The sequence below is a fragment of the Oncorhynchus mykiss genome, chromosome 12 (assembly GCF_057628025.1).
Source record: "Oncorhynchus mykiss isolate SJ-2025 chromosome 12, ASM5762802v1, whole genome shotgun sequence".
Taxonomy (NCBI): Eukaryota; Metazoa; Chordata; class Actinopteri; order Salmoniformes; family Salmonidae; genus Oncorhynchus; species Oncorhynchus mykiss.
The window spans coordinates 19,948,257-20,078,467 of NC_143033.1; the positions used below are offsets into that span (position 1 = coordinate 19,948,257).

Genomic DNA, 130,211 nt, shown 5'->3' on the forward strand with positions numbered 1-130,211 from the left:
GGCAGGCCGCAACTCCAACCTCAACTCTATTTCCTTATTTCTCTCTCAAACAGGGAAGATCCTTCTGAAATGTAATCACACAGCATCATGGAGGCTTAGTTTGTAGTTACAGTGCAGGACATGTGACCTCATCTTGGTACAGATCATCTGGTATGGTTTACTAATCAATGATTCCAGAGATGTGTGTAAAGACTAGAGAATGTAAATCAGTAGATCCCTATCCTCATTCCTCTCACACACAATGAGGTAAAAGCTGCAGGCCCCATCAACCTAGATACCCGAGAGAGTATGCTAAAAACACAGCCAAGTCCAGTACTTTGTTTCTCTCTCTGTATATACAGAGAAACTGTTGCTATTGGCCTTAATGAAGTAATTTGGGCTTGCAGTTGATTTTTGAAAATGCTAAGCCGAAACAAGTTCACTGATCTCTTTAGTGTCCTACCCGCCCACATAAGCACCATGTTTCCTCTACGATGTAAGCTTCTGTAATTGCAAGAAAAACATGACTTTTCCAACCTTCTTCTGACAGATTTATTTTTCCTTTATTTAACTAGGTCAGTTAAGAACAAATTCTTATTTTCAATGACGGCCTAGGAGGGGGCAGAACAACAGCTCAGGGATTTGAACTTGCAACCTCCCGGTTGCTAGTTCACCGCTCTAACCACTAGGCTAACCTGCCGCCCCAGGGATACAACTAGGACCACACAGAAAGGGAAACATATTGATATTATAATCAGATTGTTCTTTGTTGTCTGTTGAAGCTTTGGTTACGATCTCTTTCGTCTCTGACCTTGCCATCTCCACAGAGATGCAGCTTGGTCCGACCTGCACTCCGCCTAGTTTGGTTTATTGACTGACCGCAGACACAAGGCTATACCTCCACTGGGTTAAATGGGTTTTCATTTTTTATTGGCAGGCCAATGACTGAGGTGTTTTGCTGAAGCTCTTTAGAGTTGAACAGTTCGGGGCCTCAATGTGTGTTTTATTGGCTCTCGTAAAATAGAACAAAATGAAATAAAATCTAAAGAACAACAGAATGTCCATTGAGAACAAATCGACAGAGAGGACATGGGGCTTGCAGTATGGGATGACACAAAGCAGGAATACATAGCTATATTCTGACTGTATATACAATCCATACCTTAAACAACAAATCAAATCACATTTTATTTTGTCACAGGCGCCAAATACAATAGGTGTAGTGCTTACTTTACAAGCCCTTAACCAACAATGCAGTTCAAGCAATAGAGTTAAGAAAATATTTACCATAAACTAAAGTAAAAAATAAATAAAAAAGTAACACAATGAAATAACAATAACAAGGCTATATACAGGGGGTACCTGTACTGAATGAATGTGCGGGCGTACAGGTTAGTCGAGGTCATTTGTACAGGTAGCTAGGGGTAAAGTGTGGGTCAATGTAAATGTGAATTGTCCGGGTGGCCATTTGATTAATTGTTCAGCAGTCTTATTATTTGGGGGTAGAAGCTGTTAAGGAGCCTTTTGGTCCTAGGCTTGGTGCTCCGGTACTGCTTGCAGTGAGGTAGCAGAGAAAACAGTCTATGACTTGGGTGACTGGAGTCTTTGACAATGTTTTGGGCCTTCCTCTGACACCCCCTAGTATATAGGTCCTGGATGGCAGGAAGCTTGGCCCCAGTGATGTACTGGGCCGTATACAAAGGCACACTACAGGCAGGTAGCCTAGTGGTTAAGAACGTTGAGTCAGTAACCAAAAGGTTGCTGGTTTGAATCCTCAAGAAGACAAGTTGAAAAATCTGACTGTGCCCTTGAGCAAGGCACTTATCCTTAATTGCTCATGCAAGTTGCTCATGATAAATGACATCTGCTAAATAACTAAAATGTAAACACTTAAAGTGCCTAGCAGAGGAGTGGCTTTACCTGGGTACAATAAACCCACTTTGTCCATTCATTGGTTTGAGAGAGAACTGTCCCACCAACATGGCTACTTTGACAACAGTGAGGGGTCATAGAAGCTCAGTGTCAGATGAGGTCATCACAAGCCTTCACTACGCCAGATCCAAGGTCCACAGCACCAGTGATCTCACCCTGACCTCTGATTGAGAGGGCCACACACACAGTGTGAGTGGTTGGTTTCCCAGGCAACTGGCACAGCTGAGTGTCCTCTGAGATACCTCATTGGTTCCTCAGCAATCTTTCTCTGACAGACAGCCTGACAATAAATAACTGTATGAAAAATGAGGAGGTAGGGAGAGCACAATAACCTGCTGAACTAGAGAACCTCTTATCATTGATTATGGAAATGTCTCTCCCGGTGACCTGAGTCTTAAGTATTGATTAAATGCAACAGAGAAATAACTTTGGCAGTTAAATCAGAGTTTTATTAGATGTACCTTTCCCCCTCACCGCACGAAATCACCACTGTTTAAATCATATATTTTTTCTGTATATACTCTGTTGTCTTGAAAATTAAATTACCTGCTCAGAAATGTTAATGTCGGGTGACCTTGGGGCGGGTTTCTTGACCTTTGCCCTTTGATACTGGGGAGCGTCTGGAGCAGTGGTCATGAGGGGAGTCGCAGGGAGGAGAGCCAGGAGGTCAGGACCATGTACTTAAGTTCCCCTCTCTCCTTGGTCCGGCCTGATTTGGCATGGACAGACATCCTATGATTTGGCATTCAGATCAATAGATTCTCCCAGATTGACTTCATAAGTAGGTCATAAGGACCATTTTAGTTATTAGCGCTTGACAAAGTGAGGCTGTCTGGAGTTCATGCTCCTGCCTCTCACTTAAGCTCTCACCAGAGCAATAAACTCTGAAAAAATACGGGTGAATCATCCACATTTACCTTAAGTCGCCGAAAAATATAACATTAGGAAAATCGTCTCCACCGCTGGTTCAATAACATTGTAGAGGTGTGTAGAGGCAATGGTTTCAATTCCATTTACATCCTGAAAATACCCGTACTTGTCGGGATGACTTATTCACAGTAAAAGGGACTCTTAAAGGGGGACTTATCAGTTGCTACATCCATTTTAGGATTTATAAATGAATGATATGTAGTGTACCCTTAATTTGCTTTGATCAACCCCTACAAAAAATGTCAATTTATTATAATCCACATAATAATTCACATTTTACACAATTTGCTGTTGTGCAGGATTATTTTCCTACTGTAGCAAACTGGCTCAAATCAAGATCCTATGTCTGTAATTTACACTGAGTACATAAAACATTAAGAACACCTGCTCTTTCCAGTTGAATCCAGGTGAAAGCTGTGATCCCATATTGACTTCACTTGTTAAATCCACTCCAATCAGTGTAGATGAAGCCCTTTCCAAAAGCGCCCTCTTTGGCCTCTTGGGTTGAATGTTATTAATGTTTTTTTTATAATTTTACAATTAATAAAGATTATACAAATTTTTAAAACGATCAAAATACGGTGTTTCTATGTCAAACACTTTTGTTGTATTTCAGTGTTCTGTGATGTACTGTATATAAAATGTAATATTGGGATGCAAACTCGGTTGTCTCCTTTTTTCTCCTCCTTTTTAGAAGCTCATAACCATGTGTGAGGTATATACTTTTGTTTCAAAGTAGATTTCTTTAAGACTACCAAGAAACACTCTGTATGACCCTGATTTAGCACACTGCAGTAAAAGGTTAAATAATGATTTTTAAGCCTTGGGAATTGGGACATGGATTGTGTATGTGTGCCATTCAGGTGGTGAATGAGCAAGACAAAAGATTTACAGTAAGTGCCTTTGAATGGGTTGTAGTAGTAGGTGCCAGGTCACCGGTTTGTGTCAAGAAATGCAACGCTGCTGGGTTTTTCACACTCAACAGTTTTCTGCGTGTATCAAGAATGGTTCACCACCTAAAGGACAAGCAGCCAACTTGACACAACTGTGGGAAGCATTGGAGTCAACATCGGCTAGCGTGGAACGTGCAACTCAATGTGCATAGCCTCGCTATTGTTATTTTACTGCTGCTCTTCAATTATTTGTTACTTTTATTTCTTATTTTTGTAGGTATTTTTCTTAAACTGCATTGTTGGTTAAGGGCTTGTATGTAAGCATTTCACTGTAATTTCACTACACCTTCTGTATTCAGCGCATGTGACAAATACAATTTGATTTGATTTGAATTTTAGGAAGACATTCCTATTGTTTGGTATAACCAGTATATAAATGCCTCATGAGCTTAGTTCAGCTGTTATAACCCATCAGAACCCAGAATATAAGCTTGTTGTACTCAAATGTTTATAAACTAAGTAAATGTAAACAAACACTATATTCTGGAGCCTCAAAATATGGTTAAAACTCTAATTTTGATATCATGGACAGTCAGTCTTTGCATCCAAAGCTCTGTCTAAGAATTTGAGAGTGGTTACATTTCTCCAGCCCCATCTCTCAGCGTTTTACTGAAACAGGGGCTGGGAGACATGTTGTTATTGGTTCTACTGCTGATTGCCCCTCTAAAGACATTAGACCAATAATACTTTGGGGACAGAGAGAATTGTAGAAAATTAGTTTTTAAATCCCCATTTTCAAAATGCAGTTATCCATGTAGAAGCGGCAACCTTGGGACTACACACAAATTGCTAGCCATCCTTTAAAACCAACCAAATGCATCTGGAATGGGAATATCTTATTCCTCCCAAAACATCACTGCACATGTAAAGCAGCACCAGATGTGACAATAATATTTCTGTGGCTACAGGGGATGTTCACCTTTTCGTCATTTTTCTTCCGGGCCTAATATTTAATGCTGTTTCCCCCAAACGCACCGACAGTCACAATGAAATTGCTGTCATTGGCCACGTGTCACAGCGACAACGCGGTCGCTATTGAGTGAGACGTCTACAGTAATGGAGTGACGGGCCTGAGTAGAGACACCCCCTTAAAGACGTTTAGATAATATGGCGGGGCAGTTCCCTGTTTATCATGTGATGCATTCGGCGGGATAGGAAGGGAGGCTGATGACGGCGGTGTCACGGCCGGGAGGGAGGCACATTATCATGATTCACAGGCTGCATTTGTCAAAACATAGGATCTGTATAGAAGCTAATGATCCGGATTAAATTAATGACTCCATAAAAAAGAGAAATCCACCACTCACACAGCTATGACAGGATCTTGAGACTTTGATCAACCATTAAATGACAGATAATCAGATAATCCCGCCCCACCAACACCCCCCAAGATAAATGTACTATTAAAGTAAAAATTCTGGATATTGAATGAGAAACTTGCTCATGTCTCTATAAATCAGAGATCACATGCATTGGGAAACTGTTCTGGATTACATACCTCAATCTTAGAATAACCCGTGCGGATTTTAACATGAAAATATTGGTAGGGAAAACTCAATCAACAAAGCTCATGATATTCATCGAAACCGGCAGTACACTACACTGGATACACATTGAATGCACTAATAACCAGTCCCAGAAACGAGTTTTGAGCCACACACACAAACATTAGAACATTTGGGTTATGACCAGTTTATGGCTATTTTCTATATCTTTAGCTCTTATTGCACAGAAGACCACAGTAGTCGAGCATACTTGGATAGAGTAAACTAGCTAGTAATTGGTCGACAATATTGCGACACTGCGTGTGTCTGACTACCTGTTACATAGGGGCCAGGTTAACAATATGCTGCACATTTCCAAATTCATCAGATATATGTATTACTAACCCTTCTTCTATACGTGGTTCCATGGGTATTACAGTCTGCCATCAAACAACAATAATACAGTGCCGTCGTAAAGTATTCAGACCACTTGACTTTTTCCACATTTTGTTAGGTTACAGCCTTATTCTAAAATGTATCAAATTGATTTTTTTCCCTCATCAATCTACACACAATAGCCCATAATGGCAAAGAAAAAAATGGTTTTTAGAAATGTTTGCACATTTATTACAAATACAAAACAAAAAAATCACATTTATATAAGTATTCAGACTCTTTACTTTGTTGAAGCACCTTTGGCAGCGATTACAGCCTCGAGTCTTCTTGGGTATGACGCTACAAGCTTGGCACACCTGTATTTGGGGAGTTTCTCCCATTCTTCCGCAGATCATCTCAAGCGCTGTCAGGTTGTATGGGGAGCGTTGCTGCACACCTATTTCCAGGTCTCTCCAGAGATTTTAGATCGGGTTCAAGTCCGGGCTCTGTCTGGGCCACTCAAGGACATTCAGAGACTTGTCCCGAAGCCACTCCTGTGTTGTCTTGGCTGTGTGCTTATGGTCGTTGTCCTGTTGGAAGGTGAACCTTTGCCCCAGTCTGAGGTCCTGGGTGCTCTGGAGCAGGTTTTCAACAAGGATCTTTCTGTACTTTGCTCCGTTCATCTTTCAGTCTCCCAGTCCCTGCCGCTGAAAAACATCCCCACAGCATGATGCTGCCACCACCATGTTTCACTGTAGGGATGGTGACAGGTTTCCTCCAGATGTGACGTTTGGCATTCAGGCCACAGAGTTCAACCTTGGTTTCATCAGACCAGAGAATCTTGTTTCTCATGGTCTGAGAGTCTTTAGATGCCTTTTGGCAAACTCCAAGCGGGAATTCATGTGCCTTTTACTGAGCTGTGGCTTCCCTCTGGCCACTCTCCCATAAAGGCCTGATTGGTGGAGTGCTGCAGAGATGGTTGTCCTTCAGGAAGTTTCTTCCATCTCCACAGAGGAACTCTAGAGCTCTGTCAGAATGACCATCGAGTTCTTGGTCACCTCCCTGACCAAGGCCCTTCTCCCCCGATTGCTCAGTTTGGCAAGGTGGCCAGCTTTAGGAAGAGTCTTGGTGATTCCTAACTTCTTCCATTTAAGAATGATGGAGGCCACTGTGTTCTTGGGGACTTTCAATGCTGCAGACATGTTTTGGTACCCATCTACAGATCTGTGCCTAGACACAATCCTGTTTTGGAGCTCTACGGAAAATTCCTTCGACCTCATGCCTTGGTTTCCAATTGAATTTACCACTTGTGGGCTCCAATCAAGATGTAGAAACATCTCAAGGATGATCAATAGAAAAAGGATACTTATGTAAATAAGTTATTTCTGTTTTGTTTTTTTTCAGAAATGTGCTAAATGTCTAAAAACTGTTTTCGCTTTGACATTATGGGGTATTGTGTGTAGATTGATGAGGATTTTTTTTATTTCATCCATTTTAGAATAAGGCTGTAACGTAACAAAATGTGGAGAAGGTCAAGGGGTCTGAAAAATTTCCAAAGACACTGTACATGAAGCCTATACAGTAGAATACTATAGCTAGCCTGGATATTATGGCTAGCCTGGATTGTATAGCTAGACTGGATATTATGGCTAGACTGGATAATATAGCTTGCCTGGATATTATGGCTAGCCTGGATTATATAGCTAGCCTGGATATTATAGCTAGCATACCTCAAAACAGATGTCCATGAACCACCACCAACCACTCTACTTATTTTAATAGATGGCTATATTTTAACGTGTAGGTGGCTTATGAGCACCAATACATTTTAGCTCTACATTTCCTTCATAACGCTAAGTTTGAAAATGATTTGCTAGGAAAAAACTAAGCAAGTCGACATGTTTCATCTAGCTAAGCTACCTTGCTTGAATACTTGATAACAGTGCAAGGTAAACAACTCTCTATCTATAAAGTTGACAGATGAGTCCAATCAAAGTTACCGGGTATAAGACGTTGATTTATCTGTGGCCAATGACAATGAGTCTTCTTGGGCGGGCACTTCTACTGTAAATCAATGGAACATCGAAGATGGGCTTTTGCTGGCCAGCTCTCCCAGCAGGTCATGGGGGACATAGTGTCCCCCACCCTGAGCCAATCACATGCAACCAGAGAAGATCAACGATGCCTACACACTGTAATGTCTCTGTCTGCCCCTCCTCTAAAGAAAACACCAAGCGAGGCTGAAACAGTTGCATTTTGGAGCTGCCTTACTCAACAAAAATGTTTCAAAAAACAATACAATGGAAAAGCAACCATTTATTCTTTATTAGATCAAGCTAATTTTTTTAGAAAAAGTAATTGTTTGCTAAACTGGTGTGTAATGTTGTTGTGACATGAAATAACAGAGTTGCATGCAAATATCCTGTATATTGGTGCAGCTCTGCCCAACGTGACGCATAGTCACTAAGAACAACACGTTAAATCACTGAAACTCAATCACCAATTGGAGGACAGTTACTGGGCTGGGTCATTCCATTTCATAGTTTAACTGAGCATCAATCATTATGTACAGTACATGAAACAAGAGCAGTCTCATACTGTAACAGCATTGTGTGACCATTCCAACAGACAGCCAGAAGACAACAGATCCCCTACCTGGGCTCCTCCAACACATGTATCAACTTAGCTAATACTCCTACAACACCTCTGATTAACAACTCCAGACTGCTGGGAACTCTGCATGAAACTGATTCAACCTTCACCAACCAGTGGACACTTTCATTCCCTTCCTTCCCCTCTCTACACCTAGATAATATACACTCCATAAGACCATCAGTACATGAAAGGAATCCAGCACCATACTGCTGCTTTAATTCCATTAATTAAGGGCATAACACATTATGAATGCACTTCATCACTTTTTTATTAATTACCCCATTACACTTTTTGGTGGCAATAACTCCACCTTGGTGAGTGAGGGCTTTGCATCCTACGTCAGGGATCCAGCCCCAAATGAATGTATAATCAGGCTTTGATCGCTATGGCAGACTCGGCTAAGGCTTCCTCAGAACGCCAGGGCACAATCTATTAATTCACCACCATTTTCCTAAGTGTTTTCACCCCACCATGACCCTGCCACTTTATCTGTTGTTTTTTATTTTCAGAGTGCATGCTGTCCATATGTTCCTGTAATAGTTGCTATAATTCTTGAGCAATAGGGGCTAGTGTTTTATTGGTCCTTAGTAAAAAATGAAGAGGGAAAGAATGCATTTGAATAAAACCCCTTAGCAATACACTAATGGGCGAGCACTGATGTATTTGCATAGAGATGAATTACACTTGGCCGGCTTGACATGACTTTTAAAATATGATTGAGGAGGTTATTATTGGTGGACTATGATAAGTGTTAACAGGTTATTTTAGCACAGCTATTGCTAATAATATTCAGAGCGAAAGACTTGGGTGATGAGGGCAGGTTTTTTCGCAGCCAGTCCACTGAAGGTGCTCATTTTGTCATTACTTAGCCCAGCTTTCCCCCTTCCTTCATTCCTCTATTCCAAAGCAGGAGAAATGACACAAAGTCTTTAACCAAGCATCGAGCTTCTGCGCAGAGCTCTTTGAACGAGGCCATTCCCAACTTTAGTCTCCTCATCAATCACAACAGTTTACGTCCCTTTTTTTAATAAGAAGCAACATTGATAAGAGCAGTGTTAAAAATAGCATAAGCTCAGAGACAGAACAGTCTGAGAATGAGTTATTACTAGTACACCTACAACCTGTGTTGTCATCTGACTGAGTAAGGATTAGCTTTAATCCTTAGTTACTTGTTACGTCAATATTTAGACTTATTAATTAAATAATATATATATACCCATTGATTTTTGTACCGCTACATATTGACTCAGTACCATTTGTCTACTTATTCTTATTTTATTGTTTTACTATTTCATTTTTTGCTAATTTATCTTACTTTTTAACTCTGCATTGTTGGGAAAGGTCTCGTAAGTAAGTAAAGTCTACACCTGTTGTATTCAGTGCATGTGACAAATATAATTTGATTTGATTAGAGATGCCTCATTAGCTCAGTTCAACTGTCTTACCCCATCAGAACCCAAAATATAAGCTTGTTTTGCTCTAATGTTTGTAAACAATGCAAATATATATATATATATTAGTCTCAAAACATGGTTAAAACTATCATTTTGATATTACGGATGGTCAGTCTTTGCCTCCACACCTCTGTCTATGAATTTGAGTGTTTACATTTCTCCAGGCCCATCGTTTAGCTTTTCACCAAAACTGAGGCGGAGTGTCCTCTTTGTTATTGTTTCAATTAAGGATCCTAGCTTTAAGTATGGTTTTCATGCTTACTTACATCTCTCTATTTGTGCAACTACATCTGTTCATAAGCCAGTATAAGAGTGATGGCATTGACAGGAGAGAGGTGAGACATCATTAGAGGAGATTATCTCAGAAAAACTACTTGAGAAACATCCCACCCAGGGTGTCTTCCCCAGACACAGAGTCAGGAGACAGTCAGGGGACGTGGGCACAACACTAAAAAGGCCACAAAGGCCAAGGACTGTAGATGTTATCTGATCGATGAAATATACATACACACACCACACACACACCAGGTGAAGGCACCTGCCACCTGCATAAATACTTGTCTATCGTGGGATCGAGTTAATCATCAACATAAGTTGCCATTTATTTGCTCAAGCAGACAGAGCAATTAACATTGACTTTATTTCCAGACTCTATGGGCCACTGATTACTCCGCTCCCTGAGCAATGTAACACTGCAAGAATGAATTAGCCTCCTGTGACTCATGTCTTTGTGTGCAATCTCTTGTAGAACATGGTCAACTGAGAGCCCCATCAACGGGCTCTTTATGAAGATAGCAAGCTAAGGCTAACACACTAGTCAGACCACTAAATAGCACATTATTTATTGGGGTTTTAACAGGTAGGGATATGAAAACATAGTTAAAACCATAAATGGTATTGTATATTTTGGGTATTATGATGAATCCATTTGGGTTTTTTGTTTAACCTCAATAAAAAGCTTCCCAAAAACATGTTATTTTCAGAACCATGCAGTTAGTCATCATGACATTACATTGCTCCAAGCTAAATGTTTTTTTTTTTTACCACAAATTCACTTTCTGATGTAACAATAATACAATGTACATTGAGACAAGGGCTGAGGCATAGTGAAACTGTATAGGTCAGAGTGTACAAATGCCTTCTTTAGAAGCAGGGCATTTATTTCTCTACCAATTAACCTCTCCTCCAGGGTGTGTTTTATTGGGGAAGCTGGAGACCCAGTAGCGTCTGGCAGATCTAGTAGGACAGCAATGGTTGGCAGAGTGGTGTAGGTGAGTGTTGTCAGAGAGCAGGCTGGCAGGCAGGCTGGCAGTCAGGCTGGCAGAGCAATAAGTCGGCAGATGCTGCTGCCAGTCCCTGGGGAAAACTACTCATGTTCTCCACACCTGGAACACACAGAACCAGTGTTCTCCACACCTGGAACCCAAAGAACCAGCGTTCACCACCCCTGGAACCCACAGCACCAGTGATCTCGACACCTGGAACACACAGAACCAGCGTTCACCACCCCTGGAACCCACAGAACCAGTGATCTCGACACCTGGAACCCACAGAACCAGCATTCACCAGCGCATCAACAGCTCATATTTAGCACTCTGGCACTCATATTGTGCTAGAAATCACATCTTGTAAAAATCTCACAATAATAAAATCACCAATGTCAGAATATTTTGGGTACAAACACTTATTCTTCCACCAGTTTTATTGAGAGGCCACGTCGTGCCAAAATGAAAACTATGTCCAGTGATAACCACTTTGGTTGCTGCTTTTCAGAATAACTTGATTTTTTAAAATAAAACATGCACTCTTTAGTTCTCACCCAGAGTGAGTCCGTATTTCATTACTCATTCAAAATCCATTTGAGGAGGTGGACAGGACAAAGCTCATTTTGAGTGCTTTTTGTGCCGACTGATATTATAGCCATAAAAAGAAATTGAAAAGTAGCAGCAGCTAAGAATGACAAGTAGCACACACTGCACTGACCCATGTGGCAGTGTGCGATGCCAGGTACATAGAGGAGCTATCTCCCCAGCGCCATGACATGACATTGCCATACCGCAACCTCCATCTGAAATAATTCCATTGAGTGTGGCCACTGCAGAAGGCCTAGCTACTCAATTTAATAATAACGAAGTATCTAGTCATCCTAACCACTATTCACGCTGGTCACCATCTTGCTGGTCTCATGAGCTCTCTCTCAGGTTGCATGGTCCTCGTGCATCACACTTTGGGCTGGAGGTGGTTTCCACTAATAGGATGCCTTCAAGGAAGTCACAGTTTTGTGCAAAGAAATTCATTTTCACTGCCAGTATGAACAGAAAAGGGGAATAAGAGCACAGTGATAGGAGCAATGGGAGTAATTGAGTAAAAATGATAAAAGTCTAACATTGGCTTTTGCAAAGACAAAAGCATTATGTGGCCTGTATTTGACTCCAGGACATTTAGAAAATGCATGCCAGTTATATTGGGATAGCCTACAAACATAAACATATTTAGTAGGACTGTTGGCCAAATCTTTATAAATTGCCAAATGTTAAGGCCTCTAACTTGAACAGGGTTTCCTCTAACTAGCACAGTCACAAAGGTAAAATTGGTTTTAATAGTGACATCAAAACTATGAAATAACACATATAGATTCATGGAGTAACCAAAACAGTGTTAAACAAATCAAAATAAATGTTATATGTGAGATTCCTCAAAGTAGCCACCCTTTGCCTTGATGACAGCTTTGCACACTCTTGGCATTCTCTCAGCCAGCTTCATGAGGTAGTCACCTGGGATGCATTTTAATTAACAGGTGAGCCGTGTATAAAGTTAATTTGTGAAAATCAGTTGTGTTGTCACAATTTAGGGGTGGCATACAGAAGATAGCCCTATTTGGTAAAAGACCATGTCCGTATTATGGCAAGAACAGCTCAAATAAGCAAAGAGAAACAACAGTCAATTACTTTAAGACATGAAGGTCAGTCAATCTGGAAAATTTCAAGAACTTTTCAAGTTTCTTCAGCTGCAGTCGCAAAAACCATCAAGCGCTATGATGAAACTGGCTCTTATGAGGACCGCCACAGGAATGGAAGACCCAGAGTTACCTCTGCTGCAGAGGATGAGTTCATTAGAGTTAACTGCACCTCAGATTGCAGCCTAAATAAATGCTTCACAGAGTTCAAGCAAGAGACACATCTCAACATCAAATGTTCAGAAGAGACTGCGTGAATCAAGCCTCCATGGTCAAATTGCTGCAAAGAAACCACTACTAAAGGACATCAATAAGAAGAAGACTTGCTTGGGGAAAGAAACATGAGCAATGGACATTAGACAGGTGGAAATCTGTCCTTTGGTCGATGAGTCCAAATTTATGTTCCAACCTCCATGTCTTTGTGAGAAGCAGAGTAGGTGAACAGATGATCTCCGCATGTGTGGTTCCCACCGTGAAGCATGGAGGAGGAGGTGTGATGGTGTGGGGGTGCTTTGCTAGTGATTTATTTAGAATTCAAGGCACACTTAACCAGCATGGCTACCACAGCATTATGCAGCGATACGCCATCCCATCTGGTTTGGCTTAGTGGGACTATCATTTGTTTTTCAACAGGACAATGACTCAAAACACACCTCCAGGCTGTGCAAGGGCTATTTTACCAAGAAAGAGAGTGATGGAGTTCTGCATCAGATGACCTGGCCTCCACAATCACCCGACCTCAAACCAATTGAGATGGTTTGGGATGAGTTGGACCACAGAGTGAATGAAAAGCAGCCAACAAGTGCTCAGCATATGTAGGAACTCCTTCAAGACTACTGGAAAAGCATTCCTCGTGAAGCTGGTTGAGAGAATGCCAAGAGTGTGCAAAGCTGTCATCAAGGCAAAGGGTGGTGTAATGGGTGCGTGTTGGTGGCAGGGAAGTCAGGCGCAGGAGAACAAACTTGGTATATACGGAGTCGCTTAATAAATGCTGACCAAACTCCAAAAACTAAAATATATAAAAAATAACAAAGTGGGTACAAAACCCATCGCACACCAACAAATACTAGCACAATCACATACAATAAAAGAATATCCGACAAGGACATGAGGGGAAACAGAGGGTTAAATACACAACATGCAATTGATGGGATTGGAATCAGGTGTACAGGAAGACAAGACAAAACCAATTGAAAATGAAAAATGGATCAGTGATGGCTAGAAGGTCGGTGACGTCGACCGCCGAACACCGCCCGAACAAGGAGAGGGACCGACTTCGGCGGAAGTCGTGACAGGTGGCAACATTGAAGAATCTCAAAATAAATATATTTTGATTTATTTAACACTGTTTTGGTTACTACATTATTCTATGTGTGTTATTTCATAGTTTTGATGTCTTCATTATTATTCTACAATGTAGAAAATAGCAAAAAACAAGAAAAACCCTTGAATGAGTGTGTCCAAACTTTTGACTTGTACTGTATATATATATACATTTACAAATATATATGCTAGTCAAAAGTTTGGACACACCTACTCATTCAAGGGTTTTTCTTTATTTTTGCTATTTTCTACATGTATATAAACTTTTGACTTGAACTGTATATATATATATGTATCTCTCTCTCTCTCTATAGAGAGAAACCCACAGAACCAGCATTCACCAGCGCATCAACAGCTCATATTTAGCACTCAGGACTCTGTCTTTCAAAGATAATTCGTAATTCAAAAGGCACTCGCACAGCTGAGCAAACTTTTTGCAGGTGCATGGCAACAGAGATAATAATAAATAATTTGTAAAAATCCAAATAACTTCACAGATCATTGTAAAGGGTTTAAACACTGTTTCCCATGCTCGTTCAATGAACCATAAACAATTAATGAACATGCACCTGTGAAACGGTCGTTAAGACACTAACAGATTACAGACAGTAGGCAATTAAGGTCACAGTTATGAAAACTTAGGACACTAATGAGGCCTTTCTACTGACTCTGAAAAACACCCAAAGAAAGATGCCCAGGGACCCTGCTCATCTGCATGAATGTGCCTTAGGCATGCTGCAAGGAGGCATGAGGACTGCAGATGTGGCCAGGGCAATAAATTACAATGGCCGTACTGTAAGATGCCTAGACAGCTCTATAGGGAGACAGGACGGACAGCTGATCATCCTCGCAGTGGCAGACCACGTGCAATAACACCTGCACAGGATTAGTACATCCGAACTTCACACCTGCAGGACAGGTACAGGATGGCAACAACAACTGCCCGAGTTACACCAGGAACGCACAATCCCTCCATCAGTGCTCAGACTGTCCGCAATAGGCGGGGAGAGGCTGGACTGAGGGCTTGTAGGGCTGTTGTAAGGCAGGTCCTCACCAGACATCAACAGCAACAACGTCGCCACAAACCCACCGTCGCTGGACCAGACAGGACTGGCAAAAAGTGCTCTTCACTGACGAGTCGCGGTTTTGTCTCACCAGGGGAGATGGTCTGATTCGCGTTTATCGTTGAAGGAATGAGCATTACACCGAGGCCTGTACTCTGGAGCGGGATTGATTTGGAGGTGGAGGGTCCATCATGGTCTGGGGCGGTGTGTCACAGCATCATCGGACTGAGCTTGTTGTCATTGCAGCCAATCTCATCACTGTGCGTTACAGGGAAGACATTCTCCTCCTTCATGTGGCACCCTTCCTGCAGGCTCATCCTGACATGACCCTCCATCCAGCATGACAATGCCACCAGCCCTACTGCTCACTCTGTGCGTGATTTCCTGCAAGACAGGAATGTCAGTGTTCTGCCATGGCCAGAGAAGAGCCCGGATCTCAATCCCATTGAGCACGTCTGGGACCTGTTGGATTGGAGGGTGAGGGCTAGGGCCATTCCTCCCAGAAATGTCCAGGAACTTGCAGGTGCCTTGGTGGAAGACTGGGGTAACATCTCACAGCAAGAACTGGCAAATCTCGTGCAGTCCATGATGAGGAGATGCACTACAGTACTTAATGCAGCTGGTGGCCACACCAGATACTTACTGTTACTTTTGATTTTGACCCCCCTTTGTTCAGAGACACATTATTCCATTTCTGTTAGTCACATGTCTGTGGAACTTGTTCAGTTTATGTCTCAGTTGTTGAATCTTGTTATAGTCATACAAATATTTACACATGTTAAGTTTGCTGAAAATAAACGCAGTTGGCAGTGAAAGGACGTTTCTTTTTTTGCTGAGTTTATATATACACCAATTATACAAAACATTAAGAACACCTGCTCTTTCCATGACAAACTGACCAGGTGAATCCAGTTGAAAGCTATGATGCCTTATTGATGTCACTTGTTAAATCCACTTATATTTAAAATCACATTTTAATAAGAGAAATTGTCGAAATAAGCGGGGTTTATGACTTGTAGCTGTGGTAACTAGTGACGACTCTTGAACGGCCCCGATGTTTCACGTCTTCATGGTATTGTCATTTGACCGTGACATAATTTCAGTGAAAATATAAAACCATGTTTACCTGTGCAGTTTTGCGTGAAACTGAAACATGAAGGTTGGAACTATTGCATTCCTGTTATGCTTTAGTGCTGTTAATAAAATGGCATCAAATATACACAGGAGTTCAATTGTAAAATATGTTCTTAAATATGCCACAATAATATTTCTCGTTTGAGACAGACAAATCATAATTGTCGGCTTTTGCAGTCTACTTGTATCAATCAACATCGTGTTAAAAATGTGGTGGCAGTGTATTTTGGCTTACTAAATTGTCACTCTGTCCACGTTCTCTTGAAGATGTAGCACAACTGCAGGATTTCAATACATCTATTTTGATCTGACATTCTGCCTCAAGTAGCCTATTAGGAATATATATATATATATATATATATATATATATATATATATATATATATATATATATATATGTATACCTTTCAAGTCTACAAGCCTTTTACTGCGTGACTGCCCTCAGTAGTGTACTGTATCATCCATAAACTACAGGTCCTTCTGTCTGGTAGCAAGTACTTCGTAGAGGCTTACGTTGGAGCAACTAACAATTTCTGCATTCGAAATCATATCTATCTGAGAAATCGTTGTATTCTTTCAGTTTCATGAACTGACTTTTTTTTCTTCTCAAAATTGTCATTGTATAGATAGATGTAGGCCTGCTATTAGGCCTACTATATTGCAAATGTACAATACAACTGCAGATTAGATTTAGAAATTAGCATTTGTCTCTAGACATATCATAAAGACCACATTTTGATGACACTATTCACAGACTCCGCTCACTAAAGTCTTAAATCCAGTATTTACCAACAGTGAGTCTCCTATGCCTGGTGAAAGCCGCATCTTCGATCCACATCTGATCAATTAAATATTTACTGGATCTGTTTGTACATCGGTTGAGGGATTTCCAATTTTAAATAACATGCTGATGTAATCACGCGAATCTGTAGACGCACAGACACTGCAGAATTCATTTTCTAGATTCCGCGCCAGATAAATTAATTATGAACTTTTCAGGCCATGAAAACTGTTGAAACACATTCTGCCCATCGAATATATCTTCACCCCATCACACAAAGAACAATTTCAGCCAGATACACAATTTGAATTCATTAATATCGACGATATGCGATGCTGTAAATGCAAGACAATAGGCTACTAGTTAGACCCTCTGTGGTCAAGGCTTACTTATTCGATTCGAAATTCAAAATTCTATTTTGTGATTCAGTAATCTAGGGAAAGTGGGCAGAATATTTTTTGATAAAAGCACTGGAGAGTGGATGCTATTATAGTTTTATTATAAATATTAATAATAATAATCATTATTGTTGTTGTTAAAGCTTGGTTATAGGCAACAATAGATGTTCTTATCTCATCGCATGTCTTGGAAGGAATAGTGACATAATGTAATCATCATCAATAATAATCATAATTATCATAATCATCATACATACATATGAAATGTTTGCATAAACAAATAGAAAACCACTTTACGTCGCCCTGCTAAGAAAGATAACCCCTCAAATAAGATGAATAGTAGCCATCATATCTCCAAATATGATATATTTACATATTCATGTTATACATTCAGGTGTCTTTCGTTAGCGTGCACAAATATAAATTGATAGGTAGATAAGATAAAACGAAATTAAATCAAATACTTGAGCTTCCTCCTATGCTTCTTTCTCCCTTTATGTCCTCCATCAGGTGATTACTGCCAAGAACGCAATTGAATTGTTTTATATATATCCAGAGTAAAGCAACGTTAATCTTACCTTTTATTTTTTTTAAAAAGTGCATTACATATGAACCCGCGATACACATTTTTGCAGGATTCAATCACTGTTACAAACTTAAAATATTATATAAATTAAGTAAAGTGTGAGGGGAAACCATTTTACCATTAGAGAAACACACAATGTGCATTTATTTTACAAATGTACTTCAATTGCGTCACAACCGGTATTCTTTACACTTAAAATATGTGGCTAATTTCATTTCCATTTATTTTGTAAATATATATCTATAAAAACGATTCTTATAGTCCACAGAACCAATGGGGATGCCTGTTAGGCTTGTTCTGATATTTTTTTGGAAGCCCTAATGGTTGAAAATTGGGCCCTACAAACTGGTGGATCTTCTTACTTCACTATGAAATGCAATGTATATGTCAAGTTTCAAAAACAAAACTAAACATGAAAATATAGGCTATGCTTTTTGCAATTGACAAAGCTGTAACGATGTCAGACGTCAGAACAACTAAGAGGAAGAGACTCAGCAGTGCTTTCTGTACAAAAAAAAAACGTTTTTTACACATAAATATTCACAGTAATATAATTTCTATTGAATACAACTCACGTTTCTATTTACATGTAAGTATCATCTTCGTAACGTTCAAACTTCTATAAATTGTGTCCATGTTTTGGCCACTGTTCCAGACAACACAATTGCGTCTATTCCTTTGATCCTCCGTCCTCGTGCAAACTTATTCATTTAAAAATGTTGACGAAAAAAGGGACACAACCTGCACCAGTTCCACGATTAAATGTTTCATCAAACGTATTTTTCCCCGTGTCTGTCTACGAACTGTCGTTTTCTGATGTATTAATAAGGAGTGAGGAGTTTGGTTTGTGTTTTTTCAGTAATTGTGTTATTTTCTCGTCGTCTGAGTTAGGGTCCAACGGCTTGTTATAATCATCATCATCCTCTTCATTCTCCGAGGCCCCGTTCAGCCTCTCGGTCTCCGAATCCTGCTTCTTCTTTGCCGAAGCCATCTCAGCCGCGTGGCGTTTTCTCCATTTCGTTCTTCGGTTTTGAAACCACACCTAAAAGGTTAATATTCGTTGATTACGTGAAATCAACAAATAATATGATTACACATGACTCTATTGCAAAGATATTGATTAACAACCAGACATTTACAAATAATGAATGTAGCCTTGGCCTGCCAAAGTAAAAGGGCATACGTCTAAGTCACGTGAAGTCAACAGATAATAATAATAGGTTATATGTCATTCTAATAATGCATTCAGAAAAAGGGACTCAATATTTTTCTAAAGAGAAAACATAGGTTTAATTTGCCTCCTTCCATGTTGTTTGCTAACATGCACATTTTCTATATACTGCTGTGCAGACTTTGCTACCATTATTTCCACATTTCCATGACATAAATGAACAAATTGTCTGGTTAAATTATAGTGTAATGTATTATTAATGTATTAGTTATACATACTAATATTGTAGAAATATTTATAGTTGTGAATATGACAACAATTATTTGGGAATTATCTTTAAAGATGTATTATTAAATGCAATACAGTCATTTTAATTTCGATTTGTTTGACAACTGTTATTCGACTTTAAGTGTAGGCGATATCTATCTATTTATGAATATTGAAACGAAAGAAACATTACTGTCTAAAATGCATGAGGCACTTTAATGGAAAGCGTGAGACAAATTCTAATTGAGTAGAAGAGACTATGCAAGAGGCCTTTGTGCTCCTCCTTGGTGACAGGTTAACTAGGTTACTTATTAAACAATATTATACATCTTATTGGACTTTATAAAGACTATTTCAAAATATGTCTTACCTTTACTTGGCTCTCTGTCATTCCCAGCGAGTAGGCCAGTCGTGCTCGCTCCGGTCCAGCCAGATATTTCGTTTGTTCAAAAGTCTTTTCTAGGGCAAATATTTGCTGTCCAGAGAAGGTGGGACGTGTGTGCTTTCTTTTTCCATCTTTGTCAAGCAGTATAGAATTTTGATCTGAAAATGTAAAACATAAAGCTTCTAATTCATTAAAGGAAATGTCGCCTATTGTTATGCATTGATATAAAGTGCCAATATTAGGCTATTAACATGTATTTGATGTTGGGATGGGCCTACGGTTAGGCTATTCTCATTATAATATCACAATCAACTTCATTTGAGCTGTTATAAAATAAGCCTTTGTTAGTCCATTTTAATTCACATTTCAGCTAAACATTCAAGTCAGATCTGCTTCAGTTTTTAGGATGAAATATCATAGGCTACTGGGGGAATAATTATTAACCCCTCCAGCTATAGGCCTACATCATGCATCAAAATACGATAAATTAAAGTTCAGATAGTTTAAAAACGTGGACTAGTAACTTACGCGGTGAACATGCGAATCTGGCGTCTCTCCAATGTGGGCTTTGCATGACTCCTGGCCAGAATATCGGGGTCCTGCCTGGAAGGTCTGTCAAGGGCTTGGGGTAGCGAGCCACTGCCACAGCACTGGGGCTGAAGTAGAGTCCAGGGGGTGGCGGGGGGCTCAAGCTACTGAAGCGGGGCAGTCCGGACAAGATGCCGGCAGAAGAGGACGCAGCAACGGCAGCAGCAGCTCCTGGGGCAAGGACCGAAGGACGACTGAGGATGTCGTTTATTCCATGAGGTGTGCCTAGCGCAATGCATTGATGGAGCGATCCGAGAGATGACATTCCGGAGGATGTTTTGATCCCCGGTGAGGACATCGGGATGCCACCGGGGTTTGGAGAGGTGGCAGTAGGTGAGGTAGAAGAGGCCGGACCGGTGGAAGATAATGTGTAGGCTGGGTAGAGTGGGGTCTTCATCTCCGTCATGCTATGCAGAGCCGCTAAAGGTGCGGTGCTTAGGAGGAAAGCGCTCTGTCGGGACCCGTCCATCTGCCCCACTGCTAACATAACCGAGACTAGGTAAATGTGATGGTTTAGTAAAAAAATATCCTCAATGCTCACGCTCTCAAGACGCCTAATAATGCAAAGTTTTGCTCAAATCGACCAACAGACAACACAATACACGTTTCCTTTGGGGTAGGCCTATATTAGCCCAAATCTTCAAAATGTGCACGCCTTAAAAATGGTCTATCTAAAATGAAAATGTCCTGTTTTAAAACTAAAACATGGAAACATGGAATCCCAGATTAATTTCGCAGAGATTCAAAAATTATTATTACAGGGATAACACCGCTTCTTCAACCTTGTAAATCTTGGGAATGAAGTCGTTCAAATAGGATGAATTTCCGAAGTTGTCCTCACTGATTTGGGCAGACTGCTTTAGAGAAATTGATATTGTTGAATGTTTGAAATCTATAGATAAAAAGCTACCCTTTCATTCCGATGCATAAGACGATCTTTAAGATAATAAAACATTATCATCACTTTCGTGTGTCTTTCGCAGCAAAAGTAAAAACTTTGAGAGTAAACAGAAAGTAGATGAGGTGTTTATGTTGCGATTGGGTAATCCGACGGTGACGTACGCAGTGTGTGAAGTGCAAGAGCCAACAGGATTTAGGAGTGTGTCCTCATTGGCTGGCTTTCATAGCTTTGATTTGCACGTTCAAACAGTTGCAATCCGAACCGCTATTAAACACAAAAGGAACCGAATCAACCGAGTCCATTCTACATCTATTTTTTAGATAAAAGGACAGGAATAAAAATAGGAATAAAAATATAGGACAAAATACACATCACGACAAGAGACACCACAACACTACATAAAGAGAGACTTAAAACAAACAACATAGCATGGCAGCAACACACGAGAACACAGCATGGTTGCAATGCAACATGACGTCAACATGGTAGCAACACAACATAGTACAAACATTATTGGGCACAGACAACAGCACAAAGGCAAGAAGGTAGAGACAACAATACATCACGAGAAGAAGACACAACTGTCAGTAAGAGTGTCCATGACTGAGTCTTTGAAGGAAGAGATGGAGATAAAACTGTCCAGTTTTAGTTTGTTGCTCATCATGTGACATAGACTACTAGATCCAAATGTAGTTTATCCATCCATATTCATTCACATGAATTGTAGACTAAAGCATTTCACTGTAAGGTCTACTACACCTGTTGTATTCAGCGCATGTGACAAATAACATTTTAATGAATAAAGAAGCTGCATAGTTTATTGAGATATGCATTTAGCCATGTATCTAAATATATGGCTCTGCATTAAGCCATAGATAGACCTAAATATAGGTAATACTCCATGATCTATTATAAATTCAACAAGGCCAAATAGTAGGCCAAACGTTGTAATTTATGTGCTCCTGGATTAAAATGTAGCACGTGTCTGTATGCGTGTGTTTGTGCTTTTGTAGCCTAATTAGATCAATATTGAGAACACTCAAGACTTTAACTATTTTAATATAAATACATATGGGGACTTTTTGTCTCTGTATGACATCCTCAAAATAATTGTACATGTCTTTATTAGGATATTGTTTCACCGGCTATACTATTATCAAATGCTTATTGGTAACGGTCTGGTATTGATTTTAATTCAAGCATCGGTATATGCTGCCTGGCAATAGGCTATCAATTGAGAGTGAGAAAATGCAATGCACGAATAACCATTAAATAAATCGGCTATTGAAGACTTAAAAGTCTTTAACAACGGATGTCAATATTATTATTCTGCATTGGAGAAAAAAAAGTATATGTATCACCGCTGTTTCAGTAGGTCTAGGCTACAGTGCGCCCTATACTAGATTTAAGGATTGCAAGACACCAGTGACACCCTGTGGTATACTCTAATACTGCAATTAATAAAACGCTGAATTTCCCCAATATTTTCTAGCAATTACTTTACATTTTATAAAATCTGGACCTCAACTGATTATATATTTTTATTCTAAGGAATGGATCGAGATTAACAGAATGTTTACCTGGAGGAAATGGGGGAGGGTCATGCTTTTTCAATTTCAGTCAAGGGGAGGGATTCATATTTGTTCAATCTAGTCCAGTGGAGTCATGTAATTTGTACTTGATGACATTTCAATATTTCTCATTTTAGAGTTAGTTTTAGTTAGTTGCTTATTAGGCTAAATATCCATTTGTGTCCGATGCCGCCCCTCACCTCTGATTCTCCGCTGAGCACGTAATATCAAGTGCACCGATAGGCTATTTAGTGTGAGCTCAATCAAATGATCCATAGCCTATAGGCTACAAAGTGCATGCTCGGAGAAGCACGGGCAAAGGTATATTTGTGGGATAGCTGGTGGGATGGTATAAATAAAACTAGGATGCATTACACACTGTAATGGAAATTCCAACCCTGATTCCCAGTCGGCTCTGCTCTTGCTGATCATAAGCATGTTTGTGTGCTGCCTAACCAATGGCTGTGCTGTGTAGGCCTACCGTGGCAGTACAGGAGACTCAAAGGCTTCTTCCCTAAACGGTGCGCGGGCGGACTAGCCTATAGCCCATTCAAACTCAACTCTGGACCTCGAAGTCAGTTCAACTGCGTTTTTTCATTGTTGCCCTTTAATCAAGGACTGATTTAGTTGGGTGCAATTAATTATCAGGTAGAACAGAAAACCAGCAGGTTACAGACCTAAGAGTTGAATAGCGTTACTAAAGACTATGTTCAGTTTGAGGAGCGCGCGAAGATCGGAAGGACCGGAGGTACATTTTGATAGCTTGCTACTATAATTGATTTGATTAAAAACAGTATGTTTCTTGCCCATAATGTATGTATCAGAGTTATTGACTTCACAATAAGCCAGATTCGAGTAATTTACATTGTGTGGCTGAAACTTGAAGCAGCAGCCTCAGCGCAATCAACCGGAAAACGGCAGCTCATGGTGCTGAGATTAGGCACATTTGAGTAGGCATAATTCATTTCTATGTCTTAATTTTAATTAAACTTTACTAACAACAAGAGGGCTTTGTGTTGGAGCCTATTTCTTCCTATTTAAGAAATACGAGGTAGGCCTACCTGTTTGAAAGATGAAATTAGACTTTAGATTTGTGGTCAATTTCTCCACCCACCATGGACTCCTTAAATAGCCTTCCTCCATATCAGTGAAGGGCTGTTAGGTTATATCCAACACTCGAATTTAGGGGGTATGTATGCCATAGGCCTACCTTTTATTAAAGGAAATTATCACGACTCAGGATAAGACCCAGATGCAGACACAGGAAGTGGATAGTTAGAATCTCAGAAGGTTTATTTTAACACAGGGGGCAGGTCAAGGGCAGAAAGAGGTCAGTAATATCTGGAGATGGTCTTGAGAAGAGCGGACCGGGCTCTCTTCCAGGTACGACGACAGCGGCGGACGAACATCTGAGCAGAGGGTATGCTGACTTCTTCCTCTTGCTCAGGGAAGAGTGGGGGCTGATATCCCAAGGAACACTCAAAGGGCAAGAGACCAGTGGCCGAGCAGGGTAGGGTGTTGCGGGTGTATTCCACCCACACACGTTGCTGGCCCCAGGTGGTGATTGGCACACTCCAACTGGCCATTAGACTGGGGATGACAGGCTGGCCAATGACCCATTGAGGGTGCAGAACGCCTTCCAGAACCGGGACGAGAACTGAGGGCTGCGATCGGAGACTATGTCAACCGGAAGTCCATGGATCCGGAAGAAGTGCTGCACCATGAGCTGGGCCGGATCATCAAGAACTTCAATGAGAGCGGTTCAATTGTTGTGAAGAAGGCTTCAGAGCACCGAGGAAAGTCCAGCAAGCACCAGGACCGTCTCCTAAAGTTGATTTTTGGTTCACGCCAGACCTGTCTGCCCTTGATCAGCACAAAAACATCCTGTGGCGTTCTGCATTAGCATCAAATAGCCCCCGTGATATGCAACTTTTCAGGGAAGTTTGGAACAAATATACACAGCCAGTTAGAAAAGCTAAGGCAAGCTTTTTCAAACAGAAACTCAAAAAAGTTCTGGGACACTGTAAAGTCCATGGAGAATAAGAGCACCTCCTCCCAGCTGCCCACTGCTCTGAGGCTAGGAAACATTGTCACCACCGATAAATCCACTATAATTGAGAATTTTAATAAGCATTTCTCTACGGCTGGCCATGCTTTCCACCTGGCTACCCCTACCCCGGTCAACTGCCCGGCACCCTCCACAGCAACCCGCCAAAGCCCCCACCATTTCCTCTTCACCCAAATCCAGATAGCCAATGTTCTGAAAGAGCTGCAAAATCAGCCGGGCTAGACAATCTGGACCCTCTCTTTCTAAAATTATCTGCCAAAATTGTTGCAACCCCTATTACTAGCCTGTTCAACCTCTCTTTCGTATCGTCTGAGATTCCCAAAGATTGGAAAGCTGCCGCTGTCATCCCCCTCTTCAAAGGGGGTGACACTCTAGACCCAAACTGCTACAGACCTACAGTGGGGCAAAAAAGTATTTAGTCACCCACCAATTGTGCAAGTTCTCCCACTTAAAAAGATGAGAGGCCTGTAATTTTCATCATAGGTACACTTCAACTATGACAGACAAAATGAGAAAAAAAAATCACATTGTAGGATTTTTAATGAATTTATTTACAAATGATGGTGGAAAATAAGTATTTGGTCAATAACAAAAGTTTATCTCAATACTTTGTTATATACCCCTTGTTGGCAATGACAGAGGTCAAACGTTTTCTGTAAGTCTTCACAAGGTTTTCACACACTGTTGCTGGTATTTTGGCCCATTCCTCCATGCAGATCTCCTCTAGAGCAGTGATGTTTTGGGGATGTTGCTGGGCAACACAGACTTTCAACTCCCTCCAAAGATTTTCTATGGGTTTGAGATCTGGAGACTGGCTAGGCCACTCCAGGACCTTGAAATGCTTCTTACGAAGCCATTCCGTTGCCCGGTTGGGCGGTGTGTTTGGGATCATTGTCATGCTGAAAGACCCAGCCACGTTTCATCTTCAATGCCCTTGCTGGTGGTAGGCTTTGTTACTTTGGTCCCAGCTCTCTGCAGGTCATTCACTAGGTCCCCCCGTGTGGTTCTGGGATTTTTGCTCACTGTTTCTGTGAACATTTTGACCCCACAGGGTGAGATCTTGCGTGGAGCCCCAGATCGAGGGAGATTATCAGTGGTCTTGTATGTCTTCCATTTCCTAATAATTGCTCCCACAGTTGATTTCTTCAAACCAAGCTGCTTACCTATTGCAGATTCAGTCTTCCCAGCCTGGTTGCAGGTCTACAATTTAGTTTCTGGTGTCCTTTGACAGCTCTTTGGTCTTGGCCATAGTGGAGTTGGAGGGTGACTGTTTGAGGTTGTGAACAGGTGTCTTTTATACTGATAACAAGTTCAAACAGGTGCCATTAATACAGGATACAGGATTTTTTTCCCTCATTTTGTCTGTCATAGTTTAAGTGTACCTATGATGAAAATTACAGGCCTCTCATATTTTTAAGTGGGAGAACTTGCACAATTTGTGGCTGACTAAATACTTTTTTCCCCCACTGTATATCTATCCTACACTGTCTTTCTAAGGTCTTCGAATCCCAAGTTAACCAACAGATTACTGACCAATTCGAATCCCACCATACCTTCTACGCTATGCAATCTGGTTTCAGAGCTGGTCATGGGTGCACCTCAGCCACGCTCAAGGTTCTAAACAACATCATAACCGCCATCGATAAGAGACATTACTGTGCAGCAGGTATTCATCGACCTGGCCAAGGCTTTCGGCTCTGTCAATCACAACATTCTTATTGGCAGACTCGACAGCCTTGGTTTCTTAAATGATTGCCTCGCCTGGTTTACCAACTACTTCTCTGATATAGTTCAGTGTGTCAAATCGGAGGGCCTGTTGTCCGGACCTCTGACAGTCTCTATGGGTGTGCCACAGGGTTCAATTCTCGGGCCGACTCTTTTCTGTATACATCAATGATGTTGCTCTTGCTGCTGGTGATTCTCTGATCCACACCATTCTTTATACTTCTGGCCCCTCCTTGGACACAGTTTACTAACCTCCAGCTTCAATGCCATACAACTCTCCTTCCGTGGCCTCCAACTGCTCTTAAACGCAAGTAAAACTAAATGCATGCTTTTCAATCGATCACTGCCCGCCCGTCCAGCATCACTACTCTGGACGGCTGACCTAGAATACTTGGACAACTACAAATACCTGGGTGTCTGGTTAGACTGTAAACTCTCCTTCCAGACTCACATTAAGCATCTCCAATCCAAAATGAAATCTAGAATCGGCTTCCTAAATCGCAACAAAGCATCCTTCACTCATGCTGCCAAACATACCCTCGTAAAACTGACCATCCTACCGATCCTCGACTTTGGTGATGTCATCTATAAAATAGCCTCCAAAACTCTACTCAACTGGATGCAGTCTATCACAGTGCCATCTGTTTTGTCACCAAAGCCCCATAAAAAATGTTAACACATCCTGTGTTCCTGAAATATGTGCCATGTTTGTCTTATGAATATGACTGCATTAGTCACTAGTGACAAATACTTGATTTCACCATGTACATGCATGCTGTGGTTATAGAAGTTTACAATGGCTTCATCTCTTATAAGCCTGCAATATTTTCAGTTGTGTGTGTGAAAATTCAGCAAGTAACAAACTGCATCTGAAAAGCATTGTCCACTTATGTCGGTTGGATTGAAACCATTTGCTTTGATATGGAATATTAGATTTTAACATTTTACATGAGCAGTAGGGAATTTCCAAATACACTCCTGAAGTAATGAAGCGTGAGACTTTGTTTTGGTAAGAATGGTTCCATTTTATTTACATTTACTCCCGTGCCATGAGTTTCTGCTTCTTCAGCTTCTTCTGAGAAACCTGCAGGACAAAGCATGTCAGACCAACATATCCACCATACCAATTCTGATAATACCCACATACGAACAGAATGAAAAATGTAAATATGTGGTTGCTCAGCCTCGTTCACATTTCTTTTCATGGGTAATCCAAAGGTGTCCTAAGAAAGTCATCATTGCAACCATCTCATACAGGAATGTATAAAAACCATAATGGTAAGGTCTGATAAGACTTCATGATTTATGATGCCAGAAGGACAGTAAACCATTTTGTTCCCATCTGCAGAACGGTTCCTTCTAATGACGCTGATTTTACATGAGAAATGTGGAAGAGTAAATATTATGAAAAAGATACTAAGCAAATTGTGCAAAAGGCTTTGGCGCGTGCACCTTTTTCTTAGTGGCGACCTCCTCCTCTGGTTTGGGAACAATCTGCTCCTTCTCTGTGAGGATCATCTCAATGTGGCATGGAGAGCTCATGTAGGGGTTGATGCGACCGTGGGCACGGTATGTGCGTCTGCGCATCTTGGGGGCCTTGTTCACTTGGATGTGCTCGATCACCAGGGAGTCTACATCCAGACCCTGTCCGAATAGAGCAAAGACAAACCGGTCAACAAGTAAATCATCCACTTTGTTGTCAGAAATATACAGTACTTAATGCATACCAAATTAGATTGGTCATACAAGAATCATGACAACTCAATTCCAAGATAATTTTAATGGTTAACGGTCATTGAAATTATGAAGTGTACATTACACAGCTTGAACACAAATAAAACAAATCCCAAACATGCAGACTTTGCTACAAGTTTGATAGCATCATACTTTCACCCATCTCTACACTAGGGCTAGGAATTGCCAAGGACTTCACAATACGATATCATCACTATACTTTAGGTGCCGATGCAACATGTATTGCGATTCTATATGAATTAAGATTCAATAGTGATTTTATTGAGATTCCATGGTCCAAACACATTGCTCACCATGTCTACAGCAGAGGGACAAGAGAAAGCCATGAAAAAAGTAATACTCTCCACTACAGGCATGGCACAATAAATCTCAGGTCTAGCAAATAACTCAACCTTACCTTTAGCTCAGCGTTGCTCTCAGCGTTCTTCAGCATGTGGAGAAGGAACTCCGCACTCTTCTTGGGCCAGCGTCCCTGTGTCCAGTCAAACTGCTTGGCCTGCAGAAGAAAGGTTTTCAGTTGTGCATACCAGACGGGGCCAGATTAAGTGACCCCATTTCTGGTCCACATTGGGACAGATTAATGTAGGCATAAATGTAAATGTGTAGTTGCTCAGCCTCATTCATGTTTCTTTTCATGGGTAATCCAAAGGTGTCCTAAGAAAGTCATCACTGCAACCATTTCATTCAGGCACGCATTTAAAAAACATACAAGTACAAGGTCTGACACCTTTTCACAATTTCTGATGCCAGAAATATTGTAAGGCATTTTGTACCAGTCTCAAACGCACATTTAAAAAAGGCATTTTTTTTAAACTTAAAATCCCACTGCTTTTCAATGGGAAATACAGGAAAGAGTTAACATTCTCATAAAGATACCAAGCAGTCTCCCCTAAAGCCATTTCAATAGAGGCTAGATCAACTATAATTGAAGCTCACCTGGGCACACCTGCCAACACCCCCATTGTAGCGGCGGAAGGGAACACACTGATGCTTGACGGTAACATCCTTCAGGTACTTGGTGGCCTTGCGGATGTGCATGCCTTTGATGGCCTGAGCTGTCTCACGGGTGTTCTGATGGAGAAAATGTTTTTAAAAATCAATAGTAGTCTTACATATATAAATAACATGTTATAACATTTGGTGCAAAAGGCATGGATGCAAAATTGCTCAGTTATTTGTTAGATATTGTCACATTTGATTCCAAAGGTCTCCAATGTTATCATCATAGCAAAGCACCACACCTAAATCTGTACTCATTTATGTCTACCAATAAATACCAATTACCAACAAACGTAACTACCACATTGATAGAACTACAGTAGACAACCAGACAGAAATCAACTTCACGTGTCACTCAGAAAAGACAACGCCTTACCTTGAAGTGAACCCGGAGATTAGAGCCCCTCGACTTGCATGCTGTGGGGGGGGGGGGGGGGGGGGATCCAGCAATTAGTGAGGTCACAAAACAAGTATGGTGATTAAACAATAATAAGTTTACGAACATGCGGTTGCTCAGCCTCATTCATATTTATTTTCATGGGTAATCCAAAGGTGTCCTAAGAAAGTCATCATAACAACCACTGCATATGGGTACGTTTGACTTAATATCATGGGTAATTGCAGGGTCCGTTAAGACTTAACCATGCACGCTGCCAGAGGGTAGTACCTAGCTAGCATTAGCGACCTAGCCAATGAATGAAGCCAGGGAGACAATCACCGCCCGGTAGATACTCACACTTAGTCGGGTTCTCGGGGTCGAGCGAATAGCGGACCATTTTCAGAGATCTGCAAACGATAACATGTTTGTTAGTTTGTAACAGACCGGTGCCCTAATCGGCGAACGTGTCAGTGGGATGTTTGAGAAAACAAGTCCGACATACTGGAGGATGCGCTACGTGTTACTTAGCTAGCGTGAGTATAACTAGAACGTTTCTGCTTTAGTTACAACCAAATACGAAGAAATCACATAACTACATCAATACGACAATGCATTTTTTATACGGATTCAGTCGTAGGACGTTTTCTTGTTGGTAGCAAAGGTAAACCGTAAGCTGTAAACCGGCGTGCTACATGGGGCCAAGAAAATCCCCAATATTACAATATTTTCTTGAAAAGATACAAGCATGAACGCCAACGTTGCTTGGTAGTAGTTGGAATACATGTAAATTAAACATTTAAAGAGTCGGGATGCCGTAGATATTGAAGAGATTAGATGGATTTTCGGACCCATTTGTATATCTGTTCACTTACTTTCTCAGGCCGCGGAAGGGAAGAGGTAGAAAAGAGCATTCTGGGAGTAGAAGTCGTGAATGTCTTCTCGCGAGATTTTATGGAATTTTAACGGTTCTTTGGTGTAATTTCTGACAAGCATTTATTCCAATGAAAATAACAATATTAATACTTATTGATGACACACATTTCTCTAACTACCTTCATATGTATAATATAACATCATACATCCTTATGTGCTTGTACTGTTGTTTTGGGGACCACTCATCTCCACCACAAATTATATGGTGTGCTGCAGGTCTCATCACTCAAATGCAGGGGCTAATCATTCAAATGTTTGTCAGCTAAAAGAGTCTCTCATTTCCTGGTGCTGCTACCTGGGCAAATATTCAACATGGTACTACTACCTGTGACATCACTGATCTACAAAAGAGCTTCTTGTTATCAGAGAACTAATGCAGATTGTCAGGTAGATCCATGATCATGTTTTTTCTGGACTGTCGATCACTTATATGGTATTTATTGGTAGACATGGAGGGCTTCTTTAACGCAAATATCTATCAAGTTTTAACAAATTATATTGTAAATATATAAACAGGCTTTTTTACATTTCTACTATTTTCTACATTGTAGAATAATAGTGAAGACATCAAAACTATGAGATAACACATATAGAATCATGCAGTAACCAAAAAGTGTTAATTTAAAATATATTTTAAATTTGAGATTCTTCAAAGTAGCCACCCTTTGCCTTGATGACAGCCTTGCACACTTATGGCATTCTTTCAACCAGCTTCATGAGGTAGTCACCTAGAATGGATTTCAATTAACAGGTGTGCCTTGTTAAAAGTTAATTTCTGGAATTTCTTTCCTTCTTGATGCATTTGAGCCAATCAATTGTGTTGTGACAAGGTAGGGGTGGTATACAAAAGATAGCCCTATTTTGTAAAAGACCAAGTCCATATTATGTCAAAAACAGCTCAAATAAGCAAAGAGAAACGACAGTCCATCATTACTTTAGGACATGAAGGTCAGTCAATCCGGAACATTCCAATAACTTTGAAAGTTTCTTCAAGTGCAGTCGCAAAAACCATCAAGCGCTATGATGAAACTGGCTCTCATGAGGACCGCCACAGCAAAGAAAGACCCAGAGTCATTAGAGTTACCAGAAATTGTAGCCCAAATAAATGCTTCACGGAGTTCAAGTAACATACACATCTCAACATAAACTGTCCAGAGGTGACTGCATGAATCAGGACGTCATGGTTAATTGCTGCAAAGAAACCACTACCAAAGGACACTGATAAGAAGAAGAGACTTGCTTTTGGCCATTGGACATTAGACCAGTGGAAATCTGTCCTTTGGTCTGATGAGTCCAAATGTGAGATTTTTGGTTCCAACCGCTGTGTCTTTGCAAGATGCAGAGTAGGTGAACGGATGATCTCCGGCTGTGTGGTTCCCACTGTGAAGCATGGAGGAGGAGGTGTGGGGGTGCTTTGGTGGTGACACCATTTGTAATTTATTTAGAATTCAAGGCACACTTAACCAGCATGGCTACCACAACATTCTGCAGTGATACGCCATCCCATCTGGTTTGTGCTTAGTGGGACTATCATTTGTTTTTCAACAGAACAATAACCCAACACACCTCCAGGCTGTGTAAGGGCTATTTGACCAAGAAGGAGAGTGATGGAGTGCTGCATCAGATGACCTGGCCTCCACAATCACCCAACCTCAACCCAACTGAGATGGTTTGGGATGAGTTGGACCGCAGAGTGAAGGAAAAGCAGCCAACAAGTGCTCAGCATATGTGGGAACTCCTTCAAGACTGTTGGAAAAGCATTCCATGTGAAGCTAGTGTGCAAATCTGTCATCAAGACAAAGGGTGGCTACTTTGAATAATCTCAAATATAAATATATTTGGATTTGTTTAACACTGTTTTGGTTACTACTGTCACACCCTGATCTGTCTCACCTGTCCTTGTACTTGTCTCCACCCCCCTCTAGGTGTCGCCCATCTTCCCCATTATCCCCTGTGTATTTATACCTGTGTTTTCTGTCTGTCTGTGCCAGTTTGTCTTGTTTGCCAAGTCAACCAGTGTTTTTCTCCTAGCGCCTGTTTCACCCAGTCTCTGTTCTTCTCATCCTCCTGGTTCTGACCCTTGCCTGTCCTGACTCTGTGCCCGCCTGCCTGACCATTCTGCCTGCCTCTGACCTCGAGTCTGCCTGACCTGGTGGGTCAGAGTCCAAAACGGTACAGGGCGGCAGGCAGACTCGAGGTCAGGATTAGGCAGAATAGTCTAAAATAAATATCAGAGCTCAAACCATCTGCCTCCCGTGTCTGCATCTGGGTCTCTCCTTGTGTCGTTATAACTACATGATTCCATATGTGTTAATTCATAGTTTGATGTCTTCACTATTGTTCTGCAATGTTTAAAATAGTACAAATAAAGAAACCCTTGAATGAGTAGGTGTGTACAAACTTTTGACTGGTACTGTATATATATATTTTTTTGTCACGTGCACAAGTACAGTGAAATGCCTTTCATGCAAGCTCCAAACCCAACAATCAATATCAATGAAGCACTAAAACTAATGTACGGTAGAACAAAAACAAACAAGAAATTGAAATCAGAAGAACATGAGAATGTAAGAAGCTTTATACAGGGTCAGTTCAAATACCATATTTACCATGTGGAGGGATAGAAGTAGATACTGTATGTACAGTATATTGGTAAGGTGACTAGGCATCAGGATATACAGTGCCTTCAGAGACTATTCACACCCCTTGACTTTTTCCACATTTGGTTGTGTCTGAATGTATGATTGATTAAATTTAGATTTGGTGTCACTGGCCTGCACACAATATGCCAATATAGAAGTGTTTTTAGAAATGTTTACAAATTAATTAAAAATTCAAAGCTGAAATGTGCTGAGTCAATAAGTATTCAACCCCTTTGTTATGGCATGCCTAAATAAGTTCAGGAGTAAAAATTTGCTTAACAAGTCACAATAGGTTGCATGGACACACTCTGTGTGCAATAATAGTGGTTCATATTATTTTGAATGACTACCTCATCTCTGTAACCCACACATACACTTATCTGTAAGGTTCCTCAATCAAGCAGTACATTTCAAACACAGATTCAACCACAAAGACCAGGGTGATTTTCCAATGCCTTGCAAAGAAAGGCACCTATTGGTAGATGAAAAAACACAACAAAACATACATTGAATATCCCTTTGGGCATGGTGAAGTTATTAATTAGACTTTGGATTGTGTATCAATACACCCAGTCACTACAAAGATACAAGTGTCCATAACTCAGTTGCCGGGGAGAAGGAAGGAAACCACGCATGGATTTCACCATGAGGCCAACGGTGACTTTTAAATTGTTATAGAGTTTAATGGCTGTGATAGGAGAAAAATGAGGATGGATCAAAACATTGTAGTTACTCCACAAAACAAACCTAACTGACAAGAGTGAAAAGAAGGAAGCCTATACAGAGTAAAAATATTCCAAAACATGCATCCAGTTTTCAATAAGGCACTAAAGTAAAACTGCAAAAAATGTGGCAAAGAAATTAACTTAATGTCCTGAATACAAAGTGTTATGTTTGGGGCAAATCCAACACAACACCTCACTGAATACCGCTCTTCATATTTTCAAGCATGGTGGTGGCTGCATCATGTTATGGGTATGCTTGTCATCGACACCAACTTTTTTTAAAGGATTAAAATAAACAAAATAGAGCTCAGCACATCCAAAATCCTAGAGGAAGACCTGGTTCAGTGTGCTTTCCAACAGACATGGGAAAGTTGAAAAACATTGCCTGGTACGACGAATAACGATTCCTGTTGTGTCATGCTGATGGCAGTCAGGCTGTTCTGGTGGCAAAGGAGGGTCCGACCCGGTACTAGATGGGTGTACATAATAAACTTACCACTGAGTGTATATCCTGATACCTTGTCACTTTACCCCTGCCTACATGTACATATCTACCTAAATTACCACATATCCCTGCACATTGACATGGTATTGGTACTACTTGTATATACTATAGCTTCATTCTTGTGTGTTTTGTTTCTCATGCATTTTTATTTGAATTTTATTTAACTCTGCGTCGTTGGGAAAGAGCTTCTAAGTAAGCATTTCACTGTAAGGTCTACACCTGTTTTATTCGGCACATGTGACAAATACAAATTGATTTGATTTAATGTGTAGTTGGCAGAACCAGAGTAAGAACTTCCATTCAAATACAGAGGGTAGAGAAACTAGACTCTCGACTCTTATCAATATGTAAAATGTGTGATTTTTTTTTTTTAAATGTTATTGGTTGTGATCCTCAATGTCAAGATATATAAACAGTCATCGAGCAGTATCAAACTATTATTCCCATAAAGGTCATAGAGCCATCATATCTACAGTAGTAGCACAGATATAACAATGGGACAGATATTTCACCAGATGTATAAATGTGAAGCATCAGCTTGACGTTACCACGGAGGAAGCCCAGTTGGCTGGCAGTAGGAGAAGATGGAACGAGATGGATTTTGGCCGAAATTCTGCTAATTTTCTCATCGATTAAACATTTAATCTCAATACAGTTTTCTGTTTCCAAAACTAGAATCTCTGACGAAAGTTTCAAAAAATGTTGTTGTTTAGGATGGAAAAGGCTAATTGAATTATTGCACACGCGCAATTCACAGAGTATGCCTTCCCTAACAGACAGGCTGTGGTCAATCTTGGTTTAGTTATACAAATCTTTGGTAGTAGTGTGTAAAAGAAGTAGAAATGAAAAAGACGGGGCCTCCCAGGTGGCGCAGTGGTCTAAGGCACTGCATCGCAATGCTAGCTGTGCCACCAGAGATTCTTGGTAGCCGGCCGCGACCGGGAGGTCCATGGCCCAGCGTCGTCCGGGTTAGGGAGGGTTTGGCCGGCAGGGATGTCCTTGTCTCGAGTGGCGGGCCGGTCAGTGTCAGTGTACAGTGTTTCCTCCGACACATTGGTGCGGCTGGCTTCCGGGTTGGATGTGCATTGTGTCAAAAAGCAGTGCGGCTAGGTTGGGTTGTGTTTCGGAGGACGCATGGCTCTCGACCTTCGCCTCTCCCGAGTCCGCACGGGAGTTGCAGTGATGAGAAAAGACTAACTACTACCAATTGGATACCACGAAATTGGGGACAAAAAAGGTGAAATGAAAAAGACACAACAATATGGTAATATGAAAACCAGTAGTTAGCATACTTGTATGTTGTGCTTTATATGTTGTGTTGGGAGATGGTTTGACCAGCCACATATAAAATTGTATGTACACTCTCACATTGGCCAAGACAGCCATGCACAACGTCGCACTGTAAATAATGTTGAGTGGTGACAACTTGTGTTGATGTACAAAAATAAATATATTACACACAAAAGGTGTATTAACTTGTTTCTTCCATGTTTTAAACATATTGCAGTATCTCCCCATAGCAGTGAAAAAACATCTTGAAATAAATTCCTCTTCCAACATGACCACAAATAGTCTTTTGAAGACTTAAAACTCAACACCTACAGAGGTCTTCTTTTTCTGTTTCCTTTAGAGAACATTATTATATTTTATTTACATACAATGATCATTTTTGAACAAGTCTAATGAGAAACTGAGTACCTTTCTTACTGAAGTTGAAATGGCATATCACATATACATCACACCATGGTTTGATCAGGATATGTTAAAATTAAATATCTTTTCAAATCCAGCTGAACTGGAATTTCCTTGGCATAAAGGCAGTCCCCTGATCTTACATAATACACTCAACAAAAATATAAAACATTTTCCATCCACACAAAAAGCTTATTTCTCTCATTGTGCACAAATTTGTTTACATCCCTGTTAGTGAGCAGTTCTCCTTTGCCAAGATAATCCATCCACCTGACAGGAGTGGCATATCAATAAGCTGATTAAACAGCATGATCATTACACAGGTGCATCTTGTGCTGGGGACAATAAAAGGCCACTCTGAAATGTACAGTTTTGTCACAAAACACGATGTCACAGATGTCTCAAGTTGAGGGAGAATGCAATTTGCATGCTGACTGCAGGAATATCCACCAGATACTGACTGGTTTGAAGATCCATGGCCTTATTATTTTTTAAAGTTCTGTGATGCATATTTGTATTCCCAGTCATTTGAAATCCATAGATTAGAGCCCAATTCATTTATTTCAATTGACTGATTTCCTTATATGAACTGTAACTAAGTAAAATATTTGAAATTGGTGCATGTTGCATTTATATTTTTGTTCAGTATGTCTGTCATAATATGTAAGACCCAGCATTTACTTCATATGATACAGCTGTCCATTCGCAAAGGCTAAAGCAAAGAATAAGGTCTGTACATGGGTAATGTGTGTTCAGGAGTATGTGGTTCATGTATTTGGCTATACAAGACAGTATTTGGTTTGCAAACAGCATGATAGCGTAGGAGGTTCAGTCAGTTCTCTTTCCTACGTTCATCAATCACAACCTTGACATGTGGACAGGATAAGCAGCATTACTGGAAGTTAGAATGGGTTGCAGTCCAGCCAAGAGGTTTCCAACATTTCATGACACCACTAAGTAGTAAAGAGAGAAACCAGTCCAAGTCTTTGCCCACTCATCTCTCTTGTTGTTGAATTGATAGCATGGATAGGTTGATTTCCTGTGTTTCGTCTTGAGTAGGTTGTAGGCAGAGGTTTGGTAGAGTTTTGGAGGGCAGTAGAGAGTAGGACAGTTGGAAAAGACACTGCTTGTTGATGGCTTGTATGGGTCTTAAAAACAACCCAGGTTTGCTTTCAGCCAAAGTCCTTTAATACCGTCTTTGTCACCATGGTGAGGCATGTAGTAACAGCTGGACAACCTAAAAAAATTAAGGGAAAAAAATGACAATATTAGACACTCTTATAATTAGATACTCTGTCAATTGCATTTAAACAGTAAATAGAAGGCTCTAAGCATCCAACCCTCTAGTTACCAACCTATGACCCTTTTGAGGCCAATCCTGCATTAATATTTCAGGATACTTACAGTTATCTGCTCTGCTCCATGCAGCTGACAGTGCATATCTCTGTGACCTTGCATGGCTATGTGTCCAGACAGGCTGCTGCCTGGGTAGGTTGAGGAGATTCAGAGGGAGATCTGGGGTGTGGTGTTTAGACTTAGGAGTTGGCTAGAGAGGCAGGCGGCGTGAGGGTACAGTCAGACAGGACAGGACAGTAGAGGCTAGGCAGAAGGGCTCATTTGAGACAGGGGCTGACCACGGTGGGCGTAGGGGGGTAAACCAGTGCCACGTTGACCCGCTCCGAACCGTTCTTTGGGCAGATGATCTCAGTCAGCCCCTCGGGGCGCGGCTGGCTTAGCAGCTCACCTGAGAGAGCGAGAGGGGTGGTAGAGAAGAGGGTGAGTTAGTTTATACAGTTGAGGTCGGAAGTTTACATACACCTTAGCCAAATATGTTTAAACTCAGTTTTTCACAATTCCTGACATTTAATCCTAGTAAAAATTCCCTGTCTTAGGTCAGTTAGTATTGCCACTTTATTTTAAGAATGTGAAATGTCAGAATAATAGTAGAGAATGATTTCAGCTTTTATTTCTTTCATCACATTCCCAGTGGGTCTGAAGTTTACATGCACTCAATTAGTATTTGGTAGTATTGTCTTTAAATTGTTTAACTTGGGTCAAACGTTTCAGGTAGCCTTCCACAAGCTTCCCACAATAAGTTGGGTGAATTTTGGCCCATTCCTCCTGACAGAGCTGGAGGAAAGGAGTCAGATTTGTAGGTCTCCTTGCTCGCACACACCTTTTCAGTTCTACCAACAAATTTTCTATGGGATTGAGGTCAAGGCTTTGTGATGGCCACTCCAATACCTTGACTTTGTTGTCCTTAAAAGTATGCTTGGGGTCATTGTCCATTTGGAAGACCCATTCGCGGCCAAGCTTTAACTTCCTGACTGATGTCTTGAGATGTTGCTTCAATATATCCACATAATTTTCCTCCTCATGGTGCAATCTATTTTGTGGAGTGCACCAGTCCCTCCTGCAGCAAAGCACCCCCACAACATGATGCTGACACCCCCGTGCTTCACAGCTGAGATGGTATTCATTATGGCCAAACTGTTTTATTTTTGTTTCATCAGACCAGAGGACATTTCTCCAAAAAGTACAATCTTTGTCCACATGTGCAGTTGCAAACCGTAGTCTGGCTTTTTTATGGCGGTTTTGGAGCAGTGGCTTCTTCCTTGCGGAGCGGCCTTTCAGATTATGTCCATATAGGACTCGTTTTACTGTGGATATAGATACTTTTGTACCCGTTTCCTCCAGCATCTTCACAAGGTCCTTTGCTGTTGTTCTGGGATTGATTTCCAATTTTCGCACCAAAGTACGTTCATCTCTAGGAGAAAGAATGTGCCTCCTTCCTGAGCGGTATGATGGCTGCGTGGTCCCATGGTGTTTATACTTGCGTACTATTGTTTGTAAAGATTAACTTGGTACTTTCAGGCGTTTGGAAATTGCACCCAAGGATGAACCAGACTTGTGGAGGTCTACAATTATTTTTCCTGAGGTCTTGGCTGATTTCTTTAGATTTTCCCATGATGTCAAGCAAAGAGGCACTGAGCTTGAAGGTAGGCCTTGAAATACATCCACAGGTACACCTCCAATTGACTCAAATTATGTCAATCAGCCTATCAGAAGCTTCTAAAGCCATGACATCATTTTCTGGAATTTTCCAAGCTGTTTAAAGGCACAGTCAACTTAGTGTATGTAAACTTCTGACCCCACTGGAATTGTGATACAGTGAATTATAAGTGAAATAATCTGTCTGTAAACACTGTTGGAAAAATTACTTGTGTCATGCACAAAGTAGATGACCTAACCGACTTGCCAAAACTATAGTTTGTTAACAAGAAATTTGTGGAGTGGTTGAAAAACAAGTTTTAATGACTCCAACCTAAGTGTATGTAAACTTCTGACTTCAACTGTATATAATACTTAATTATCTAATTGACTGAGAGATTATTTATCCAGTGATAACAGGATATGGTGGATTTTGTACAGGAGCCCAAGTCAATGTTTTGCCAAGATTGAAAGAGATTTGATCTGTAAAAAAACAACAGTTCTTTATTTGTTCCCTAGATGGCGATTTGACTTCATTACCACTGATTTCCAGAGCCCACTACAGAGCAAAATGAGCACAATAACCACATGTTAAATTCCCTAGAGACCTCTGGAGTGGAGGACTCCATCATCAGGCTTAATAACTGCAGATCAACTCATATTGAAAGGGTTTGTCATCATCAGCAAAATCACAAGGCACTGGCAGGTTGTTGGGAAATGTGTGTGTAAAAGTGAGAGAAAGAGCCTGTATGTGTGTGTTTAGCAGGTGTAAAAAAATGCAATAATAATAGTAATAATAATAAGCAGACGCTGATCCCTTTAAGCATGGAAAAAGTTATTAATTAAGCCTTGGATGGTGTATCAATACACCCAGTCACTACAAAGATACCACCATCCTTCCTAACTCAGTTTCTGGAGAGGAAGGAAACTGCTCAGGAATTTCACCATGAGGCCAACTGTGATTTTAAAACAGTTAGAGTTTAATAGTTGTGATATGAGAAAAATGAGAATGGATCAACAACAGTGTAGTTACTCCACAATACTAACCTAAATGACAGAATGAAAAAAAGGTCTGTACAGAATACAAATATTCCAAAACATGCATCCTGTTTGAAACAAGTAATACTGCAAAAAGTGTGGCAAAGAAATGTACTGTTTGTCCTGAACACAAAGCTGTTTGGGGCAAATCCAACACATCACTGAGTACGACTCTTCATATTTTCAAGCATAGTTGTGACACATTCTTTTCTGGGTATGCTCATCATTGGCATGGACAAGGGAGTTTTTTTCCCCCTAGTCATTGGAATACAGCTAAACACAGGCAAAATCCTAGAAGAAACCTTGGTTCAGTCTGCTTTCCAACAGACACTGGGAGACACATTCACCTTTCAGCAGGGCAATAACATCAAACACAAGGCCAAATCTACACTGAAGTTGCTTACCAAGATGACATTGAATGTTCCTGAGTGGCGTAGTTACAGTTTTGACTTTAATAGGATTGAACATCTATGGCAAGACTTGAAACATGCTTTCTAGCAATGATCAACAACCACCTTGACAAAACTTAAAGAATTGTATAAAACCTTCGGCAAATATTGTGAAATCCAGGTGTGCAAAGCTCTTAGAGACAGAAAGACTCACATCTGTAATCTTTGCCGAAGGTGCTTCTAACATGTATTGTCCCAGGGAGGTGAATCCTTATCTAATCAAGATATATTTGTGCTTTATTTTGCATTTTTTAATAAATGTTAGAATTTGTCTTCCACTTTGACATTAGAGTATTTTGTGTAGATTGTTGACCAAAAGTTACAATTAAATCCATTTTAATCCCACTTTGTAACACAACAAAATGTGGAAAACGTCACGGGGTGTGAACACTCTCTGAAGGCACTGTAAGTCACATGCTCTGGCCTTCCAATTATGGGAAAAACTAAAACACTAGTCTGTCTCACTAACAGGCTGTAGCCCTACAACCAGCGTGTTAAGTGAATGTCTAGAAAAACATGCCTGGCCTTCATTCCCTATCAAGGACCACTTCATATCTAACAAGCAACATGTCAAACAGGCTTCAGTTGTTGGTACATAGATTTACTCATCTTCTTGATAACTAACAATTATTACCCATACACCTTATGTAGTTTTGTTTAAATGGAGGGATCTCAGGGATTGACATTCAAGTCTAAAAGGCACACTTGCCCATCGGGCTAATTCTGAGTATTTTTTGGTTGCCCGAAGATTATGATCACTTGCCCAAAAATATAAATGTGCTATTTACAGAAGTGCCATTATTGCCTGCTTTTCACCTACACATAGGGGAGGAACCAGAAAGATCAGCAATGGAATGCTTTGTATTTTGGCTGTTATCAGTAAAAAAAAAATAGAGTAGGCTGAACTTGCCAGATTGCCATAAAATGTCCATCTTTCACTTAAACAATGGGGAGGAACCAGAAAGATCAGTTTTAGGCTACTGGAATTCTTTGCAATTTAGTTGTTTTCACTGTTGGTTTTTTTTCCACTGTGTTTTTTTTGCAACCTTAGAGCAGGCTCAACTTGCGCGACTGCTTAGTTCACTTGGTTCCCTAGGCAATATGGCAACCCTGAAAGACCTATTCCCTTCATTTCAGAACAATAGCAGGACCAGAGCAGGTGCAGCATGACTGAACAGAATAAGGAAAACAGCAAAAACCTAAAACAAACATCCCAATTCCTTCATCCTCTGCTGCATCCTTAATGGAAGGAAACTAGTTCTAAAAGTAGTCCTGAGTGGCACAGCCAGGGTTCCTCCAAACGCTGGCAGCCAGTCCACAACCAACAGGGTATGGAATGTTGTGCAGGAGTTTGTTTGTGATGCTGGGTATTGGTCTGATTGAGGCAGGCAGAAACAATAGGCTGTTACATCATTCGTCACTCAATAACATTACGGTCATCCCGCCTGGCTGCCTCCACCTCTGACAGTAATGCAGTGCAGCACATACTAAAGCTACGCACTGTCTGTACAAACAGTCTGACCACACACTGCTACTATAACCAGCTGGATCATGTACTCACATAGTGTTTTAAAGGCCATGAGAAAACAGTAGTTTAATCCTGTCAGTAATACTATGTCAATACATTCTATCATTATGCAAGGGTTTTATTATAACATCTCTGTTGCATGCTGGAAAGGTAAATCCAATCAATCTTTTATAGAAAGAGAGAGAGAGAAAGACAAAGAGAGAAAGAGACAGGGCACAAAACAGAGCACAAGGAGAGAGAGGGAGAGAACATTGCATGCTACTTTTGCTGTGCAAGCTATACTCCCCTGTACCATGTTCAGAGCTCACATGGTTTTTATGGTTAAGCTATGGGAATGGATTAGGCCTCAATGTTAAACCCTTTTCCTTGGCTAAATACTGCTGCAGCCCTCTTGTTATGAGCAAATCATAATTGGCACTAAAAACCTCTGTTAGGCATCTGCCTAGAGAGCTCACTAATATTGTATTGACCCATCACCAGGAGGATCTGGGCTTATCTGCTACAGACACAGATTGACTTGGATTCACTATCTGAAACCTCATATCCTCCAGACCTGCTGGATCAACAAACTGTAGCTCCAGTACGGTCTCATGGGCTGTCTGTGTGACTATGTCTGAGTGTCACCATGCTGTAAAACTAGAACCCTCGTAGCAACCCTATCCGAAAGGTAATGGGGATAGTTAGTTACCAAGGTTGATATTTTCTCTGGTCTTGGTATTTCTAATTAATTTCAAGCGGTGTCCATTTCTTTTTCTGTCTTTTGTCCTGGTTCTGAAACAATGGTGTTCACACATATTTTATTTCCTACACTCAACAGCACAATGTACACCTTTCTACTATTGCATTGCACCTCCTTTTGCCCTCAGAACAGCCTCAATTTGTCAGGGCATGGACTCTACACAGGGTCTTTCCACAGGAATGCTGGCCCATGTTGACTCCAATGCTTCCCACAGTTGTGTCAAGTTGGCTGGCTGTCCTTTGAGTGGTGGACTATTCTTGATACACACAGGAAACTGTTCAGTGTGAAAAACCCAGCAGCGTTGCAGTTCATGACACACTCAAACCTGTGCCGGTCATGGTATTTATTGTCCTGTTAAATAGGTGTGATTTGTACAGCATTTTGATTGTAGTGTTGCCGTACACTGTAAAACAGTCAATGTATAACATTAGTTTGCTATACAGGACGTCCTGACATGATGTATTCGTGGTTCCTTCCTGAGAATGTTGCTGGCTCCAGATCTCTCTGTGTGGAAATAGGGGGAGGGAGTCTGTTACAGGAAGCAGCACAGATGCTGAATCACACAGCCAGTTATCTCTGCCTCTTCATCTTGGTCAGAGAGAGTCAGACTGAGAACACTAGTCTCACCTTCATCACTGCTGACTGGGTGTCAGCTAGTAATGCAGTATGCAGATGGATAGAGGAATCGGTTACCCTGACATCAGGGACTAGGAATGTGCAATTCATCTCAACTCCCAATTCCCCCTCCTCACTGAAATATCATCAGCAGGCAGGTAGAATAATGAGCCTGTACATTCCTGTGCTACTGCTCTGCCCTGCTGGGCTTGATCTTCTGCCAGGCCCTCCATTTCTGCTCTTTCTCTCTTTAATTCTCCAGAGAGCTCTACCGCTGCCTCCATAAAAGGAAAACTGATATTTCTCCAGAATTGCTATAAAAAAAGAGCCCTTTCCCTGTCTCTAAGAAAGTCCCAGTAGGATGCTGAACATGTTTGGAAATCCCTAAGAGTGTCACGCCATGACCTTAGAGATCCTTTTTATTCTCTATTTTAGTTAGGTCATGGTGTGACTAGGGTGGGTAGTCTAGTTTTTTCATTTCTATGTTGGCCTGGTATGGTTCCCAATCAGAGGCAGCTGTCTATCGGTGTCTCTGATTGGGGATCATTTTTAGGCAGCCTTCTCCCACTGTTTTTTTGTGGGATCTTGTTTTTGTGTGGTGTCTGTGAGCACTCCATTTCTTCCCGTTTCGTTTGTTTCTGTATTGTTTTGGTAAGTTTCTATAATTAAACATGTGGAACTCTACGCACGCTGCGCCTTGGTCCATTTATTCTAACAACGAGCGTGACAGAGTTTAGCTGAGAACGTCCACGTCTGATCCTTTCACAATGGACTCCAGAGGCCTCAGTGCCTTCTCTTCCACTTCTCCTTCTTTTGTTTCCTGACATTAGCAGCATGGTCAGAGAGGGAGGGGGCAAAGAGGGTTTGGGGGTTGGAGGAGGGTGCTCATTTCAAAGAAGGCTATTGACAATGATCGATGACAATACACACAAAGAGATGGGTGGAGAAGAGGGACATGTTTCTGTGGGTGTCTGGCTCCATTACTTTCACATGTCTTTCACTGTACAGGTTGTTTCTGTAGGAAGATCAGATGTGTCACTTATGGTCAGCCCGTATCTCTGCAAAGGGAATGACTCCCAGCATCCAATCAACAGACTGATTTTACAGGCCTTGTACCGCCTCCTCCATTCCTTCACAACGTCATAATTTTCCCAAGTTCCAATCAACATTGTCTGATTTTACACATTAATTTCCTCTTACTCATCTCATCCATAGGTTACATCATTATCCAATAAAACAGAGGGGTCCCCTCCCTCTTTCCACACTTCTTTTCACAGCTGCACTTCTCTCCCCAATGGTAGCTGAGAACTCAAAATCACACTAGGGTTTGAAGGAGCTCTTGATAAGCTCTTGATAAGATCGATACAAAGTTATTCACAGGGAAATTACTTGTCAGCTGTTCATTGGCAATTACTTTGTCTGTAACTGTCAATGCCATGACAAAGCTGATAGTGTGCCCAGGTCAGGCCTAAAGCAAACAGGGCTGCCAGCTAGCTGCTTTCTGCCCTGTCACTCCACATGAATGAGGGGAGAGATGATAACTTTTTACAGCTAACTCAACAGCCATGGATGAAAAACTACATCAAAACGAAGTTCACACAGAGAGCAAACACACTGAGCATGTTACAGCCATAATCACCATTAAGGCAAAACAGGGCAGAGGGAGGGATTGGACAAAGAACAAAATATTATATTTGGTCTCAATACTGAAATCTGCTTAGATCACAGCAAAGGGATTTCAGGAACCAATTCCACAGTTTAATCCCCCAACCCCATGGATAATGGTCCTCGTGATAACATCTACACATGCCCCAGGCAGCCACACCCCTCTACTGCAGCATTACATGTGCTTGCCATAAGAGTAAACAGAGAAATTATTATTCTCTTAAAGCACGTCCACTTAAAGCATGTCCACACAAAGGAGAACATAACATTACACAATACACACCCCTACCAACCTCTGTCTGCCTACACAGCCTGCAGCCCCCTCTCCCAACTAACTAACCGTCCGTCCGTCCGTCCGTCCGTGTGTGTGTGTGTGTGTTGGGGGGGACATGTTTAACTATACTTGTGAGGACCAGAAGTCCCCAAGAATAGTAAACAAACCATAAATTAGACCAACTGGGGACATTGACGGTCCACACAAGGAAAAAGGCTATTTAACAATTTACATTTTTAAGTATCGACGCATAGCAATTCGAATGATTCGGAGGTTCAAAACTCTAGTCTGCGCTCAACTCTGGAGGAGTTGATGTACTTGGCAAAGCACACAATGGCCACACAATTGGAGAGGCTGTGCGTGTGTGTGAAAGAACCCCCACCGCCCAATCATCCATAAGCATGCACACTCACACACCTCTACACACACACCAGAGGAGGATCTCTACAAGCTCCTGTGTGCTAATTAGTCACACAGGACTGACTGCAGTTTCTGTTGAAACAGCCTGAATAAACAGCCTGAATAATCTGACAGGGAATCAACCTGTATACGGGATTCTCCACATCATGTGCATCTTTGAAAATATATGAACTACAGATATCTAAGGCTGTGTTTAGAAAGGCTTCCCAATTCTGATGGTTTTTCCACTAATTGGTCTTTTGACCAATCACATCATATCTTTTCACATCAGATCTTTTTCAGGGCTGATCTGATTGGTCAAAATTAGTAAGGGGAAAAAAATCCTAATTGGGCTGCCTGTCCAAATGCAGCCTAAGAATGTCAGGTTTATGGACTCATGTCAGAAATGACCTCACTTTGTAACACCTGGTGTGTTGCTTTAAATACTGCATTTTAACTAAGCCCCAGGAATACTGTTTATTGTGTTGTAATAACATCCTGTAATAAACTATACCAATACAGTCCTAACAATCTATTACGTTTTCAGTGGTGCATTCAATAGTGCTGAGTGATTAGGGCTTTTTGAGGACGGCTCGGTTTTGTTTTGAATCGGTAAAAAATGATCATGTTTCCATAATTTTTTGGACATTAAATGCACTATACATTGTGGGTTGAATTTCATAACAGAATAAAACAATTCAGAAAAGTCCTATGATGGTAGTGAATGCCCATTACTGCTTATCACTTATTAACCATAATTTATTCACAGAACTTTAATTAAATATTTTGTGGTATATGACCAATTTACCATGGCTAAGGGCTGTATCCATGTTGCCAGCCCTTAGTCGTGGTATATTGGTCATATACCACAAACACCTGAGGTACCTTATTGCTATTATAAACTGGATACCAACGTAATTAGAACAGTACAAATAAATGTTATTTTAGGGTGATTTGTCAGGACAGACAAGACTAGCCTGTATCTCAACAACCTCAAATCGGTACATAAGATCACCTTTCACTGCTTCAGGTGAAGTGTCTTCTGTCCTGCAGTTCAACAGGCCCACACATGTCCCTCATCAGCAGCCTACCATTTGACACATTCACAGAGAAGTGAGGGAAAGACAAGTTCAGGTTGGCTGTACATAGTCAGATCAGTTCAGGTTATTCCTGTAAAGTAGATCAGTGTGACTCATACAGTTAGATCAGGAACTAAGGATGTTTAAATGTCAGAGTGGTGTTGAGACAGTGACCTTTGAGTTTCTAGTAAACAGATCAGACTTCTTGGACAGTAGAGAAGACACAGCGCTTGGGTTGCTACCAGTCATGGAAGCACCCATGCAGCAGTGCCTGGTGTGGGCGTAAGTGAGCAGTGAGCGAGAGGGATGCAGAGGGCAGAGGACACAGCCAGCTGCTCTGAGATCACAACCAGATGCCAGCGGCTCGGTCAGAGGATTAGCACCACAGTGGGTTAAACAACAATAAGGCCAAGCACGTCACATGAAGCACCCGGGCCACACTAGTCATGATCAACACATTGCCAGACATAGACTGACATATAGCACAGTGCCACACACACACACAGAGAGAGAGAGAGCTTAGCAGCCTTCTAGTGGTCAGATGCAGTTGAGTGAGGGCTGTGCGCTAATGAGATTTCCACACAGGCAGCTAACTGCTCTGCCCACTCTGTACTGTATTGGTGAGAAGGCCCAGGCCCAGACAGAACACCAGTCAAATGTCTTAATGAAAACCACAGCCCCCTAATAGCTCTTTCTACTTTGCATAACACACATTTTTATAACTAGGGTCATTACCTGCATAATGAGGGTTTTAGATCCCCAAACGCTCTGTTCTCTTCCTAGCCTGTCTGTGACAACGTCTGGTGTGGAAAGTACATTTTGGTCTGGGTAGCCTCAGCCAAGACCTACTCTGTCTCTGTTAACAATTCTGCCATCTGATTGCCTTTCGGTGTTGGGACTCGCTTTCCTTACCCGGCAAACGTACCACCAAAGCTTTCCACTTTTAGTTGCTGCGTCAAATTGGACCGCCAGAAAGTGGGCCCATCATTCGTCTGATGAGTTAACTGACTATATTTGTTTATGAACAATGCACAGCGCCAGAAAGTGGGCTGGAGAATTACACAGAGTTTCCTTCTTAGGCCAGTCGATCAGAATTGACTAATTCCATGGGCTGACGTGATGGGGACAGGGTGACGAATTTGGTTGCCACCTGGGTTGGGGTCAATTTAATTTAAATTCCAGTCAATTCAGGAAGTACAATTAAATTCCAAATTAAATTCTGTTCAATGCTTTTCAACTACAAAAAAATCAGGAGTTGAAATGTGGTTTACTTTCTGAATTTACTGGAATTTAAATGGAATTGACCCCAACCCTGGTGGCCACTAAATAAACATTTCCTACATTTGGGCTCAGATCAGCAGATTGCACAAACAGTAGTTTGTGACTCTTGGACTCATTCTACAGTGAGAGAAAGCAGTCCAGAGGACATTTTAGAGGCTAAAATCTAAAACTGTGGACGACCAGACTCTTCACTGGATCAAACCAGGAGCTGGGAAATGACTAAAGGTTACACAGACATAGACTGGAGACACGACTATCTTAGAGACTGCTTAACAAAGAGAGACAGGAAGATATTGTGAACATTTTCTCAAACACGTTAAATTAGATTGAACTTGTTTGAACAGCGAGCGGCTCCTGCCTCCTGAAATGGATGGGCCCATAGCCTGAGGAATGTGTGCCCTACTTCTCTGTCAGAGGAGATGCCTAAAAAATGACCCATTCTGGCCATTCAACAGAGGGTTGCCTTGGAATCTGTGGAGTTGGGCCTGCCCTACAAACAGAAAGTGGCCCTGCAAAAACTCTAGGGACCTTTAAGATGGAGAGGGGAAGGTGTGTGTGTGTGGGGGGGGGGCTTCCAGCAGCACCTTTGTGTTCAAGATGGCTGTGGTTAAAGTGGAGCTTAATCCAGACAGGCAGAGAGGGGAGTTTAATCACAGGGGCATTATCCTGCACACAACTACACTAAAGAGAGGGGAGGAGGCGACAGTAACATAGTGCAGACAGGCTCCTATCATAGCCAGGGTAGAAAAATGAGCAGGGATAAATATCAAATTAATACAAAAATTACTACGTCACTCTTCTAGTCATCTGATGGCTATGGAAGGAGTACTAGAAGACCATTATATTCTCCCCTGTACATTGCATTTGTATGTACTCAGAGACAGCTGCTGGTCATCTGCTCGGACAGTGGTGCGTGTACGCACGAGCGCACACGCTGCAGGGCCAGATGTTAACATCTGCTGATCACCCTGCTGCAGCACAGCAGGCAGAGCAGCCCCAATGTGCTCCTCTCACTGAAGCTGTCCAATCACATTCAAATCAGACCACTCACACTGATGGGCCTGGCTGATAAGGATGACATAAGCCCCAAATTACCATCATGTTGATTTTGGACTGACATAATCATGGCTTTATTCTAAAGGAATGCTAATTAAGCAATAAGGCCAATATAACAGTTAAGGGCTGTTCGTACACAAGACGCAACGCAGAGTGCCTGAATACAGCCCTTAGCCGTGGTATATTGGTCATATACCACAAACACCCGAGGTGCCTTATTGCCATTATAAACTGGTTACCAATGTAACTAGAACAGTAAAAATAAATGTTTTGTCATACCCGTGGTATACCGTCTAATATACCACGACTGCCAGCCAATCAGCATTCAGGGCTCGAACCACCCAGTTTATAATATACAGTAATGCACTTTTGGATATCTGTTTAAACGCTGGGTTCTGTATATCGGCTTGTAGCATGGACAGATACGCAACAACGAAATGACTAAACATGGGTTTAACTTTGCCAATTGGTGACTGTATCACACAGGCAAATATACCATGTGACGTGACTATTAAATATGCCTCAGTCTGCCCCAGGAAAATGGGAGAGAAAGTGAGAGAGAAAGCGAGAGAGATTCCCTCTCCTAAATGAATGTAATGATTGTCCACTTTCGGAAAAGCTCACGACTCCATTTTGTTGATCCCTGCCTACAGACAGAAACTAAAACAAGAGGCTCCCACGCTGAGCTCTGTCCAACGCTGGTCCGACCAAGCTGACTCCACACTCCAAGACTGCTTCCATCACGTGGACTGGGACATGTTTCGTATTGCGTCAGACAACAACATTGACGAATACGCTGATTCGGTGTGCGAGTTCATTAGAACGTGCGTTGAAGATGTCGTTCCCATAGCAACGATTAAAACATTCCCTAACCAGAAACCGTGGATTGATGGCAGCATTCGTGTGAAACTGAAAGCGCGAACCACTGCTTTTAATCAGGGCAAGGTGTCTGGTAACATGACCGAATACAAACAGTGAAGCTATTCCCTCCGCAAGGCTATCAAACAAGCTAAGCGTCAGTACAGAGACAAAGTAGAATCTCAATTCAACAGCTCAGACACAAGAGGCATGTGGCAGGGTCTACAGTAAATCACGGACTACAGGAAGAAATCCAGCCCAGTCACGGACCAGGATGTCCTGCTCCCAGGCAGACTAAATAACTTTTTTGCCCGCTTTGAGGACAATACAGTGCCACTGACACGGCCTGCAACGAAAACATGCGGTCTCTCCTTCACTGCAGCCGAGGTGAGTAAGGCATTTACACGTGTTAACCCTCGCAAGGCTGCAGGCCCAGACGGCATCCCAGCTGCGCCCTCAGAGTATGCGCAGACCAGCTGGCCGGTGTGTTTACGGACATATTCAATCAATCCCTATACCAGTCTGCTGTTCCCACATGCTTCAAGAGGGCCACCATTGTTCCTGTTCCCAAGAAAGCTAAGATAACTGAGCTAAACGACTACCGCCCCGTAGCACTCACTTCCGTCATCATGAAGTGCTTTGAGAGACTAGTCAAGTACCATATCACCTCCACCCTACCTGACACCCTAGACCCACTCCAATTTGCTTACCGCCCAAATAGGTCCACAGACGATGCAATCTCAACCACACTGCACACTGCCCTAACCCATCTGGACAAGAGGAATACCTATGTGAGAATGCTTTTCATTGACTACAGCTCGGCATTCAACACCATAGTACCCTCCAAGCTCGTCATCAAGCTCGAGACCCTGGGTCTCGACCCCGCCCTGTGCAACTGGGTACTGGACTTCCTGACGGGCCGCCCCCAGGTGGTGAGGGTAGGCAACAACATCTCCTCCCCGCTGATCCTCAACACTGGGGCCCCACAAGGGTGCGTTCTGAGCCCTCTCCTGTACTCCCTGTTCACCCACGACTGCGTGGCCACGTACGCCTCCAACTCAATCATCAAGTTTGCGAATGACACAACAGTGGTAGGCTTGATTACCAACAGCGACGAGACGGCCTACGGGGAGGAGGTGAGGGCCCTCTGAGTGTGGTGTCAGGAAAATAACCTCACACTCAACGTCAACAAAACTAAGGAGATGATTGTGGACTTCAGGAAACAGCAGAGGGTACACCCCCCTATCCACATCGATGGAACAGTAGTGGAGAGGGTAGCAAGTTTTAAGTTCCTCGGCATACACATCACAGACAAACTGAATTGGTCCACTCACACAGACAGCATTGTGAAGAAGGCGCAGCAGCGCCTCTTCAACCTCAGGAGGCTGAAGAAATTCGGCTTGTCACCAAAAGCACTCACAAACTTCTACAGATGCACAATCGAGAGCATCCTGGCGGGCTGTATCACCGCCTGGTACGGCAACTGCTAAGGCTCTCCAAGGCGTAAGGCTCTCCAGAGGGTAGTGAGGTCTGCACAACGCATCACCGGGGGCAAACTACCTGCCCTCCAGGACACCTACACCACCCAATGTCACAGGAAGGCCATAAAGATCATCAAGGACATCAACCACCCGAGCCACTGCCTGTTCACCCCGCTATCATCCAGAAGGCGAGGTCAGTACAGGTGCATCAAAGCTGGGACCGAGAGACTGAAAAACAGCTTCTATCTCAAGGCCATCAGACTGTTAAACAGCCACCACTAACATTGAGTGGCTGCTGCCAACACACTGACACTGACTCAACTCCAGCCACTTTAATAATGGGAATTGATGGGAAATGATGTAAATTTATCACTAGCCACTTTAAACAATGCTACCTTATATAATGTTACTTACCCTACATTATTCATCTCATATGCATACGTATATACTGTACTCTATATCATCGACTGTATCCTTATGTAATACATGTATCACTAGCCACTTTAACTATGCCACTTTGTTTACATACTCATCTCATATGTATATACTGTCCTCGATACCATCTACTGTATCTTGCCTATGCTGCTCTGTACCATCACTCATTCATATATCCTTATGTACATATTCTTTATCCCCTTACACTGTGTACAAGACAGTAGTTTTGGAATTGTTAGTTAGATTACTTGTTATTACTGCATTGTCGGAACTAGAAGCACAAGCATTTCGCTACACTCGCATTAACATCTGCTAACCATGTGTATGTGACAAATAAAATTTGATTTGATTTGAATTACATGGTAATATGGCAAAACATGAAAGAAACCATATATACACACACAAAAGTATGTGGACACCCCTTAAAATTTGTGGATTTGGCTATTTAAGCCACAAGCGTTGCTGACAATGTATATAAAATTGAGCACTCAGCAGTGCAATCTCCATAGACAAACATTGGCAGTAGAATGGCCCGTACTGAAGAGCTCAGTGACTTTCAACGTGGTACCGTCATAGGATGCCACCTTTCCAACATGTCAGTTCGCCAAATTTCTGCCCTGCTAGAGCTTCCCCGATCCACTGTAAGTGCTGTTATTGTGAAGTTGAAATGTCTAGTAGCAACAACGGCTCAGCTACGAAGTGGTAGGCCACACAAGCTCACAGAACGGGACCACCAAATGCTGAAGCGTGTAAAAATCTGTAACGATGTGCGCTGAGAGTCGTGAACCAAATTCAGGGAGTGTTTTAATAAATAAATGCAACATAGTACAAAATAAGAAACACGAAAACTGCACAGACATCACACAGGAACAGAAACAATAATTTTATTTCACCTTTATATAACCAGGTAGGCTAGTTGAGAACAAGTTCTCATTTGCAACTGCAACCTGGCCAAGATAAAGCGTAGCAATTCGATACATACAACAACACAGAGTTACACATGGAATAAACAAAACATACAGTCAATAATACAGTAGAACAAAAGAAAACAAAAAGTCTATATACAGTGAGTGCAAATGAGGTAAGTTAAGGAAATAAATAGGCCATGGTGGCGAAGTAATTACAATATAGCAATTAAACACTGGAATGGTAGATCGGCAGAAGATGAATGTGCAGGTAGAGATACTGGGGTGTAAAGGAGCAAAATAAATAAATAAGTACATACCAGTATGGGGATGAGGTAGGTAGATAGATGGGCTGTTTACAGATGGGCTATGTACAGGTGCAGTGTTCTGTAAGCTGCTCTGACAGCTGGTGCTTAAAGCTAGTGAGGGAGATGAGAGTCTCCAGCTTCAGAGATTTTTGCAATTCGTTCTAGTCATGGGCAGCAGAGAACTGGAAGGAAAGACGACCAAAGGAGGAATTGGCTTTGGGGGTGACCAGTGAGATATACCTGCTGGAGCGCGTGCTACGAGTGGGTGCTGCTATGGTGACCAGTGAGCTGAGATAAGGCAGGGCTTTACCTAGCAGAGACTTGTAGATAACCTGTAGCCAGTGGGTTTGGCGATGAGTATGAAGCGAGGGCCAACCAACGAGAGCATACAGGTCACAATGGTGGGTAGTGTATGGGGCTTTGGTGACAAAACGGATGGCACTGTGATAGACTGCATCCAGTTTGTTGAGTAGAGTTTTGGAGGCTATTTTATAGATGACATCACCGAAGTCGAGGATCGGTAGGATAGTCAGTTTTACGAGGGTATGTTTGGCAGCATGAGTGAAGGATGCTTTGTTGCGATATAGGAAGCCGAGTCTAGATTTAATTTTGGACTGGAGATACTTAATGTGAGTCTGGAAGGAGAATTTACAGTCTAACCAGACACCCAGGTATTTGTAGTTGTCCACGTATTCTAAGTCAGAGCCGTCCAGAGTAGTGACGCTGGACGGGCGAGCAGGTGCGGGCAGTGATCAATTGAATAGCATGCATTTAGTTTTACTTGCGTTTAAGAGCAGTTGGAGGCCACGGAAGGAGAGTTGTGTGGCATTGAACCCTGTGGCACACCCATAGAGACTGTCAGAGGTCCGGACAACAGGCCCTCCAATTTGACACACTGAACTATATCAGAGAAAACCAGGCGAGGCATTAATTTGAGAAACCAAGGCTGTCGAGTCTGCCAATAAGAATGTTGTGATTGACAGAGTCGAAAGCCTTGGCCAGGTCGATGAATAGGGCTGCACAGTAATTGCTCTTATCGATGGCGGTTATGATGTCGTTTAGAACCTTGAGCGTGGCTGAGGTGCACCCATGACCAGCTCTGAAACCAGATTGCATAGCAGAGAAAGTATGGTGGGATTCGAAATGGTCAGTAATCTGTTTGTTAACTTGACTTTCGAAGACCTTAGAAAGACAGGGTAGGATAGATCATCGGTCTGTAGCAGTTTTGGTCTAGAGTGTCACCCTCTTTGAAGAGGGGGATGACCGCGGCAGCTTTCCAATCTTTGGGAATCTCAGACGATACGAAAGAGAGGTTGAACAGGCTAGTAATAGGGGTTGCAACAATTTCGGCAGATAATTTTAGAAAGAGGGGGTCCAGATTGTCTCGCCCGGCTGATTTGTAGGGGTTCAGATTTTGCAGCTCTTTCAGAACATCAGCCATCTGGATTTGGGTAAAGGAGAAATGGTGGGGGCTTTGGCGGGGTGCTGTGGAGGGTGCCGGGCAGTTGACTGGGGTAGGGGTAGCCATGTGGAAAGCATGGCCAGCCGTAGAGAAATGCTTCTTGAAATTCTCAATTATTGTGGATTTATCGGTGGTGACAGTGTTTCCTAGCCTCAGAGCAGTGGGCAGCTGGGCGGAGGTGCTCTTATTCTCCATGGACTTTACAGTATCCCAGAACTTTTTTGAGTTAGTACTACAGGATGCAAATTTATGTTTGAAAAAGCTTGCCTTAGCTTTTCTAACTGCCTGTGTATATTTGTTCCTAACTTCCCTGAAAAGTTGCATATCACGGGGGCTTTTCGATGCTAATGCAGAACGCCACAGGATGTTTTTGTGCTGGTCAAGGGCAGACAGGTCGGGAGTGAACCAAGGACTATATCTATTCCTAGTTCTACATTTTTTGAGAGGGGCATGCTGGTGGTGAGGAAGGCACTTTTAAAGAATAGCCAGGCATCATCTACTGACGGGATGAGGTCAATGTCATTCCAGGATACCCCGGCCAGGTCGATTAGAAAGGACAGCTCGCAGAAGTGTTTCAGAGAGCGTTTGACAGTGATGAGGGGTGGTCGTTTGGTCGCAGACCCATTACGGATGCAGGCAATAAGGCAGTGATTGCTGAGATCTTGATTGAAAACAGCAGAGGTGTATTTGGAGGGCGAGTTAGTTAGGATGACATCTATGAGGGTGCCCGTGTTTACTGATTTGGGGTTGTACCTGGTAGATTAATTGATAATTTGTGTGAGATTGAGGGCATCAAGCTTAGATTGTAGGATGGCCGGGGTGTTAAGCATGTCCCAGTTTAGGTAACCTATCTTCTGAGTTCGTGCTACTAGATGGGGGGCAATCAATTCACATATGGTATCGATGGCACAGTTGGGGGCAGAGGGATGTCTATAGCAAGCGGCAACAGTGAGAGACTTGTTTCTGGAAAGGTGCATTTTTAGAAGTAGAAGATCGAATTGTTTGGGTATAGATCTTGATAGTAAGACAGAACATCTTTGCAGTAGATTGCAACACCGCCCCCTTTGGCAGTTCTATCATGGCGGAAAACGTTATAGTTAGCAATGGAGATTTCAGGGTTTTTGGTGGTTTTCCTAAGCCAAGATTCAGATACGGCTAAGACATCTGGGTTGGCAGAGTGTGCTAAAGCAGTGAGTAAAACAAACTTAGGGAGTAGTCTTCTAATGTTAACATGCATGAAACCAAGGCTTTTACGTTTACAGAAGTCAACAAATGAGAGCACCTGGGGGGTGGGAGTGGAGCTAGGCACTGCAGGACCTGGATTAACCTCCACATCACCAGAGGAACAGAGGAGAAGTAGGATAATGGTACGACTAAAGGCTATACAAACTGGCTGTCTAGCACGCTCGGAACAGAGTAAAATGAGCAGGTTTCTGGGCACGATAGCATAGATTGAAGGCATAGTGTACAGATGTGGTAGGTAAGGTAGGTAAGGTAGGATGTGAGTACATTGGAGGTAAACCTAGGCATTGAGTAATGATGAGAGAGATATAGTCTCTAGAGATGTTTAAACCTGGTGATGTCATCGCACATGTAAGAGGTGGAACAACATGGTTGGTTAAGGCATATTGAGCAGGGCTAGAGGCTCTACAGTGAAATAAGACAGTAATCACTAACCAGGACAGTAATGGACGAGGCATATTGATATTAGCGAGAGGCATGTGTAGCCAAGTGAACATATGGGTCCAGTGAGTGGTTGGGCTGGCTGGGGACACGGCGATTCAGACAGTTAGCAGGCCGATGCTAACAAGCTAACAGTTAGTAGGACCGGGGCTAAACAAGCTAGCAGCTAGTAGACCGGGGGCAAGCTAGCAGTTAGCAGGCCGGGCTAGCAAGCAAGCAAGCAGTTAGCAGGGGCTAGCAGTTAGCAGACCGGGCAGGCAAGCTAGCAGTTAGCAGACCGGGCCCGGCAAGCTAGTAGTTAGCAGACCGGGTTAGCAAGCATGCAGATAGGAGGGGCTAGAAAGTTAGCCTTTGGGGGACGTCGTGATGGGGGTGACGCCGATAGACCAGTCGTGGAATTAGTAGGGTTCCAAGTAGCTCTAGGTAGCTAGCAGGCCTATCTGGTTAGCATAATGGGCCTTCAGCAGGCGTTGCGCCTGAGGGGCCTGTTGGAGTCCTCGGGCATATTATGTAGGTATTCCAGTCGTAAGGGATCTGCGAGGTTCCATGCCCCGTACCGGCTGTAGAAGGGGTCCGGATATTGTAGCCCAGGAGTATGCGTCGGTGGTAGCACAGGTGCCCTGGCCGGGCTAGCTTCAAGCTAATTGGTGCTTGCTCTGGGATGGAAACGCTAGCCAGGAGTAGTCATCCGGGATTGCGGTTAGCTAGTTGTGAAGATCCAGATGAAAATGTTCAGTTTGCGGTAGGAATCCTGGGATAAAAATAATAGGTCCGTTATGCTCTGGTTAGAGTCATGTTGTTCGAATTGGCGAGAACTTTCCGAGCTGAAGGTTAGCTAATGACCGCTGGCAATGGTTTGCTGACTGATAGCTGGTAGTTAGCTGGCTAGCTTCAGTTGAGGGATTCCAGATCCGAAGTAAATATAAATACTTTAGAAAAAAAGCATATCCACGCTACATTGGGTGAGGAGGGTTGCAGGAGAGTATTTAGATGTTGAGGTTTAGCAAAATAGTTTAAAAGATATGTGAAGAAAAAGATGTAAACCGATATATACAAGGGACAGGACAAAGCCGTCTGACTGCTACGCCATCTTGGATTGTATGCCTGGAGAAGGAACCAAAGGGAGTGACATATATAGGGAAGGTAATCAGGGAAGTGATGGAGTCCAGGTGAGTCTAATGATGCGCAGGTGCGTGTAAAGGTGACAGGTGTGCCCAATAACGAGCAGCCTGGTGACCTAGAGGCCGGAGAGGGAGCACACGTGACACTCACTACCGAGTTCCAAACTGGCTCTGGAAGTAACGTCAGCACAAAAACTGTTAGTCGGGAGCTTCATGAAATGGGTTTCCATGGCCGAGCAGCCGCACACAAGACTAAGATCACCATGCACAATACCAAGTGTCGGTTGGAGTGGTGTAAAGCTCCCCGCCATTGGACTCTGGAGAAGTGGAAACGCTTTCTCTGGGAAGGTAAATCACGCTTCACCATCTGACAGTCCAACTAACTAATCTGGGTTTTACAGATGCCAGGAAAACGCTACCTGCCCCAATGCATGTTTGGTGGAGGAGAAATAATGACCAGGGGCTGTTTTTCACGGTTCGGACTAGGCCCCTTAGTTCCAGTGAAGGGAAACGTTAAGGCTACAGCATACAATTACATTTTAGAAGATTCTGTGCTTCCAACATTGTGGAAACAGTTTGGAGAAGGCCTTATCCTGATTCAGGATGACAATGCCCCCGTGAACAAAGCGAGGTCCATACAGAAATGGTTTGTCAAGATCGGTGTGGAAGAACTTGACTGGCCTGCACAGGGCCTTGACCTCAACCCCATCAAACACCTTTAGGAGGAATTTGAACGCTGACTACGAGCCAGGCCTAATCGGCCAACATCACTGCCCGAGCTCACTAATGTTCTTGTGGCTGAATGGAAGCAAGTCCCTGCAGCAATGTTCCAACATCTAAGGGAAAGCCTTCACATAAGAGTGTTATAGCAGCTAAGGGGGGACCAACACCATATTAATGCCCATGATTTTGGAATGAGATGTTCGACGAGCAAGTGTCCACATACTTTTGGTTGTGTATTGTATATCTGCCAATTGTGAAAATCAACCAAAAGTAGAACCAACAACAGTGGAGTTCATAAAACAGAAGGGCTCCTAAAAAAGCTGTCCATGCCTGGGGGGTGGGGGGGTTACCACTCCAGGGGATCATTGTCCGAAGGGGGCTTGAACAGGCTGTGGATGGAATGCTGCTGAACAGCCCTGTGTATTAATTAGCAGCTAACAGTAGCTAGGTTATTATGGTCATTAAAACAGACAGCCTGCTCATCTCTGCAATGCTTCCCATCCCCCCACCACATAAACACACAAATATATACACTGACTGGTTTGGTTTAAAGTGGATTCATTTATCGTTTCTCATGCAGAGCTGAGTAATAGACAGGAGGACTGCACTCAGTACAAAAAACCTAGTAGAAGGTTCAATTAAACCGAAACGGTGCTGTTCTGAACAACCAGTTAAAAAATGGGGAGGGGTTAGGTTGTGGGTTAGGACTGGGCGATATGGCCAAATATTATATCACGGTATTTTTTTTAAAATTGGACGGTATGACGGTATTTTCTGTTTTCGAATAATAAAAGTTGTACATTCGCTTTATGAGTAGTGACTGATCCTAGTGTGGCAACACATACATTCTAAGTGATTTCATTGAGTCTTTCTCCATTCTGATTGTTTTATACAAATTTCAGCACTTTTATAATTTCTGCATTTCCTGCACTCAATTGCAGTGGTGGAAAAAGTACCCCATTGTCATACTTGAGTAAAAGTAAGGATACGTTAATAGAAAAGTACTCAAGTAAAAGTCACCCAGTAAAATACTACTTGAGTAAAAGTATGTAAATGTAATTAATACAATGTTCTTAAGTATCAAAAGTAAAAGTATAAATAATTTCAAATTCCTTATATTAAGCAAACCAGATGGCACCATTTAAACAAAAATATTTCTTGATTTACAGATAGCCAGGGGCACACTCCAACACTCAGACATAATTTACAAACAAAGCGTTTGTGTTTAGTGAGTCCTCCAGATCAGAGGCAGTAGACAACCAGGGATGTTCTCTTGACAAGTGTGTGAATTGGACCATTTTCCTGTCCTGCTAAGCATTCAAAATGTACTTTTAGGTTTCAGGGAAAATGTATGGAGTAAAAAGTACAGTATTTTCTTTAGGAATGTAGTGAAGTAAAAATAACAACTTAAGTAGTACTTGCAAGTATTTTTACTTAAGTACTTTACACCACTGCTCAATTGAGAATTTCCACACTGCCACGTAGGGCTGAACAATATGGGCAAATAATCTAGGACTTGTTTTTAACCAAATGTTGCAATTGCAATTTGACTTGCGAATTAGAGAAAAACTGTTGGAATCAAGGAAACAGAATGACTATTCTAATTCTATAGTTAGAATATAAGAGTGGGCACTTTGAATACAGTGCTATTTGAGATGACAATTAATTAAAATACCAGGGAGGAGTTATTGTGACAGGGTAGGAACTAAAGTGTTGATAAGTGTTTCCTAGGGTACCCTATAAGCTTTGGCTATATTGCATGTTTTCACTTAGCTACTTCATGTAGCTAACATATTCTTGCTTTGCATACTCCTCTTTGATTTAGAAGATACTGTTACACAAACAACATGCTGATATAGGTCTACACCATCACTGGTATAATCAGGTTGCATTAGCTAGCTACGTTTGCTCTTACTCGGTACATTTATTAGCTCGCTAGCTAGCTATTAGCGGCTAGCAATTAGCGTCTCACAAGATTTAGGGCAACTTGCTAAGAAAAGACAGACTAGCTGTTTGCTGATGTAAGAAACACAAACTAATAGTGTCATTACAGAACGCTAGGGGATTTATATTAAGAAGCAAAGTGAAAACAGCATTGTTGTCATCCACATTGTTGCATGTGCTGCATTGACTATGCAGACTGAACGCAAGTGTCTCGTGGTTGAGGAACATCAAATGCGCTCCTTGAGTGACAGGGGGCGTGGCTAGGTCTGTGTGGAAAGCGGCACGGAGAGAAAGAGTGACTCAAGTAGTGAGGTAAACTATAAAAATTGACATTACACATGGAGTATCACATTTAAACAAACCAAGCATTCAAATACCGGTATAGAAGGTAAAAACCCAAACCGGGTCCCTGCATCAATACCGGTATATCATAAAATACTGTAATGACCCTGGGTTTATAAGCGCGGAAATCGACTCTGCCGCACGAGCATGCTTTTGCGGCACAGTCGATAGCGCGCCGGACCTCGGGCTCGAAGGTCGAGGGTTCGAGACCTGCTCCCTGCTGTTTCATTACAATACGGTATACCGCCCAGTCCTATTGTGGGTTAGGGTACACAGTCAGCATGGCCACTGCCCTTTAAATTCATCATTGCTCATTGCTTCAAGCCACACCCATCACCCCGTGCAAATGTACCTCAAAGTCTGTTCAATAGTGTTGAAGAAGGTTTTGAGGAAACGCACCCCAGGCAAGGCAATCTGCCAGGAACTGATCTGAGTCCTGCTTCCTTTGTCCTCCCCACAGCTCTACGTCCTCAACCTTTCCCTTGACACCACATCCTCAAATTCAAGGATCTATCTCAGCGGCTCTGCCCAAGCCAAGATGGAGGAAGACACAATCTGATCTTGAACACTTTATTCTTCACCGTGACACTGCTTCACTTGACTTTACTGGCCCAACACAAGTTATACAGCTGAATAATATTCAAAAGCAGCAATTCAGGTCTAGTGCTCATGCTCCATCCAAGACTGTCTGACCAATGGTCCATTTCCACTATTACTATCAGTTCTAGATCTCTGACCACGTCTGACCGGAAGGAAAGCCTGAAGGTGCAGGGCTATAAACAGGAGTGCCCTAATTTAATTTCCAGACACCATTTCTCTTTCAAGGTAGACAATGGCCTGACAAATTCAAATAAGAACTTCTAGGAAAACTCAAAGTTTTAGCCTTGATGGCTTTGTTCATTTCATATTCATTCAACACATTCAGGATTTTAACTGATGCTAGTGGACAAAGGGGGAAACCCATGTTGAAAGGGATTTGATATCATTCATAACACAAAACGAAGGCTGGCAACCAGGCTTCAAGAACCCATTGATTATGAATACAGCAACACCACTATCTTCGCACAGGATTGTGGACGAAAATAACTCTATTGACTAGAAACTGTGGCAGTGCCTCTGTGGTAACAACGCAAGCGTTCAGTAGCTGCAGTGGTGGGACGAGCATTTAGCAGCAGTGTCGCTGTGGTTGTAAGGCCAGTGTTTGGTATACATGTGGTTTCAAACTCTAGCCAGCCTCTTGGCTGTACACTATAACAGTCCACTCCAGACCATTTTCAGCCCAGCAGCATTTCGCTACACTCGCATTAACATCTGCTAACCATGTGTATGTGATAAATAAAATTAGATTTTATTTGAGTACTGTAGATGTGTTCTGGGAGGAATACACAGTAATCACAGCAACATAGCAAGTAAATTAAGTCAAGTTATTATTTTGTATTCTTATTTCAGAAAATGCATCTTGACAGACTAAATCAAGAAAAAAAATCTAGACTTTTAATGGCCAAACATTTCAAGAGTCTATGCAAAGATTTTATCACAATATACTGACTCAGCCATAGAAAAACAACAGTATTTGATATAGTAGATAGAAAATTGCCTTTTTTGTCCATCTGGGAGATGTATGTAAGCCAATCTTGTTTAGAAGAATCCTTTATTCACCTCTTTCACCTCAGACATCATGTCTCCACCCACCCCATTGGTGTACTGCCTATGTGATGAGGTCAGGCTCCCAGGTGACCATTGACATCATTGCCTCTGTGGTCCTACAGAATAGAAGCTGTGAACCAATTCCACCCCCACGACCACCGTCTCAGCCACGTCTGAGAGATAATGCAGCAGACAGGCTTACTGCGTTCAACTTCAGGCAGATTTCATACAGCAAAATAAAAAAACAAGTAGAAAATATGAAAAACAACATTTAGAGCAGACTAAACCATCCAAATCCTGCAGCAACTCCCAGAACTAATTTAGCTCACTGGTATCTCATCTACCTAAGCTGTGTCATTCAGTGTCCGTGTGTGGTTGAGGGGACAGGAGTAATTCCTCAGTCTCTCAGTCAGATATTTAGCTCCTAGCTATAGCATGAATGAGATATACTTTACAGGTAGAAAATAAGAACATTTCAGCCTGAGCTGTACAGGAAGGCAATCTTAGTAGGTACACCTATGCTGCCCTATTTAACTCTATGTAAGGTCATCAGAGGACCATATTTACTGAGAGATGTCCATAAGACCATTACCCATATGATGGCTACAGAGTTAAAAACAAAGCAAAACAGCCAATCTTCTTTCATGTCAACAGCTCATTCATATCACACACAGACATACACAAACACACACAACAGAGAAAGACAACTCAGAAGGTCACAGCAGCACATCGGTACGAGGGGAAATATGAGCTCTGTCCTTTTCACTTCCAGGCTTGTCCCCGAGCCAGGAAACTCAAAACATCTGAACCTCTCCATCAATACAGAACCTCCCCCAGGTTTTCTGCCACTAATATGATGGCTACAGGTAACTGCCAAAATAATGGAAACACAAATAAATGAGGGATACAAAGTATATTGAAAGCAGGTGCTTCCACACCTGTGTGGTTCCTGAGGTAATTAAGCAATTAACATCCCATCATGCTTAGGGTCATGTATAAAAATGCTAGGCAGGCCATTATTTTGGCTACAATGGCTATGTCCCCATAGAAGGACATTGCCCCCATCCATAGGGCACGAGTGGTCACTGAATGATTTGATGAGCATGAAAACAATGTCAACCATATATGGCATATGGTTGACATTGTCTCGGTGACCAGATCCCACCCCATTTGAATGCATGGGAGATTCTGGAGCGGTGCCTGAGAAAGCGCTTTCCACCATCATCAACAACAAAAAACGAATGTTGTGACTTGTCTTGTGGAAGAATGGTGTCCAATCCCTCCAATAGACTTCCAGACACTTGTAGAATCTATACCAAGGTGCATTGAAGCTGTTCTGGCTTGTGGTGGCCCAACGCCCTATTAAGACTAGTTATATTAATCACTAGTTTGGTGATTCAGAGGGGTTGGTTAAACTAGCAATCCCGGATCCGGGAGCGTAATCATAGCCTCAAACGAATTAGCATCACGCAGCGGACATAAATACCCCTAGAAACGTTTCTATTCATGAAAATCGCAAATGAAATATATTCAAACACAAGCTTAGCCTTTTGTTAATCACACTGTCATCTCAGATTTTCAAAATATACATTACAGCCAACGCTACACAAGCATTTGTGTAAGTTTATCATGGCATAATGCTATGCTAGGCTCTGCTGGCAGCAGGCAACATTTTCACGAAAATAAGAAAAGCAACCAAATTAAATCATTTACCTTTGAAGAACTTCGGATGTTTTCACTCAGGAGACTCCCAGTTAGATAGCAAATGTTCCTTTTTTCCCAAAATATTATTTTTGTAGGCGAAATAGCTCCCGTTTGTTCATCATGCTTGGCTGAGAAATCGACTGGAAAATGCTACCACTACAACGCCAAACTTTTTTCCAAATTAGCTCCATAATATCGACAGAAACACGGCAAACGTTGTTTAGGATCAATCCTCAAGGTGTTTTAAACATATATATTCAATAATATATCCGTCGAGGCAATTGGTTTCTCATAAGAAGCGATTGGAAAAATGGCTACCTCAGTATTTTACGCAAGATTTTCTGCGGGAGACACCATGTGACCACTTGCTAAATATGGTCCCTTATGGCTATTCTTCAATGGAAATGCGTAAAAAGATGTCACAATGCTGTAGACACCTTGGGGAATACGTGGAAAACGTAAGCTCATTCGTAGCTCATTCACAGCCATATAAGGAGTCATTGGCATGAGGCGGTTTCAAAAAATGCGGCACTTCCTGGTTGGATTTTTATCTGGGTTTTGCCTGTAACATCAGTTCTGTGGCACTCACAGACAATATCTTTGCAGTTTTGGAAACGTCAGAGTGTTTTCTTCCCAAAGCTGTCAATTATATGCATAGTCGAGCATCCTTTCGTGACAAAATATCTTGTTTAAAACGGGAACGTTTTTCATCCAAAAATTAAAATGCCGCTCCCCAACACCAAGAGGTTATGCGGAAGACACATTTCGGTTGAATGCATTTGGTTGTACAACTGACCAGGTATACTTTTCCCTTTCCTTTATTTTGGCAACCTTTATGTCTCTGCCTCAACAGAAGTGATTGACCCACATTCACTAGATATAACTGAACATTCATGTAGGCCCTTCAGCAGCATACCAAGTTAGTATTAATCAATACTCTTCACTTCATGTGTATTTGTAGTCTAGTCTGTGAACTCTCAGATCTCCAGTCCATGGAACTTTCCCGAAAACAACTTTACTTTAGTTGTGAGATTCTGGCTCATTCTGCCAGAGTTCCTTGTGCTTGGCAGTTACTGTGTGGCAACAATCATCCCCAGCCTGGAGTCTGTCTCCTCCTGACCCTGCAATCAGTCCTTGGCCAGAGTGTCTGAGCTGTGTCATTTCCCAGCACTTCCACCAGCAGAATGTTTTTATTGGTAAAACACTCAGTCATAACCGGCCGGGAAGTCCCAGCTCAAGAGCTTGCAAGAGACTGACAGACAGGATTTCAACTTTTGCCTCATTAATACTCTCTGTATTGCCAATCCATGTAATCAATAAAGCTACTGGTACTGACAGCTACATATTCCTCAAGATTTCTAAATGTGGTTTGCTCAATTTACAAACAATAAAACTTAGCCGATCCTGACATCTTCTCTGTGATTCCTGTGACAGGTATAAATGTTGTGACTTGTCTTACTTTCTCTTGGAGGCCTTTGGTTACATTGGCATCACACACCCATAAAATGAGACACAGTCTTCTATGGCTCCTGGGGTAAAGCACACCAAGTTATCTTAAGTTGGCCTAAGCTTTTTAAGGATATTCCCCAGGGGATGTACGGAACCTGTAAGAAGCCCAATTAAAATGTTTGCCATGTGGTGAGAAAACAATACATGATGACTGTATGACTGATCTATGCTCCTAGATGGAAGGAAGAAGATATACTAAGACTGTAATAACTGGCAAGCAGGGAGCCCTAGGGGCATGTATGACTCCGCGCTATTCATACTCAGAAAACGGCTAGCTCTTCCACAGTAAAAAGACTCCAGTTTTCATATTCACTTCAACAAAAAAAGGTTTCAGGTCAGAATTAAACTAAAATAGTGTCCAAACAAATGTTCCAGTGAACGGAGTTGTCTTCATACCATCGTTACTGGGCAGGCAGCCTCAAGTCTTTCAGCCAATCACATCTCTTTCATAATACAAAAGAGTGCAGCAATTAAACAGGAAAAACTGTCTAACTATTATACCACTAAAGGTGTGGGAGGAGGAGGCTGTGAGGCTACACTATGTAAATAGCTTTAGGGTAAATGGCTTTTGTGTTTGTTTCTGTGATTGTATCTATGTGACTGTGAGTGTGTTTTCTGTGATTATCTAACCATCTCACCTTTGCCTTCTTGGCCAGTCACCTGCAGGACACTTCTCACTAGCGGCCTAATCCTATCAGATCTCCTAACTGGATTAGAGGGGCTTGCTCAGCGGTAGTGAGTCAAAGAGAGGAAAGTGCTCAAGGATTCACCTGGATCCCTGCCCCTCAACTGTAGGCTATACTTCAACCTGGTAACCAAAGTAAAAAGGACAAGGACATAAATATGATTTCAAAAGAGTTGTTCTACCCAAAAGACCAACCTCTTACATATCCTACTTTGAAGTTGCACTTTTTTTTAAAAAGCAACAGTGATATGTAAGAAAATACACCATGTACACCGTTCCACAACCAATGAAATGCATCTATGTTGGTTAACATCTTGGGATGTAATTGCACCATTTATGCTAAGTAGTTCACAGGTTGTCAAGCTGATAGGCCAGCGGGCCAAATATATTTGTTGTAATGTTACTGTACAGCTATTCTTAGAGTACTAAGCAGTTGGCCAGGCAGTGAGCAGGTTGTGGTATTGTACTGGAAAAGGGCAGACCGTGGGCGTCCAGCCAGAGATCAGGTTCTGGTTTCTCACACGTCTCCCACTCAGGGTCGACTGACGGCAGCTCGGATATCTGCACACACACACACACACACACACACTTTGATCTGCTCGGTTTTTCAGAAACATATACCGTACCTCCAGCAAAGCCCCAGGGCATGTCCTCAGCAGGGTTTCCGTTATTTTATTTTTTGAAAAGCCGATAAATAAAACTTCCACCGACCAATTTTCCCTTTGAGAAATAATGTTTTTTTGCCTATTCATTGCTGGAAATACGTATATTTAACCAGTCATACTTATCGGTCTATGGGTTCATTTGTATAATTTAGTGGAATTAAATTGCTGCGTGTGTATATATTTGTTATGCAACTTATCACACATACACAGCATGAAGATACAGCGCCTTTGAGCGGTAAATCTGTCTGACAGCATTTTTATGAACCCAATCATTGCACAACAATTCTAAAACTGCAATCGTGTGTTAAAAATAGTTTTGATGGCCACGATTAAAAAGAGATATTACTTTTAGGCCCATTTCTCAACCGGTAGAATAACTGAAGCACACTTCCAAATCGCCATTGAAATGCAAAGGCAGGCTTCATCAGTAACCTATTTCTCTCATGTACTTTGACACCAGTGTTTTCCTGCTAATTGTATTATTAAACTAACATTTGCATCTAGACTATGGCCTTGTGAGCATTGCTGCGCTTATAATGTGAAGAACTAATAGTTTATCAACATTTTAAGCTAAATGTTCTGATCGGTTGCATCAGACTCATTGCTTTTTAACTTTTTTTATGTAGCCTAGGCCTACTGGTTGTATGAATTTAGGTTCTATCGTCCCACAACTGTCCCAGAGTCTGTCTAGAATAGGCTATTTATTTCTCGACAAGCTGACCAATAGAATAGGTCACCTTTTCTACTGTGGGAGATTAATGTAGGCTAGTGATTTTGTTGTTCATTACTCATGTTGTTGACCGAGGGAAAGTAAATGTGGACAGTTACGCTAACATTTTCAAAGCTAACATTTTCGAAGTCCGCATCAGAATTCAGTAAAACGGGCGCACTTTGTTACATCCTCGACTTGCATGTTCTGTTAAGATGAATTACCATAATTTAAAATGTGATTTTTGTTATTCTGAGCACCATGGGTGGATGCCATAATCATTTATGCACCCAATGCATATGGGTCTGATAAATTTCTCAAATGTCTGGTAAATTAAAATGCTGCGGGTCGAATGTCCGGGTGCCACGATTTCATAATGGACACCCTTGTCCTCAGGTTAACCCCATGTGGATGCTGTACTCAACACCAGCATCACATGAATGACCCTGAATGATGCAACAGGGTGATGACTTAACAAAACAGGTCTAGGGGACCCTATATACAAACTAGCCCAATGTCGGGTCTGAAGCTGAACCTTTTCAAATCAGTCTGTCTGTAGGTCTACAACACCCAGTTCAAAACACAGCAACATTGTTAAGCTCAAGGTATGCAATGGGACCAAAATATCCACTGTTCCAATAACCTACAAACATATATAGCACCAGTGACCAAATCTACATCTGGTCTGACACAGGAGTTGCTCACCAGAAAGAACTCACCAAATGACCTTCATAAACAAGCAGGACTGTTTTTCCCATGAAATCCCCCAGGTGGAGGTCAATGACAATTCCACCAAAACTAGGGCTATTTGAACAGTCTATCACATCCTTTCAGTTCACGATAACTGTTATTAACTGTCAGATCAGCAATGAACCAATCTTGATGTGTGTGGAAGTAATTAAGTAATTTAGCAGAGTGACTTAAAGTAGTGAGTCCATATATTTTCATACTGGTCCCCTGTGGGAATCAAACCCATAACCCTAGCATTGCAAGAGCCATGATCTACCAACAGAGCTACACAGGACCACTACTCACTCACAACCCTCATTCTGTCATTTAACAAATGCAGTCACACAGTCACAAGCACAGACTCTCTCTCGCTTACACAACAAACATATGTTAACACACACACACACCATAAGGTTGGAGAAGTTACATCATGTAGGTGGAAAAGTGATCTGCATAGCTGAGACTTTTTCCAGCCATACAGAGGCAGATCAGGTCATGAATAGAAACAGGAATGTATGCCTTTGATTCAGAGATTTCGCAGGAAACAGATGCAAGTAAAGGTTATTGCAATAGAGGTCTTCTCTAAAGATTTCACAGAAGAATGAGTGTATTCAAGAGCCTGCCATGTTCAGTCAAACAGAGAGAGGAGCCCTAAAAGTGAATCAACAAGCAGCAGCAGCCAAAAATATGTCTATATATTAACAGATAAAAAGCTGTGCAGCTAAACAGAGGACAAATAGGTTGTGGAAAAGGTAGTCAATTTAAATGTCTTTACGGGAACAAAGCAGGGGCAAAGGGACACACATCACATTCTAAAGGAACTGAAATCATCAGACAGCATGCATGAGAGAAATCTAACAGCAACCATTGAGTTGCTCCAATTAACAGGGCACAGTCCGTGGCGATAGACAGGTGCAGCTGAGAGCCAGTCACCTGCAAAAGTAAGTACTTGAGTCACTGTTTGCTTCTGCTTAACCTGGTCTTGACACACACACACCATGGGAACAGTGGTGGGGGTGGGGCATTCCAAGTGCTTCAGGGAGCTGCCAAACAGACGAGCACATCCTGTCGCAACGCAAATCTAGGATAAATCCCTCATTAAACTCTCTAGGATAACACTCAAGGGAGGATTTTACCACCATAGAATTAGGAATTAGAATACTACAATGGACATCTCTATGGTTACCACCTATACCAGGGCTTAGGACCTCAATGAAAACAAACTCCCTCGTAAAACCAAGGGAGAATCAGTGAGGGATCTTCATTTAGGATACATTGATGAATATTATGGCAACATTCTAAATGAATGCTAACATTGTAAGGATTGAAGACAATCTATACCCTTTTTCCAATTTACAATAAATTCACATCATATATTTGAAGCTCTGTCCACCCTTCCAGTTGTTCAAGTTCAGATATTGGCCAGTCTAAATTATGAAGCTTACAGTTGGTGAGGGTCGGGAGTAGGCTACAGTGCTAAATATCAATTCCTAGAATTCCAATCACTAACCTGTAACACATTACACCCCCCACTCCATCAACAAAACGTTCACCTCCCTTTGTTCCTTCTCCCACCCCATTCACTGGATCAAAGTCTCCCAAGTATCCAGATTGACAGTTGAAGGCCTTGGTGTGGATGGAAGTTGGCACAGAGAGAATGTAGAGGAAGTTGCAGTTGTACTGTAGAAGAATAAACATTCAACTTTATGAGAGATCAGATGCCATAACATTGCTGCCTCACAAAAATGTGTTGCCGACAAAGTAGAGGAAATGCTTTGACCCTTCCAAATAACGGCAGGGTTGTTTTTCTCTGGTCCAGACACTAAAGAAACAGTTATTTTCAGCTCAAGCCAAACCATCAGCGTATGATAGCACATCCAGCCTTACTTCATTAGCCAAGCAGAAAGACTAGATTGTGGTGAAGTAACTACCTCCTATCTAGCAGAAATTACAACGATTCATGCCATGAAATGTGGTACATTTACATGAGCAAAGCCATCTAGTTACTACACAGTTAAAATTAAAAGCAACTGTTTAGTACACCAAAACAGTTGACAATCATCTTGCTAAACTTACTGTCTACTCTGAATATATAAAATATTTGGAACACCTTCCTAATATTGAATTGTCCACGCCTTTTGACTCTACAAGGTGACAAAAACGTTCCACAGGGATGCTGGTCCATGTTGACTCCAATGCTTCCCACAGTTGTGTCAAGTTGGCTGGATGTCCTTTGGGTGGTGGACCATTCTTGATACACTGTTGAGTGTGAAAAACCCAGCAGTGTTGCAGTTCTTGACACAAACCAGCACCTATGTTACAGGCCTTGGTTTTTCCATTTTATACTTGCAGGTTGGAAGTTAGCACGTCAGGTGCACTGATTGGTGTCACCTCGTTAGTCAGTCTATAGTACACCTGTGCTGGTTGCTCATCTCATTAGAGGGAAGGTGTTTCACCTGTGCTGGTCCTACAGTTGTCTTGAGAGACTGAGGGTTAAAACCTTTAGTTGGCTTTCCCTATTCTTATTGCTAGACAAACAATAATTTATCTTCCTGTCTTTAAGTTTGGTGTGGGGTTTTTATTTTGCTCTTCTTGGGCAAATTTAGTGGGTGCTCATTGTTGCTAGTCAACTTTCAGTGGACACCCCCATGAGTATCTTTCAGAACCCCTTTTAAAACCCCACCTGTTTGGTTGTTGGTCAGTGACTCTTAGTTAATTACCTCTTCTGTTTGAGTGACATTTTTGGTTTTCTTGCTGGGGAATGTAACATCTACCATACCCTGTTCAAAGGCACAAATATTTTGTCTTGCCCCTTCACCCTCTGAATGGCACACATACATAAACTGTCTCAATTGTCTTAAAAATCCTTCTTTAACCTGTCTCCTCCCTTTCATCTACACTGATTGAAGTGGATTTAACAAGTGATATCAAGGGATCATAGCTTTCACCTGGATTCACCTGGTCAGTCTGTCATGGAATGAGCAGGTGTTCTTAATGTTTTGTATACTCAGTATATGTTGTGAAATGTGGCAAACTACAAGGGCATACACGCACAATGTGTTGTATTTTCCTCCCATGTCTCCTCTTCTAGTTAGACTAGATGTCATATACTGTATCTGCCAGAGAACTGCCTCACTTTGATCTACCAGCCAGTTTATGTGCCTAGCTAAGCTCCAGTGTATTAGTATAGTAGGGGCTGGTCTGTGTCCCGGCTCCCAAACCAGTCAGACTGACAGTTGCTCCGGAAGCCCAGGCATGCCAGTGGAAGAGCTCTGAAAAAGCACTGCCTCGTGTCTAATGATTCAAACCAGCAACGGCACAGACGTGAACTAATCCACAAAGACCGCCAAAGCGCTCCCTGGACCAGCGAGGTGGATGAGGGGAGCGGAGCGTGAAAACGAGAGTATGTGGGGAGCTGACACAGGGAAAATGAGGAAGAAATAAGACGAAGGCCAGGGAATAGGGTGGATACAGCTACCCATCCAGCTGGCAGAAACCCAGCTGTCATTCTTGTGCCTGCTCAATTCAGGGCCACACCTAAATTACGAGATCTCAACAATCCTGGTTGGCGCATAGCTCCAGCACTAGACTGCTTCAGCACAAGATACAAACAAGATCTGCAGCGTGAAAAGGCCTATTTAAAATGGAAAGACATTTTAAAAAGATTATCTCAGAGTCAGACAGACTTTGTCATAACATAGGGGGAGGAAAAGGAGTAGGTACTCTATTCACACTGAGGAGGTAATATGATGATATCACAGCAAAATTATCATAATAGTAATGAGACAATGTACACAATGTTCCCACTGACAGCACAAATAGGGAAATCTTTACTGATTTTGCCATATGTGCGTACACACACCTACGGATGTCAGGATGGCATCATTTATATCATAACAAAGAGCGGACTATGGGCTTGCTTATGCTGTATGATCTATTGTACTCTAGTCACATTATAAGAAAACAAAGGCAGTTGCATTGCCATGGCAACTCTCAGTCTACACAGCCATGTCAGAACTTGTCCATGATCTCAGCAGGAGGCCCAGAACAGACAGCTACGAGGCCAATTTCTGTCTCTGAGGTGGGGTTTGGAACCCACCTCATCTTGTTTAGCCTCCATCCCCACTGACTGATAGAACTTCAACCTAAAGAGTTATCTTCTCACCCACAGCAATAAACCCATATTTCTTTTGAATATAGAACAAGGGCAGTGCATGAATGTACATTATGGTTTTCTCTTTCTCAATCAAAGCTCGAGAGATTGTTTTTAGACATTTATAATAGGAAGAAACGTTGTTATTAGCATTTAATTATTCCCTTTCATCCAATAAAATGTATCAGATGTCCCTTCCATGAGATATTTCCATAATGCCATGATTCTAAACCCCTGGTAACTGAGGGGTGGGGGGGTCAGAAATAGAAGGGACAGCATATTTACCCGGAAAGGTGTGTGGGTTGGGTGACCCTCTCTTGAGGCACTTGGAACACAGTACATGAACAGTGTAGTAGAGCCCGGGCCACTCCTGCAGAAGGACATTCAGCTCCTCAACCAGTGGGATTATCGCTTGCCAAGCAGTCCAGATATTTGGCAGGGAGGCATGGCTGGCTATGGACAGTGACTCGGCCTGCAGCCTGCCCCGAGCCGGCTGGTAACTGACCACCACAGGCACTTTACCGCGATAGGCAAAGATCTGGTGCCTCCCGTCTGACCGCTGAACCACATGGCTGTTGATCTGCACACTGTAGCGTGCAAACAGTCCAGGAGGGAAGAGAAAGGGGAAGCTGTATTCAATCTGCAGCTGCTCCACAGAGAAGAACTGACTAGCAGCCACTGAGCTGCCGTTCACCCAGGCCTCGGCATGGGGCTCCTCATTGCTGACATAGCTGGGGAACTTGTACCAGACGGTGGCCCCGTTCAGAGGCTTGCTGCGGGGCTTGTTAATGCAGTAGCAGACCCCCATCTTCTCTAGCAGCTCCATGATGAGGTGGAGGTCCTGCTGGGTTTGGATGAGAGGTCTCAGGAGCAGCCGGATGATGTTAGAAGGCAGGAGGCCGTGGCTGAGGAAGCCCTCCACTTGGTGCTGTAGAAGGGTAGCCCTAAGGTTCTCTCCATCTATAACTACACTGGTCCTCCTCTTGTCCCCCTTCTCACTGTCCGACAGTAGTCTCTCCAGCAGTGTGGACTCATCCCTCTGGAAGAAGACATTGAGGATGGCAATGAAGCGTGGCAGGTTGTGAAAGACATACTCCTTTAGTGTCCGGCTGTCCTCGAAGTAGAGTAGCTTCCCACTCTCGTGTAGGTAGGACAGGGCACTCTGCAGGCGGTCCTCCGTGAGCCCAGCCTGGAGGCCCAAACGGGCAGAGTCCCACCACGAGAGCCACAGGTCCTGGGGCTTAAAGTGCAGCTCCTCCAGCATCTGCCAGGACTTGGGCAGCACGCGGTGGAGGTTGGGGAAGATGTCGCGATGGTCAGCCACTGACATGAGCTTCTCCCTCAGCCTCTGGATATTTATCTGGCTCTCTGTGCAGCTGACACACAGGACAGGGGACAGGATCTGTAGCCTGTGGTTCAGCATGTACTGCAGCTGGGCTTTCTTCCGTCTCAGGTTCTTGTCTGTGACGCCGTAGAAGAGGATGTGAGGGCTGGAGGTGCGGACGTTGTAGCCCTGCTCCAGGGCCTGGTCCACCTGGTGGGCAAGGCTCCGCAGGCAATGGGTGTCCCACTTCTCCTGCAGGGAAATCTGTCTGTGGATATCAAGGTTCTTCCCCTCCACCTCCATGTCTCCACACAGGTCTCTGTGCGTGCCCACCATGCAGACCACAGCGTGGGGCACTTTGGCATTGAGGAGATGGAGGAAGTAGCCCACGTGGGGGTAAAAGTTCTTGGGTGAGTATGTTTTCAGATTCACAACGAGGATGTACAGAGCACCAGGTGAGAGAAAAAAAGGTTTGATGAGGTCATAGTTTGGCTTCCCTGACAGGTCATACACTAAAAATGTAAGACTGCGATCGGCGTCTGCTACCCAGTTAGTCACATCAACCCCTTTGTTTCCCCGAGCAGAGTTGGCATCCTGCTGCTCACTCACAACACTCTGCCTGAGCTGTGTTTTCCCAGCGTTTTTCATTCCCATCAGGACCAGTTTTAACCTGGGCTTCACAGCCAGCTGGGAATGTGCAAGTTCCTTTTGATAAGCACCGATGTAGGGGATCCCCTTCATACAGACCTCATAGGGAGGCTGGATGAGGGGGTTATCCTTCACTTTCCAAATGTTTACATTGGAAAGTTTTCCAAAGTTATCTGGAAGTATGGCTATTTGGTTACCCTGTAAAACAAGCTCCTCCAATCTATTTAGCTCCACAATGGAGTCAGGCAGATAAGTAATGTTATTATTGTCTAACCAGAGGTTTGCCAGCCTACGCAGCTGGCCTATCTCCTCTGGAACAAAAGACAGTTTATTTCTACTCAGGTAAAGCTCTTCTAGTCCTGTGATGTTTAGGATAACCTGGGGAAACTCCTCAAGCTCATTAGATGATAGATTGACCATTTTAAGTCTCTGCAGGTTGCCAAAGGAATGAGGCAGAGCTGTGAGGTTGTTACTGTCCAGCATCAGGCTCTCTAGGTTGTGCAGGTGACAGAACGTATCTGGTAACGTGGAGATGTGAATGCTGCTGAGCCACAGGTTCTTGATGGACTGCAGCTTAGTGATGTCCTCTGGTAGACACGCAAACGTATTCCCAGAGCAGTCGAGCTCCTCCATGTCACTGAGGGCAAGAATCTCTGGGGGAAACTGGTTCAGCTTGTTGTGATCAGCATCCAGAGAACGGAGCCTCTTGAGCTGTGAGAAGGACCTGGGGAAATCACATATGTCATTGAAGCTTATGTCCAGCTCCTCTAAACAATGCAGTGCCCCAATCTGTGATGGCAGGTACTGGATGTTGTTGTGACTGATGCAGAGCTTTTTCAGCCCCTTCAGCAGGCCTATGTCCTCAGAGAAGTGGCCCAAGCAGTTGTGGCTCATGTCCAGTTCCACAAGAGGACCCAGTTCAAACACCACAAAAGGAACTGTGACAAATTTGTTCCTGCGGAGGACAAGGCTACGCAGGTTTGTGAGGGTTGCCCCCAATCCTTCTGGTAGCTCGTGCAGCGAGTTATTGCCCAGATTGAGTACCTCTATATCGCTTATATTTTCAGGTAGAATGATCTTCTCCCTGTTTTGGGAGCAGAGGGTGAGCTGTCGCTGGTTGCTTCGCAGCTTCCTAGAGCGGAGAGCAGCATCTCTCCACAATTTAGCCGTTTTGAGATTGTTATCCTTGTCCCCCATGGTTTTGCAGACCGACACCTTGTTTTCATTGGGAGGAATCATCAATTATCCTGGCAATATGGTGGTCTAGGTGCCCTTGTGTCATCGATTAGTGTTCTTATCATGAACAATCCAAACAACAGAGAAAACGACAGTAATTCCATTTCGAGCAAGAACAAGAAAACATCATGCTTTTCAATCGAATCAATACTGGATTTGGCCAGCAGTGCTTCACGCATCTTTATCTACCGCCGCGGACCGCACAATGAACAGGGAAACCTACCGCAATTTCAAATCCATTTTAGAACACGGTTGGGCTGGCCTCGCCAGCACATTCTCTAGTATCGTGGCATCCAATCGCGTCCTATTATCAAAAAAATTGCATGAAATCAAACAGCGGCCAATGTCTCATCCCTGTGCCTCGCTCATCTCTCTGCCTGTGATCTCTCGCAAACTAGTCCTTACTGCTCAAGGGGGAGTGAAACAGCAGCAACGCCTAGATTAACACTGCGTCAGATTTTTTTGCCTACTTGGTTTAGTTCTCGATTGACAGCCCATGATGACAATGTATTGTTATTGCTAGGCAAGAACATTTATAAGATTAAATAAAGGAATATGTCTTTTGACTAGAGCGATAGGTGTTTTCCTTTTTATTTAGATCACCTTTTTACATCTATTTTCCACACCCATTGAGTTGAGAAAGTTACATGTATTATTCTATATTAAGCTAATAATAATTCTGGTCAGATTGGATATAAAATTATTTTATAAGAAAAAGACCAGAGTATAAAGAATGTAGTTTCTGCAATGCTATTTCGATCGAACACCAGATATGTTATTGCGGAAGATAAAAAATATCTCTCTGCGAAAAGGTTATTTTCAGTAGCAGACATTGAAATTTACATGGTGCAAACATGACTCACTGGGACAAATACAAAACATGTACCACTTTCTCTTGATGGGAAACAGTAGGTGTTCTTTCGGCGCGTTATCTGCTTTGTCTCCATCTAATGGCTATTACGCGACTGCACCGGGTTTAGCAAAACCATTACGTCACCATATTGTATAGAATGTTGAAATGTATTTCATTTAACTAGAAATCCTAGATTTACCGCTTATGGTAGAAATTTGATTAGTCCTTTTTGTTATGTACAAAACCAATTATCTTGAACCTGATGCAATGAAGCACATACGTGTTAGAAATGTTAGGGGTTGTACCAATTGTACATTTAAATATTTTATGCAAATGTTATGCTAGTGTGTATAACAATTGTCCTTATCCATCGATCAAATGGCACTGTATATCGAGTCCAAGTTCAAATCGATTATAAAAAGCAGCACAACAAAAATCAGACAGACAATACATGTCAAGGACTGTCAAAGGCCTTTAAACTAAACTATACCAGAAAGTGAAGAAAGCAGGCTAAAAATGAACATCACCCACTACTAACTCCTATTAACCAGAACAGGCAATAGTTAAGCAGTATAATAATATACATTTATATAATTACCAGTATCAGGAAATTAATAGAAAAATAGAAGTACATTTTAGTTGCTTACATTTTTTTGTTTTACTTGGTATGGTTTGTAACAAGTCAGTATAATTACTGGAGTTAACAATTTATTTTATTACTAATAAATATGTATTAAGACAATAGCTAAATAGTTCCGACATTGTTCGCATGTGAGCTTGTGCAAAAATGTATAATGTAAATCAAAAAGTACATGCATTGCTTACACCAAACTTAAAGCCGACATCCTCAATTGTCTTGAACCAATTTTAAAAGCCTTGTGTGCTCTGTAAAAATAAACTCATGCAAGGCCTCTAACAGACACAGTCAAGTAAATTTGGCAGCTTTACACTAGCAGCCCATATGTGTTCTTTTGCCCACTGATCTTTTACCCAATTATGGGCAAGAGATCTGATTGGTCAAACAGTTAATTAGTGGCAAAAGATCCAAAGTGGGTTGCCTGTTTAAACACAGCCTTCGAGAGTTAGCAGCAAAGATTTTTTTGCTTTCAGACAATATGAAAGACCCATTTAAAAATCAGTCTTTAAAGAAAATCCCTAGCATATGTCTTAGTCCTACTGTAGAAATCTACAGAGGATGTCAAAAGGCAGCAACAAAATTCACATTGTGGTAAGTGGCACTACTAGTCCAATTAAACGACTATCCACACAGTCCCACAATTTGGAGAAAAAAAAACAGACCCTTCGATTGAGTGGGAAAAGTGCTATGATTTTTTTTAAAGCCATGGGGGTAAAACAGACATGGGATGCCTGCTTTGAAGGCCTCAATGCAGGACTCTCAGAGCCAGGGGATGCAGAGCCGAGGTCTAGTCTCTGCTGCGGGGGTATGTGGGGGTGGGGCTCCTTCCACAGGGGCAGAGCTGGGCACAGTCCGCAGCTGTCCTTCGTGCATGCGCTCGTTGATGCGCAGTTGGCAGCCGTCTTGCAGCATGCGCATTGCAATGTGGCCGATATTGCGTGAGCCATCCAGGCCAGAGTGAGGGCGGCCCTCGTATTTTAGTCCCAGCTTCTCAAGCATGCAACTCAGCTTGGTCTGGGTGCGAGGGACCTGTGGAAAAGGGAAGATTCTACTCAACATAGTGTATCTAAGGAATGTCTTTACATTCTTCTACATTTAGAGAGATTTCAGCTAATTTCATATCATACAAAAAAAAACAAAAAAAAACCTTATAGAAGTTCCCGTATAATTTTTTGATGTTGATCCACTTCTTTGCAAACTGTGGAAATCTGAGACGATTTAAACGGCACTGGGTGTTCATGAACTTGCTCATGTCCCAAGATCTGTGGAAATAACAAAAGCACATAGTTGTATACTAATGAGAACACTTAATATCTTGCTAGCGTTATCATTAATACACCAAAGCAGTGTTAGTACCCTCTGCCCACACTGACGTACCCATCTGTAAGAAGAGTGTATTTGTATTTTGTGCCAAGCTCTTTCTCCTGAAGCCAAAGCACAACCCGCTCAAGGACATCAGGGAACGTGTCTGCTTCATCCACCATTTTCTGGCCAAAAAAACAGTTACAAACTCTTATATGAACATTACATTGTGTGAAGTATTTTGAATCATACTATTCAAGTCCTTCAAAATAGTTCAGTCAATGTCTATGCCTGGTGTCTCACCTGTGTTATTCCTGTCAACACAGAACTCTGACAGCTGTGTGTTGACTTCTGGTCTGACATATTCCTGAAAGGTGTCTTCCTACAAGTAAAACCAGTGTCAATCATGATACCAAAACATTTGTGTATTATTTGCATCAACAACTAATGTTAAATCGAAAGTCTATACATCTATGACCTGTATGATTGTACACACAAGCCTAACAATGCATTGCTTCTAACAATGTCCCCTCCATTCCCACTCACAATCTCTAAAGTGTGCGTGTTGAGCAGAACCATTGGGAACTCAATGATTTCATGAGTGAAGTCAGCGGGGTTGTCCTGTTCACACGTTGCTTCAAAGTCCACCACGCAGATGTAGTCGTAGTAGGTATCCGTGGCTTCACCCGCTGTTATAGACTGCGGCATCGACAGCTTCTGTTTCTTGTAGTAGTTCTTCAACCGCTTCTTCATCACATCCTTCACACCCCTACACACACACACACACACACACACACACACACACACACACACACACACACACACACACACACACACACACACACACAGGGTTAATTTGACATTCAGTTGATTTGGAACTTCAGTGGCATGTCTAGCAGCTCTGGGATTTCCTAACACAGAGATCCTGGGGCATATTCATGAAGCTGGTTCTGTTGCAAAACGTTTCTTAAAAACAGGAGCAAACAGAATGGGGAGAGACCAACCTGAATTTGTCAAATAAAAAAAAATCTCGATTTAGTATGGACTAATGATTACACCCCTGGTCTCCAATGGATTATGATTGTAGCCATCTCCTGCTGAAACACTACACTAATTACAGGATTGTAACGTGGTATTTGATTACATACAGCACAATTCCTTAGCAACTGAAACAAGTGTTCCTACATACCTTGTGTCAAGCTTCAATTCTGCCAGTTTGGCACGAAGCTCATCCTTGTTCATGCGGTTGATATGTCCATTTGCAAGAGCAATCTCTTTGTAAACAGGATCACTGAAGTCGCCGTGAGTAAGAGATGCTTGAGGGACGGGTTCAACGATGTTACAACAAACTATGAATCTGATGCAAGACTTTGACATATAGGAAGGAATGTACCGTCAATGTTAGTCACATAAGTAGGTACTGTAGCTTCCTTGCTAGTTTAACATATCCCTGGATTCTATTTCTACTCCAATCTTGCAAGCTAGCTAGCAGTAGCTACTAACCTTGTCATCTTCCTCCGGTTTAGAGGACAATTTCACATTGCCACCCCTGTCTTGAATATTCTCTTTGTATTCCTCCATTTTTGACATAGGATTGTCTCAACCAATTTGGGGGGGGGGGGGGGGGGGGGGGCTTGCTAGTTGCTAACTAACTGGTAGGGTGTATCTTGACTGTGTTGTTGGCAGCCAATCATCCTGTCCTCTTGACTGTTTCCGCGCTTTCTTCACGCGTCAGTGCTCCACTACGCGCATGACATTTTTTTTAATATCCGAAGTGTATCGCTGATCAACGTTATATGATAATAGAAAACCACTGTTTTATTCATGGTTTTCCAATCTTGTTCTGACAAGACACGTTGTCGGAATAATTTGGTTAAGTAATAGTGTGTGAAAAATAAACAAACATTCCGGTGTGGTGATAATCATTATTTGTCGACGGCACAGATGGTTTGTGTACATAACAGGTTAGGAAAATGAGGTTAAGGTTAGAAAAAGGGATAGGCTAATATTACAGTTGTCAACAACTTGTCCCCGACGCGACCAGTAGATGGCGCTGTAGGCCTACTCCATCTAGCCACACGGGTAGAACAAGAGGTGGTGCTGAATCCAGACCCCTCCTCAATAGGAAACCTACGGACAGGAACACCTTCCTTGGAGGTGAGTTTTCCTCCACGTCTAATTATTAAAAGTCTCCCTGTAAATCAATTCAGCCGCACCAGAAGAGTATGCAACTCTGATGCTTCTTACCAGAAACAGACCATGTACCCCATACAAAGGTTTAAGGAAAGGGGGTACAAAGACAATTGGGCAAAAGATACCAATGATCGTTTTGAAGGGCTAACACAGTTGGAACGCCTTCTTCCAAAAGTTAAAGAAAACGCAGAACATGTCCCCCACTCTTCACCCAATATTCACCATTGGGGAAGGCATTTAAAGACATTATCAGGAAGCACTGGTACATTATTGATAGTGGCCCACAATTGAAACCCATCTTTAAATATCACTCAAGTATGGTCTTTAGAAGACCCCCAAAACGTGAAAGACATTGTGGTCAAATTTGATTATCCACCAGAGAAAAGGGAAACTTCTTGGACAAGGTTCCGGAGGGTAATTACAAATTTGGCCAATGTGCTCAATGCAGTTTCAAGTACAAATGTGACTAATTTACCCACCCCTGCACAGGACGAAGATGTAAGATCAAAAGCCTGCATGTCAACCAATGTTTACATATTGAAATGTTCTTGCGGTCTGTCTTACATAGGGAATGAGTACCGCAGCAATATACCGACTTGTGAGACAAAAAATTCTGGTTGCTGTTCATTTTGTACAAGCTGGACATCCTATTAGTTCTTTGACATACATTGGAATAGAATTGGTCAAGATGTCACGCAGGGGAGGGGACATTGAGAGGAAACTTCTTCAATGGGAATCTTTCTGGATCCACAGGCTCAACACACTGTCGCCACTTGGTCTTAACGAGTTTGACTTAAAACTGTTTTTAGATTCAAAATGTCCAAATTATTTCGTTTTTTTATCCTAATTAAATATTGTATGTATATACAGTACCAGTCAAAAGTTGACACACCTACTCATTCAAGGGTTTTTCTTTATTTGGACTATTTTCTACATTGTAGAATAATAGTGAAGACATCAAAACTATGAAATAACGCATATGGAATCATGTCGTACCCAAAAAAGTGTTAAACAAATCAAAAATATATTTTATATTTGAGATTCTTCAAAGTAGCCACCCTTTGCTTTGATGATAGCTTTGCACACTTTTGGCATCAGGAAGTGCCCCAATACTATTCATGATTAACCACTCGTGGTGTGATCGTGATAACATACAGAAACTCGACCTAGAATACCTCACAATCAAATGCTGACCGTATTACCTCCCAAAATAATTATCTTTGGTTGTAGTCACAGCCGTGTATATTCCCCCTCAAGCCGATACCACAATGGCCCTCAAAGAACTTCACGCTATCAAGGACCGTGGGGTCTCCTTCTCCGTGGCCGAACTTCACTGGACTTTATGCAAACTGGAAACCACATATCCTAAGGCCGAATTTCTTGTAGCTAGGGATTTTGACAAAGCAAATTTGAGGAAAACGCTACCGAAGTTCTATCAACACATTGACTGTCGTACTCGTGCTGCTAAAACACTTGACCACTGCTACTCCAACTTCCGGGATGCCTACGAGGCCCTCCCCCGCCCTTCCTTTGGCAAATCTGATCACGACTCAATTTTGCTCCTCCCTTCCTATAGGCAGAAACTCAAACAGGAAGTACCCGTGCTAAGGACTATTCAACAGTGGTCTGACCAATCGGAATCCACACTTCAAGATTGTTTTGATCACACAGACTGGGATATGTTCCGGGTTGCCTCTGAGAATAACATCAACGAATACATGGATATGGTGACTGAGTTCATCAGGAAGTGTATAGGAAATGTTGTACCCACTGTGACTATTAAAACATACCCTAACCAGAAACCGTGGATAGTTAGCAGCATTTGCGCAAAACTGAACGCGCGAGGCACCGCATTTAACCATGGAAAGGTAACTGGGAATATGGCTGAATACAAACAGTGTATTTATCCGCAAGGCAATCAAACAGGCACAACATCAGTATAGAGACAAGTCAAAGGGCTCAGACACGAGACATATGTGGCAGGGTCTACAGACAATCACGGACTACAAAGGGAAAACCAGCCACGGACACCGACTTCTTGCTTCTGGACAAGCTAAACACCTTCTTCGCCCACTTTGAGGATAACACAGGGCCAACGACACGGCCCGCTATCAAGGACCGTGGGGTCTCCTTCTCCGTGGCCGACTTGAGTAAGACATTTAAGCGTGTTAAACCTCACAAAGCTGCCAGCTCAGACGGCATCCCTAGCCGCATCTTCAGAGCATGCACAGACCAGCTGGCTGGAGTGTTCACGGACATATTCAATCTCTCCCTATCCTAGTCTGCTGTTCCCACTTGCTTCAAGATGCCCACCATTGTTCCTGTACCGAAGAAAGCAAAGGTGACTGAACTAAATGACTATCGACCCGTAGCACTCCCTTCTGTCATCATGAAGTGCTTTGAGAGGCTAGTTAAGGATTATATCACCTCTACCTTACCTGACACACTAGACCCACTTCAATTTGCTTGCCGCCTCAATAGATCCACAGAAGATGCAATCACCATCACCATCACACTGCACACTGCCCTATCCCATCTGGACAAGAGGAATACCTATGCAAGAATGCTGTTCACTGACTATAGCTCAGCATTCAACACCATAGTACCCTCCAAGCTCATCATTAAGCTCTGAGCCCTGGGTCTGAACCCTGCCCTGTGCAACTGGGTCCAGGACTTCCTGATGGGCCGCCCCCCAGGTGGTGAAGGTAGGAAACACCTCCACTTCGCTGATCCTCCACACAGGAGCCCCACAAGGATGCGGGCTCATCCCCCTCCTGAACTCCCTGTTCACCCATGAGTGTGTGGCCATGCACACCTCCAACTCAATCAATTGTAAGGGAGGGTTTGACATACATACATTAGTCTAAATATTATATTTCTGGATTTCATAAATGAGAATTAGGCTAAAGGTACGGCCTCCTTATGTCCTACATGTCCAAGCAGCTGGCCGTAAGGTGTTCAAGCTGAGTTTGTGATGTCTATGCAATGTATCTGTTTGAGTTATGTCAGGTCATGCTGCCAAGGGAAATGCACACTCTCAATGTGGAATTTTGTCTTTTCTTAAAAATGTAAATGACCTAAATCACGTGTCTTGCTCAGCTGTGATATGAGAGTGATATGCCTTCGAGAAACACACAAAAGTAGGTAGTCATTACTGCCCAGAATCCCAAAAGTCTAGTCTCACAGTAGTTGAGCAACATCAAACAGGCACAACATCAGGATGATGTTTGTGATGTTGACTCAACTTCATGTCAGGTCATGCCAAGGGAAATTCACACAAATTCACACCAATTGTAGAGCCCTTTTCATTAGTAAAGTTTGTCATCACTTAAAGGCGCTGAATGGTCAATCTGACATCTGCATTTGCCGTTCAGCATTTACGGTGATATGGCCTCTGCAGAAATCAGGGCATTCAACAGCTCTGCTTTGCGAAGCAGAGCAGAGCTGTTGTCAAGATGGTAGGTCTACATGGGATCAGACACCGCAGCCTTCCAGTGGCAATAATGCTTACTTTTGTTATGTAAATTTGGTTAAAAGTCATTCAGATGTCATGGAAAATGTGTATAAACCCTTAATAGTGAATAATCAGGTCTCTATAGCATTATGTAACTTGTGAATTTCGGTGAACATAGTCTAATGGACCAACATGGAAATAGATAGCTCCTGCACTTCTTTCATCCCAAGTCAAGCACTGCTTAAAAATACCATTTATAAAGACAGCATATTGCTCTTAGTGATCAAGGCAGATAAGACTATTCTCCTCCTCACTTAGTTCACCTTTAGTGAAATTGTTTTAGGTGTATTTGATATAGCCTAGCAGTGAACTCTTCAGCAAACAGTCATCTGTTAATGGGGCAATCTCAAATCAAATTGTATTTTTTACATGCCGAATACAACACCGTGAAATGCTTACTTACAAGCCCTTAACCAACAATGCAGTTAAGAACATTTAGTTGAGAAAATATTTACTAAATTAAGTTAAAACAAAAAGTAAACACAAAATAACAATAATGAGGCTATATACAGGGGGTACCGGTACCGAGTCAATTTGCGGGGGTACAGGTTAGTCGAGGTAATTAGTCGAGCAGCAGTGCAAAAACAAAGTGGGGTGGGGGTGTAAATGCAAATAGCCGGGGTGAATAATTAATTAATTGTTCAGCAGTCTAATGGCTTGGGGGGTAGAAGATGTTAAAGAACCTTTTGGACCTAGACTTGCCGTGCGGTAGCAGAGAGAACAGTCTATGACTTGGGTGACTTGAGTCTGCCAATTGTTTGAGCCTTCCTCTGACACTGCCTAGTATATAGGTCCTGGATGGCAGGAAGCTTGGCTCCAGTGATGTACTGGGCTGTAGGCACTACTCTCTGTAGCGCCTTACGGTCGGATGCCAAGCAGCTGCTCTCCATAGTGCAGCTGTAGACATTTTTGAGGATCTGGGGACCCATGCTAAATCTTTTCAGTCTCCTGAGGGGGAAAAGGCATTGTCGTGTCCTCTTCAAGACTGTCTTGGTGTGTTTGGACCATGATAGTTTGTTGGTGATGTGGACACCAAGGAACTTGAATCTCTCGATCCGCTCCACTACAGCCCCGTCGATGTGAATGGGGGCATGTTAGGCCCTCCTTTTCCTGTAGTCCACTATAATCTCCATTGTCTTGCTCACGTTGAGTGAGTTTGTTGTCCTGGCACCACACTACTAGGTCTCTGACCTCCTCTGAGTTCTGCAGTTCCTACATCCATTTTTGGATCCATATTCTTTTAGCCCTGAGTGCCAGTGAGGGGTATCCTATGATGCAGGTTTGAGGGGTTAGCGATGTAACTTTGGTCAACAGTATGTATTATGGATCCTCATTAGTTGTGGTCCAGCAACATTAAGGCAGTTATACAATTTTAAAAACATTACAATACATTCATAACAGATTTCACAACACACTAAGTGTGTGCCCTCAGGCCCCTACCACATATCTACAACACAAAATCCATGTGTATGTTATCGTGTGTGTATGCATGTGTCTATGCCTAAGTTGATGTTGCTTCACAGTCCCCACTGTTCCATAAGGTATATTTTTATGTTTAAAAAAATTCTGATTCTACTGCTTGCATCAGTTACCTGATGTGGAATAGAGTTCCATGTAGACATGGCTCTATGAAGTACTGTGCGCCTCCCATAGTCTGTTCTGGACTTGGGGACTGTGAAGAGAACTGGCATGTCTTGTGGGGTATGCATGGGTGTCTGAGTTGTGAGCTTGGCATTTAAAACAGACAGCTCGGTGCATTTAACATGTCAAAACCTTTCATAAATACAAGTAGTGATGAAGTCAATCTCTCCTCCACTTTGAGCCAGGAGAGATTGACATGCATATTATTGTTTGCTCTCGGGGTGTACATCCAAGGGCCGGCCGTGCTGCCTTGTTCTGAGCTAATTGGAATTTTTCTAAGTCCCTCTTTGTGGCACCTGACGACATGACTGAACAGTAGTCCAGGTGCGATAAAACTAGAGCCTGCAGGACCTGCCTTGTTGATGATGCTGTTAAGGTTGAGTAGCGCTTTATTGTGGACAGATTTCTCCCCATCTTAGCTACTATTGTATCAAGTTCAACTCCAGATAACCGGTCATACGAAAGTGGCTTACTTTTTATACAGATACATTTCTATGCTAACGAATCCTAACTTGTTCCAGGGCAGGCTAACACGGCTAATTCCACTTACCATGAATGAAATGACTGCCACAGTTCTTGACTTAGGATGAAAGAAGTGCAGGAGCTATCTTTTTCCAAGTCTGTCCATTAGACTATGTTCACAGAAATACACAAATGACATTATGCTAAACACACCTGATTATTCCCTGTTAAGGGTTTATACACATTTTTCATTACTTTTAACCAAATGTTCATGACTATTATTACAGCCTACATGAAAAAGCAAGCATTGACACCGGAAGGCTGCTGTGTCTGATCCCATGTAGACCTACCATCTCCTGCCGTTGATCTTAACCCCCAATTTCAAACCGTTTACTGTCACGCACAGATTCACAGACTAGCGGCAAATAAACTTGAACAAAGCGGAATCAGGAAATGAATGCCCACTCGCCATTCTAGTCAATGTTGAACCCGCCTTCATTCTTCTTTGATCAATCGATTTTGCCTCATTGTGTGTATCTGGGCCGGCAATAGGCTACTTAGTTTCATAGAAGAGGTGGTACTCAATTCCTCCAAAATATTAAGTGCCGGTACGGCACTATGGACAGCACTTGACCAAGTCAAGCACTACTCTGTCACAAGTTGAAGACCAATTAAATCAGATTCCCTCCCTCTTGATTAAAAAAAGTGTTCACTAAAGTAGTGCACTGAGACTTTACAACAGCTGTATTAGCGGACCAATACAGCCTTCTGCAGCGGGTGGAAAATGTTTTACACACATTTTAGAGCAGTGGTTTCTAAAAATGTGTGAATAAAGTTTGACAGGGGAAACGTCATGACCTGGGAATCACCAGGAACCTCACAATACGATATGACGATACTTAGGTGCGGATACGATATGTATTGCGATTCTCACAATTCTATGTGTATTGCGATTAGATACACCTACACCATCACACCTCCATGCTTCACAGTGGGAACCACACATGTGGAGATCATCCGTTCACATACTCTGCGTCTCAAAGGCACGGCGGTTGGAACCAAAAAAAGTACAGATTTACACCGGTATAATGTCCATTGCTCGTGTTTCTTGGCCCTGTTGGTCAATTTCTTCAACAAATAATCAGGTCTATAGAATTATCAAACATACATTAGTAATGGAAACAGACTCTTTAAGTATTAAAATACTAATTTTAGTAATACAATTGTAGGCAGAAGTTGATACAGAGTACAGTATAACAGTATTTGATAGCTCTCCACAAGTTCTGAAAAATGTTTTAAGACATCCTGTAACTCATTTAGCCTCCCCAATCCCCCTTACATAACTTTCCCTAGCAACAACATTTTAATAAATCTAACCTCCCACTGACAGCAGGAACCATCTTACCAGCAAGTAAAAACTCAGAAGTGGGTTTGACCAAAACCTTTCATCACAAGTATAGAGTCAACAATGTGAACGAGTGTAAGTATCTTCTGACAGGTGGCTGGTTTCATCAGGTCTGTGGCAGCCTTGTGTTCTCATAAAACCAGATAACCACAATGGGATCCAGACAGGAGGAGTCTGAATGTAGAAGCCTTCTGATTGTGTCTGAAGGTCACACCACTCAAAACAGGTTGTAACACACACACACACACACACACACACACACACACACACACACACACACACACAGGTCTCCTGAAGACGAGACCTTACAGTTAATCATAACATAATTCATTAACCCTTTAAAAGGTATAAGGCTTTGGTTTAACCTTCCTCATCCCAAGCAAGTCTCTTCTTATTGGTGTCCTTTAGTAGTGGTTTCTTTGCAGCAATTTGACCATGAAGGCCTGATTCACACAGTCTCATCTGAACAGTTGATGTTGAGATGTCTTTTACTTGAATTCTGTGAAGCATTTCTTTTGTACAGTCGTCTCAAATAAAACTGTAGTACCTCGGCGTTACTCTGGTCCCTGATCTCTCTTTTGACGAACATATCAAGATTGTTTCAAGGACAGCTTTTTCCATCTGCGTAACATTGCAAAGATCAGACATTTTCTGTCCAAAATTGATGCAGAAAAATGTATCCATGCTTTTGTTACTTCTAGGTTAGACTGCTGCAACGCTCTACTTTCATTACATGGGCTTGCTCCTACCTATCTTTCCGATTTGGTCCTGCCGTACATACCTACACGTACGCTACGGTCACAAGACGCAGCCTCCTAATTGTCCCTAGAATTTCTAAGCAAACAGCTGGAGGCAGGGCTTTCTCCTATAGAGCTCCATTTTTATGGAATGGTCTGACTACCCATGTGAGAGATGCAGACTCGGTCTCAACCTTTAAGTCTTTATTGAAGACTCATCTCTTCGGTAGGTCCTATGATTAAGTGTAGTCTGGCCCAGGAGTGTGAAGGTGAACGGAAAGGCACTGGAGCAATGAACCGCCCTTGCTGTCTCTGCCTAGCCAGTTCCCCTCTCTCCACTGGGATTCTCTGCCTCTAACCCTATTACAGGGGCCGAGTCACTGGCTTACTGGTGCTCTTCCATGCCGTCCCTAGGAGGGGTGCATCACTTAAGTGGGTTGAGTCACTGATGTGGTCTTCCTGTCTGGGTTGGCGCCCCCCCTTGGGTTGTGCCGTGGCGTAGATCTTTGTGGGCTATACTCCGCCCAGCTGGCCGGAGTATAGCTGGCCGGTGTGTTTACGGACATATTCAATCAATCCCTATACCAGTCTGCTGTTCCCACATGCTTCAAGAGGGCCACCATTGTTCCTGTTCCCAAGAAAGCTAAGGTAACTGAGCTAAACGACTACCGCCCCGTAGCACTCACTTCCGTCATCATGAAGTGCTTTGAGAGACTAGTCAAGGACCATATCACCTCCACCCTACCTGACACCCTAGACCCACTCCAATTTGCTTACCGCCCAAATAGGTCCACAGACGATGCAATCTCAACCACACTGCACACCGCCCTAACCCATCTGGACAAGAGGAATACCTATGTGAGAATGCTGTTCATTGACTACAGCTCGGCATTCAACACCATAGTACCCTCCAAGCTCGTCATCACCCCGCCCTGTGCAACTGGGTACTGGACTTCCTGACGGGCCGCCCCCAGGTGGTGAGGGTAGGCAACAACATCTCCTCCCCGCTGATCCTCAACACTGGGGCCCCACAAGGGTGCGTTCTGAGCCCTCTCCTGTACTCCCTGTTCACCCACGACTGCGTGGCCACGCATGCCTCCAACTCAATCATCAAGTTTGCGGACGACACAACAGTGGTAGGCTTGATTACCAACAACGACGAGACGGCCTACAGGGAGGAGGTGAGGGCCCTCGGAGTGTGGTGTCAGGAAAATAACCTCACACTCAACGTCAACAAAACTAAGGAGATGATTGTGGACTTCAGGAAACAGCAGAGGGAACACCCCCCTATCCACATCGATGGAACAGTAGTGGAGAGGGTAGCAAGTTTTAAGTTCCTCGGCATACACATCACAGACAAACTGAATTGGTCCACTCACACAGACAGCATTGTGAAGAAGGCGCAGCAGCGCCTCTTCAACCTCAGGAGGCTGAAGAAATTCGGCTTGTCACCAAAAGCACTCACAAACTTCTACAGATGCACAATCGAGAGCATCCTGGCGGGCTGTATCACCGCCTGGTACGGCAACTGCTCCGCCCTCAACCGTAAGGCTCTCCAGAGGGTGGTGAGGTCTGCACAACGCATCACCGGGGGCAAACTACCTGCCCTCCAGGACACCTACACCACCCGATGTCACAGGAAGGCCATAAAGATCATCAAGGACATCAACCACCCGAGCCACTGCCTGTTCACCCCGCTATCATCCAGAAGGCGAGGTCAGTACAGGTGCATCAACGCTGGGACCGAGAGACTGAAAAACAGCTTCTATCTCAAGGCCATCAGACTGTTAAACAGCCACCACTAACATTGAGTGGCTGCTGCCAACACACTAACACTGACTCAACTCCAGCCACTTTAATAATGGGAATTGATGGGAAATGATGTAAATATATCACTAGCCACTTTAAACAATGCTACCTTATATAATGTTACTTACCCTACATTATTCATCTCATATGCATACGTATATACTGTACTCTATATCATCGACTGTATCCTTATGTAATACATGTATCACTAGCCACTTTAAACTATGCCACTTTGTTTACATACTCATCTCATTTGTACATACTGTACTCGATACCATCTACTGTATCTTGCCTATGCTGCTCTGTACCATCACTCATTCATATATCCTTATGTACATATTCTTTATCCCCTTACACTGTGTACAAGACAGTAGTTTTGGAATTGTTAGTTAGATTACTTGTTGGTTATTACTGCATTGTCGGAACTAGAAGCACAAGCATTTCGCTACACTCGCATTAACATCTGCTAACCATGTGTATGTGACAAATAAAATTTGATTTGATTTGATTTGTCTCGGGATGGTAAGTTGGTGGTTGAAGGTATCCCTCTAGTGGTGTGGGGGCTGTGCTTTGGCAAAGTGGGTGGGGTTACATCCTGCCTGTTTGGCCCTGTGTATCCTGACCCCTCCTGTCTCAGCCTCCAGTATTTATGCTGCAGTAGTTTATGTGTCGGGGGGCTAGGGTCAGTCTGTTATATCTGGAGTATTTCTCCAGTGTCCTGTGTGAATTTAAGTATGCGCTCTCTAATTCTCTCTTTTGGGGGACCTGAGCCCTAGGACCATGCCTCAGGACTACCTGGCATGACTCCTTGCTGTCCCCAGTCCACCTGGCCGTGCTGCTGCTCCAGTTTCAACTGTTCTGCCTGAGGCTATGGAACCCTGACCTGTTCACCGGACGTGCTACCTGTCCCAGAGCTGCTGTTATCAACTCTCTAGAGACAGCAGGAGCGGTAGAGATACTCTCAATGATCGGCTATGAAAAACCAACAGACATTTACTCCTGAGGGTGTGACCTGTTGCACCCTCGACAACTACTGTGAGTCATTTATGAACATTTGAACATCTTGGCCATGTCCTGTTATAATCTCCACCCGGCACAGCCAGAAGAGGACTGGCCACCCCTCATAGCCTGGTTCCTCTCTAGGTTTCTTCCTAGGTTTCGGCCTTTCTAGGGAGTTTTTCCTAGCCACCGTGCTTCTACACCTGCATTGCTTGCTGTTTGCGGTTTTTGTACAGCACTTTGAGATAGCAGCTCATGTAAGGGCTATATAAATGTATTTTATTTTATTTATTGAACTTATCCTCTGCAGCAGAGGTAACTCTGGGTCTTCCTTTCGTGTGGCAGTCCTCATGAGAGCCAATTTCATCATAGCGCTTGATGGTTTTTGCAACTGCACTTGAAGAAACTTTCAAAGTTCTTGAAATGTTTCATATTGACTGACCATGTCTTAAAAGTAATGGACTGTTGTTTCTCTTTGCTTATTTGAGCTGTTTTTGCATATGGACTTGGCCTTTTACCAAATAGGGCTACCTTCTGTATACCACCCCTACCTTGTCACAACACAACTGATTGGCCCAAACGCATTAAGGAAATACATTCCACTAATGTCCTTTTAACAAGGCACACCTGTTAATTGAAACACTTTCCAGGTGACTATCTCATGAATCTGGTTGAAAGAATGCCATGAGTGTGCAAAGCTGCCATCAAGGCAAAGGGTGGCTACTTTGGAGAATCTCAAATATATTTGGATTTGAACCCTTTTTGGTTACTACATGATTCCATATGCATTATTTCATAGTATTAATGTCTTCACTATTATTCTCCAATGTAGAAAATAGTAAAAATATAGAAAAACCCTTTTTTTATGGAATATTTTATTGGCGTACAGAGGCCCATTATCAGCAACCATCACTCCTGTGTTCCAATGGCATATTGTGTTAGCCTTTTAAAATAAGCTTGGATTAGCTAATTGATCATTAGAAAACCCTTTTGCAATTAAATTAGCACAGCTGAAAACTGTCGGTCTGATTAAAGAAGCAATAAAACCGGCCTTCTTTAGACTAGGTGATTATCTGGAGCGTCAGCATTTGTGGGTTCAATTACAGGCTCAAAATGGCCAGAAACAAAGACCTTTCTTCTGAAACTCAGTCTATTCTTGATCTGATATAAAAATTAATAAATTATAAACCGGTAGACTAATAACTGACATCAACATTACTATTAAGACTAAGTGAGGTGTTTGTGTGTTTTGTTAATAAATGGCACAGTATGATTCTCTATCAAGTGTCTTTTAGATCTCCCAGTCTTGTTTCAGTTGGGAACTGACCAATAAAAACGTGTTAAACTAAAAACACCCTCAATAAAAACCGTCTAATTACAGAGCGCTGGTATAATGCCTTTCGCTGTTGATCCTCCTACTTGTTGACACACCCACTTTCAGAAACTCCACATATGTATTTACCCATACTTGTAGCCATGTGCTACATGCATGCGCAGTTACAAGCCTGCTTGAGTTAGCGTCAGGCGGACAAGCAATATCCACTGTCGTATTACGGATGATGCCTGAGCTGGAATGTGAAGCTAACTGAAGCTGGATAGTTTTAGAAAACCCTGAGTAGATAGATATAGGTTGCTTCAAAGGATACCCGTTATCATTTAGCGATTTGTAATCATAAAGCTTTTCATATTACCCACAGCAATAATACCACCTCTGTACTTCAAAGAGTTTAAACTAACAAAATATTATTGATCTCTGAACATTTATTTCACATTTTCAAAATCAATATAATACAGCATCTTAAAAAGATAAAATATCTGACCTACAAAATCCATCCTAATACTTGTTTTTAAAAACATATCCAATGACATTTACATCAAGCAGCATAGTGAACAAAGTAAAACATTTCAATTGGAGTAAATGAAAACATGAGCAGACAAATGTGCATTTCTTAAGTTGACTCCCAAATTAATTCCTACCATTCCCTCCTTTAAAAATGGAAGGAATTAATAACACAACCACACCAGAATGAACTTTGTACAAACGTATGGTGCAAATCCTGAAGTGACTTGAAGGCCCCTTTCCAATTCTGAGGTCTATTACTTAACAGACATAAAATTAAAGAACTCAAGAAATGTGACCTGAGAGGACATGGACATTTGGTTTCCAAATAGATTATTTAAAATCACAGAGTTTGACATCCATAATTAGAAACACTGTTCTTCCAATTATTCAGACATTTATACATGTTATGTGCATCACACAGATCATCATAAGTGAAAAGCTATACAAGTAGTTGTTTTTTGAACTAGATCAGCCATAGCTCTTTTCTCTTTCATGAGATAGTTGTTAAGCATAATCTCTTGTTTTGTTTCTTTTTTGTGATAAAAAATATATTTCATATTCAATAGGCTACATTGATATTATATTAATTAGTGTTACCAGTTAGTGTAATTTTCCTGTTGAGTCAACAATGGCTCATCTCAACACATAGAACAGTTACAAAAGATAGATGGTCCAGTAAAGACCTACACTGAGAAATTTCTGTTTATTAAACCGGTCATGCAATCAGTAAAATGTCCCGTCTAAGCATTGAAAATATGATCATCCACAGAGTATATAGCCCCCATCCAAAAACCTAAATATCCTTATAACACTCCCTTTCTTTTTCTTATTGCTTTTGTTCCACCGAGCATGGTAAGACTGGCCTCCTGTTGAGTGAATTTTAAAAGAAATTAAACATTTTCACAACTGATCTGGAACAGCCCTTTGAACAAAAACACACTCTAAAAGGATATTTTGGGATTTTGGCAATGAGGCCCATTATCTACTTCCCCAGAGCCATTTTTATGTCTGTGTCCAGTATGAAGGAAGTTAGAGGTAGTTTTGCGAGCCAATGCTAACTAGCATTAGCACAGTGACAAAGTCTATGGGTATCTGCTAGCAGATACGCGTAAGACTTCCAGTCATTGGGCTAACACTAGTTAGCAATTGCGCTAGCTAGCAACTTCCTTCAAACTGCACGAAGAGACAAATGGTATCTACGAGTTAATACGACTCTTCTTGCCAAAATCCTGAAGTATTCCTTTAAGAATGACTTTTTTTTTTTCAGTAGTAAGGTCGAATCTCCTCATATCCTGAATATCTTGGCCACTCTGGGCAGATCCCATGGGAGCACCTGGGACTACCGTAGTGATCGAAGTGAATTCCCAAATCAAAGGATTGCATCTGCTGGGTACTGCTGAAGCTACCCTGGCCATCACTCTTCAGAGCAGACCGGATAATCCTGTAGTTCTGGCCCTGGTTGCTGTCCCAGTATGTCTGCCCATTGACTTCATAGCAGATGGCAAACTCTACCTTCTCGTGTGGTATCAGTGCAGCTGGAAGGGAAACCTCAAAGGAGAAGGTATCACGGTCCGAGCCCGTGTATGTGTCCTTGACATAATGGCACTCCAAGTCGGTGTAGCTTTTCCAGGTGTCAAAGGTCAAACGCACCTTTAGAGACTTCTCGAAGGACAGGTTTTTTACCTTCACAGTTCCAGCCAATGCCCTCTTTTTCAACATGCAGTTTTCCAAGCAGACAAGCTCGGTCTCCAAACGCTGGCGGAAGAGCAGGTAGTCAGAAGAGGGCTGGGTGAAATCCAGCACCAGTCTGTCCTCATCTGTTAATTTGAGCGCAGTGCTGAACAGATCTGTGATGTTGAGTGGAATGTCAATGGCATCGTCGAACAGGGAATAAACCTTCACCTTGGTGAGGGCCAGGCCATTGTGGTCGGCAAAGGACACTCGCCTTTTGGGTTTCCCATTCTCCTCATGAATAGCGCCCTCTGATTTAATCTGTTTAGGAGAAGCAGAGGACTTGAACCTCAGGCAAGGGTTCAGACAGGGTCGTAGTGGTTTCAGTGATTTTGGGGTCCTGTAGCAGAAGTCATCGTTCGACAGGTAGAGCGGCATGGCAAATTCAATCAGCCTGGTAGACTTGAGGAAAAAGGCCAAATGCACTAAGGGAAGAAAAAAAAAACATACCAGAAAGTTGTGGTGAAACAATTGTCATTCGACAAGTTACTTCAAACAATGTTTGCCAGAGAACAAATTCTCTAGTGAAATGCATACAGTATTCTTGCTAAATTTGCACACAAAACATTATGCAACAGTAGGCTACATGTGTGGTCACAGAAACATAGCGTCTGACTTTCATTAAAGGAAATAGCTTATTTCAGCTGCTGACAGAGGTCCCGATTTATGTACAGCCATCACATGCCTCTGGTTGTATGTTGTATAAGATCAATGTTTAAGTTACCAAAAGGTATTCTCTAACCTTCCTTTTCAAGGTGAATAATCATGCCTTTACTATTTGTAGTCATTTGAAAAAAGGGAAGGTGATCATTTATAGCCTTCTGAAATGCTGTTTGTATTTTTCTCAAACAATCAATTAATTTGTTGTCTCCATACCTACATTTCATGTACTTGACACATTTGATTGGCTAGTCTTGTCTTGGTGGTGAAGCAGCAGCACCGTCATCAGTCCTCTGATATCTGACTAGGCAGCATACATTGCATTCGGGAAAGTTCACCTTTTCCACATTTTGTTACGTTACAACCTTATTCTAAAATGGATTAAATTGTTTTCCCCCTCAATCTACAGACAATACCCCATAATAACAAAGCGAAAATTGGTTTAGAAATGTTAACACATTTATTTAAAAAAATAACAAATACCTTTTTTTTTTTACAAAAGTAATTAAACTCTTTGCTATGAGACTCGAAATTGAGCTCAGGTGCATCTTGTTTCCATTGATCATCCTTGAAATGTTTCTACAACTTGTTTGGAGTCCACCTGTATTAAATTCAAATGATTGGACACGATTTGGAAAGGCACACCTGTCCATTTAAGGTCCCATAGTTGACAGTGCAGGTCAGAGCCAAAACCAAGCAATGAGGTCGAATGAATTGTCTGTGGAGCTATGAGACATGATTGTGTCGCGGCACAGATGCGGGGAAGGGTAACAAAACATCTCTGCAGCATTGAAGGTCCCCAAGAACAGTGGCCTCCATCATTCTTAAATTGAAGAAGTTTGGAACCATCACGACTCTTCCTAGAGCTGGCCGCCCAGCCAAACTGATCAATCAGTGGAGAAGGGCCTTGGTCAGGAATGTGACCAAGAACCTGATGGCCACTGACAGAGCTCAAGTTCTCTGGTCTGTAGGGACCAAGCTTGAATTTTTTGGCCTGAATGCCAAGCTTCACGTCTGGAGGAAATCAGACATCACCTGGCCAATACCATCCCTACAGTGAAGTATGGTGGTGGCAGCATCATGTTGTGGCGATGTTTTTCAATTAATCAATTTTAGAATAAGGCTGTAACGTAACAAAATGTGGAAAAAGTGAAAGGGTCTGAATACTTTCCTAATGCACTGTAGTTCCTGTAAACTTTGCATTAGCTATATGGTTGTTTTTGTCATACTACTTGGAGTTGTTTAGTATGTCTACTTTGTCTGTCCACATTGTTTACCTTTGAACAATGTGTGTGAAGGAACAAAGATGCGCTCTGAGTGATAGGCTTCACCAGCATTTACAGCGCACTTCCGAGTTTTCCGATCACAAGTAAAACCGATTACGAGTATCAACTGTGATAAAACGGATACGATAACGAGGAGATCGGCACAACTCTAGTGTTCACTTAAGACTACGGCAGCAGAGCGTTTTAGCAAATTCAGAGTGCAGGCTGACGTGGACTCAATCCTAGGTCTCCTTGCATGTCAGTGACAGAGCCAACAGTTTCTTCACTTGGTTGTGCTCATGGCCATTAGAAGATTATACCTATAGTCTGAAGTTGCAGGGAGAAACGGTGTGTGTGAACAGTGACAAACCTCACCCACAAAAGGCCCCAGTCCTTGACTCACAGCACTCTCCTTTACCCGCTGTCCTGTCTGCTCTGGGGCACCTGTGAGAGATTTCACCTCAAATGCCCACATTCATTTACTACTGTGGATGAACTGGGTCTCTGTCCTGCACTGTAATATTAGCGTCCACTTGAACCATTTTAGAAATCACTCAGTTTTCCTAAGTGCACCAATATTTCAACTTACATTTTTCAAAATACAAGGTAAATTAGAACATTTGGGAAAACGTTATTAAAAACAATTTTACATGGTATTACATTTTTTTAAAGTAAACATTTTAAATAGTGAAATACTTTTACGAGTGCGTCTGAACATTTTGATATTTAAACATACTAATATTATTCAATTTGAACGATCATATTCTATAATTGGATTGATAAGAGTAACACGCCCCCTTGGACTATACATTGTGTTTCAAAGCGATGTTACGTGCCGTCACCAACATGAAAATGGCTGCTGTGGCTTCTGTTACATAGTATGAGGACAAAAAAATGTTTTATTAAAAACTAGTAGCTAGTATTTTAATAATCTTCGATTTGATAGTCAGTGCGTTCCGACCTGTGGGGTTCTCCAGCTGTACTTACTGCTGAATACACAGGTCGAACCTATTCTGGCTAGCTCCTTGTATAGGGCTGGCTGTATGCCCCCATGGGTTCTCGAAAGCTTATATCTGACAGATTTATTTGGCTACACTACTAAACTTTAACCCCTTACATGGATTTCAAAACAGTAATGCTACCGATATGGCCATTATTTACTCAGTGTTACGCACATGTTGTCCTGTATTTAGTATTACGCCAGATTTAGATAGGTTTTCAGCGCTATTATTTCAGGGGTATATTCATTCCGCCCATTCGGTTGCAAAACGTGTCTTAAACGGAACCTAAGGAACGAAGCGGGGACGGAGCTAAATTAACTTGTCCAATAGAAGTTCGAGTTTTGCTCAGTTTGGTTCTTAAACGGTTTCCGTAATGAATATACCGCTGGTTTCAGCTTCTTTGAATATGGAACAAAAACGGAACTTAATGTTATAGGCTAGGTTATTAACCACTGCAAACTGGAGTGGTTAGTAACTAACACAAGTTATATTTTTATTCAGTCAAGAAACAAACTTACCTTGTGCAGTTTGTTAGAAATATTTGCAATTAATTAAGCGATAGGGTACGTCTACCAGTCAGAAATCACCATTGCACGGTCATCAGCGGTAAAAGCTCCTCTGCCGTGTCGTTTATATGTGGGCTACAATGTAGGTATAGAGATCACTTTTGCAGCAATGTTACACTATAATTGCTACAAATCAATGACCTGTCGCAACTTCACGAACTGTACCCAGTTTTAGTCATGCCACCGGCTCGTTGCTTTAAACGCCATACTGGGTTCATAGGGTATATAAATAAAAGAAAACATGCTTGTTTCACGTGAACGTGTACCTGTAACCAATCACAGTAGGCCGTGAAGGAATGCTCGGTGAATGATGGGGCACGTTCGAGACAGTGGATATATGGTTTTGTAGAACGACTGTGAGACCGTCAGTTCCGGTGACTTTTTCAAAGGACATTCTACTCCAAAATGAATGAGAAAAAAAACATCTCAATATAATAGCATTACACCAAATAACATATTGGTCCATATCAGATTATGCTGTTTTGCAATAAGCATTATCACCTGTAGCCCAACTGATCGTCAGTAGTGAAGGGGGAAATCAATAGTTACATGTTTATTTTAGTTTTTATTTTACCTTCATTTAACTAGGCAAGTTAGTTAAAAACAAACGTTTATTTTCAATGACGGCCTATGAACACTGGGTTAACTGTCTTGGGCAGAACGACATTTTTACCTTGTCAGCTCGGGGATTCAATCTTGCAACCTTTTGGTTACAAGTCCAACGCTCTAGGCTACTTGCCGCTCCATATTGCAGTATTATTTTGGATGATATTATATCGCTACTTGGACTCCGCTAGTATCGATTTGTAAAAATAGGTAGTGTTAGCTAGCGCTAGTCGGCTGTATCTGCTCCAGGACTCTGATATTTTTTATGTTTTTAAATAGTCAGCTCTTTTAGTTCCATTACTGATCAAAACGATTTTTCACGTCTCGCTGCAGCAGACATTTCGTGAGCAATATGTTTGGAACATCAAATCGCAGTATCGAATCACAATACATATACAATCTGTCACATACACGAAGGGAGTCAGGAAGCAGGTGCAGAAGAAGCGTTTAATAACAATGATGACAGGAAAATGAACATAACAAGGGATGCATACTGAACATGAAAGCAAACCAATACCACCTGATGACTGAGGCTAAATAAAGGGAAGGTAATCAAGGTGATGATGAAGTCCAGGTGTGCGTATTAATGGGGAGCAGGTGTGCATAATCAGTTGCCAGAACCGGTGGTTAGTAGACAGCGCTGGAGAGGGTGAGCGGATAGGAGAGCAGGTGGGGGTGTGACAGAATCTGAATAATTGCAATACATATTGTATCGGCACCTGAGATAACATCGTATCGTGAGGTCTCTGGCAATTTCCAGCCCTACTAATCAGTGGCTATAAATAAAAAGGCTGAAGGAGAGGGTTGCCCATCTGCATTTACACCAATGGGCTAGTCATTACCTAGTCCCAGATCAAACACTACAGTTTATTTTGTTGTTAGTTGGCAATATATGACTTGATTGTCCCCCAAAAACATGTATTGAATGCTTTTAAACCTGTTAAACCCGATCTGTGTTACATTGGGTGTGTTTGAGCAGTAAGGCTAGACGAAAAGTAGACGACAGGTCAAGAAGTGAAGTTGGGGGAGGTGCATCTGCGACAGCTGAGAGTTGGACACTATTGTGGTTTACCAACAGCAAGACTCTGTGCAACATGGCAGTGTTGCCATTGTTTAAAAAAACAACATATTTGTAATGTCCAAATAAACACGTCTCCAAACCCCATATCACACACTTACAAACTGTAAATATACACTGAGTGTACAAAACATTAAGAATACCTTCCTAATATTGAGTTGAACCCCACCCCTCGTTTGTCCTCAGAACAGCCTCAATTTGTCGGGGCATGAACTCTACAAGGTGTCAAAAGCATTCCACAGGGATACTGGCCCATGTTGACTGCTTACCACAGTTGTGTCAAATTGGCTGGATGTCCTTTGGGTGGTGGACCATTCTTGATACACACAGGAAACTATTGAGCGTGAAACACCCAGCAGCGTTCTTGACACAAACCTGTGCGCCTAGAAACTACTACCATACCCCTTTCAACCAATCATTAGGCTGTTTTTATTTGATCTCCGCAAACGTGACCAAAGAAGTGGCTGAAACAGGAACCAATTTTGGCATTCATGTATACAAATGAATGTGATATTTGAGGCTCTCTCTCATTAGTGGCAATTGTGCGTAACGATACCAGAATTCAGATATGTCATTGCACTATCGGCGCACACTATGCTTCATTGTGCCAATAAATCAACTTTTTAGTTTTTTTCAAATTGCTGGGGTCTTGAAGCTAAAATTGGGACCATGTGTGCTTTGCTAATAACCATACAAAAAAAAGAGCATTGTACGATACTGCGAAATTAGCAAAACAAGGAATTTGTGGTAAGTGCATTAAGGCCACCATCTTTATGCACCTCCGCTACTGATGGTAAAATGTACACACATTTATTTACAGTTTGTTAGTGTGTGATATAGGGGTTAGAGACGTGTTTATTTTGACAATACAAAGAAAAACGTGTATAAACAATCGCAACACTGACATGTTGCACTGAGCCTTGCTGTTGGAAAACCACATCAGTGTCCCACTTTCTGCTGTAATGGATGCACCTCCCTGACTTCCATCCCGCAGTCGGTTGCTTCAGCCTTACCACTCAAACAAGCCCACTGTCACTAAGCCCTTGCAGAGAAACTACATGATCAAAATCACATCACTTCATTGGTCTGACATCATATAGGGGGGAGGAGCAAGCTTCAAACTGGAAGTTCATCAAAGCACATGGTAAGAAAAAAAGCACATGGTAAGATCAGTGACATAGCTTTTTTTAATGTTTTAATGTTAAGGTTATAAAACTGTCATAACTAATGCACTGTGCCAAATTGTGATGTAAACATGCATACTATGTACTTGTAAAACAAAATAAATAAAAAAGTTGACAATATTATGTTTACATTTTCTAATTGAGTAATCTTTGTTGTCCCGCTTTACAAACTAAGGTAGGACAGTATTATAATTGGATCTATTTCCAATGGAGGAAAAATATCCAGTTTACATCAGGATTCCCTGTACTTAGGAGGATGTCTTCCCTGTAACGCAGTGTTGAGATTGCCTGCAATGACAACAAGCTCAGTCCGATGATGCTGTGACACACCGCCCCAGACCATGATGGACCCTCCACCTCCAAATCGAACCCGCTCCAGAGTACAGGCCTCGGTGTAACGCTCATTCCTTCGACTATAAACGCGAATCCGACCATCACCCCTGGTGAGACAAAACCGCGACTCGTCAGTGAAGAGCACTTTTTGCCAGTTGAGTTTATTAACTAACATACAGTACAAGCAAAGAATTGGTTTTACCCCTGCTTTGGGCAACCACTCAACCTACTGCCAGTCAAGTCCATGGCAATGCAGACATAAGGATAACTAGATTTAGACACATTTTTACTCTCAATTCTAAGCTATGAAGTGTAAATGGTATTCATAAAGCTAGCCGGCTAGTTAAACATCCAAAAAACAATCTAAAACGAAAACAACATGTAAAATCTTCATGGCTAGCTAGCTAGCGAATTAGCCTGTTTGTCCCATTGACTTAGCATGGGTTGCGGTTAGCATGCTAATCAATTAGCATGAGCGCCACCTTGGACACAGTATGTATTTATTAACGTATTATGATATATTACACAAAGGGTGGGTCTAATCCTGAGTGTTGATTGGTTTACAACCGCATTCTAGCCAGTGTCTATTCTACAAGTTACCACAGGCTAAATCTATGCCATTATATGCCTATTTACTCTGTTCCATCTAACTGCGCAATCTACTATCTCATCAGCCCAGCCAGGGAATATATAAACTTGATCTCCACTATAAAAAGCATCTATTCATTATCTCACATTTCGTTCAGAGTAACATTTAGTTTTCAACATCAGAGATTTGTATAAACCTTGCTGCCTGTCTCTCCGATATTTGCAACATTATTTCAATATTCAAATTCGATCTCTAGCTGTCCTATAGTAATGTGGAATGTGTAGGGAGTCGGGATGAGACAGGCAGGCAGCTTTTCTCAGCCAATCAAAATCATGAATCAGCATATTTTTTATGGATATATATACAAAGGACTATCAATAGAAAACAGGTCAAACGAAACGAAGTGCAGCTAGTAGGCTCTTTCCAGCTTCAGTTTGAAGTTATTGTGTTAGCTCTGTTGTTGGCTAGCCCCTCTGAACAACAATGTCCTGACGAGAGCACATTTCCTACGGCAGGTGAAATCGCACATCATTAGCTCATTGTTATGGATGTATCCAAATAGATGTCATTAGAAAACAGCTTAGACAAACGCAAATGCAGCTACTTTGTTGTTATTCTGGCTGCACTGTTTGACATGACTGTAAGTTAGTTCTAGCTAGCTAACTATGGCTAAGGGATAAGAACGTTGCCAGCCAGTATGGCAATGGAACATTTAGAACGAACGACTGGGTCGCGTCCATAGATACAGAACAAAAAGACTGAACAACTGGGTCGCGTCTCTGCCAACCGAACCGATAGAACGAACGACCCGCTGGCTTGGGTAGCAACCCTAGATTTGTGTTGGGACTATATCTTGTGGAATAATTAAATAGTATTAATACATTAATCAATAACGTTTTTAATGAAAATGTGTATTTTAATATGTTGGTAAAATATGTATTTTGGTATGTTGGTAACAAACACTGTCTTTGAGGGCATTATCACTTCAATATTGTAGTGGAGCAACATATGAGAAGTGAATGGCCAACATTTCACTCCAACATGGGTGTTGATTTTCTCTCGCTACTGCTCAAAAAACGGTCACCATATTTTCCTAAATATTTTGAAACAACAGACTTATCACATGACCAATAGCTGAGCTCTGATTGGAGGATTCCTACAAAGGAGGAGTTGTCGATCAAGGGCGCGTTTGTAAATTCACTCATGCTATCTATGATTTCAGAGCACTCTCTTCTGAGTGTGCCAGAGCGCAGGCAACACCCGTCGAATATGACTGGTGTCATTAAAGTTGGCAAAAAAAACATCATTACATTGTTGCCAAGAGCACAGTTACATCATGACTAGACTGGGCACGTCGCGTGTGCGAGCGTCCCAAAATACATTTAGAAATCCATGTTATTCAGTTATTGCACCCACACTGCTCGTGCGTGCCAACGAGCGTCTGCGTTGCCAAGGGCTAAAATAGAAGTCATTCCTATTTCTGACGCAGATCGCGCTGCAAGTCCTGCCTCTCCCATCTCCACATTGGTTTATAGAAGCAGGTACCCACGTGCCATCTTCTCATTGGTTATACCCACGTGGGTGATTGAAAGACTAACTGTTTTGCCGGTTGTCGTGGTAGTACTATGAAAGTGTAGATGCCAATCACCATATAAGTTCAAAGGTGAAAAAGCCTGGAAGGAGGAGAGATGACTAGAAACGATTCGGTTGACCGTTTTATGTGTGGATTAATTGTCGAAGTTAATGTAATTGGTTCAGAGTTTGTTTTGATATTTTAACCTGCGTGTCTTGATCGCGTTTGATGTGGGGGGACAAAGTAAATTTATGCACGATGGCGCACACACGCAGCCGGTTTGGGTTCCGTGAAAACAGTCACCAACACTCTAGATAACATGAAAACAGACTAACCAGCTCTGCTAGGGCAAGTAAAATGGTCTGGAAGTAGCTAGCTAGCCAACTTGACCAGTTAGCTTGGTTGCTTGACTGCTGTTGTGAGGTCAGAACGCTTGGATCAACCCTACTCCTCAGCCAGACTATCCAGTGTGTGCTCTGAACGCTCAGAAGGGGAAATACTTTGAATTTATGGACAATCTGACAATGCTTTGAATTACAAATGCCCAGAGTGCCCTTTAAGGGCACTCCGGCACTACAGAGTAAATTTACGAACACATCCCAAGATTCCCCAGATATTAAAAGTTACTCATTTTCAATGTAAAATAGTAGCAACAACCATTGCTAGGCAATATTGCCTCTCAAAATTGCCAGTGTATCCAAGGGCCTTAACACAACTAAACCATGTTGCTTCTTACAACTCTGGTGTTAAAATGGCGCTGCTCGCTCAATTTTTAGGAGTTGAAAAATAATGTAGGTGTCATAGAAAGCTGTGATCCTCCTCTTTTAACAGTAACTGCTTTCAAATGTTTTTTCCCCGCAACTGCATTAAGAAATGTTGTGCAATGACTGGGCATGCATATTTCCCTTGCCGGGCTTTCAAATCCCTGGAGAGAAGAATATTATTTTCTTCATAGAATGCAACAAGCTGACCAATTGAATAGGTAAACTATTCTACTAAGGGTATTCTTATTTTGCTGTTGGTTGCTTGTGTGGCTGGCTGAGAAAAATGTAATGTGGACAACAATTTTTTTGTGTCAAATTGTTGTAGGTAAAATGTGCATAGCCATTGGTACTGGGGCTCTTGCCTGAAGACTGTTATATAAATATTCATAAACATAGCTCATATAAACAAAGACATTCCATCGCAAGAACACATACACCCAGCCATAAGACTGACCCCCTCTGTTCTCTTCTTTCACGACCCCCTCTGCTCTCCGGTATCAGATTTCCAGACACACAAATATCTCCTTGTATAAACACACATCTCATCCCCCTCTACTGGCCGGTCCCAAGAGCAAAGGACTTTTGCTGTGCACCAATGGGGCCCGCTCTGGCTAGAGCAAGGCCCGCCTCCAACCCTCCGACCAGTCAGAAGACCGAAACGACAAGACTCCACCTACTTTATTCTATGTATAAAAATGAATGTAACCTTTGTATAAGGTCTCTTTTTCACCTGACTCCTTGCCGAGTTATGTGAACTAGATCCGTGCACGTAAAACTGCAGGACAAGATATCTTTGACTCATTAAAACTGTCTTTTGTTACAACTGAAATCCACTCTGTCCAGCGGCCGTGATTTGGTCTCAACTTTCCAGTATTTAAACACTAACAGAACTTGGTAGCGTGAGGATGGTTATTCTTGAATTCGATCTATGATAAGTTAGTGTGAGAGGACGAGACTGATCACGGCTCAAAAAATCAGACGGAAGAGTGAGCCATTCATCTTGCCTCAGGAAATCTGATCGGAGCGCTCTAAATAAGGTGAGCAGAGCCTGTTAAATCGAAATCTGCATATTGTATTATAGCCTCAACCAAATTTTGATCAGAAAGTACTGGGCGTGAGTATGAATCGTTGCCAAAAAAAAATTTACACAAGAACCTAAGGCATTGATTAAATATATCTTGTTTTGTATTAAAAAAAAAAAAAATAATAATAATTTTTAATTTTTTTTATTAATTGGCCTATACTCAGTTATTTTAATAGGAATGTGTGAATTGTGATTGACCAATGTGTTAAATTCCTCCAGGGACCCTATTTGTTCTGAAATCTGCATAGAAAACTGTCCTAATTATATATGTATTGGGTTGTGTATAGAGGTGACGTTAAATAGTGGCTGTGTTTTAACACGTAAAGGTGTGGTTATAGTTGAATGATAGATGAACCGAATCTGCAAGTAAAATCTCCTGTTGATACATATAATATCGAATAGGTCTTGTGGAGGTGTGGTTGGATTGAATGAATCTGCATGAAAAATGCCCTATTAAAAAGCTGTGTATTATTTAATAGGTTATGTAAGAGGTGTAGTCGAGTAGATACAGGCTATGTAAGTTTGGCGTTCCACAAGACAGAGATCGGGAATGAGGTGGCTATTGCACATCAAACAAAACATATGAACCAGAGTTGACGTTCCATGATTTTAAGACCGGGGAAATTAAATTGAAAGAAACGTTTGTCGCGGAGTAAACCGCTAGGTTGGGATACGTAACTGGGCTATTATGCACACGTGCTGATAGACAAAGCTAACTTAGTAGTCGAATGGCCGTGCAACTTTGATTGACAGCAGCCGGGCTAAAACACTGATTTTCACTTTTTTCATTCCTGTTGATATTGCCTAAAGTTTAAAATTATTCTGACAATTGCTATAGAATCGCTGGAATTTACTGATATAAGTTCATAAAGGAACTTACTGAATTGTTTCTAGAAAGTATTTAAATAAGCCGCCGAGCTTAGTACAGACTTTGTTTGACAGATGCTAAAAGCTACACACTGATTTTTGTTTTTTTTATTCTATCCATATTTTCTAAAGAGATAGAAGTATTCTGACAATTGCTATAGAATCGCTCAAATTTACTGATATAAGTTCATAAAGGAAGTTACTGAATTATTTACAGAAAGTATTTAAATAATTCACTGAACAACTCTTAGTTTTCTAGAAATTCTATCTATCTTTCCTACAGAGCTAGAATTACTTTGAAAATTGTTATAGAACCGCATATATTCACTGATATATTGTTCCAAAAGGAAATCGCCGAATCATTTCTAGAAAATTACCTAAACAAATCGCTGAACAGATTCGAATTACATGCCGGAGAGGCACACACGTAACTGCAACCACATTACTGATCTGTGCGAGGGTGGAGGCGCATGCGAGGAGTCTGAGCTAACACCACAGTACGGGCTGGGTATACAAAGATAGAAATAAACACCACACAAAGGACTGACTAAAACTTAGATAAACGCATTATACACATTATCAGACGACTTAGATAAAATGTCTGCAGCCACCACGCCCAAACAAATGATTGCAGTAGAAACTCAAGACCAATGGGAGCAGCCAGATAACACTCAGATCGTAGCACAGACTGTCTCTCAGATGATCCAACAGCAGGCAGCCCCACCACCCCATTACCCTCCCCCACAGTGGTATATCCTGCAACAGCAACGGGCTCAACGAGGCCCCTACACTGGACCATACAGAGGGGGAAACTACCAGTGGTATAACTGCGGAATTCCCGGTCACTATGCCAGATATTGCACGAAACCACTCTCCCTGCAGCAACAGCAATGGAGAGAAAAAGGACGTGGAGGGGCACCAGGAAGAGGAAGAGGAGGACCCTCTCCTAGCCACATGCAGCAGGAGCAGCAAGATTACAACCAACCCTCCCACTTCAACACCTGATCGCCCAGTAAGAATGATGAGGATGCCACTCCTGCCGATGCCCACACTGTCTGAAACCCAAGAAGTGTACTGGCTAAAATGCCTACCCACAGGGCCTGCCACCCCTCACATCCAGTTTAAGTTCAACCAACTGAAAGCTCAAATCTACACTCTGCACCCATTTAAGACTCCCCAAGCTGAGATCCATTGCACACTCAATGCAACAGAAACTGATGACTGCCTCTACACTGCAGACTGGGACGAAGACATGATGCACCTGACCCCACCTATCAGCTGTTGTAACATTATGTGTGGCCCAGAGGGGGTGGCAGCACCGGTCATCCTACGATCAAGGAACCTCCATGCACCCCTGGCCTGGACGGCTGAAGCATCAACAGCCATAGCACTCCTGAAAACAGATATATCAGCGGCAGCAGCTCTGACTGCACCTGACTAAAAGAACAAGTTCCATTTGGATGTTTCTGAAAGGGAAGGATTCACCTCATCCGTCCTATTCCAGAAACAAGAGGGGGAGAGAAGGGTCTTGATGTACTACTCTTCAAACTTGACCACATTGAGGTAGGACAGACAACATGCTCCAGATACGTTGCTGCAGTAACAAAAGCTATTGAAAAAACAGCTCACCTCGTAATGTCACCCTTCAATCAGCCATCATCCCTCAACCAGCATCGGCCCAATTAGCTGAAATCATCGGATTGACGCAGGCCCTCAGAGGAAAAGGAAAGACTGTGAATATCTATACAGACTCAGCCCATGCCCATGAAGCAGTCCACACTGATGGACCCAGAACTTTTATGAGAAACACATGGCCCCACACACGAAGGCAAACTAAAGACCCTCCAAAAGGCCTCGCACATCTGGTGGCACCCTCATATAAAAAATATGACTGACTTATTTTATGACGATGATTTATTTTGTGACGAATGCAATGTTTGTGACAGACACAACCCAAAGAAACCATATCGAACACCAATGGGCTCATACTTAGTACGTAATGCATGTTTTCAGGACATTAGTATAGACTACACCGACATGGGCCCCGACAATTTATCTAAAGGCAAACGCTATCTCCTAGTTATAGTAGATAGGTTCTCCAAATGGGTAGAGGCAATACCAACAAAAGGGGAGGATGCTAGTTCAGTCTTTAAGTGGCTACAAACCAAACTAATACCCAGGTATGGCATCCCAAGACAAATCAAATTTGACAAATGGCTCACATTTCAGTAACTAACACCTGAGACAGGTGGAAGAAAGATTTGGCATAACCCACAGATTTGGATCTGTGTACAGGCCCCAATCCCAAAATCTGGTGGAACGTCAAACTAAAAGCAAAAGCTAAGATAGCTAAAGTATGTGCCTCATGAGATAATGACTGGAAGAGTCATGCCTGGTTCACCAAGGGAGGGAGGTCATATGCCCGCTCTTACAACAAATTGTAATGTCTAATTATGTGAAAAAACTGACGGTTCTCTCTGCAGCAGTCTCTACCCAGGTTCACATGGTCCAGGAGGTGGAGCTGCCGGGGGACACGCCACTACTGAAGGTAAAAGTTGGTGACTGGGTGAGGGTTAACGTCCACAAGAGAAAGTGGCTGGAACCCAGGTGGACTGGACCGTACGAAGTGAAGGAGGTTACTTCACACTCAGTCCAGGTCAAAGATAAATCTGGCGCACCTTGGCACCACCTGACACATTGCACCCTAGCCCCAACTCCTTCCAGAACACTGACTGAAGTCAGAGCTGATTTGAGCGGCCTAAATTTGATTCCAAATGAAGACACTCCTTCCTCAGGTGATGCGGCATCAAACTCCGCCTCCCCTGAAAAAGGAGCCTCGCCCAGTTAGAGGGACATTTCTCCCTCCCTGGGTGAGGCTGGGGATATCTGGCCCTTTATTTGTGATATTCTTACTGATATCTGGGGTGTCCCTGGGCACTTTCACATGGTTAATTGAACAACTATTTCACCCTGCCACAACACGTACACCAACCCCTACACATGTCCCTAACTCCGTTCCTGATATCACTCCCTCCAATCACTCCCGTGCCAAACGTAGCACTACACCTACAGACCCACCATGCACACCAGACAAGGTTAGAAGCACCACCTTATGTATACCCACGAATGCAACCACCACCATTGCACTATAGTTTTCACGTCTAATAGATGTGAAGAGGGGGATTTGTTATATAAATATTCATACACATAGCTCATATAAACAAAGACATTCCATCGCAAGAACACATACACCCAGCCATAAGACTGACCCCCTCTGTTCTCTTCTTTCACGACCCCCTCTGCTCTCCGGTATCAGATTTCCAGACACACAAATATCTCCTTGTATAAACACACATCTCATCCCCCTCTACTGGCCGGTCCCAAGAGCAAAGGACTTTTGCTGTGCACCAATGGGGCCCGCTCTGGCTAGAGCAAGGCCCGCCTCCAACCCTCCGACCAGTCAGAAGACCGAAACGACAAGACTCCACCTACTTTATTCTATGTATAAAAATGAATGTAACCTTTGTATAAGGTCTCTTTTTCACCTGACTCCTTGCCGAGTTATGTGAACTAGATCCGTGCACGTAAAACTGCGGGACAAGATATCTTTGACTCATTAAAACTGTCTTTTGTTACAACTGAAATCCACTCTGTCCAGCGTCCGTGATTTGGTCTCAACTTTCCAGTATTTAAACACTAACAAGACCCAAATTAAATTATTCCGCTGCTCTATAGATGGGTTATTTGACAGTGACGAAAACGCTTCAATGGGGCAGAAGTCCATGGGTTGTTGTGATTCTGGATAGCCGGATAGCTACCAACAAAGACAAGAAACTGCCATGTGGGGAATCGTAAGTAACTCGTTTCAGCTAGTGTCATCTTGTTTTGAGGTGTTTTGACTGATTTCATGTCAATATGGCTAAAATCCACTAGCTGGCTAACCAACAACTATAACAATGTATTTAAGAGACAACGAGTGCTACTTGTGCAAATGTATTTAAGGTTTCAATAAACATTGGAGATTAAATATAGTTTACATGTTGTCAACAATCTAAACCAACCCTGTCTGTTTTGCCCCATAGTTGTGCACGCATCGTTTGTGTTGCTAAATAACCAGTCTATGTTCGCTACATACTTCAGTCTGAGACTTGTCATGTTCAAAACAACTGGGGAATCGAAAGTTTCCGACTTCCGACATCAGTGCGTACAAGACAAAAGGGAACTGTTTAACCGTCATCCAACTCGGAAATCCAAGCCGGAAACTCTGGCATCTTTCTAGAGCTCCTACCTGAAGATCACTGACATGATTTGACCTCATTTTGAGTTCCCAGTTGTTTTGAAAACCCCAGCTACCCCTTCTATCACTCAGACACGGGCAGTACAGGAGCATCATGGCTAAAAGTAACAGACTGGCCTATAGCTTCTACCCACAGACAATCAGGCGGCTGAATAGCCACCTGCTCCCCCTGTCCCCTTCCTGCCCCTCCCTCCCCCTCAACAGACAATTACACTGCTCACACACCAATGGACATTTATATTGATCATTGTTACAGTTGTAAACATGTATACAGTATATATATATATATTTTTTTTTTCCATTCACACCGGCACTGTTGGAGCTTGGAGCTTAAGTATGTCACTGTACACTGCAGCTACATCTGTGACCTGTGCAGGTGATCAAATACTAATCTAATCTTTGTTGTGATGTCAAAATGAGGGTTGTTGTAGCCTACAAAACAAACTCATCAGCGATTGGATAATCACTAACCAATCAGAGGATCAAAGCCAATTACGAATTTTCCAAACGCTGCTTTACCCATGTGTGTTCTGGTTCTGGCCCAACCCATCGGTTTCTGGGACCAATCAGGGGCCGGTTTCCGATAGCGATGGAATTTAGTGTTTTAATAATGCATCTTTCCTATGGCCGAAGATGTAACATGCATTTCCCAAAACATCATGCAGAGAGAACGGTCTCTAAGTGCGTTGTTGGAGCATGTGTCCATACTGATAGAATCAAAAGAAAGGGAGCTCTGTTCTCGGATCAGCTTTCAACATTAAAATCTTACTTTAACATTATAATTATTTCACAATACTGATGACGGATCAGATCCTAGGTTGATATTAGCACCTATGGCAGCAAATAAGGATTTACTAAATCAATGATTTGGCACATCATTGCGCACATATTAGGCTACACATTATGAAATATATTGAGACCAATTACAGACAGCCTACAAGTATAAAAATAAAATACAATAAATGTATTTCAATATGATTGAAATAGGTCTATAGTCTACGGTTTGTATTTTAATGCAGTCATCTCGGTCATTTGAATCATATTTTTAGACGTTGCTTGTTTGTATCAATTGCAAAGACATTGTCAACTTTGTATTTGGCAGTCACAGAGACCGATAGTCACAGAGACGGATAAACCATGTGATTCTATATTTAACGAAGATCTTCTTTGTATAAAGTGACGAGGGATGGCAAAAAGCATCGAGCGATGCATTTAGCTGTTCTACGAGTAGTCTGAGGCAGGCTTTAGATTACAAGGTTCTTCAAGTGCAACGTTAATAACGATGGTTTTGTGAAACAACTTGGAGATTTAACGATGCGCCTACAAAGGTTCTAATGATAAACTTAACCTTAAAATGCTTTTTGGAAACCGGGCCCAGAACAGTTCAAATTTGTTTGCGTTCTAGAAATTGCCAGGAAGGTACTCCAGACTTCCCTGCGGGTTCACGCTGAGTTCATTGTCGATAAAAGTGTCCCAGTTGTCCACAAATCCATCTGGAGTTACCTGGCTCGTTTGACTGGTAAGGCTGAATAAATAGACTGTAGCCGAAAGCGGAGGAGTGTAGTCAGAGGAGGTGCGGGTGCATCTGCGACAAGCGGATACTAGTGTGGTTTTCCGGTGGCAGGACTCAGATCAACATGGCAGTGTTGTCATTGTTTATAAAGGTTTATCTTTATACTGTTGAAATACACATGAACATTTTAGTCGTCACTCTTGTCCAGAGGAGCAAGTAGTGGTAAGTGCCTTGCACAACATCAGATTTGTCACCTAGTCGGCTCGGGGATTCGAGCCAGCGAACGTTTGGTTACTGGCCCAGCACTCTAAAATGCTAGGCTACATGCCTCCAACCCCCATATCACCAGTGGTGGAAAAAGTACTAGATTTTCATACCTGAGTAAAAGTAAAGATACCTGAATAGAAAATGACTCAATTAAAATGCTACTTGAGTAAAAGTCTAAAATTATTTTGTTTTAAATATACTTATCAAAAGTAAATGTAGTTGCTAAAATATACTTAAGTATCAAAAGTAAAAGTATGAATAGTTACAATTGCTTATATTAAGCAAACAAGACGGCACAATTAGTTATTTTTATATTTATTTACGGATAGCCAGGGTCACACTCCAACACTTAGAGATAATTTAAAAACAAAGCATTTGTGTTTAGTGAGTCTGTCAGATCAGAGGCAGTTGGGATGACCAGGGATGTTCTCGTGATAAGTGTGTGAATTGGACCATTTTCTGTCCTGCTAAGCATTCAAAATGTAACAAACTTTTGGGTGTCAGGGAAAATGTCTGGAGTAAAAATGACATAACTTTCTTTAGGATTGTAGTGAAGTAAAAGTTTTCAAAAATATAAATAATAATGTAAAGTACAGATACCCCCAAAAACTACTTAAGTAGTACTTAAGTATTTTTACTTAAGTACTTTATCACACACTCACAAACTGAAGTCAAATGTGTGTACATTGCACAATCAATTAGTGAGAGAGAGTGTAAAATATCACATTCATTTGTATCTATCCACTGTATACATGAATGGTGGCAAAGTTTGTTCCTGTTTCAGTCATGTCTTTGGTCAGGTTTGTGTAGGTCAAACAACAACACCCTAATTATTGGTTGACAATAGAACCACCCACCAGCTGGGTGAAGAGCATGGAGTACATTGAAGATAGACTCTAATAATCAACTAATCATGATCTTCAGCTGTGTTTGCTAGGGATGGGTGGAAAAGTCTGGCACCACTCCAGCCCCAGAGGACTGGAGTTGCCCATCCCTGTCCTATGCAGAGGCAATTAAGAGTTGTGAGAACAAGTGACGCTGTAGAAGATATGGTGGTGGAAGCCACAGCCCATTGAGAATGTTTGTTTCCAGTCAAAAAATTTAACTAGCAAGATGGCAGCAACCATGAATCGGAGTATGCAACCAAAAGTATATTATAAGTGCCTCCTCACCATCTTAAATAAGCATGCCCCATTAAAAAAACGTAGAACCAGGAACAGATATAGTCCTTGGTTCTCTCCAGACCTGACTGCCCTTGACCAGCACAAAAACATCCTGTGGCGTTCTGCATTAGCATCGAACAGCCCCTGTGATATGCAACTTTTCAGGGAAGTTAGGAACAAATATACACAGGCAGTTAGGAAAGCTAAGGCTAGCTTTTTTGAACAGAAATTTGCACCCTGTAGCACAAACTCAAAAAAGTTCTGGGACACTGTAAAGTCCATGGAGAATAAGAGCACTTCATCCCATTGTCCACAGCACTGAGGCTAGGAAACACTGTTACCACCGATAAATCCACAATAATTGAGAATTTCAAAAAGCATTTTTCTACGGCTGGCCATATTTTCCACCTGGCTACCCCAACCCCGGTAAACAGCCCTGCACTCCCCACAGCAACTCACCCAAACCTCCCCCACTTCTCCTTCACCCAAATCCAGATAGCTGATGTTCTGAAAGAGCTGCAAAATCTAGACCCCTACAAATCAGCCGGACTAGACAATCTGGACACTCTTTCTAAAATTATCTGCCGAAATTGTTGCAACCCCTATTACTAGCCTGTTCAACCTCTCTTTCGTATCGTCTGAGATTCCCAAAGATTGGAAAGCTGCCGCGGTCATCCCCCTCTTCAAAGGGGGTGACACTCTAGACCCAAACTGCTATAGACTTATCTATCCTACCCTGTCTTTCTAAGGTCTTCGAAAGCCAAGTTAACGAACAGATTACCGACCATTTCGAATTGCACCGTACCTTCTCCGCTATGCAATCTGGTTTCAGAGCTGGTCATGGGTGCACCGCAGCCACGCTCAAGGCCCTAAACATTATCATAACCGCCATCGATAAGAGACATTACTGTGCAGCCTTATTCATCGACCTGGCCAAGGCTTTCGACTCTGTCAATCACAATATTCTTATCCGGAGACTCGACAGCCTTGGTTTGTTTCTCAAATGATTGCCTCGTCTGGTTTACCAACTACTTCTCTGACAGTGTGTCAAATCGGAGGGCCTGGTGCCACGGGGTTCAATTCTCAGGCCGACTCTCTTCTCTGTACACATCAATGATGTCGCTCTTGCTGCTGGTGATTCTCTGATCCACCTCTACGCAGACGACACCATTCGGTATACTTCTGGCCCCTCTTAGGACACTGCGTTAACTAACCTCCAGACGAGCTTCAATGCCATACAACTCTCCTTCCGTGGCCTCCAACTGCTCTTAAATGCAAGTTAAACTAAATGCATGCTATTCAATCGATCACTGTCCGCACCTGCTCGCCTGTCCAGCATCACTACTCTGGAAGGCTCTGACTTAGAATACGTAGACAACTACAAATACCTAGGTGTCTGGTTAGACTATAAACGCTCTTTCCAGACTCACATTAAGCATCTCCAGTCCGAAATTAAATCTAGAATCGGCGTCCTATATCGCAACAAAACATCCTTCACTCATGCTGCCAAACATAACCTCGTAAAACTGACCATCCTACCGATCCTCGACTTCGGTGATGTCATCTATAAAATAGCCTCCAACACTCTACTCAACAAATTGGATGCAGTCTATCACAGTGCCACCGTTTTGTCACCAAAGCCCCATATACTACCCACCACTGTACGCTCTCGTTGGTTGGCCCTCGTTTCATACCTGTCGCCAAACCCACTGGCTACAGGTTATCTACAAGTCTCTGCTAGGTAAAGCCCCACCATCCTACCGATCCTCGACTTCGGTGATGTCATCTATAAAATAGCCTCCAAAACTCTACTCAACAAACTGGATGCAGTCTATCACAGTGCCATCCGTTTTGTCACCAAAGCCCCATACACTACCCACCATTGTGACCTGTATGCTCTCGTTGGTTGGCCCTCGCTTCATACTCGTCGCCAAACCCACTGGCTACAGGTTATCTACAAGTCTCTGCTAGGTAAAGCCCTGCCTTATCTCAGCTCACTGGTCACCATAGCAGCACCCACTCGTAGCACGCGCTCCAGCAGGTATATCTCACTGGTCACCCCCAAAGCCAATTCCTCCTTTGGTCGTCTTTCCTTCCAGTTCTCTGCTGCCCATGACTAGAACGAACTGCAATAATCACTGAAGCTGGAGACTCATATCTCCCTCACTAGCTTTAAGCACCAGCTGTTAGAGCAGCTCACAGATCACTGCACGTGTACATAGCCCATCTGTAAACAGCCCATCTATCTACCTCATCCCCATACAGTATTTATTTATTTATCTTGCTCCTTTGCACCCAGTATCTCTACTTGCACATTCATCTTCTGCACATCTACCATTCCAGTGTTTAATTGCCATATTGTAATTACTTCGCCACCATGGCCTATTTATTGCCTTAACTCCCTTATCTTACCTCATTTGCACTCACTGTATATATATTTTTTGTTTTCTTTTTTTCTACTGTATTATTGACTGTATGTTTTGTTTATTCCATGTGTAACTCTGTTGTTGTATGTGTTGAATTGCTATGCTTTATCTTGGCCAGGTCGCAGTTGCAAATGAGAACTTGTTCTCAACTAGCCTACCTGGTTATATAAAGGTGAAATAAAATAAATAAATAAAAATATTGTATTCTATACTATTCTACGTATCTTAGTTACTTAATAATGTTTACATATCTGGCATTACTCATCTCATATGTATATACTGTATTCTATACTATTATACTGTATCTTAGTCCGTTCCGCTCTGACATCGCTCGTCCATATATGTATATAGTCTTAATTCATTCCTACTTAGATTTGTGTGTATTGGGTATATGTTGTGTAATTTGTTAGATATTACTTGTTAGACATTACTGCACTCATATTACTGCACACATAACCCAACGTTTGTAGAACAACTAAAGTTGCATTAATAACATCAATAACTCTAAATAGAGCATATAGGAATACCTATTTCGTTGTGAACCGCTCGACACAGAATAGTGCGCACTCCCTGTGCACTACAGAATAGTGCGCACTCCCTGCGCATGTGCGCACTCCCTCAAATCGTTTGGAGAAAATATCCTTTCTATTTTATTCAACTTTGTTCAATTGTATTCTTCATACTATAAAATAATGCCACGGAATTCTAAGAAAATCTTGTCTGCTAAATGAACTTGTGTAGTCCACAGCCATTTGGCATAGCCAGATCAGAACCTAACATAAGGACAACTCAGTCTGCTATTCTGTTCTTCTGAAACGGACTACATTTTCTTCCAATCATGTCTAAAATAAATAATTGATTTATTGTGAAGGTGTAGCCTATATTACATGGATTTCTTTGACTTTTGGGCGTCAAAATAATTTTTCAATTCGCTTGATCAAACTTTCCTGTTTTATATTTGGGATGGCACGGTACCACGGATTGGTAGAAAACATTTATTTGGGCGGCACACAGCAATGCGGTACAGAGCTCAATTTGGCTTCTGCATGCCTCTGGAGGCTTCGCAATTGCGTCACACTATCCATATGGTGCCCCTGACCACATTTTCAGATCAAGTATAAATGGGCTTTTAGAAGAACAAGATGCTTTGTGACAGAGAAAGAAGAGAAGCCAGAGGGATCACTGGGCCCAAAATCTGTCATCTCCAGCAGGTAGTGTTTTTTCAGGATGTTTTTTTCTCACCAATCACGTTTTTGTATGAAGTTCAATGAGTGTTAAATTGTATTACCAAAAAATGTTCTGGCTTATTTGGTAAATGTGGCTTATTTTATCGAATAAAAGTTTCATAATGATTTAAGTTGTTATGAGTGTACTGGTATAAGTAGGACAAGTGACATCCTGGCAACTTTAAGAAACTTATTTTTCACTTCTTCACTTCTTTTTTATTTACCTTTATTTAACTAGGCAAGTCAGTTAAGAACCAATTCTTATTTTCAATGACGGCCTAGGAACAGTGGGTCAACTGCCTGTTCAGGGGCAGAACAACAGATTTGTACCTTGTCAGCTCGGGGATTTGAACTTTCCGGTTACTAGTCCAACGCTCTAACCACTAGGCTACCCTGCCACTCCAAAATGTTTGATGAGCCTTGCTGTTGGAAAACCACTAGTGTCCGACTTTCACAGATGCACCTACCAAGAGTTCATTCTGCTTCTATAGCGTACCATATGCTTCCCAGTCAAAACAGTTCACACACATATTGGGACAACATTTTAGCTTTTGTTCGTGTCGGTCTTCAGCATTTAATTTCTTTGGCTATTCGTGCATACATATTTGTTATTTTTGGCATTTAGCAGATGCTCTTATCCAGAGCAACTTACAGGAACAATTAGGGTTAAGTGCCTTGCTCAAGGGCACATTGACAGGTTTTCACCTAGTCTGCTCAGGGATTCCAATCAGTGATCTTTCAGTAACTGGCCCAACGCTCTTAACCGCTAGGCTACATGAGACAAGTCAAAGTTTGGACACAAGTTTTCGTCAGTGATTGGTCAAGGGTACTACTCCTAGTTTGTCATTCAGTAGTAGTTTTTATGTTAAAAAAATTCACCTGAGAAACACTGCACCAAACCTCTTAGCTAGATATAAAATTGCATCACTAAGACCTCCTTTGCAAAAATTCAAAATGAATGACAGATTTTTTGATTTATCTTATATTAATTCTTACTATTCTGAGGAAGTGTTCCCGGTTATGTTGTTGCTATAGTGGCTCGAGAGGGACCAACAACGGTAATATTGCATTTTTTTTCCTTGTTTTTCAAACAACAGTGTTTTGGGAGTATGAGAGCACAGACGGTGTAACAGTTTTCTTCCGTTGAAGGAGAGGAGGACCAAAATGCAGCGTGGTTAGAGTTCAACATGTTTAATCAAGACCATACACGAGAACACTACAAAATAACACATGTGAAAACCAAAACAGTCCTATCTGGTACAAAGACAAAAGACAACCACCCACAAAGTACCCACAGAATATGGCTGCCTTAACATCGTTCCCAATCAGAGACAACGATAGACAGCTGCCTCTAATTGAGAACCAATCTAGGCAACCATAGACCTACAAACTACCTAGAAAGGAAACAGCCAAAGACCCCTAGACCAGACAAAAACACATAAATCCCCCATGTCACACCCTGACCTAACCAAAATAATAAAGAAAACAAAGATAACTAAGGCCAGGGTGTGACAGACGGTTGCTTCAACAAGCCGAGTTCGGCTAAGACCCAATCGAACCTATGTATGCGGACGCTTTTAGGTTTACTGCTCAAATACTCAGATTGTTTGCTACAAAACTATTTGGAAATGGTCCTTTCTATCACAATCCTTGGGACGTCCCTACCCCATTGAAGTTGACATTTAAAATGCTTAAGGTTAGGTTAAGGTTATGGTTTAGGATTGGGACTTGCTAGCCTGATGACTCCCTCTAAATTCTTCCACTGTTCTTCTTCTTAAGTATTATGAAAAAAAGTTTATAGGTGCATGCCACCACTGTGTTGGCTGTGTACCACACTACTATTCTGTAGTATGAATTCATTACACTTTGTGAAAAAATTGCCTTACCAACTAACCCTACACCCATTAAAACATCACTATTCCATTACTTTGGCTCTATCTGTTCCTACACCAGGCCAGCAGCCTGGGAGGATGGGACACTATCGTTCAAAACACCTTTTAACTCTTTTGCAGTAAACTCTCGTACACCTAAGTCCTTCCCTGCAGTTGCCATCACAACATCTATTCTCTGTGATTTTTGTTCAATTCCTGCAGTACAGTTGACAACCATGGCCATGAAGCCAAAAAAACAACCTTGGTGAAGGACATGCTATTCCTATCACTCTCTATTGACCTCAGCCTACTCACAGGGATCTTCTTAGGATCCCTCACCCTGGACCCATCTACTACACTCTTCAAATCAAAGTCTATTACCATGAAATGCTAAGTTACAAGCTATTAACCAACAATGCAGTTCAAGAAATAGAGTTAAGAAAATATTTACTAAATAAACCAAAGGGGGGATACATTTTTCAGCAGTCTTATGGCTTGGGGGTAGAAGGTATTAAGGAGCCTTTTGGTCCTAGACTTGTTGCTCCGTTACCGCTTGTCGTGTGTTAGCAGAGCGAACAGTCTATGACTTGGGTGACTGGAGTCTGACAATTTTTTGGCCCTTCCTCTGACACTACCTAGTTTTTAGGTCCTGGATGGCAGGAAGCTTGGCCCCAGTGATGTACTGGGCCGTACGCACTACCCTCTGTAGAGCCTTACGGTCAGATGCTGAGCAGTTGCCATACCAGGTGGTGACGCAACCATGCTCTCGATGGTGCAGCTGTAGAACTGTTTGAGTATCTGTGGAACCATGACAAATCTTTTCAGTCTCCTGAGGGGGATTTTTTTTTTTTGTGCCCTCTTCACAACTTTGTTGGTGTGTTTGGACCATGATAGTTTGTTGGTGATGTGGACACCAAGGAACTTGAAACTCTCGACCCGCTCCACTACAGCCCCGTCAATGTTAATGGGGGCCGGTATGGCCCGCCTTTTCCTATAGTCCACGATCAGCTCCTTTGTCTTGCTCACACTGAGGGAGAGGTTGTTGTCCTGGCACCACACTGCCAAATCTCTGACCTCCTCCCTTTAGGGTGTCTCGTTGTTGTCGGTGATCAGGCCTACCACTGTTGTATCATCAGCAAACTTAATGATGGTGTTTGAGTCGTGTTTGGACACACAGTCATGGGTGATAAGGAAATACAGGAGGGGACTAAGCGCACACCCCTGAAGGGCCCCAGTGTTGAGGATCAGCGTGGCAGATGTGTTGTTGCCTACCCTTCCTACCTGGGGGCGTCCCTTCAGGAAGTCTAGGATCCAGTTGCAGAGGGAATCAAATCAAATCCAATTTTATTTGTCACATACACATAGTTAGCAGATGTTAATGCGTGTATAGCGAAATGCTTGTGCTTCTAGTTCCGGCCATGCGGTAATATCAAACAAGTAATCTAACCTAACAATTTCACAACAACTACCTTATACACATTATTAAAGTGGCTTAAGAGTCAGTATGTTGGCAGTATGTTGGCAGCAGCCCCTCAATGTTAGTGATGGCTGTTTAACAGTCTGATGGCCTTGAGATAGAAGCTGTTTTTCAGTCTCTCGGTCCTTGCTTTGATGCACATGTACTGACCTCGCCTTCTGGATGATAGCGGGGTGACCAGGGAGTGGTTCGGGTGGTTGTTGTCCTTGATGATCTTTTTGGCCTTCCTGTGACATCGGGTGGTGTAGGTGTCCTGGAGGGCAGGTAGTTTGCCCCCGGTGATACCGTTGTGCAGACCTCACTACCCTCTGGAGAGCCGTGCGGTTGTGGGCGGAGCAGTTGCCGTACCAGGTGGTGATACAGCCCGACAGGACAGCCCGCTCTTGATCGTAAATCTGTAAAAGTTTGTGTGTTTTTGGTGACAAGCTGAATTTCTTCAGCCTCCTGAGGTTGATGAGGCGCTGCTGCGCCTTCTTCACCACGCTGTCTGTGTGGGTGGACCATTTCAGTTTGTCCATGATGTGTACGCCGAGAAACTTAAAACTTCCCACCTTCTCCACTACTGTGCCGTCGATGTGGATAGGGGGCTGCTCCCTCTGCTGTTTCCTGAAGTCCACAATCATCTCCTTTGTTTTGTTGACATCGAGTATGAGGTTACTTTCCTGACAGCACACTCTGAGGGCCCTCACCTCCTCCCTGTAGGCCGTCTCGTCGTTGTTGGTAATCAGGCCTACCACTGTAGTGACGTTTGCAAACTTGATGATTGAGTTGGAGGCGTGCATGTGTTAGGGAAGATTCAGAATTTGTTGGTAACATATGTAAGATGTTTTATATTCATCAAATGTGTGTAAGTTAATTCTCATCAGAATGGTATTTTTGTGTTATTCTGTGGTGAGGGTTGCAGTATCTGTTCTATGTCAAGACTAAGTTGCATGGCCGCTGAGAGGGGAGAGGTCAAAGTGTCATCATGTGTAAACATATCTTTCACTCTCTACCTTTCCCATAGTGGGGAAAGGAAGGTTGCAGTGTCTGGAATCATTCTATGCTCCCTCTTATGTTGTTTCTATCTTAACCTATAGCCTCACCCTCCTCTCCGTGAGTTTGTCCAGGAGTTTGTATTTAGAGTGGGTTGTATCTAAATGACAATTTGATATATGCCTGTTGTAATGGAGGATTGGTTTATGGTTTGGGAAAGGAGACAAAGCTGAACGATGAGTTATGTCTATGCTGTCTGACTATGTGGGTCTTTGCAATTAAAGGAACTCAGTTGCATTGTAAGGGGGCTCTCAGAGAATTCACTGAGAGACACTGAATTTATCTGAGAGTCACAGGGTTGTGATAGAGCTCATATAATTAAAGATGGACTTTGATAACTAACTCTGACTTGTGTGTGTGGTTTGCTCCCATGATGTGGTAAATAGAGGAAATTTCCACGACACATGGCCACACAGTCATGGGTGAACAGGGAGTACAGGAGAGGGCTGAGAATGCACCTACCCTCACCACCTGGGGGCGGCCCGTCAGGAAGTCCAGGACCCAGTTGCACAGGGCGGGGTTCAGACCCAGGGTCTCGAGCTTAATGACGAGTTTGGAGGGTACTATGGTGTTAAATGCTGAACTGTAGTCGATGAACAGCATTCTTACATAGGTATTCCTCTTGTCCAGATGGGTTAGGGCAAGTGTGATGGCGATTGCGTCGTCTGTGGGTCTAGGGTGTCAGGTTGGGTGGAGGTGATAAGGTACTTGACTAGTCTCTCAAAACACTTCATGATGACGGAAGTGAGTGGTACGGGGCGATAGTCATTTAACTCAGTTACCTTCGCTTTCTTGGGAACAGGAACAATGTTGGCCCTCTTGAAGCATGTGGGAACAGCAGACGGGGATAAGGATTGATTGAATATGTCCGTAAACACACCAGCCAGCTGGTCTGCGCATGCTCTGAGGATGCGGCTGGGGATGCCGTCTGGGCCTGCAGCCCTGCGAGGGTTAACACGTTTAAATGTTTTACTCACGTTGGCTGCAGTGAAGGAGAGCCCGCAGGTTTTGGTAGTGGGCCGAGTCAGTGGCACTGTATTGTCCTCAAAGCGAGCAAAGAAGTTGTTTAATTTGTCTGGGAGCAACATCGTGGTCTGCGAAGGGGCTGGTTTTTCTTTTGTAGTCCGTGATTGACTGTAGACCCTGCCACATACCTCGTGTCTGAGCCGTTGAATTGCGACTCTACTTTGTCTTTATACTGACACTTAGCTTGTTTGATTGCCTTGTGGAGGGAATAGCTACACTGTTTGTATTCGGTCATGTTTCCGGTCACCTTGCCCTGATTAAAAGCAGTGGTTCGCGCTTTCAGTCTTGCGCGAATGCTACCAACAATCCACGGTTTCTGGTTGGGGAATGTTTTAATAGACGCTGTGGGTACAACATCACCGATGCACTTGCTAATAAACTCGCTCACCGAATCAGCAAATTCATCAATGTTGTTGTTTGACGCTATGCGGAACATATCCCTGTCCACATGATCGAAGTAATCTTGAAGCGTGGAATCCGATTTCTCGGACCACGTTGAACAAACCTGAGCACGGGTGCTTCCTGTTTTAGTTTCTGTCTATAGGCTGGGAGCAACAAAATGGAGTCGTGGTCAGCTTTTCCGAAAGGGGGGCGGGGGAGGGCTTTATATGCGTTGCGGAAGTTAGAATAACAATGATCCAGGGTTTTGCCAGCCCAGGTCGCACAATCGATATGCTGATCAAATTTAGGGAGCCTTGTTTTCAGATTAGTCTTGTTAAAATCCACAGCTACAATAAATGCAGCCTCAGGATATGTGGTTTCCAGTTTACATAGAGTCAAATGAAGTTCTTTCAAGGATGTGCCTGCTTGGGGGGGAATTTACACAACTGTGATTATGGTCGAAGAGAATTCTCTTGGTAGATAATGCGGTCGGCATTTGATTGTAAGGAATTCTAGGTCAGGTGAACAAGGACTTGAGTTCCTGTATGTTATGATCACACCACGTCTCTTTTATCACAAGGCATACACCCCCACCCTTCTTCTTACCAGAGAGATGCTTGTTTCTGTCGGCGCGATGCGTGAAGAAACCAGGTGGCTGTACCGACTCCGATAGCGTGTCTCGAGTGAGCCATGTTTCCGTGAGACAAAGAACGTTACAGTCTCTGATGTCTCTCTGGAAGGCAACCCTTGCTCGGATTTCGGTTACCTTGTTGTCAAGAGACTGGACATTGGCGAGTAGTATGCTCTGGAGCGTACCCATCAATGGAGCCTGACCAGAAGAACGCTACGTCTGCCCCCTCTTCGGCGCCGTTGTTTTGGATCGCCGGCTGGGATCCGATCCATTGTCTTGGGTGGTGGACCAAACATAGGATCTGCTTCGGGAAAGTCGTATTCCTGGTCGTAATGTTGGTGAGTTGACGTTGCTCTTATATCTAATAGTTCCTCCTGACTGTATGTAATAAAACCTAAGATTTCCTGGGGTAACAATGTAAGAAATAACACGTAAAAAAAACTAAATAGTCCCAGGGTCTATCTTAGCTTAGTGATGAGCTTTGTGAGCTTTGTGGGCACTATGGTGTTGAACGCTGAGCTGAGCACTATGGTGTTGAATGCTGAGCTGAGTTGTAGTAAATGAACAGCATTCTCACATAGGTGTTCCTTTTGTCCAGGTGGGAAAGGGCAGTGTGGAGTGTGATTGAGATTGCGTCATCTGTGGATCTGTTGGGATGGTATGTGATTTGGAGTGGGTCTAGGATTTCTGGGATGATGGTTTTGATGTGAGCCATTACCAGCCTTTCAAAGCACTTCATGGCTACCGATGTGAGTGCTATGGGACGGTAATCATTTAGGCAGCTTACCTTGGGGGAACAGAGACAATGGTGGTCTGCTTGAAACATGTAGGTATTACAGACTCGGTCAGGGAGAAGTAGAAAATGTCAGTGAAGACACTTGCTTGTTGGTCCAGCATGCTTTGAGTACACGTCCTGGTAATCCGTCTGGACCTGCTGCTTTGTGAATGTTGACCTGTTTAAAGGTCTTTCTCACATTGGCTACGGAGAGAGTGATCACACAGTCGTCCGGAACAGCTGATGTTCTCATGCATGCTTCAGTGTTGCTTGCCACAAAGCGAGCATAAAAGGTTTTTAGCTTGTCTGGTAGGCTCACATCACTGGGCATCTCGCGGCTACTGTAGGTTTTCCTTTGTAGTCTGTAATAGTATGCAAGCCCTGCCACATCCAACATGCATCAGAGTCGGTGTAGTAGGATTCAATCTTAGTCCTGCAATGACGCTTTTCCTGTTTGATGGTTCGTCTGAGGACGTAGCGGGATTTCTTATAAGCGTCCGGATTAATGTCCCGCTCCTTGAAAGCGGCAGCTCTAGCCTTTAGCTTGGTGTGGATGTTGCCTGTAATACAGTACATGGCTTCTGGTTGGGATATGTACGCATTGCCACTGTGGGGATGGCATCGTCAATTCACTTATTGATGAAGCCAGTGACTGAGGTGGTATACTACTCATTGCCATTGGATGAATCCCAGAACATCTTCCAGTCTGTGCTAGCAAAACAGTTCTGCAGCGTAGCATCCACGTCATCTGACCACTTCCGTACTAAGCAAGTCACTGGTACTTTCTGCTTTAGTTTTTGCTTGTTAGCAGGAATCAGGAGGATAGAATTACAGTCAGATTTGCCAAATGGATGGAGAGGGAGAGCTTTGTATGTGTCTCTGTGTGTGGAGTAAAGGTGGTCAAGAGCGCCCCTTCTGGATTTCCTTGTGTCATGATCGTCGAAAGAACATTCGCCCCAAGGTGCAGCGTGATATGGGTTCCACAACTTTTTATTCGTGAAACGCACAAAACAATAAAAAGCAAAAGATACGTGAAGCTATGGAGTGCTCACAGGCAACTACACATAAACAAGATCCCACAAAACACAGTGGGGAAATGGCTGCCGAAATATGATCCCCAATCAGAGACAACGATAAACAGCTGCCTCTGATTGGGAACCATACCAGGCCAACATAGAAACAAAACAACCTAGATTACCCACCCTAGTCACACCCCGACCTAACCAAAATAGAGAATAAAAAGGCTCTCCATGGTCAGGGCGTGACACCTTGTTTGCTTATGGCCTTATTGTCAGAGTCTAGGTGATGTGGGTAAGGCAGAGTCAGGTGCAGGACACAGAGATGAGTAGTAATAGTAACTTTACTCAAAAATAATCTTCCAACAAGGAGAACGAAAATCCAGAATCACATAAACTAGACAACTGACAACAATAAACAGGCACAAAACAATGATGGCTCCAGAGGGTTAAATAGGGAAATAATTCAAACGTAATGGGAACCAGGTGTGTACAATCAAGACAAAACAAATGGAAAAAGAAATGTAGATCGGTGGAGGCTAGAAAGTCGGTGACGTCGACCTCCGAACGCTGCCCGAACAAGGAGAGGTACCAACTTTGGCGGAAGTCGTGACACTTATACAGTTCGTTGAGTGTGGTCTTACTGCCAGCATCGGTTTGTGGGGGTAAATAGACAGCTCTGAATAATATAGATGGCAACTCTCTTGGTATATAGTGTGGTGTACAGCTTATCATGTGGTACTATACCTCAGGCGAGCAATACCTCGAGACTTCTTTAATATTAGACAGCTCGCACCAGCTGTTTTTGGCAAATAGACACACACCCCCGCCCTATGTCTTACCAGATGAAGCTGCTCTGTCCTGCCGATGTACGGAAAACCCAGCCAGCTCAATATTATCTGTGTCGTCATTCAGCCACGACTCGTGAAACATAATATATTACAGTTCTTAATGTCCTGTTGGTAGGATAGTCTTAATCGTAGATCGTCCAATTTATTTTCCAATAATTGCACGTTGGCCAGTATTACGGATGGTAGTGGAGGTTTACTCACTCGCCTACGAATTCTCACAACGCACCCCGACCTCCGCCCCTTTTTTCTCTGTCTTTTCTTCAAGCAAATGACAGGGATTTGGGCCTGGTCTCGAGAAAGCAGTATATCCTTCGCGTCGGACTTGTTAAATAAAAAATCTTTGACCATTTCGAGGTGAGTAATCACTGTTCTGATGTCCAGAAACTCTTTTCGGTCATAAGAGACGGTAGCAGCAACATTATGTACAAAATAAGTTACAAACAATGCTAAAAAAACGATGCAACCTCAGCATATGACACCTTCTGCACTACTCTGATCATGGCAATCTCAACCTGTCTTTCTCTCACCGGACACCTCTGATCTCCAGTACCATGGGTAGCCATACAGTTTACACACACAACTTTTTCCACCAATACTAGACATTCCTTTGTCTTGTGTCCTCCAGCACACTTCTCACATCTAGGAATTTCCCTTCTACACACTGCTTCCACGTGACCATAAGCTTGACACTGTCGTGTCTTTGGCTACGCCGGATTAAGTGAAATGACATGCTATTCTATAAAGTAATTTCTCCATAATTAATATTACCTGATTGAGCTAATCATGTAAATGTAATTAATTAAAGAGTCAGGGCACCACGAAATAATATTTATAGAGCTGTTATCTTCCGAATAAACTCTTAAAGACCTAGTAATATTTTACATCAATAGCAGTCAATATTAATCGTCACCTTAATTCAGTCTCATCTGAAAGTTGTAAATTCTTGGTTATCTTCACAAACCCTGGCTAACAAGTTGAATCAGCAATACAAAATTGGGTTTAATTATTTATTTACTAAATACCTAACTAATCACACAGAATTACACAATCATAACTTGATTACAAATTGTCTTAAAGGAAAACGTCCCTAGCGGGCGGAACAGACATGACAGCTTGTTACACAAAAGAAAAGGGCTGGTTTTGAGTGAAAGAGAAGGAAGACTGAGGACCAAAGGAAGAAGCTGTGCTATCATAAATACAGTATCTTGTGCATTCTAAATTACCGCCCATTTGGAAAAGGAAAATGCAATAAATATTTACTCCGAGCTGCACTTCAGTAGGTTGGTGGTAGATGGAAGGCCGTGTTGCCCAACTGAGTCCTTTGAAGAATGTCTCTGCTGGTAAATTGGATATGTTGTGGTAAAGTCGTTGTGTGGTAGACAGGACACTCTGTCTGTTCCTTCCTAACCTCCGTTTGCAGCTGCTGTTGCTAACTCAACGGCTAGGAGGTATCACTTCTGTAGTGACTAAGAGTTCAAAGTTCATACCATTCGCAACCAAAGCTCACGCTGATGTTGGCTTCGTTCTGTAGTTATTATCTGAACCATTCTGACATCGGACCGTCGTCCTCACATCCTCGGAACAGGAGGTTATATTGTCATCAAGGCTTTATATAGGAAGGGAGAGGAGGGCGTGTTTGAAAAGTTTTATAGCCCATGTCCCTTCACAGGGGCGGGCCACTGATTGAGCAGAGCCTTATGAAAACCCAAATCTCACATTTTAGAAGCTAAAATCACATTTCATCCCATCAGGAATAATTTCATGTTCAAACATTTAAATTGAACAACAATTCCATGGGAATCCGATAACTCTGATGTGTAGACTTTACACTGTAGAGCTCGTCATCTTATCATTGATGAGAATGTCTCAGATGACAACCGAACTGACATCATATTCATTAAGTACCACTGCATATGTTCAATTGGTTGGATTACCAGAATATAGTTCATTTCCCCCCACGTTCTGATGTTCCCAGAATCTCTATGTTAACCAAAGGGTTTGCAAATGTAACATCAGTAGGGTAGAGAGAGGCCAATGTCATGACAACACCTAAAAAACTGTAATTCGGGATTCAGGACAAAAACTGACACATCATAACTTGACTTCATCTTGTATAAACTCTGCACCAAAACTCACTAGTACAGAGAGTGGCTTCTCTGTTTCACCAGTGGGTTCCACTGACTCCAAGTCCAACATCCATTCGGGTGTACCTGCCATCTTGTGACTCATCAGTTTCCCCTAAATACAGAGCCGCACATGGTGATCCTGCAAGGGAGGCTGGGTAAGACAAGACGTAACATCCCCAGTTCACGGGTTGTCCTTCCACTGCTCTGTTGTTCGCTTAATACTAAGAACAAAAATATAAATGCAACATGTAAAGTGTTGGTCCCATGTTTTATGAGTTGAAATAAAAGATCCCAGAAACTTTCCTTGTCACACAACACAATGCCACAGATGTCTTAAGTTTTGAGGGAGTGTGCAATTGGCATGCTGACTGCAGGAATGTTCACCAGAGCAGTTGCCAGAGAATGTAATGTTAATTTCTCTACCTTAAGGCACCTCCAATGCTGTTATAGAGAATTTGGCAGTACGTCCAACCGGCTTCACAACCGCAGACCACGTGTAACCACGCCAGCCCAGGACCTCCACATCCGGCTTCTTCACCTGCGGATCGTCAGAGGGGGGTGCAGAGGAGTATTTCTGTCTGTAGTAAATTCCTTTTGTGGAGAAAAACTAATTCTGATTGGCTGGGCCTGGCTCACAAGTGGGTGGACCTATGCCCTCCCAGGCCCACCCATGGCTGCGCCCCTGTCCAGGCATGTGAAATCCATAGATAGGGCATAATTAATTTATTTCAATTCACTGATTTCCTTATATGAACAGTAACTCAGCAAAATCCTTAAAATTGTTGCATGTTGTGTTTATATTTTTGTTCAGTATACTTTAGTCTGAGACTGCCATCATTGAAGTCGTCTGTGGTGACGAGGGGCATTGCACAAAACAATTGTCTCTAACCAATCAGATTATCAAAGCCAATGACACATTTTCAAACTACTGCTTTACCCATGTGTGTTCTGGCCCTGGCCCGACTCATCAGTTTCTTACCAATCATACGACCTCAAATGTGTTGGCATTCGGTGAAGTGTCAGGGAGATACTCAGATCCAGACTCATTGTGGAGAATAAATGAATGTCTGTGGGCGTGGCGTTTGGCTGGAGCAAGGGGGTTTTCTCATTTGGAAAAAGACCATCCTCCATCCTCTCTCCTCCATAACTTGGAAAGGTTGAGTGGTCGAGGATTGTGTCAATTCGTTAGTAGTCACATAGGCAGTGGTGGAAAAAGTTCTCAAATGTTATACTTGAGTAAAAGTAAAGACACCTTAATAGAAAATTACTCAAGTAAAAGTGAAAATCACCCAGTAAAATAGTACTTGAGTAAAAGTCTAAATGTATTTGGTTTTCAATATACTTAAGTATCAAAAGTCAATGGAATTGCTAAAATATACTTAAGTATCAAAAGTAAATGTATGAATTATTTCAAATTCCTCATATTATGCAAACCAGACGGGTAGCCAGGAGCACACTACAACTCTCAGACATTAATTTACAAACAAAGCATTTGTGTTTAGTGAGTCCGCCAGACAAGAGGCAGTTGGGATGAACAGGGATGTTCTCTTGACAATTGCGTGAATTGGACGAGTACTTTTGGGTGTCAGGGAAAAGTAAATTATTTTCTTCAGGAATGTAGTGAAGTAAAAGTTGTCCGAAATAGTAAAATAAAGTACTTAAGTAGTTAATGTATATCCTCCAACGGAATAATTTGGAAATCTGCCAAACCCCCATATTGTTTTATCTATAAAATGTCT

General features: G+C 42.4%; 4 protein-coding genes, 3 non-coding genes and 1 pseudogene across 10 annotated transcripts; all 8 read right to left on the reverse strand.

Annotated features, from left to right (window-relative positions):
• Positions 1–17,990: 17,990 nt before the first annotated feature.
• On the reverse strand, positions 17,991–21,414 carry LOC110537135 (homeobox protein Nkx-6.1). The gene is made up of 3 exons (XM_021622936.3): positions 20,356–21,414; positions 19,813–19,985; positions 17,991–19,046 (listed from the first exon to the last, which is right to left on the reverse strand). The coding sequence occupies exons 1-3, from the start codon at positions 20,900–20,902 to the stop codon at positions 18,801–18,803; spliced, it is 966 nt and encodes a 321-aa protein (XP_021478611.1). The 5' UTR covers positions 20,903–21,414; the 3' UTR covers positions 17,991–18,800.
• A 6,266-nt stretch (positions 21,415–27,680) lies between these two features.
• LOC110537136 (large ribosomal subunit protein uL22) lies at positions 27,681–30,220 on the reverse strand. Its single transcript, XM_021622937.3, has 6 exons — positions 30,171–30,220; positions 29,811–29,851; positions 29,372–29,506; positions 28,833–28,931; positions 28,133–28,324; positions 27,681–27,764 (listed from the first exon to the last, which is right to left on the reverse strand). The coding sequence occupies exons 1-6, from the start codon at positions 30,208–30,210 to the stop codon at positions 27,717–27,719; spliced, it is 555 nt and encodes a 184-aa protein (XP_021478612.1). The 5' UTR covers positions 30,211–30,220; the 3' UTR covers positions 27,681–27,716.
• LOC118937912 (small nucleolar RNA SNORD58) lies at positions 27,855–27,924 on the reverse strand. The gene has a single exon (XR_005035321.1). It is a non-coding gene; the product is annotated as a small nucleolar RNA SNORD58 (small nucleolar RNA).
• Positions 29,041–29,110, reverse strand: LOC118937911 (small nucleolar RNA SNORD58). Its single transcript, XR_005035320.1, has one exon. It is a non-coding gene; the product is annotated as a small nucleolar RNA SNORD58 (small nucleolar RNA).
• LOC118937913 (small nucleolar RNA SNORD58) lies at positions 29,943–30,012 on the reverse strand. The gene has a single exon (XR_005035322.2). It is a non-coding gene; the product is annotated as a small nucleolar RNA SNORD58 (small nucleolar RNA).
• Positions 30,221–36,230: 6,010 nt separating the features above from the next.
• On the reverse strand, positions 36,231–76,498 carry LOC110537137 (malignant fibrous histiocytoma-amplified sequence 1 homolog). The gene is made up of 3 exons (XM_021622938.3): positions 72,773–76,498; positions 37,715–38,054; positions 36,231–37,547 (listed from the first exon to the last, which is right to left on the reverse strand). Exons 1-2 carry the CDS (start codon positions 75,696–75,698, stop codon positions 37,924–37,926), a joined length of 3,057 nt encoding a protein of 1,018 aa, XP_021478613.2. The 5' UTR covers positions 75,699–76,498; the 3' UTR covers positions 36,231–37,547; positions 37,715–37,923.
• Positions 76,499–76,840: 342 nt separating this feature from the next.
• Positions 76,841–80,127, reverse strand: LOC110537138 (3'-5' exoribonuclease 1-like; annotated as a pseudogene). The gene is made up of 7 exons (XR_016484924.1): positions 79,991–80,127; positions 79,677–79,855; positions 79,034–79,256; positions 78,791–78,869; positions 78,563–78,672; positions 78,333–78,447; positions 76,841–78,214 (listed from the first exon to the last, which is right to left on the reverse strand). The product of XR_016484924.1 is annotated as a 3'-5' exoribonuclease 1-like (transcript).
• A 12,866-nt stretch (positions 80,128–92,993) lies between these two features.
• Positions 92,994–98,583, reverse strand: LOC110537139 (protein phosphatase 1 regulatory subunit 3B). 3 transcript variants are annotated; one of them, XM_021622942.3, is made up of 2 exons: positions 98,455–98,583; positions 92,994–95,246 (listed from the first exon to the last, which is right to left on the reverse strand). In XM_021622942.3, exon 2 carries the CDS (start codon positions 95,197–95,199, stop codon positions 94,354–94,356), a length of 846 nt encoding a protein of 281 aa, XP_021478617.1. In that variant the 5' UTR covers positions 95,200–95,246; positions 98,455–98,583; the 3' UTR covers positions 92,994–94,353. The 3 variants fall into 3 exon arrangements, with proteins under 3 accessions (XP_021478617.1, XP_021478616.1, XP_090047597.1); XM_021622941.3 differs by having other exon boundaries at positions 98,266–98,573; XM_090191471.1 differs by lacking the exon at positions 98,455–98,583 and adding an exon at positions 97,122–97,278 and having other exon boundaries at positions 92,995–95,246.
• Between the last annotated feature and the right edge of the window lie 31,628 nt (positions 98,584–130,211).

Coding starts and splice junctions, on each gene's coding strand:
- LOC110537135 (XM_021622936.3), bottom strand. CDS start 20,902: ATGTTAGCAGTGGGGCAGATGGACGGGTCCCGACAGAGCGCTTTCCTC. Junction 19,986..20,355: donor CAGATTCGCATGTTCACCGC/GTAAGTTACTAG, acceptor TTACATTTTCAG/ATCAAAATTCTATACTGCTT. Junction 19,047..19,812: donor TGACAGAGAGCCAAGTAAAG/GTAAGACATATT, acceptor TTAACCTTTTAG/GTGTGGTTTCAAAACCGAAG.
- LOC110537136 (XM_021622937.3), bottom strand. CDS start 30,210: ATGGTCCGCTATTCGCTCGACCCCGAGAACCCGACTAAGT. Junction 29,507..29,810: donor ATCTCCGGGTTCACTTCAAG/GTAAGGCGTTGT, acceptor TTTCTCCATCAG/AACACCCGTGAGACAGCTCA. Junction 28,325..28,832: donor AGAGCAACGCTGAGCTAAAG/GTAAGGTTGAGT, acceptor CTATTCGGACAG/GGTCTGGATGTAGACTCCCT.
- LOC110537137 (XM_021622938.3), bottom strand. CDS start 75,698: ATGATTCCTCCCAATGAAAACAAGGTGTCGGTCTGCAAAACCATGGGG. Junction 38,055..72,772: donor CAACCCACACACCTTTCCGG/GTAAATATGCTG, acceptor TCGCTCTCTCAG/GTGAGCTGCTAAGCCAGCCG.
- LOC110537139 (XM_090191471.1), bottom strand. CDS start 97,221: ATGTGGGCATTTGAGGTGAAATCTCTCACAGGTGCCCCAGAGCAGACA. Junction 95,247..97,121: donor AGGACTGGGGCCTTTTGTGG/GTGAGGTTTGTC, acceptor TTCTTCCCTTAG/TGCATTTGGCCTTTTTCCTC.